Here is a 144179-nt window from a genome sequence, read left to right on the forward strand (position 1 = left end):
TATTTATACTGTTGGTTGAGAGGAAGTGATATACATGCTGCTCAATAAATGCCTGAACAACTTCACCAGGAAAGAAGAAACCCTTAAAGTAAACAAAATTTGTCTACCAGTCCTGAAAAACAACAAAATCAAGACCCAGCAAATGCAAATGAAAACCAACCAGGGTGATGGGGTTTTCCCAGCAGACAATGGATCATTAATTAAATAGATACCCTGAGGCCTTGCCATTCAACAACAGAATAACACAGAGATTAGCAGGTAAAACACTTCCTCTCAAGCAACAGTATATATACCCCACTCTCTTCCATTCCAGCATTCTCTTAAGATGCCAGCCACAGCTGCTGGTGAAATGTCAGGAATAAACTCTTCTAGAACATGGCCCCATAGCCTGAAAAACCCACAAAAAGCTTTTCCTGTGGTATTTTTACACCAATAACAGCATTTTCAGCAAAGCAAACAGCTCCTTCTGGCACACAAAAAAAAATTGTGTACAGAAATATTATTTTCTGTTTAGAAAATGATTGGGGGGGGCAGAAAATGCTGTTTTTGAAATAATTACACACAAAATCTGCATGGTTGTGCACAGAAAACAGCATTTTCTGCACACAGAAAATGCAGATAACACTGTTTTCTGTGCAAAAAAAAAAAAAAAACCCCACCCATGGACAAATTTTGTATAGAATAAGTTCTTAGCTGTGAACGTTCTTGTCAGTTCAGGAGTCTTTGCATCAAGGTTTTCAACACTCAGGCAACATGGTTTTTGTAAACCATTTTTCAAATGTTTTTGACTATCCCTAGTTTGAATGAAAGATAATGGTTGAGAATGTCTAGCTTTAAGTTTTACTCTCATGTGCAGTTTTAACAGTTTCAAGTATATAACAGTGTGAACAGTATGGTGTTTGTCATCATGTTACTTGGTACTAAAATAAACCTTACTGAGTGTTTAGAAAAATCTTCATAACACTGAAAGGAACATAGAGTGTGTCTGTAACAGATTGAGATTATACTGTCCTGAATTTCAATTTATTTGACTAACAAGCAAATCAGCCAGGTGAACGAGTTTCAACCTATAATGGATCAGTAGTCAAAGTTTAAACAGATGACAAAATATTATCTGGCATTTTTCAAATACCTGAGAAAATAGGAAATAAATTAAAGTAGGGCACATGTATGACCTCAAATAATCCTTTGGAAGGCCATCAACTTTGCATATAATGGAAGTGAGCAATTCACTAATTCTCCTTTCACTGTCATACTAGGAAACATCAATATTCATTGCCTTGCTAATACAATGTGTGCTGTATAGTTAATTTAGGGGACAAGAGTAACAACAAAATTGGAAGCCCATCAAAGCATAGCCTATATTCTCATTGGCAGGGAAATGCTTGTGTGTCACAGCTGAACAGCAGCAACCTGGAGTGCCTTTGCTCTTCCAAAAATGAGAATTCTCTTTGAAGCCAGTTATTAATTTATGGCTTTCCAAATATTCTATAAGCTGTTCTTTATTTAATGATGGGCTTTTACTAAAAGTAGTGTTTATTGTATTTATGTCACAGCATCCTAGAAAATTCCAACCATATGCTAAACATTTGATTCTTTAAATGTAATTCTTTTTATTTGGCTCATGCCAGCTGCCTAATCAGAGTTCTTTGAAATAGTTTGAACAGGCTTCCAGCACTGTATACCCTGCCATCTTTTGGCTGGCATAAATATAAGGTTATCAGCAGTGAAGCAGGTAACAACTCATATGAGACCATATACATGGTGTTGGCTTTTATAACCCACCACAGCTGTGCAGAAAGCTTCATAACTAATTCCAGTAATTTCTATCTTGTTTTGCCCTTCTTAGATGTGCATGCGTTATCCTACAATCCCTACATCTCTTTTCGCTATTTATCTCCATTTAACCTACAGCAGTCATGTGAACTAATTTCTTCTTTGTCTTTTCAAATAGCCCAATTTAAACATTGAAAACTCATCCTTTGGAAGTATTTGGTGAATGCTGCTCCATGGGACAGAAGGAAACCCATACTTCTGCAATCCCATGAATCACCACAGAAGAGGAATAAGGGAGTTGTTTGCTAAAAATGAACTCATAATAAAGACTCAAGTAGCATGGAACTGGGGATAATTTGTTCCTTGAAGGACAGCAGGAATCCACAGAATTACTAAAATGTATACCCACTCTCACCTCACCAGAGAACTGTGAAGCTAAGTCATTAACTTTGTGCTTTGGCAACAAGTTTTCCCAGAAGCCCTATTATTGTATCAAGTAAAGCTCAACCTCCTTATAGGTCAAATAATGTTAAGTAACCACTCATGCAACAGAGAATGACAGATAGTTTAAGTACTCAGTGTGTGTGTGTGTGTTTCACTTTAAAGCTGTACCATACAAACCCTTAAAGAAATATGAGCTTTGTGATGCCTGCATTTTCTGATGGTTGTGCCATGTACTGGAACTTGTGCATAGCCTCACTCTTAAAACAATATCACACTATCGAACAGCAGATCAGAATAGCTGAATACCCTAAAATAATGTGTGGCTTAAGAGATAATGTCAATAATTATTGCAAGGAATTCATAGGGCACTTTCAGAGTGATAGGGCAATATTTAGATTGATTTATTTGTTGTTGTTTTCTCTAGCAAGTTCACAGAAAATGGTCCCATCATTTACTCAGTGGATGAAACCTCATTGAGAATGCTACCCCAGAAAGCACGTAAAGTCAGCAGCAGTATGAAAGAGAGATATTACTTCCAGAAGTCTCTGTCAGCTAATCTTCAAAGCATTATCAGCACCCACAAAAAAGGACATATGTATAACTAGGCTTTAGGAGCCAGTTCAAGGGCGCCAGGCTGCTCCAGAATTAGGAGGTGACTAGTTCTTCTATACTGCAGGGCAACCAATTAGTGATCTGACACTTATACAGTGTAATAACTCTTTGCTTGTTCAGTGCAGTCCTGTTCCCCTTTGGCCTGCAGTTCTTCATTCCCAAATTGCATCATCTCTGAAAAAACAATTTTCCAAGCTAGTTTTTGACTAGGAAGAATTCCCTGCCTTAAAAACAACAACAACCCACCCGTCCCCAAACACACAATATAGATTTATTTTCAGTATTTTTACATACTGGTTTTAATTACTGAAAATCCAATCCTGACATGGTAGGCTGCCAGGCCTCGAAAAATCCAGAGAAGTGAAGACAAGCAGCCACCCAAAGGGAAAGTGTTTTTACCATACATCAAAGGAGTCACAGACAGAATAGGCAAAGTGGTGAGGAAGCACAACCTTCAAATGGTTTACAAACCGACAAAGAAAATCCAGCAAATGCTTTGCCCAGCCAAGGACCAGAGAGACCCTCTCACAGCCGCAGGAGTTTACCGCATACCATGCAGCTGCGGAAAAGTCTACATAGGGACCACCAAACGCAGTGTGCAAACAAGAATCAAGGAACATGAGAGACACTGCAGACTGGGCCAACCAGAAAAATCAGCAGTAGCAGAACATGCCACAAACCATCCTGGGCATAAAATACTGTTTGAAAACACTGAAGTTCTGGACCATGCCAACCACTACCATGTCAGGATGTACAGGGAAGCCATTGAAATCCACAAACACCTGGACAATTTCAACCGGAAAGAAGAAACCCTTAAAGTGAACAAAATTTGGCTACCAGTCCTGAGGAATAGCAAAATTAGGACTCAGCAAATGCAAATAGGAAACCATTCAGAGTCAGGGGCTTTCCCAGCAGATAATGATCACCAATTAGCAGACATTAATCCTCTTTTGCATTAGCCTCCCAGCCTGAGGCTAGCCATCAACACAGAACAATACACATGCAAATCACTCCTGCATTCCCAGGCTCACACAGTATATATACATCCAATTTTTCCAGGCAAAGCATTCTCTGAAGATGCCAGCCACAGATGCTGGCGAAACGTCAGAAAGAAACTCTGCTAGAACATGGCCACATAGGTCCCTTCCTCACCCCCACTCCCTTCTCCTTTTGTGTCGTGTCTTGTTAGATTGCAAGCCTGAGGGCAGGGAACTGTCCAATTAAAAAGACTGTATGTACAGCACTGTGTAAATTTACAGCGCTTTATAAATAAAGGTTAATAATAATAATAATAAATAATAATAATAACATAGCCAGAAAAACCCACAAAAACCTATAGTCAATAGGTAACTGTCATGGCCAGCCAAGAGCAGGTCTCGGAGGATGAGGAGTAGGATATGATTACTCCAGTGCAGGAGGAATTGAAGGCTCCACTAGGTCCTAATCCTGCTCTACCAGATCCCAGCCCTGCCCACCCAGCCCCAGAGGAGGAAGCTCATCCAGGTCCTAGCACTGGAGGGATTCCTCCTGAGGCTCAGCAGCCTAGTGGTGACTCTGGGGAAGAGCCAAGCCTGGAGGTGCCTTCCTTTAAGCAACGCAGGGCTGAGAGCGCTTGTGTCCGTTGGTCCAGGAGAATTGCTGATAGACAACTGGCAAACAAGCCTCAGCTGGCACCGAGAAGAGAGTCTCCTACTTAACCACCTGGGAGACACTGACTCGGTGCCAGAGTTTATTGCCGTATCCTGGGTGATTACTGTCATCACTGGCTCCTTGCTCCCTGGAACCCTTGTTTGCCTTGAACTGAGGGAGAGATCAGGCAGACCCAGCAACATCTTGGACTGCCTGAAGGAAGAGGCCCCTCCCTCCTCAACTGTCACCTCGGCCTCAGAGGGAGCCATCAGGCAGACCCAGCAACATCTTGGACTGCCTGAAGGAAGAGGCCCCTCCCTCCTCAACTGTCATCTCGGCCTCAGAGGGAGCCATCAGGCAGACCCAGCAACATCTTGGACTGCCTGAAGGAAGAGGCCCCTCCCTCCTCAACTGTCATCTCGGCCTCAGAGGGAGCCATCAGGCAGACCCAGCAACATCTTGGACTGCCTGAAGGAAGAGGCCCCTCCCTCCTCAACTGTCATCTCGGCCTCAGAGGGAGAGATCAGGCAGACCCAGCAACATCTTGGACTGCCTGAAGGAAGAGGCCCCTCCCTCCTCAACTGTCATCTCGGCCTCAGAGGGAGAGATCAGGCAGACCCAGCAACATCTTGGACTGCCTGAAGGAAGAGGCCCCTCCCTCCTCAACTGTCATCTCGGCCTCAGAGGGAGCCATCAGGCAGACCCAGCAACATCTTGGACTGCCTGAAGGAAGAGGCCCCTCCCTCCTCAACTGTCATCTCGGCCTCAGAGGGAGCCATCAGGCAGACCCAGCAACATCTTGGACTGCCTGAAGGAAGAGGCCCCTCCCTCCTCAACTGTCATCTCGGCCTCAGAGGGAGCCATCAGGCAGACCCAGCAACATCTTGGACTGCCTGAAGGAAGAGGCCCCTCCCTCCTCAACTGTCATCTCGGCCTCAGAGGGAGCCATCAGGCAGACCCAGCAACATCAGGGACTGCCTGAAGGAAGAGGCCCCTCCCTCCTCAACTGTCATCTCGGCCTCAGAGGGAGCCAGCAGGCAGACCAGCAACATCTTGGACTGCCTGAAGGATGAGACTTCTCCCTCCTTTAACTGTATTTTTATTGTATTAACGATTTTACTGTACACCGCTATGATCATCGCGGAATAGCGGTCTATAAATAAAACATATTATTTATTATTATTATTAACCCTTGACTTCGGAATGGACTGGACACTTGTTACCTTCTGGCTGCCCTGACCTTGGACCGAACTGACTCTGGAATCCTGACCTTGGCTTTGTTACTGGTGTGCTTCTTGTGGACTAACCGAAAGGTCTGTAGCCTGCCTTTTAGCTCCTTTCTTGTTAAACAATCCTTATCAGAGTTTGTTTGGACTTGTGCTGGCCGTACTCCAGGACAGAAACTTTTTAATATTTAGAGAAGGTTATTTATATTTTCTCTAATGGTTTTTATTTATTTGGAATCTGCTTTAAATGGAGAATGTTGTATGGCAGGATCCTGGGTCAGGAATCTGTGCTTTGCTTATTCCTGACAAATTAAACACTCCTTGAAGTATCCAAATCAATACAAATTGGTGGACATTTGACTGAATGTTGTTAGTCTGCTGCATTTCATTCTTGCAAAATATTTTCCATTCTAGGCTATACAAGGAACGCCAATTACCACAAAGATAAAATGCCAGTGAATTAATATTTTTATTTGCATGAAGTCACAGCAGTTGGAGCTTTCTGCTCTGAACCAGATGTGGCTGCTGAATTTCATTCATGCACCACTCTTCCTTGGAAGAAATGGATATAAGGTCCCTACCAATGTCAGTCCCTCCTGAAAATAGGGGCATGAGATATGCAAGTACAGCCATCTATGAGCCAATGACTGTCTGACTTTCTTTTTTCCTTTAGCACACAACTAATAACATTCTTCATGGGCATGCATTTGTAATAAACCTGCTATAAAAGCTGAGTTTGCAAAAAAAAAAAAAAAAGTCTCATTTGCCAAGGACAGAATCCACACTGGCAGAGATTTATATACCTAAACTTCTCACATTTTCCCATTTCACAACGCAGCATGTGTGGGACAATAAATGTGTTAAATAAAAAACATGCAAGGACAAAGGCTCAGACAAACTAAAATGGCTGTCACTAAAGTAAACAACAGTGCTAATAAAGCATATATTCCATACTGATGGTTTGCTGGGAGTATTATTAAGAAATTCTTATTACAGAAGGGCAGGTTTGTGACACATAAGAGCAAGAGCAGGATTACTGTTTGTATCCAGCATAATTTTCTCGTTTAGTTTTTATTTGTTTTAGTAATATTATTATTAAAACATGGCAGAAAAAATCCCACATTCGAACAGTATTCAGTTACATTGCTTGAAATACAAACAACACAAAACATAAATTAACAAGGTCATATACATTCTTTCCACATTTGTTACTTCCTTGTTACCAACGTCTATGAGTTTTTTCATTAACCATATTTTTCTCAATGAAGGCAATCTCTAAATGAAATTTTCCTGTTAACTTCCCTCCTTTTTCAAACAATTATTTTCTCCAGTATCTATATATACATATCTTTCTCTATCCAATTTGAACTACATTTTAAATTTGTTTCTATCTTGTTCTTATTCTGCTTGTCCAGCGCCAGAAACACCACGCGAAGCTGCGAGGAGGCTGGGGCCGGTGAGAGCGGCACCCTCAAAGCTGGCTCACCGTTGAAGCCTTGAAGTCAGCACAAACTAATATTACAACAGATGGAGGATATAGTAGTACAAGGTGTTGTTAGAATTTGATATTATTGTCTGATAGTATTTGATAGTATTGTCTTAATTGTTACCTGTTTTATATTTTATTGTATTGTAATGAGTTTTTGCTGCTGTGATTGTATTTGTATATTTGATATTGGGTTTATCTTAATAGACTTTAATGTTAATAATTTAATCATATTTTGATTAATTTAACTGTATTTAGTTAAGGTAAGGGGGTGAATTTTTAGTTGCATATTTGTTAATGTAATTGTTTATGTCATTTATGCATTTTTGTAAACCGCTTTGATCTGTTGGAAAAACAGTATATAAATAAAAATTATTATTATTATTATTATTATTATTATTATTATTAATCCAAATTTACTCCCATAATAACTATTTCACCCCAATTCTGGGAAAGGTATACAGGGGCTTTTTCCGAGTCCTCTAGAACAAAAGAAAGACCACACAGCAAATGGTTAGCCTTGATAAGGGAGGACACAGGCCTGAGCCTATAGGACCTGAGCAAAGACGTTGAGAAAGGATGTTTTGGAAATGTCTCACCCACAGGGCCACCATGAGTCGACATCAACTCAAGAGCAGTTAACAACAAACTGAAACCTCTGTTCTAAGCTGCCTTGGGTTCTAGGTTGCGATAGAAATAAAATAAATAAATAAATCCTGTTGGTGTAGGATTTACTTATGTATTTAATTTATATCCCAATATAGGACCCAAGGCAGCTTAGAAGAGGGGTTAAAACACAATATTGAGAGCCATAGTGGTATAGTACTTTGAGTGTTGGACTATGACTCTGGAGCCCAGAGACTGATTTCCAGCTCAGCCATGAAATCCAGTAGTGGACCTTGAGCAAGTCACATGCTCAGTAGTTGATCATAATTCCACTTTTTCGTTTTAAAAAATTGGGGGGGGGGGTTGGTTTTTTATTATTATTTAAACAGTACTTAGCACCTGCCCTATCTCTGTTGGTGTATTTTAAGAAATATCTTGAAACAATGTAAAAGTGGGTCACCACTCCTGGAGGCTACCAGGAAATCCAATTTGTTCCATTTTGTCAGAAAAAGAGTAGTCCAAGCGATTCAGAGGTTTGATTTAGATGTGATTTTGGTCCTGATGTGGTTATCACAGACAAACATACACAGATACTGGAGAGACACTAACACATCTTTTATATTCTGGCTTCCTCTTCCACATCTAAAAGGAAAACAGACAAATGCTCAGTAGTTTTAAATAATAGTGATTGAATAGACATAAACTGAGACAGAGGTTCTCCTGTGGATCAGGATGCAGCACACTCATGCTTCCACCATAGCAATATTTGGTGTGGGAACAAATTATGTGTCCCAATTGACAAAAGAACAGATCCCATTGTTCACAGTGGCTGCTGCCTTATATGTGGGGACAGGGGCGGGGGGGGGGGGGTGAGTGGGAAGGTGCTACTTAGCTACATAACTAAGTAAATAATACAGAATCACAAAATCATTTGTGTCTCTGTATGTTTTTAAATCAATGGCTTTAACTGCACATTCATTTTCCTTCTGTTACGCCTTTGGAGAAAACTCCAGCCCCAGACTTACCTAGAGAAGCCAGTTTGAAAGCTATGGGGCAGCAAGGCACAGCTAGGAGCTGCCACTTTCTTCCCTTCCTCATGGTGATCTCCTTTCCAGAGAATTATGTGCTTCTGGGAGGAACGCTCAGTCATGGCTAGATAGTATATGGGAACCGAGGCCTTCTCCCTTCAAGAAGTATAAAAGTGGCATGCAGCACTCGGGACGTTGCTTTATCTGAAAAACTTCCTTGAAATATTTCATGATTTGTCTGCTTCTTCTAAAATTGCTTCTCCTGTGGAAGTGATGTACTCTTATTAAACACTAATGAGCCCATAAACTGTGAAAAAGTATTCTGTTTTCTTTTTTCTTCTTTAGGATGATCAATAGATAGCAATTTAACCAGAAGTTCTGAGTTCTTGAATGAACACTTGTAACTGTTGAGCCATTGATCCAACTAGGCTGATGTTTGGGCAAAATCAAAGGTCCACATGCATCACCCTTCCCTACTTGATGGTGCACAAGACATACAAAAAATGTTGTATTTATCTATTATAGTTCTATTTTTCTCTTTCCTCTAAGGACCTCTAGTGTTCAAAGTAGCACATGTGTTCCTCAATGAATCCATATAAACAAGGAACTGAAAGCATGTAGCCAAGCAGCAAACAGAGAGGAGACAAGTTCTACATGCTCTAAGATGGTCAGCTGTTTATTCAGTGTTTAAAAAGCCCAACACATTTCATATTTATTTTAAGTGTATTTATATTTGTTTTCAGCCCCTGAAGAAGGCCTAGTGTGGCCGAAATGCTTTGGGCTTTTTAAACACTGAATAAACACTGAATAAACAGTTGACCATCTTAGAGCATGCAGAGCTTGTGTCATCTCTGATTGCACTTGGTACAGTTTGAGGGGAGGCTGCCCAGAAATCCATTTGACCCATTATGTTTGACACTGAGTCAACTATCAAGTTTTTTCAAGGTGCCACATCAATCCAGATCTTTGGTAGTGAGAATTCACTACCAAACAGATCCGATCACATGGGATTGTTTGGAAAATGGAACTGCCTCCGTTTTCAAAATGTTCTGATGCTTCTTCCTACTCTCTCATCTTCTTCCCTCATCTTCCTCCTCCTTCTCCTCTCCCATCATTGCCATCACCACCATCACCTCCTCTTCCTCTTCTTTTTCCTCCTCTAATAATAATAATAATAATAATAATAATTTATTTATTTATATTTCCCGCCTCTCCCTGAGGATTGAGGTGTGATTACATCTGATAAAATAAATACAAAATACACATACAAAGATACAATCAATAAAATACTGACATTATTAATACAATTGCATGACAATCATAGCAAACATGGCAGTCATAATCAAAGGAGTGGAATATTTTATTTAATAAGGCTCCTATACAAGGTCTGGTGGGTAAGCTCGCTGGAAGAGATCCATCTTAAGTGCCTTCTTAAAAGCATCTAAGGTACAAGCATTTAACCACTGTGCCACCAGGGCTCACTGATACTGTGAGGCCACCCAATAGGATTACAGCCAGTATGTGTGCAGTCATTTTTGACACAGTGTTGACACTGGTTGGGACCTTTCTCTGGTCAAGGAGATTGATTGCAATGGAAGGAGAATGTGCTTCTCCAGTCCCCTTTGCTTGAAAAGCAATGGCTGTTTATGCAATCATCAATTTGGGCTCCTAAAGGAATGTTGCTTAAAAGTTCCATATTAAGAAATCTAGACTTGAAATAACTAGGAAATGAGTAAACTGAAACTCTATAATTAAATTACAGTATACAGCCATTGTGCATCAAATATCTATTGATCAGTGAAAGAATATTCTCCTGAGGTTTCTTAAACATACAAAGCATAAATTAATTTGCCATGTAATTAACTCAAAATGACTGCCAAGGGAAATTAATATTAGGGATTTTTTCTTCTGCATACTGTGTAAATGGTAATTTTAATAACTCTAGTAAATGATGTGTCAAACAGATCTCATAACAGTGGTTCATTTTAGGTAGGCTCAAGGAGGGAAACACTTGTCCCCTGGGTTTCATAGACACATGCATCACCCACCACGACTCCCTGTAACTCAGCCTCTCTTGATGACTCTCTTATTCCACTGTGGCACCGAAAGTACACTGTAACACTATCCATATCTGCCAATGTAGCTTTAACATTTCTAGCTAAAGTAAGTTTAATATTTCCCTGGGAAATGCAAAAGTAATTTACTTCTTTTTGTATGTTTTTTTGAAATGTACTAAGGCGGGCTACAGACGGGCAGGGAAAGACGTCTTGGATGTGTATTCAGCTCAATACGGAGCCTCCAGACGGCCCGCCCCGGGGGCGTGCTTCAGGTGTTGGAGCTTCCACACGGGGGGCAGTGAAGACGCCCCACCTGGGTCCATTTCGGACCCGGAGCTTTCATACGGCCGCCTCGGAGGACGCTGCAAAAAGAGAAGCAGCTTCCGCACGGGCGGCGCAAACCGCGGCTTTTTTTTTTCTTTTGCCGCATGAGAAGTGCGCAGCTGCGGCAGTCTGCCAGCAGCCGGCAAATTTCCCTTTTGCCGGCTGCGAAGTGCGCATGTGCACCGTTAAAGGGCCCAGGTCCCTTTAAACTTTTTTCCCCGCCCTGCCCAAGAACAAAGGTGGCCTCCTGCCAGCTGGTGATCAGCTGGTGTTGGCATCCTTGCCCGCTTGCGCATTGCGAGTGCCACCACTGGCATCATGGATGCCTCCTCTCCTTTGTTCCCTGTGGTCTTAATGAAGCTGCAATGGACAGCCACAGCTGTCGCCGCTGCCACCGCCGTCTTCCCTGCCTCCTCTGCCCCCTCCGCCTCCATTGCCACTGCAATGGAGGTCCCATCATCCACCACCATGACAGCTGTAGACTTGGATGACAGCAGCAGTGATGATGATGATGGCACAGAACAGCGAACGGCAGCGGCTGCCATAGCGCTTCATATGGCTACTGTTGGCGGTGCCATGGCCCTGGCCAGAGTGGCACGTCTCCGCCGATGCTGGCAGGTCCCTGCATCGCACGACTTGTGGGACAACTTTGTCTCAACCATATGGTCTGACGAGCAATGGAGGCATTTCTTCCGAATGCCCCGTGCCCTCTTCCACAGGCTTGTGGGCATCCTGCGCCCAGAACTGGAGAAGGCAGACACAGTGATGAGGAAAGCCATCCCGGTGGAGAAGAGAGTGGCCATTGGTGTCTTTTCACTGGCACACAAGTCCACCTACATTGTGACGGGGGCGCTCTTTGGGACTGGCGTTGCCACCGTGGGGGAGATCGTGGTGGAGTTTGCCCTGGCCATGGAGAAGCTGCTGCTGTCAAGGACCGTGTACCTGGGGAACGCACGTGAGGTAGGGACAGCCACACCACCTTCCCTTTAATCTTTGGCAGCCCTGTGGTATTCTGTGTCAAGTATCACCCCCTCACTGTACATTTGCTGCTCTTGCTATGGTGCAGTTGCGCACCTGTAACATACTTGTCATCTCAATTCCTCTGTTTCTCTCCCTTCCTTTCCCCCACAGATTATGGATGCCTTTGGTCGCCGCGGCTTTCCACAAGTGGTTGGCCTCATGGACGGGTGCCACTGCCTGATCATACCACCCTTGGGGCTGAGGAATGCCTATGTCAACAGAAAGGGCTCCTATTCTGTCATCCTGCAAGGGACATGTGACCACACAGGAAGATTCGTGGACGTGGAGCTCGGGTGGCATGGGTCAGCACACGATGCCAGGGTGGCACGGAATTCTCTCATCTACGAGGCCATGGAGGCTGGCATCTATGTGCAAGGGAACCCCAGCATCAACATCAGAGGCCAGCAGATCGGGCCCCTGATACTGGCTGACTCTGCCTACCCCATTCGGAAATGGCTCATGACACCCTTTAAGACCCCACGCACTCCCAGACAGAAGATCTTCAACAAGAAGTTGAATCGCGTCAGGGGGGCCGTGGAAAGATCATTTGGCAGATTGAAGGCGAGATGGCGCTGTCTCACTGCCCCACTCCTGGTGGCAGAGGAGAACGTGGTGCCCATCCTGGTATCATGTGTCATTCTGCACAACATCTGTGAGACCAAGGGCAGGGTCCTGGATGAGGGCATGCGATATAGGCGCCGTTTTGTGCTGCCCGCCCCGGCACCAATCACAAGGGATGAAGAGAATGCCAAGAAGGCAGCAGGGGAGGCTGTGAGGGATGCCCTGGCAGATTTTTTCCTGACAAGGAGAATCTGAAGGATGGCTCCTGTGCCATCATCTGTGATGTCAGAGTGCATTGTACTGTAATAGCATAAGCACATGAATAAATGTATCCCATTATCCACAGTTTGAGTCTGCCTATCATTCCTGATCTGTGCTGTGGGCATGTTTTGCCACGTGCCTGAGGGGGACACACACAACCACACACACACAAAAGGTCTCCTGGCGCCTGTTTTCCTGGGTGAAAAAGATACATCAGCTCCAACTGCCAATTGCCCCTTTGACAATGTATCAATCTCCCTCAAATTCAAGCTTTCCTAATGGCCCATTTGAATGTATCAATGGGGTACTCAGAGGGCATCTATTGGGGGAAAGATTCAAACTGCTCCTCTGAAAGCTTTCATTGGCCTAGGACCACCGTGGCCTAACGGCCCAGAGCCACAGGTGCCCATATATACCCGTGCGCAACTGTGAAAGACCCCAGGACGGCGATCAAGATGGCAGAGCCACGCAGGAGGGTCCCGGTCCGAATCGCCTACTGGACCGATGAAGAGGTCGGGATCCTCCTGGACTCCCTGATGCCACAGGCAGCCGCGAGGAGGGTGATGGCCAGCACCAACAAGCCCAACCGGGGGCATTTCCTCGAGGCATCTCGTGCCCTCCGAAACCGAGGGTTTCAAAGAACGCTGCACCAATGTAGAGTTAAATTTAAAACTCTGAAGGCAGCGTTCTTCGAAACCCTTGAGGATTTCGGAGAGGCGCCCCCGGTTGACAGGCGGCCACCATTCTTCTCGCGGCTGAAGGACCTGTGGATCAGGGGAGATCGGCCCAGACCGGAAGATCGCCGTCCTCCAGGTAAGCCAGAGCTCTTGCCATGCCCTGTCCTCCCCTCCTTGACCCTTCCCTTGCCCTCTTCTCCTTCCTGCATGGTGCCAATGCCATCCCTCCTCTTCCCTTCTGCAGGCGTGCGGCCGAGGCGGAGGCGGAGGGAGGGAGGGCACCCTGCCAGGTCGCCCTCTCCACCATCCTCGGGGGACGAGGATGTCCCCGAGGGTGGGCCACAGCCAGGACCAGCTGCTGTGGCCCCTCCGCAGCCAGAGCAGGCTCCTCTGGCGGAAGGTAGGTCCCCAGGGTGAGGGGTGGGGGTTGCCTGCCTGCAGCCCCCACGACACTTGTGCCCTTATCTGCCATGCCAGCATGGTAACTTGGGCCTTTCCTTCCCCTTTTGCAGGGCTTCATGTCCTTGCTGCTGCCGCCGTCGCGCAGGAAGAGGAGCCTGGGCCGAGCCGCCGCCTGCCAGGACAGCCAGGGCACTTGGCCCTCGATGCCAGTGCCCTGGATCGTGTCCTCCAAGCCCGGCAGCAAGGTAAGTGTAGTGGTGAACCCAGGGAAGGGAGTGGGGGCACCCAGAAACCCTGCCTGTGGGAGTGGGTGATGGGCTCCACAGGCTGATCCTAACCATCCTCTTTCTTTTCCCCCCACAGAGAACCGGACGGAGAGGAGGTTCGCTGCTCTCGAAGCAAAGGTGGACAAGCTGGCAGAGAAAGTCTCCTCCATGGAGGAGACTCTCCAGGAACTCCTCCGCCGGCTGCCCGCCCCACCGCCTCCTCCCCCTCCCTGAAGCAGCTTCCCTTCCCTGCCCCCTCTGCCATCCCCCCTTCACCACCCCCCTTCACCCTCCCCCTTCCTTTTGTATATATGTACATAGTGAAAACAATTTATTGTTATTGTTAATAAAAAAGTTTATTTTTTAAAAAAAAAATTTGTGTGGTTAATTATGCGCAACTGCGGCGGTGTGGCTGTGAGTGTGAATGAGATAGCTTAGGCGCAACTGTGCAGTCTAAAGCTAAGCAGGAGTGGTGTGAGGTAGCAATCTCCAAACTCTGTCCTCCCAGGCATTTGGACTTCATGTCCCAGAATCCCAGACCACAGGGCAAGGTGGCTGGGGATTCTGGGAGATGAAGTCCAAACGCCTGGGAGGACAGAGTTTGGAGATTGCTGGTTTGGGGACCAGTGAGCCAGGCATGGTGGGAGGAGAGAACAGGAAGGGTAGAATAGGGTAGATGGGCTGGGAGGGAACACATGCCCTGGGAGGCGAAATGATGTCTTTATGGGACATCATGGGACCTAGTGCCTTTTCAGTGCTCCCTGCCCCTTGATCCCAGGCCCAGGCCCCCTCTAGTTGCCCTTTGCCTTTGGGGGCGGGGTGTGGGCGGTGGGACTGCCACTGACTGACTGAAGAGGCTGGAGGATGGGCCAGCCAGAGGCTGCTGAGCCGGTTCCACCTCCATGGCAACTGCCTGCTCCTCAGCTGGAGGGACTGCTCTTGCTGGGGGCTCCTGTGGCCCTACTTCTTCCTCCACGACCCTGGGGACAGCAGCCCTGCCTCTTCCACCTCTTGCTGGGGGCTCCTGCTGCTCAACCCCTTCCTCCACGACCCTGGGGACAGCAGCCCTGCCTCTTCCACCCTGCTCCCTACGTACCCTTCTGCGTCTCGGGCCACCCTGCCCTCCCCTCATGACCTCCAGCATTTGCCCCATCAGAACAGTCTGCGCTTCCATGCTGGTGTTGAGTCGCCTCTGCTCCTGGACTGTGGTCTCATGATGTTGGTCTGACCTCTCTAGTGCTGTCTCCTGGTTCTGAACGCCCCTCAGTTGAACTTCCAGTGCCCTTTCCATGAGCTCCCTGCGGGACTGTCTGCTCCTCTCCCTTTCATCACAGGCTCGCTGCGCCTGCTGCATCAGTGCTGTCATTTTCTCTTCTGAGCAAACCTTGAGCACATCCACAGCTGCCACAGTTCTAGTAGCTGCTGACGGACGGACCCTTTTCTTCTTGGTGGCAAGGCGCTCCTCTGCTGACATGGCAGCTATGGGATTAGCTGCAGGAGGTTCTCCTTCTCCTTCTTCTTCTTGTTCTGCTTCAGTTCGTCCTCCTACTATGGGACATACAAGCAGAGAGTCATAGAAGCCTACAGTTAGCAGAGACCCTGAGGTTCATCTAGACCAACCCCATTCTGCCATGCAGGAACTCTCACTCAAAGCTGTGGCAAAGGGTGGAGCTTCAAACTAAGGGCGTGGGGAAAGGACAGATTTACATGCAAGGGAGGGGTGCCTTAGGAATGTGGGACACATGCAGGACATGACCATGCCAGGGACACTCACAATCCTACTTGCACAGCAACCTTGCAAACATACCAGCACAGTAAGCAGTGAATGAGACATGCCACAATTGCGCAGTTGAGCCATGCATTTATAAACAAAAATATAAGGTTTACCTTGCATACTCTCTTCGGTCTCACTGCCATCGCTGGCGGGTGCACTGGCCCGAGAGAGAGGTGAACGGTCACGGTAGCTGCTGGTCGTGGAAGAGGATCCAGCACGAGATGGTGGTCTCCTTCTGGAGCTCCCAGCCTCAGCAGACATTCGTCTGAGCACGGCACGGGGGTCCAGAAATCTCTGGCTGCTGGAGGAATCACCTGAGTCGGGGTGTTCCTCCTCCTCCTCCTCCTCCTGCTCCTCACCTATATGACAAGGGACAAGGGTCATCTCTGGCCTGTGCCTACCCTGGGGCCACATCTTCCCCTTGTCCCATTCCCCCCTGCCTTCCCCCCAGGGGCCCTGGCACATCTTACCCTGACGAGGCATCAAAAGGTCTTGGGCACATTCAAGCTCCGGGGTCTGCTCCTGCTCCTCCTCCACCACCACAGGCTCGGCTCTGGCTGGCTGGCCCGCCGGGACCCTCACGCGCTCCCCACTGGTGGCTAGTCTGTGGGGTCTGATGCTTCCATCACTTTTGATGAAAGCATGCAGCTCCTTGTAAAAGGGCGGGGGGGCGCCCTTTGTAGTACCTTTAGCCAGGGCATCTCTGTATTGTTTGTATTGAGATTTCAGCGACTTGCATTTTCGGCGACACTCCTCCAAGGTTCTGTTGTGGCCCTTGACTTTCATGGCTTCTTCCACTTCTCGATATGTGTCAGCATTCAGGTAAGACTGCTCCAGTTTCTGCAAAATATTTGGCTGGGACCATATAGCTATGAGGTCAGCCGTCTCAGTATGAGACCAAGACGTCCCCCTGCCTTTTTTCGGGGTGCTGGTGGATGGCTGTGCCATCCTGCCTGGTGGCAAAGGGGAGCCGCCGCACAGCTGTGCCAGGAGCAGCCGAACTGTGCCCGTTCCCAGGTGAAAATGGCGCAGGAATGTGTGTAGGGGGTCACTTTAAATTCCAAACTTTCCCTTATCACTTTCTACAACCAAAACATCCGCCGGCAAAACTTACAACTTCCCGCGGTTCTAGCAACGCATGCGCACAAGTGGCTCTAGGGTTAGGGTTACGAGTCTTAAAATGCGCCGCAGCTGTGCCGCAGCTTCCACAGCTGCATGGCAGCGGACGTTGCAATTTAAGCTTGACTGCAAACCACGCATGTCCCGGACCCCGACCCATTATGCGACGCAGCTGACACGGAGCTTTTAAACCGGCAACTTATATTTGCGGCGTAGCAATTCTGACGTATCGGTGCAGGGGCTTACAGACGGAGATGCGCACGTACGTATCAAATCAAAAAGAAGCGGAAAAAAGCAGCACCTTTTTAATGCCGCTTCTTCCCGCTTGAGGCGTGCGGGGGGCGTGTTCATGACGGCATTCAGGGAAAGCCCGTCTGAAGGCTCTACCTTCATGACGTCATGAGTACATCCCTTTTTGCCCGTCTGTAACCCGCCTAAGACATATTAAGATTTGTAATCTCCTGAAATGTCATAAATATCCTAAAGGCATGAGATCCTGTCTGATATTGAAAGCTAAGTAGGTTCAGCCCTAGATGATATTTGGATAGGAGACCACAAACCAATACCAGGTCCTATAGGCTATATTTTAGAGGATGGAACTGGCAAAACCACCCCTGAATAGTCCTTGCCTAAGGAAACCCTATGAAATTCATGGTGTCGCCATAAGCTGAAAGGCAATTTGAAAGCCATAAGTTGATAGGCGACTTGAACACACAGTCTCCTTAAACTCTCTGCTTTGCTCTGCTGACATTTGCCCTTCTTAGGAAGTCACACTCTTGGTTTTAAAAAGAGAAGTACATCACTTTCCTTCTTTGCCTTCTCAGCAAATCTCACTCTACCCAAGAAATAAACAGATCACATTCCTGAAAACCCCTTGTCACCTACAAAGTGTTTGAGTGTGTGCCCTCTGTTGCCCGAATAGAGTTGAGTACATAATAAAATGAATTATGTGGTAAATAAACCATATGAAATGAATTTACATTTATATTAATGTTTTTAGCTTTTATTTTGTAATGTCCTACATTATTTTTCAAAGTCCTGCATTTTAAGATGCCTTGTCCTCCTTTGCAGTTAACATCTGGTCACCCTGCTCTCTGAACTTCCCTAGGAGTCTGAGTAACTCTTCTGATTTAGAATGGAGTTCCTATAAAAAGCCTTTAGTTTTTTCTCCAAGCCATTGATATCTTTACTTCTCAATCAGGATCTCTAACCACTGCACCCACTCTTTATCACTTCAGAGCAGCCACCAAGAAGGTCCTCTCTTGCAGCCTCACCCATTGTGCTTGGAATGGAACTGAGAGAAGGGCCACTCTTGAGGATTTCAGAGCCCGGGCCAGCTCATACAGGGAGATATGGAATATGCAGGTAAAATCAAAGCAAAAAGAACTGAAAAGTCTTGCGACTTCCAGAGAATTTTTTTCCTATTTGGCCAAGCTCAGAATCTCAAACTAAGCACCATTCTGTTGGAGACACTTACCATGTGGTGAGTTATACCATCCATGTCTTCAGATGTCCCTCTGCTGTTTCTGTTAATTCACTTCACAATATCAGTAATTAGTTTTGGCTTTGCTTAAATCCACTCATTATTTCAGCTAAAAATTGTCAAGCACAAGTGGGATTTCCTGATCCAACATGACACAGAATGTGTGCCCTGTTAACAGCTCCTTCATAGAAGACAGAACTTGACCTGATTACTTTTTTTTACTGCAGCAAGAAAACTGGACCTGCCACACAGCTTTTCTTTTTTATATATAAATATATGAAAGCATAAAAAGTATCCTGGATTTAACTAAAACTTCATAAAGTGGGCCATCAGTGTTGATGTGCATCCTTCTCAGTATGAGGCTATGCCTTGGAAAAGTTACTTTTCTCAACTAATTCAAGAATCCTCCAGCCATTTTAGCAGGGAGATTTGAGGAATCACAACTCAGGGTGTAAACTCAATGTCTAGTTCCAACTAGAATAGTTTGACTGAGTGAGTGGCTGAATGGTAACTCAATGCTTATTTAAATCCCACTGCTTCAATTGATCTACAGTAGCTGGGACTAGCAGTAGGATTAGCAGTCCCTATATCATCTCCAAAATCTTTGTAATCTTTGCAGTCATAGGCACAGTCCTGTATATGTGTATTGAGAAGTATGACATCCAAACAAATGAAGTTTTATTCTTATCTATAGAAAATTCAAAGGAAAAGCTTGGGAAAGAATCTTTAGATAATTTTATATGTAAACAACAGCACAGATATTTCTAAATGCCAATTAAAATCCCATACTTGGCATGTTTCATAACCCTCCAGGCTTCTTCTCACATCAGGGAACTCAGAGTGGCACAAGAGGCCTTCCCTTAATATTAACATTTTAAAGCAGATATGCAGTATGGAGATGGCAAGGAACACATAGCTGGGCCAGATTTTTATTTACTTACTTCCTTACTTTGCTTGAGGGCAGCACTCTTCAAATGCAGCCTCCATCTGTGGTGAAAATGCATGAGCATGTCTCAGCAAATAAAGGCCACATACTCTTCGTTCCTCTCTCCGCATCAGCTGTCCAAGCTCCAGGAGACTGTCATTGCTTGTGGAAATTCCTGAGAGCTCTTGTGATGAAAGTAGGTGACTGACAGGCACCTGAAAATGTGGGTATGATGAGCAGGTGGAACACAGCCATGGAAAGCAAATGTGTGAGGAGTAAGGACAGCTTTGTGCCTTTGGGTCTTGGGAGGGAAGGTCTCTCTCTGAAATAGGCTGTGAAACAGCACTGAGGTTCAAACATTTCTAACTGCTTACAAGCTAGATTTCAATGTTGTGGGGATTCATATTTTATGCTCAGTGGAATACATAAGGAATTTAAAGGTATAAAACTGGCAGCAATTCAAGCAAGAAGAGTTAGGCATTCAATGTTGAATGCTTAAAAATTATTACAGAAAAGAAATTCCAAAAGGCATCATTCCCTGGCACCTTCTTATGTCAAAGTATGACCTCTAATTGTTCTGATAGCCCAAAGATAGTCCTGATTAATGCTTTGTCATCCAATTTTCAGCTGTTTTTCAGTTTCTCTCTCTCTCTCTCTCTTCCTCCCACTGTCTTCAGCTGTTTTAAGCTTATTTCAATTGTTGCAAAATGGGCTTAAAGTGCAAAAGTAGTTTGTACTCAATTAACTGGCCATGGTGGAGAGGAGAGGAGCATGTAGAAGCTTGCCCTTCCGAGTAGGCTCAAGCAAAGGTAAACTGCCACAGCCTATCATGTATGTTCATTCCCATTAATAACATTTGCCAACACAAATGGAAGGGTGGAGGGGAAGGGAAATGGAAGTGCATAGGATATGAACATGGGTTAAGAATATACATTAATATAACTTATGATATTTCTTTAAATTGCCATTTATAAAATGCATATTAATGCATAGCTCAAGCAGTTTCAGACTATTGTGTGATAGATGGTGTAACCGGCAAGGTCCAACTACACTGAACCTCAGTTAAATTCCCCATCACAGAAATGATTGTTGTTGTTGTTGTTGTGCCTTCATGTTATTTCTGATTTAGGGCAACTTCAAGGTGAATCTGTCACTCTCTGCCTAGAATATGTTGGCTTTACGGTCTTCATGTCAGAAACAACTTGAAAGCACACAACAGCAACAATGACACAGTTTTACCCTTGACTTATCCATGAGTCATATCAAAATTTTGGCCCCAAATCCTGCCCTCAACTTATGTGAGCGATCTACTTATACACAGGTATATATGGTAATATCCATCTATTCTGCTTCTGTCAGACATCAACTGGAATGTCTCGTTCTGGGCAACACAATTCAAGAAGGATATTGACAAGCTGGAATGTATCCAGAGGAGGATGTCCAAAAGCAAATGACAAACACACTGTGAGGCCACAAAGTGATGGAGGGTTCACCACTTTGGATCTAGTGTATCAGTTGAAAGATGATGATTTTTATTCCAAATCACATTTGAAATCTCAGAGTTTCCCATTCCTAGATAATGCTGCTGTTTAAAAAAAAAAAAACAGAAGAGTCGTGAGGGGGCCCTGACCCCTAGCTACCTGTACCCCCAAGATCCCTCAAGAGGGCTCCCTTAACTGTAAATGCAGGGCTCGCAGGCCCTGTTTCCATCTAAAGATGGACTTTACCCCATGCCACACTGGCAGACTCATGACAAATATAATATGCATTGAGAACAGAACCAAGCAAAAAATGAATGGATGGGAAAGTGGGATGGCAGTCAAAGTCTGAATGCTAGGAGGTCTTGTGGTGCAGTGTACCTATCTCTCCAGGAATGAAGACTGTCCAGGGAAGTTCTCACTCCCCACTCACAGCTGCTGATTGGCCAGCCTTCCCAGAGCCTACTCATGGGACAAAGACATGCTGAAGGGGGAAATTGCAGGTGTTCCTTGCCATGCTGAATCACATTGCAGCCTGTAAGTGGGCTTCCTGTGTAAGTCCCTGCTTTTGGTTATTTCTTTTCTTAAAATATCGATGTAATTTGGCTATCAAGCAACTTTTGCTTCTGTTTGACCTTGTGTTCTTTGATATTGTTTCTTCAATTTGTTTGGCACTGGTTTGAATCTTTTGACTAATTTTGACATGGTCCCTTTTTCTTTGTTTTTGTATTTTCCCCTGTGTATCTGGGACACTTCTCTTCTCAACCCAGATATTCATGGGAAGCCTGACAGCAGGACACATGGGAAATAGGCCTTGCCCATTGTTGTTCCTTGGCAACTGGCATTTTGTGGCATGGTAGTGCCTTTGAATCTGGAGATTGCATTTTCCTGTTATACTGAATGTTGCACTGAGGTGGAGTACTGGTCTTAAAAATACATCTACAGAATATTCATGAGTGCATTTTCCTTGATAAAGGAAAATATAATACATACACAGTCACCTGTCATTTGAAGTTTTAATATGCTTCTAATCACTCTGTTGGTAAAGCTCTTTATTTAAAAGAAGAAGAAAGACTGAGATGAACAGCCTCATACTGAGTAACAACCTCTTTAAAGTCATCTTTCATCAGGAATGACAGAATTATAATACCAATTCAAACAACTGGAAGAATGGAGAAACACTCAGATGTAACTTCAAAAGACATTAATCCCATCCTAATGCCACAAGCAGGTAGCCTTTTAAATATTGTTATGCCTCTCCTCTTTCAGATGCAGCATTTGATAGATTGCAGTGGGTAGTTTATAAACTATAAATCATCTTGTTATTTAAACAGGGAACTAGCAAAAAGACGTTCAGAAATGCATGAAACATTTCCTCTCACCACTGTGGCTACCATCCTAATGACTAGACTGCTCTAGTTACACTCTAAAGAAAAATATTCTTGGACATTAATAATCACAAGAATATTTTATTAGAATTTGGACCACTAAAATGTGCATGTGGTAAGTAAAGAGGGGATATCCATCCTCTTATAGGTTGCCTGTAAAACCATGAAGTCACTTTTTGCATTATCTTTCCAAGCCTGAAGTGTATCCATGAATATGAGAAAGAGGCTTGCATTTCAAAGAAAATGAAATGTCTGTGCCAGCATGTTTTATTGCTTTGGTATACCATCAGTTCTGTAGTGTTAGTCAAGGGCCGTAGCATAAAGCAGTGGAAAAATAAAATCTCAGGTCAGGCAGTATTATGAATATTTTAAAATGCAGGTCCTTTGTATGCCTAGTTTAACCAGTCAGTAGCTTTGTGTCTTCCTGCTTACTCTGTGTAAAGAAATTGCATATGTCTGCTGTGAACCTACTGTCTTTTCAGATGTCAACAGCATCCAACCTGCTCCACAGCAGCTTTCCCTCTTTCTACTTGATACCCAATGAGAAGTGGATGGCAGATGCAGCAACAAGGAAAGACTGGAGAGGGAGGGGGCTAACAGGAAAATATGGGTTCTCAATCAATCTCTTGCAGGGTGGGAGAAGAGGAAAGTTGCCACATATGTGCTTACAAGCACATTCATAGCCACTGTGAAAGTGAGTCTCACTCACCCACATATTTTCCTCTCATGGTAGCACAATGGGTCTTTGTGACCCCACTGCTGCCACCAATATGTGATGGCTACCTCCCTAGCTGCCACCAATATCTAATGGGGTGCCCTATGAGATTTTCACTCTGAACCCCCTTTTACTTTTTCCCCCCTGATTTCACCCCACTGCTTGGCACCAAATTGAGTGACTCCCACACTTTTCCTTGCTCAGGTGCCACTCTTTAGGAAGACAGAGCACTCACTATTTTGAGTGTTCTCAGCAATAAAAATGCCATTAATTCCTGGTAACATTTGATTTATAGTTTCTTAAAATACCTCAAGCAACCACATATTGACCCAAAAAAGAGAAAACTTTATTTACAAGATATTTGCTTACAGTATCTTTCTTATGGTTGGTATTCAGAGTTTATATGGTGTTTATTTGCTTAAACGGTTAAAAAGATTTACAGTATCTGTTACTGTATTCTATAAGTGGTTTCTGGGTTACCATCTCACATAAGACTTTTGACTAGACTCTGAACTTTAAAACTGTGTTGCTACTTTATGACTTTACCAGCCACACCAATGCAGTTTCCACACTTGACCTCTTTTAAGGCCAATCTGGGTACTCAAAACCCCTTTCAGCTGTGCTTTTCAGCCACCTTGGCTGTTAAAACCCCTCAGGGTCTAATAAACCTCCAACTGAGAGTTCTGTCCCTATCTAACTAATACACGCTCCTCTCTTCCTATTTATACTTACTTCTGGGAGTAGCCTCCACCTTTTCTTGGCTAAACTCCCATAGGCTGATACCAGGCTCACTCTGATTAAATGTTGCCAATATTCCAATATGCCTGTTCTTTCTCTTCCCAGGCCTTCAGTTGCCCCCAGAGAGGCAGCTGAAGACCTAGAAGGGCAGGGAGGAAATGACCCACCCTGAAAGTCCCATTCCCCCCCCCCCCGAAGTCCCAGCCCCGGCACTGGGCAACAGCTGTTGCAGGAAGGCCTTTTAGTTTGGGCACTCGGTCCCTAAAAGGTTCCTCATCACTGCTATAGGGCTTTATGACTAGCACTTTGAATTGTGCACTTTGAAGCTGTTTCAGCAACGTTCCCTATAAATGGCCATGGTCAGCATTTTTGTCACAACATTCTGGACCTGCTGAAGTTTCTGAACAATGTCCTAAAGTAGCCCGGCATAGAGTGCATTACATTAGTCCAAATATGATGTAATCAAGGCACATGTCACCATAGCCAGATCTGACAGCTCAAGGAATGGGTGCTTCTGTTCCACTTTTACTGCTCTGGCTGCCTCCTGTTGCATTCTGATGTTTGTAGTTCAATGAGGCCTAAGAGCTCTCTGTCTGAGAATTCTAAATGCCCCTCCCTCAACTGCAAATCCCAGAATGCAATAGGAGGCAGCCAGAGCAGTAAAAGTGGAATAGCAGCACTAAAAGAGTGTAGTGTGGAAATCTATCTAGTTTGAGCTGTACAAATAAATTCCTGGCTGCTGCTGAGGCCTGGACATCCAGGCTCAAAGTTGGGTTCAGGAGAACCCTGAAACTGTGAACTTGAGATTTCAGGAGGAGTGTAACCCCATCTAGCACAGGCAAAGTCCCTATTTCTTGATCTGCCTTTTAACTGACCAGGAGCACCTTTATCTTGTCTGGATTGTTTGTCCTCATCCAGTCCATTACTGACATTGGTTCAGTACTGAGACAGCTTCCTCAGAATCAGATGAAAAGCAGAGCTAGGGTTGGGTGTCATCATCATATTGGTGACACTGCACCCCAAAACTCTCCCAATGGTTTCATGTAAATGCAATGCTTCAATTTGATTAAACTCGCCTTGAATACAATGTGACATCTGACTGGAAGTAAACATGACAATGTAACAAGTTTTTCTTGATTTTTAGTAAAGCCATCTAGAATCAAGATTGTCCTGAAACCTGACATGTGATGCAGATCTCAATTGCGCTTGTAAACATAATAAATAATAAAAAATAAAAATTTTATTTGTATACTGCTTTTCCGTCTGATCAAAGTGGTTCACAGTAGCGTACAATATAATACAAAACAATCCAATACTCAAGCAATACACTAAAATATCCATTACATCAGTGATATTACACAGTACAGTAAAAATCTCCTAACAAATACAAGTCCATTTAAAAACAATTGGTTGTGGTTGGGTATCTGGATCTTAGTTAGGGTATTCTATCTCTAAAGAGAATCAGGGGGATATGCTATTTGAAAAAGATGCGTTTTCAAAGCCTTCTTGAAGGCTTCCAGCGTGGAACATAGCCGAATCTTTTCAGGGATAGCATTCCAGTGAGCAGGAGCTGTCGCCATGTAGGCTCTCTGATAAGTTTTTACTAATTTTACCCTGGGGTATTCAAGTACATATGTCCCAGATGTTCTGAGGGTGCGGGGGGGATTATGTAGGGAGAGGTGCTCCCTCAAGTAACTCGGGCCCGAGCCATGTAGGGCTTTAAAGGTAACGGCCAACACTTTGTATTGCGCCCGGAAGCTAACAGGCAGCCAGTGGAGAGATTTTAATATAGGTGTTATATGGTCCGATCTACGGGTACCTGTGACCAATCTGGCTGCAGCGTTCTGAACTAACTGAAGCTTCCAAACCTGGTACAAAGGTAGCCCCATGTAGAGTGCATTACAGAAATCCAAGCGAGAGGTTACCAGTGCGTGTACTACAGTTTCAAGGTCCTTTCGATCCAGACAGGGTCGCAGTTGGCGTATCAGCCGAAGCTGGTACCAAGCACTCCTGGCCATCGCATCTACTTGAGATGATAATTGTAGAGATGAGTCCAGGAGTACTCCCAAACTGCGAACTTTATCCTTTAGGGGGAGCTTAACCCCGTCAAGGATAGGGTGACAAATTTCCCTATCTGGATTCGGGGTGCCTATCATGAGTACCTCTGTTTTTTCTGGATTCAGCTTGAGTCTGTTTTTCCTCATCCAGCCCATTACTGACTCCAGGCAGGGGTCCAGAGGGGAGGTGCCATCCTTAGTCACTGCATCAGTTGGAGACATGGAGAGATAGATCCTCCCAAAGCTAATGTTGGCATGGCCTGTTTTAGACTGAGGCTTCCGTATTTGCCTCATAAGGAAGTACACCACAGTAAAACCAAACATTAGTTCATAGAGACCTACTTTTTAATAACTATGGCTTAGAATTGCAGCACTAACTAGAAAACACTGAAGATAGAAGTGTGGATTGTTCAAGCCACTTCCTATATTTTCAGGCATAAATCACATTAAAATTGTTCACTGGCCTCATGCCCTGAAACTCACCACAGGAATGGGACAAACCAAGACTACCTATGCTGATGTGCCCTTCTTGGAGGTGGTAAGAAATGTTGCTTGCATGCAATTAAACTTACTGTTTTGTTCGGTTGGTTTTTCATTTCATAAATAAGTCCTGTTGTTTTAAATATTCATTGCAGTCTACTGCCGAAATAGCGGATACATTTAAGATATTTTTTTCAATATGCTTGATTCAGTAATTCTCTAAATGCCATGAGTTCATTGCAACACATTTATCATTCTGCTCCTGGCCCCCAGCCCCATTTAGCAAGGTAGCAAACATTGTGTGTGGACAAAAGTCGATGTCATTTCCTTCCCCCAAAGTAATCTTTCTGTATTTTCAATGAAATTTGGACAATATAATCTAGTAATAGGATTCCAGGCCTGCAAAGCAATATTGCTGCATGTTTTGATTCCTCTGGTAGATTGAATTGGTTGGTACTGATCAGTGCCTCTTATTTTAACACATTAGGGAGTAGGTTTAAAAGGAACAGTAAAATGAAAGATTGTCCAAAATACACTTTTTTAATATAGCTTCCTTGAGGAAAAATAGTGCAATTTATTCTTTTTTGATTATGTGCACTTAATCACACCCTTGGCAAATTTCAAGGTAATTGACTTTTTGTTCCTTTTTAAATACCTGAGGGAATAACATAACCTGCATTGTGAAACAAATGTTACATTTTATTTTCACATCAGGATATTTTAACAGAGAAATGAAAAGGTTTATTTAGAATGGTAATAAATATGCAAAGAATTCAGCAGCTAAGACAAACATTTCAATAAATAACTTAATTGAACTCTGCATATTCAGTGATTGAAATCCGATTACTTTGTGGCTTAATTTGTGTACTGCTTGACTGCTCTGCGGTTGCAAGTAATTTAACAATGTCAGCAGTACATGAAGAAGGAATGTTAAACAGTGACTGGTGCACAGCAAAATGTCTGAGATTTTTTTAAAAAAGAAATAAAAAACATGCAGAATTGCATGGGATACTGCCCTTATTCGGAAAACCTTAGAACAGGAGTGGGAATTGCATGGTCCTGCACATGCTTTTGGACTGCATCTCCAAGCATTCATCACTGTTGGCTACGTTGGTTATGGCTGCTTGCAACTGTAGTACAGCAGCAGCTGGCCCTTTAATGGGGTTTGCTTAGGGTTGCCATAAGTCAGGACCTCAGAACCAGGACAAATGTAGGACAACATTTTCAAATGTAGGACACATTTTTTAAAAATGGAAGACATGCAAAAAAATTTGATTTTTAAAAAATGTTAATATAAATTATTATTATTATTATTATTATTATTATTAACCTTTATTTATAAAGCGCTGTAAATTTACACAGCACTGTACATACAATCTTTTTAATTAGCTGGTTCCCTGCCCTCAGGCTTACAATCTAAAAAGACATGACATAAAAGGAGAAGGGAAAGGTGATGGGGCTAGTAGGCTAATACATATAAAGTACATAGCAATACAGGAAATGGTTCGATAAAACAAGCATCAAAAGAACATTAAATAGCAAGCAACAATTATGCAATGCCTGGGAACGCTTCTCTGAACAGGATGGTCTTCAACTCTGTTTTGAAGCTGGTTAAAGAAGTGATGGCCCTTGCTCGTGGGGGAAGAAGGTTCCAGGAGTGAGGGGCAGCAAGTGAAAAGGGGTGAATCCGAGATGGGGCAGAGGAAATCCTGGGCTGAGGATTTCTAAATGCATGTTTCTTAGACATGATCAAAACAGAGGACATTTTGGCATTATTCCTAGACAGATGGCAGAAATGTACTTCCCTTTCTGGCCAAACCACCCCCCTCCATTCCAAAACACACACAACAGCACATTTGGGCATTTCACATGGCTTTACTTAACATGGCTATCATTGTTAAAACAAGGCAGACCTGTTAGCATTAAAAGCACCAAAAATATACAAAAAAGACACTTTGGGGGGGAAAAAACTTTGGAAATGGGCACTCCCTTCCTCCTCCTCCTCCTCCTCCTCTTCTTCCTCTTACTTCTTCCTCCTCCTACTCTTCCTTATCCTCTTCCTCCTCCTCCTCTTCCCCCTCCTCTTACTCATCCTCCTCTTCTTCCTCTTACTTCTTCCCCCTCCTCTTCTTCATCCTCCTCTTCTTCCTCTTACTTCTTCCCTCTCCTCATCTTCATCCTCCTCCTCTGTCTCTTGTTTCTCCTCCCTTGGCGCCATGCACCAAGAAAGGGCACTTTTCCTCCCCCTGGCTGGCCCAGAGGCTCACTCCTCCTCCTCCTCCTCCTCCTCTGAGGCTCCACCTCCCTTTTGAGGCTGGCCAATGGCGGGCTGGGGCTGGAAACAGCCCCGCCCCTGCCCTTCTGCCATTGGCCAGCCAGCCTGAAGGAGACGAGCGCTCCCTATATGGCTATATGTGTGTGTGCATGCAAGCGGGGCAAGCATGAGCTGGCGCCGGCCACAGAACCAGGGAAGTGCTGCGGGCGGCACGGCCACGCGAAGGAGGAGGAGGAGGAGGTAGATGGGCCACACGCCGTGCGCGTGCAAAAAAGGGAGGATGAGGAAGAGGGCGGGCTGCAAAGCCGCACAACCGTGCAGAAGAAAAGGAGGTGGGGAGGAGGAGGTGGGTGGCCTCTGCGAGAGTGCGCGGAGGCAGAGGAGGAGACGGACGAGCGCCGCCCGGCCTGCAGCAAAGGCAAAATCTAGGCCCCAACCCCTGAATTGGCGGAACCGGGCCTGGACCGGGCCGGTTCCGCCAAAACCAGGATTGTCCCGCCTGCAGGCAGGTTATGGCAACCCTAGTTTTGCTGTATTTTATGTTTTGTACTGTGTTTTTGTTGTATTCCAATGTGATTTAGCTTGGTGTTTTCTGTAGAAATGTTAACTTGTTTTTTAACCTTTGCATTTTAACTATTCATTGTTTTCAAATTGTTGTAAGCAGCCTTGGGTTTCATACCAATGGAAAGGGTATGTAAATATAATTAATTAATTAATTAATATTGATTGTTTCAGTAACTTACTTTTTGACCAGTACAGTTATAAGTGATGCTAGGGGAGAGTTCCTGACCTAGATCAAGACTATAGTGGGGGCAAGGGGTTAAAATCCTCTTTACACACAACAGTCCCCAGTGAGAGAGAGAGAGAATGTGATCCAGTTTGGATCAGGTCCCTTTCAGTTACTTTTGGGAGAGGGAATAATATGATTACTTGTTATATCTTTATAATACTATATCAGTGATGGTGAAACTTTTAGAGACCGAGTGCCCAACCTCAATGGTGTTCCCGCACCAGGTGTCATCCAGTGCCAGGGAGGGGGGGACTTATGGGGGGAGGGACTTCTGCCTTCTAGGGACAGGACTTCTTGGGGAGAATGCAAGGCACACTCTCTCAGCCACAGGCTAGCAACAGTAAGCCCCCCCCCCCCCGATGAAACTTGCCAAGAAAACTACATGATAGTTTCACCTTAAGGTCACCATAAGTCAGAAATGACTTGAAGGTGCCACACACACACGTCACACACTCTCAGCCTCAGAGGATGGCAGTGGAAATTCTTCTCTGATGAAGCTTGCCCCATGATAGTTTCACCAGGAACTGATGCTCAGAAGGGAAGGAGGGTGCACTGGGCCCATAAGCTGGAAATAACTTGGAGGAACACAATAACAACAACAACAACAAACTTAATAATGCACAGAAGGCACAGCACAATAACAAGAACAAAGAGAGCCAGTGGTTTTAGTGTGCAACTCTGGAGACCAGGGCTCAAATGAAACCCTCTCCGCCTCAGAGAAAGGCAATAGGGGAAAAACCCTCTGAAGAAATCTTGCCAAAAAAACTCCATGATAGATTCACCTTAAGGTGGCCATAAGCTGCAAATTACTTGGAGGCACACAACAACAACAGCAACAAGCATAATAAAGCACAGAAGGCACAGCACAAGAACAAGAACAAAAAGAGCCAGCAGCTTGAACATGAGACTTTGGAGACCAGGGCTCAAATCCCAACTTGGCCATGAAACCCACTGGGACACCTTGGGCAAGTCACATTCTCTCAACCTCTGAGGAAAGAATAGCAAAATTCCCCTATGAAGAAATGTTGCCAAGACACCCTCATGGATGGCCTCATTACACCTCACCACAGTTCCCAGAATCCCATAGCATGAGTGCAGGACTTCAAAAGGTGTTGGCCTTCCAGCCAGAAGAAGCAAAAGTTCCAGCCAGAAAGGGTGGGACTTCCACCCAGAAGGGCCAAGCACTGCGCCTGTCACAGTTCAGTTTTCCATAGGAGAACCATGTAGCATCAAGGAGCCAGACTGACCATGCATGTCTCCCTGCCCCTCCTTGCCATAGCCCAGCTCTCCAAAGGCAAACCAAGCTGCAACAAGGAGTTAGGCCAAGCACATGCATCCCGCCCCCACCTCTACTTACTGTGGCCGCCACATGCCCTCAGAGATGGCTTCACATGCCAAAGTTGGCACATGTGCCACAGGTTCACTGCCATGGTAATATTTCATGCTCAGTCTCATCTATGAATATCTGGTGTTATACAGCAACTATCTGTTGCTTGCTAACTTGAACACCTTGCCCAAGAATGAGGTGTTAGCCACCAGCTGATTATCACAGAGGTCAGTTCCCACCTTTTGGTTTCTACAAGTTAAAATCTCTAAGAATGAATGAATGAATGAATGAATGAATGAATGAAAATTTATTTCTATACCGCTATTCCTTGCAGTTCACAGCGGTTTACAACATCTCCATCAAAAAACAATATAACAACCCAAATCCCAACAATACAAAAAACCCACCCACAGCAATTAAAAACAATACAGAATAATCTAAAAACATTCCATACAAACATTCAGAATCTAAAACCAATTAAAACCGTACAACAAAGATAGCTGGATCGAACAGTATGCAACAAGGGAGAGAAAGGATGGTATTAAGGCACATGGGGGAAGGCTTGACGGAAAAGAAAGGTCTTCAAATTTTTCCTAAAGAGATCTAGAGAGGTTGCTGAGCAGAGCTCGTTGGGCAAAGAGTTCCAGGTCTGAGGGGCCATGGTGGAGAAAGCCCTTTGAGAAGAAGAGACATACCTTGTCTTAGGAACTCTTAAAAGATGTTTTTCACCCGATCTGAGAGTGTGGGGCGGACTGTATGGGGAGAGGCGGTCCTCCAAGTACCCTGGGACCAAGCCATTTAGGGCTTTAAAGGTCATTACCAATACCTTGTATTATGCCCGGAAGTGAATGGGCAGCCAATGTAGGTCTTGCAATATAGGTGTTATATGGCTGGTCCTGGAACACCCAGTGACCAGCCTTGCTGCCATATTCTGAACCAATTGTAGCTTCCGGGTTTGGTACAAGGGTTGCCCCATGTAGAGCACATTACAGAAATCCAACCGAGAGGTTACCAGAGCATGTACCACTGTTTCAAGGTCCCCCCGACCCAGGTAGGGTCGCAGCTGGCGTATCAGCCGAAGCTGATAACAGGTGCTCCTGACCGTCGCATCCACCTGAGATGTAAGGTGAAGTGACGAGTCCAGAAGCACCCCCAGACTGCAAACTGAGTCCTTCAGGGGGAGCGTGACCCCGTTCAGAACAGGTGGACAAATATCCATCCCCGGGCCCGGGGAACCTATCACGAGTACTTCTGTTTTCTCTGTATTCAAGCTGAGTCTGTTTTCCCTCATCCAGCCCATTACTGACTCCGACAGGCATTTAGAGGAGAGGTGCCATCCCTAGTCACTGCATCAGTCGGAGACACAGAGAAACATATTTGGGTGTCATCAGCGTACTGATAACACCGCACCCCGTGTCTCCGGATGATCTCTCCCAGCGGCTTCATGTAAATGTTAAATAGCATGAGGGACAAAATCGCTCCCTAAGGGACTCCAGGTGTAAGGGCCCTCTTGTCGGAGCGACAGTCCCCCACCTGCACCATCTGGAATCTACCCAAGAGGTAGGAACGGAACCACTGGAGCGCAGTGCCCCCGATATCCAACTCCCCCAGTCTTTCCAGAAGGATACCATGGTTAATGGTATCGAAAGCCACCGAGATGTCCAAAAGCACTAACAGGGACATGCTACCCCTGTCCATGCCCAGACGGAGATCATCGACCAGGGCGACCAGGGCAGTCTCAATTCCATTGCCCGCCCAGAAGCCAGTTTGAAATGGGTCTAGAAAATCCGAAGAATGTGTATCTTGTCTCTAAGTAACCATCCGTCTCTCTGCACTCATGTGATCATTAAATCACAATCTATTATGCAGAGCATCATTTTATACACAGGAACTGCTGAGGTATATTTTAAACTTGGGGACAAGTGTAGGGAATGAACAGCCCTCCAGATATTGTTTTCAGTATGGCTATAGTTGAGGGACCTATTGAGTTGCAGTCTAACAACATCTGAAGGGCCACATGTTCCCCATCCCTGCTGTAGGGTAAGATATTGCAGAACTGTGATGCTTTTCAAAAAATATATCACTAACCAAAAGAACCCTCTTGGCTAGAATTAAATCAGTAGATGAGAGACTATTGCAGAGTCAATGAGTAAGGAAAAAAGTAGTTGAAGAAGAGCCTTCAGCAGTGTTGAAAACAGTATACAGTTAGCACTTCTGGCATGAGCCACGAAATGAGAATTATTCATTTGCTTACTTTAAAATTGATATACCTCCCTTCAGCAGTACAGTTCCTACAGCAGTAAACAACAGGTACAAAAAGTTAATAATAAAATCACAAGAACAACAACAAATTGATTGTTAATTTTTTGCATTGTTATAGCCTTCCTTTTTTTGTGACCTGCATTTTAAATTGTATTTCAAATCAAAGTAAAATCCCCTAAGCACAAAAATAACAGTAAAGAGGGTATAAAACCTAAACTTTCCATCAAAAGTTTAAATATCCAGTGATACCCAACCCAACCAATGTCTTTGTTTATGTTGAAAAGACATTGGACAAGGCATCAGGACTGAACATCTGAAAAATGGGGCCATTGGCTCAAGATGCTGTGTGGACACATTACCAAATTTCGAAATGGGACTGCTATATCATCACCTTCTCAGTTTCATGATATTCTTAGAACCTTAGAATCATAGAGTTGGAAGACACTACAAAGGCAATCCAGTCCAACCTGCTGCCACGCAGGAAGACACATCAAAAACACTCCTGACAGAGTGGCCATCCAGCCTCTGTTTAAAAACCTCCAGAGAAGGAGACTCCACCACACTTCCTCCATTTTGGTATGAGTCCTCCAACATATCTTGGTCTCTTTGATGAATGGAAGGGTAACTTCCAATGCTGGATGCCTATCTTGAATCCAAGTCAGTATTTTTAATTTATTCACTACAGTAAACCCTATACTCTGATTTTTCACTGCACTCATAAACTGAAGACAAGGATGAAATGAAATGATAATATGTTTTATATTAGGAGAAAGGTGTAATGCAGTTAAATTTTTAAATACAATTTTAAAAAAAGGTGCAATAACTACCATTTTGTCCCATAAGTCTAGATCTAGAGCATCATGAAAAATACAAAATGGTGGTCATTTCAGTGGCTATTTTTGTCAATTTCAGCAGTGGCAATATACATGGAAAGATGTTTTTTATAGAAAATCCCATAGTAGATTTGCCTTAGGGTTACTATGGCGGGTTACAAACCGCCACTTGGGACATCCGCAGGACATCCCATTTTAAAAAAGGGGCGTCTCTTCTAGACGCCCCTGGCTCTAATACGGACTCTGTCCGTACAATATGGCGCCGGCCGTTCCACACGGCCGGTGCCATCTTTACGTATCGGACGCTGTGCGTCCGAACGTGTCGCGGCGTCTGTGACATCGCGAATGCGCCCCTGGTGCCTCGCGACATCACAGAGGCGCCGCTTAAAGAAGCTCCATTTTGGAGCTTCTTTTTCGGTCCGTGCGGGAGCCGCGCGGTGTGGCTGCTGAGGCTCCCGCACGGAGCAAACGGCGGCGGCGGCAGACCGCCTCAAAGCAGCGGTTTATAACCCACCTATAGGTTGGAAATGACTTGAAGGCACACAACAACAACCACAACAAACACTTTTTGAGTTTGCTCACTAGATAATTCATGGGGAATATCAGGCTTTTATTTGCTAGATATTCTTTAAACAACTCTGATATCTCAGCTGATTTTCTTGATATGGTTTGCCACTATGGGGAAACTCTTTGAAATACTCTATAGTTTGGCATCCCTGGAAGAAATCAGAGGCAAGGTTAAATTATCAGTAGTGGTACCTGTTCTCAGGAGATGCAAATGTTATAAAAAGTCTGGTCATTACCAAATGAGTCTCATTCTTGCTATAATCACAATAAAAAAATTGAAACATACTGGTTTCAGAGCAGTTATTATTGCATATCTCTTCAATTGCAGGACTAGAGCCGCTTCTGTCATCATGCTCACTTCTTATTCCCACTTAACCCCACCTCTCTGCCCTATACCCTACCTAGAATGCCTTTTGGGTTTGTTTGTTTTTAGCTACAGTTCTTTTATTTTTACTTTGTCATGCAATTCGAGAGTTCTGCAAAGTGATTATAGTTTTTGTAAGGAAGGAAGGAAGGAAGGAAGGAACCAGCCTTCTTGGGGAGATTTGAGACAGGAGGAGACACTGACACTACCATGACTTCCAATATCATAACTGCCCCAGCAGTGATGTTTCACACCTGAGCATTAGTATGATTTGGAAGTCATTGATGGGTTTCCCCTGTCAATCAAAATGGGTGCCTTAACCATACTTCAGAGAAGAAGGTGTGAAATAATTATTTCACCAGCTGCAATGACAAGTTAAAGGTTGTATGCAGTACTCTCTTACTGACATTATGACCGAAGGGAGGGTTATAAAACTGTGTTTTTGTTTTTGTTTTTTACATGAATGAACTTTTCACATAATTGGCAATGGTTAAGCCCCGGCATCAGTGTTTATCATGGAATACCATATTGACCATGAGCACAGTTCAGATACTTGAGCACACATATCCATGTTCATTGACCCAGCTTGTTTTCCCTGGCACTTTTACTTCACTGTCTCTACAAAACAATATTTAAGAAGTGATTTAACAGTTCAGTGGAAAGGATGAGTGGCAAGTGTATAAACCAGATGGATCATGTCAAACCTGGAGGATCATGAGCATATTAAGCCACACACTGAAAATGTGTAATGATGCTAATATCTGACATAAACATATTTCAGGGGGAACATATTCAGGGGTAGCTATGTTTGCCATGCAAGTACAACAAAATCCACAAAAAGTAATACTTTTATTAAGCCAACAAAAAGACCAACCCTGAATATGTTTCCTGGATTAGAAGATACTGAATTTAGCTGCAGTAGGAACCTTAGACAAAAGAGAGCCAAGGGACTGGGACTTAACTCTTTGAAAGTTCTGCCTCCTGCAATGGTAAAACTCTTCCATTTGTACTACAGTGCACAAGTTTTGCCTACACAGCACCTAATTTTTTCCCCAGATGTATACTACAGAGACTTCTTGAGAAATTCGATATTTTGTGCCTAAGAAAAGGGCCAGTGGCCTCACATAAGAGAGAAGAAGTCTGTATCTCAAGGGAAGTTACTTTGCTGTTTAATTAAGTTGACATTTTTATTTCTCATCTTTTACTACCCTTTGTCCCTAATCCCCACATGGCCTTTGCCTGCACTGAGATCACTCCAGACCATCTTAATTGACAACAGAAGTAACATCTGAGACAAAATGTAAACTGCTGAATCTATAATCATCACTTTTCTTCTCCTGTATGATTTTTAACATCTTTGCCTGATGAAGCTTGCATGACATATTTTGTGCTTTTTAGTTGGTCCAATAAAAGTATCACATTTTTTCTGGATTATGGATTTTATTGTATCATTCATAGGGACAGACATGCTACATCTGCATTGAAAGGAGGAAGTCCTGTGCAGAGAGATTAGTCAATGTAGGAAGACAGAATGGAGGGTGGAAAGATACAAAATGCACATACACATCCCAAAAGAATGTGTGGGAGATCATGTAGTCACATGGGTTAGCCCCTTTTCTCCAAGGGGGGTAGCAAGCTCCATTTTGGTAGCATGTCAAAAGGAGATCTACATCAGCAACAATATGCATGCGCGGAGCTTCTCCGTGTAATAAAGGAAAACTGGCTAATGCTAGTTCTCCTTGCATTGAGGAACCTTATGCTTGGATTTCGGTTTGCACACACATCCTCTTCTAATGCATTCCTAAAGCTTGCTTGCTAAAATTACTTTAAAGGTCAGGAAATACAAACCATCACAATGATATCCTTGTGGTTTTCAAGAGTGAGTAATGGAAGCCATTTATTTTTAGCTGAACCTCTGTGAGCTTTGTCTTTACCTGAAGCCTTAACACAGGGCATCATACAAGGTGGCACCTTCCAGGTGGACAGCACCCAACTTAACCAGTCATAATGTTATGTACAAATAGTACAAATTTCCCTTCAAAATTGATTTTTTAAAAGAAAACAGATGAAAGATTGAAAAGTTGAACAATAACATATGACTATGATCAATGCAGGATCATCTGGACATGCACCACCATATAATTCTGTGAATGTGGTAAAATAGTGCAGAATGGTGGTTTATCAGCAATATTGCTGCATCATAGTACAGCGCACAAGAAATTGGCCATCATGCCAGTAACACTATTCAGCATAGAGAAGAGAGTTCAAAGTAGTTCCTGTTCCATGTGTAGAGAAACCAGAATAACCCTAAATCACAGATGGGGAACTCTGGAGGGTTTGAGGGGCATTCATGCCTACTCCTGGACTTCAGGGACCCACATTCAGCCATATTTATAAACCTGTGTTTAAAAAGGGCCTTTTCACCCACAAAACAGGCTAGGGGTGAAAGAGCCTTTAAATGGCAATTTTGCTTCTGAGAGATTTCCAGCAGCACCACTTGCTACTTGATATCATTTGTGGGGTGGGATGAGGGCACACTGTCAGACCATAGGCAACCCACAGGCCTCACTTTGTCCACACCTACTCTAGCTAGATCAGGATCACACCAGTGGATCATGACTTACATTTTTACATTCCTTTTCATTTGTGGAAAGTAGCCAATAATGACATCAGTACTGCTTTCTACCTCTTGGAGTTCTTTCACACTACACAATTTTACAGCTACAATTCTATTTTAATTGTCACGGTTACATTTAGGGAAGCTTAGGGAAGGATGTTTAGAATTCTCACCCATAGAGCTGTAGTGCCTCCTCAAGCTACAAACCCCAGGATTCCATGGGATGCAGCCATGGCAATTAAAGTGGAGATATAGTTCTATAACAGTGTAGTGTGAAAAGGTCCTTGGATCAGGCGCAACAATCATCCTTAATGTCTGCAAAATAGACATTATCCTTTCTCACAGCTTGTTCTCTGTTTTTTAAACAAACCAGAAGTGGTTTTAAAAAAGGTTATGATGCTCATTTGGGCTCTGGTTAACGTGCTCCGTTTCTTCACAAATTTCAGGTCTTAATTTCTAGTTAATGATTCCAGACATGGTTACAATCACTGTTTGTTTGGTTTTAACTTCTAGCAAGTGAATTCTAGTACATGACACTTTTCTTCCATGGTATTTTTGTGTTGGTAGATAGCAAGTTTTGAAGTTTTAGTATAATTAGGCTTCCCCTAAATGTGCCATTACAAGAAAATTAATATTTTATCACAATAACTTCTAGCATTTATAATCAAATTTGTGCCGCAGTAAACATAATGGTAACTGCATAATTGCTATGAGTAATGTGAGCTAATAGCTAAAGCTAATAGTGTACATTTTCTATATATTGTACAATTGCAGTTACAGGGAGAACATAAGAAGGATTTAAACCCCTTCTAAAACCAGCAAATTAAACAAATTGTTTTCTAGATGACTGAATATTGCTACTATGTAGTGTTATCAGCATGTTTAGTGACTAAATACCAGTAAAGCCTATTTGCAGAGCTTGAAAAGTTACTTCTGAAAGTAATTACTTACTATTTCTGTTCCAAGATCCCCAAAACCAATGAGTCACCTTTATAGATAAAATATTTAAAGAAAAACTTTCCCTTTCCCATTTCTCAAAAAATTACTAAACTATTTAGGCTTTAATCCTTTTCTTAGTCCCAACCTTAAATTTACCATTGAATCAACTGCTGAATGCTAAGTGAATGCATATGTAAATTCCATTAATTCAGTGATTCTATCCTAGTTGGAAGTAGGAATTGGATGTAGGTCTTACATTTTACTCATTTGTTGTTGTTTTTCAAACAGACAGAGAGAGAGAGAGAGAAGAATATTGACACTGTATAACTGTTAGCCTATGGTACAACCACATTTTTATTCCATCCTTATAAGGGCATGTGTTCCACTGTCAAACAGCCCTTACCATCAGGAACTTCTTCCTAACTTTTAGTTAGAATATCTTCCTGTAGTTTGAATCCATTGCTCCAGGTTCTATTCTCTGCACCTGCAGAAAACAAGCTTGCTCTATGCTCAATTTGACATCCCTTCAAATATGTAAACATGGCTATCATATCACTTCTTAACCTTCTCTTTTCTAGGCTAAACATACCCAGTTGCCTAAGTCACTCCTCACAGGGCATGGTTTCCAGACCTTTCACCATCTTGGTTGCTCTTCTCAGGACACACTCCAGCTTGTCCAAATCCTTTTTGAACTGTGGTGCCTAGAATTGGATGGACACAGTATTCCAGGTGAGGGCTGACCAAAGAAGAACAGAGTGGCACTATTACTTCCTTCAATCTAGACAATGTGGCCTAGAGAGGCTCCCTTTTTGTGCCGTCATAGGGAAGCTATGCAACCCTATGACGGCGCTTCCTATAGAAGACATGTGGGTGCTCAGACACCGACATGTCATAGACACGCCCCCATGTAGGTGGTCCCATGCAATAATGGTGCCGCCCACACATAGTTGGGATCAGGACCGTGCAGTTGGTGCATGGTCCTGAGCCCTACTATCGCCACCAGGACATCGCTTCCTGGCGGTGTGTACTTGGACCCAGTTTTGTTTTGTTTTGTTTTACTATTCTTTCTATCCCTATTAATAATAAGTATCTAACTATTTCAACTTGGAAGATTATCACACCAGTGCTACTTTCTCTCAATCGTCCCTCAAACGTTGAGGAAGTGTATGTGTGTGTGTGTAAGCCTGACATGCTTCCTCATCATCAGGGAATTGTCGGCTCCCTTTAGTGTCACTGAATCATTCCAGGAGAGGGAATTTCCTCTAAATGCAAAGTTTCCATTCAGAGGAAATTCCCTCTCCCTGAATGATTCAGTGACACTAGAGGGAGCCATCGATTCCCTGATGATGAGGAAGCGCACCAGGCTTACACACATGTGTGCTTCCTCAATGTTGGAAGGACAATTGAGAGATGGTAAGTGCTGGTGTGATAATCTTCATAGCTGGGTTAGTTTGGAATATCAGTATGCAAAGGGATATTGTAGCACCTTTGAGACTAACTGTGAGAAAGATGTTGTAGCATAAGCTTCTGTAGACCTAGGGACTGAACAGACTGCCCCTTTCAGTGCCATATTGGGGCCACGGCAACTACATGCGGCGGCCCTGATCTGGCTTTCCGTGGCACAAAAAGGAGCTGCAAGAAGCAGCTCCTTTTTGCGCCACAGAAAGGGTGCCAGAGACGCTAGAGATGTGGCTTTTTGGTGCTCCTGTGTTATCTGGATGCAGCGCCAGAGGAGCACTGTGACACCACTTGCCATGTGGTGGGGCATACAGCGTCACGCTAGCATGGAGGTGGAGTGGAGGCATGCATCAAGTGGACACCACACACCCCACTCAGCCCCGATGCTGGCCTTTATGGCCAATCTGTCGAGGCTGTTTGTCTGCTTCCTCATGTGCAAGGTGCATCTGAGGAAACTGACCAAGTCTACAAAAGCATATGCTACAACTTCTTTCACACAGTCTCAAGAATGTTGTGAATAAAAGAAACTTCATACTTTTACATATAATAATAGCTTATTTCATAGTAACATGATTTCTCAGTAGGGAGGGCAAAGAGACTGATGGACCATGGTCTTCCCTGTGGGACACTCTTCTGGTAGAATAGTACAGCCATTAAGGAGGTGGAAATTGGATGTGCCAGAGGAAACAGAATGAAAAATATTGCAAAAACTGAATTACAGAGTGACAATCTCTGCAAAGCATTTAACAGACACAGAGAAATTAATTATCAAAACAGACATTATGTCTAGGGTGGTCTCTTATGCATTGCTAGGGATATAAATTTTGAGCTGATATGTCATCACACAATAAAAGGGGGGAAATCAAAAATCTCATTGCCACAAGCTTCAGTTGTTGTTTCTTTTTTCAGCTTGATTCTAAAAGAATACTTATGGATTTTTGCAGGTGTTTTTGTGCATTTCTGTAAAATGTATAGACTGCTAAATCCACTAACTGTTCTCTATTTGCCCAAATTAGTCAAAGCAGTAGCACTGGATGCCTGTGTTTTTGTGTTCAGTCAGCCTGTTCTTTTGTGATTGCTAGGTATCTGTGCTTTGCTTTGCTTTGCTTTGCAAAGAAAAAATGAAAGGTTTTGCACAGAAACAGAAATATTGTGCAACTTACATTTTGTGCAGATTTGAAAACTGTTGGGGGAAAATTGGCAAAGGCTGAATTTCATTGTTAATCCTAACTACAGCAGACCCTAGGGGTATTACTAGCAGGCCAAGGAGCAGGGAGTGGTGGCCATATCCAACTGAGATTTATTATTCAGAGGAAAGGGAAGGTTAAACATAACCAGACACTCACCCTAGGTGCCAAGAAAGCTAATTTTAGTAAACTTAGGGGAATATTGAAAACCTATGGTCAGAAATACTCAAAGGGAAGGCAGTTCATAGTATATAGGAGTTTCTTAAAGGTGAGATATTGAAGGCATAACTGTAAACAGTTTCAAGAAGTAAGAAAAGTGGGAGGTGTCTAAAGAAACCGGAGTGGACGTTCAACAAAAATTCAGATAAGATGAGATTTAAAAGAGACATGTCTAAGAAATGGAAGAAGAGGAAAATGACCAAAGAGGAAAACAGACAAATAACCAGTAATTTCATGGGGGAAGTCAAAAAAGCGAAAGCTCAAAATTAGCTAAGGTTCATTAGAAAGGTTAAAAAAAAATAAGGCTGGTTGGTTGGTTGGTTGGTTGGGTATTTTTTGTGAGGAGCTATGTTTGGAACAAAAGGAACAAGAAAATTATAGGGCCACTGTTTAGATAATTGGCAAAATGCTAATGAGAGAAGTCTGGATTACGTAATACCTTATTTTCTCAGTCTTCTCTCAAAGTGAAAGCAGTGCTCTAACAGGTAAAAATAAAATAAACCATGTAATAAGAGGACTACAGCCCAGCATAGACAAAAAGGTAGTAAAGGTATATCTAGCTATTCTAAGGGGTTGTTCTCACTTGCGATTTACAACGGTTTAAAATACACCGGTATTGGTTAAACCGATTCAAAATACAACGGGTGTTATCCCGCGTTCCAAATCGCTTTTTTTTTTCATTCTCATTTACCAATTGATTTGCTGTAAGTGATCTGCTTTCATTCCTATTCATGAATGAATCGGTGTATATTTAAACTGATTCTGTTACTTTTTCGTTCACATTCCCTTGTTTCAGCTGTCAATCAAAGTGATGTCATCATGACTTCACAATAATTTGCAGTAACATGCACCGATGTATCCTGTACCTGCGTTCCCACTACCTGACCGTTTTTAATTTGTTTTTAATTTCGCGGTTTTTTTTAAAGAGCCAATGAGGAGGCGCTTAAAGTGCCTATGAGCCTATGAGCCTAAGCTCTGAGTCCTGAAATTTCCTGTCTCTTGGCTGCCGCCCGTCCAAAAAAATCACTCCCGAAATCTCCAAGCCAGAAGGATGACTGCTTTGCTGATATATATAAGGATGACTGCTTTGCTTTGTTTGTGTGTGTGTGTTCCGCTTTATCTCTATCCTTGGAGACTTCTGCCCTCTCCTCTTCTGTATTGTGTCCTCCTTTCTATCCTGGACGTCTCGATCTTGCTTTATTCGGCTTTCACTCTCTCCTCTCTCTTAGGCCTTACTTTTGTTATTCATGGGGAAGGATGGTTGAGGGAGAGAGAAAACTGCCTCCCCAAAGCACTTCTGCTTGGCTGCCTTGGAAGAAAGACCCCAGAGAGGCTGGGGGAAGTTCCTCCAGCAAAGCAGTCATCCTTCTGGTTTGGAGATTTGGGGAGTGATTTTTTTGGAGGGGCGGCAGCCAATGAAAATCGTCTGCATCCGAGGCTCTTCTGTTGCTTCTCCCCAGACAAGAAGGAGCCTTATTCGTCCTCTTCTGCGTCTCCCCATATTAACTGCCATAACTCAGTGCTAGGGAATCCTGGGAATGGTAGTTTATTATGGCACCAGCACTCTCTGGCAGAGGAGGATAAATGTCTCACAAACACAACAGTTCCCATAATTCCTTAGTACTGAGCCAGGGAAGGTTAAGGGGTCTCAAACGGTATTATTTCTACAGTGGGTTTTGAACTACAGATGAGGTTTTTTTTCATAAATTAAAAAAGTTGTTACTTTATAATTACCTTAGATAGATGATAGAGAGAGAGAGAGAGAGAGAGAGATGATAGATACACAAATATACATTCATATACATATATATACATGTGTGCAAACACACACACACAAATATGTACGTGTATATATACCTATATGTTTGTGGTGTATGCATTTATATATATATATGCATGTGTGTGTGAGAGAGTATTCATATATATTCATATGTGTGTGTGTGTGTGTGTGTGTGTGTGTGTGTCTGTCTGTCTGTCTGTCTGTCTGTCTGTCTATAGTGTGTGTGTGTGTGTGTGTGTGTGTGTGTGTTTGCCAAATCGGATCAAAGATGAGAAGGCAGTGGGTTTAAGTGGGTAGAGACTCTTCTGCATCCAAAGCCCAGGGTTGGAAAATTGGATCAAGGAGGAGAAGGCAGTGGGTTTAAGTGGGTAGAGACTCTGGATCCAAAGCCCAGGGTTGGAAAATGGGATCAAGGAGGAGAAGGCAGTGGGTTTAAGTGGGTAGAGAGTCTTCTGCATCCAAAGCCCAGGGTTGGAAAATGGGATCAAGGAGGAGAAGGCAGTGGGTTTAAGTAGGTAGAGACTCTGGATCCAAAGCCCAGGGTTGGAAAATGGGATCAAGGAGGAGAAGGCAGTGGGTTTAAGTGGGTAGAGACTCTTCTGCATCCAAAGCCCAGGGTTGGAAAATCGGATCAAGGAGGAGAAGGCAGTGGGTTTAAGTGGGTAGAGACTCTTCTGCATCCGAAGCCCAGGGTTGGAAAATTGGATCAAGGAGAAGAAGGCAGTGGGTTTAAGTGGGTAGAGAGTCTTCTGCATCCAAAGCCCAGGGTTGGGAAATTGGATCAAGGAGGAGAAGGCAGTGGGTTTAAGTGGGTAGAGACTCTTCTGCATCCAGTGCCCAGGGTTGAAAAATTGGATCAAGGAGGAGAAGGCAGTGGGTTTAAGTGGGTAGAGACTCTTCTGCATCCAAAGCCCAGGGTTGGAAAATTGGATCAAGGAGAAGAAGGCAGTGGGTTTAAGTGGGTAGAGACTTTGGATCCAAAGCCCAGGGTTGGGAAATTGGATCAAGGAGGAGAAGGCAGTGGGTTTAAGTGGGATAGAGACACAAGACAGAAAAGGGGAAAAGAGAACGATCCCAGAGGCAAGAGGCTGCAGACCTAAGAGAGAGGAGAGAGTGAAAGCCGAATAAAGCAAGAGCAAGAGACGTCCAGGATAGAAAGGAGGACACAATACAAAAGAGGAGAGGGCAGAAGTCTCCAGGGATAGAGATAAAGTGGAATACACACACACACACACACACACACACACATCCAGGGTTTCCTATGTCTCCCCAGATTCCGTTTGGGAAAGAGAGAAGGAAAGGCTCTATTTCCCCCCAGATCGCTGTGCATCCAGCCTTTCTCCGTTACAAATGGTGTTCAGTGGTTCTCCTCAAACAGAGGGGACGTTGCAATCCACGGGGGAGGGGAGTCTATGTGAATGGAAGAAAATGGTGCTGGCGATGCAGAAAGAGACCAAAGAGGGTGACACCCCCAGACCAGCCCATCACGCTCCACTCCTCCCATCCAGTTAACCCAATTTCAGAGGCTGATCGTTCCTATTTAAATACTCTGATACCTGTCCCGAATCAAGGGGAAATTGTAGGTTTGACCCTTCTATTTTTTTAACCCGCGTTAAATGACAATAACATGGATCAAATAAAAACCCGGTTTACGATTCGATTTTAAGTGGGAACGATTGCGGGTTACTCTAGAACTGTTCTAGAGTTAATTCGGTTTCCAATAGGAACGCCATTCCTTGGATTCGATTGGTAACCCGGCGTAAAGGCCAGTGAGAACCAGCCCTAAATGAATTTAAGGACCCAAACAGACAGGCCAAAATAAAGCTACTTAGGGTCACTTTGGAGGTAAGCTGTTTAAATGTTGCATGAATCCTAAGAGGCTGGAAGCTGGGCCAAAGCCACGCTCCAGTCCTAAGGACTAGAACATAGCTTTGGCACAGCTTCTGGTCTCTTAAAATGTGTGTGTCATTTAAACAGCAAAGTGATCCGAAGCAGCTTTATTTTGGCTTGTCTGTTCAGGCCATCTCCTGGGCCAGATGAGCTGTATCTAAATGTACTAACGGAACTTACATATGTAATCTCAGAGTCGTGGACAACAATCTTTGAGAATTTTTGGAGGACAGGAGAGGTCTCAGCAGATTAGAGGAGGGTAAATGTCCCCACCTTCAAAAAGAGGAAGCAAATCAGACTGTAGCAACTACCAAGTTAACTTCAGATAATTAACAGGAACAGATCATTAAACATTCAGTCTGTGCACACTTAGAGAGGAATAGAGTGATTACTAAGAGCCTTTTCACATTAGACAAATCCCGCTCAGAAATGGGATTTTAAAATGGGGGGGGAACCCACAAATGTAGGAGGTTTTTCAGAGGGTTTGCACCAAACAGCAATAACACAGAAATGGGGAGGCGTTACAAACCGCCACTTTGCGGCGGTCTCCCGGCGCTGCTGTTTGCTCCATAAGGGAGCCGCCGCAGCCAAACCGCGCGGCTCCCTTACGGAGCAAAAAAGAAGCTCCAAAATGGAGCTTCTTCTGGCGTCGCGCTCATGACGCCGCGAGGCACCAATGGCACACTCGCGACATCATTAGCGCTGTGCGACGTGCGGACGCACAGCGTCCGTTACATCAAGATGGCGGCGGTCGTGTGGAACGGCTGCCGCCATTTGTTACGGACAGAGTCCGTAACAGGAAGAGGGGCGTCTGGAAGAGACGCCCCTGTTTTAAACTGGGACGTCCTGAGGACATCCCAAGTGGCGGTTTATAACCCGCCAAAGTGAATGGAAAGTTCCCGAAAGTATAAAGGTGTCTTTTTTTGTCCACTTTCCGTGCTCTTTATTTTTGCATTATTACTGTTTGGAAGAAATGTCATCTGAAAAACCTCCCACATTTGTGATTCTTTTTTCTACTTTTAAATCCCATTTCTGAACAGGATTCATCTAATGTGAGAAGGTCCTAAGCGTCAGCATGACTTTCTCAAAAACAAGTCATGTCAAACTAATATTATCTCTTTTTTATAGATTTACAAGCTTGGTAGATTAAGGGAAGGCTGTAAATGTAATATATCTTGATTTCAATAAGGCTTTTGACAAAGTGCCCCATGATATTCTTGCAGGCAAGCTAAGTGTACTATGGGCTAGACAATGTTATAGTTAGGTGGATTTACAATTAGTTGACAAACCAACCCCAGAGAATACTCAGAAATGGTAGCTCTTCTTCCTGGAAATAAGTAACTAATGGGTTGCAACAGGGTTCTGTCCTGGGTCCAGTAATAAAATGGATTTCAGCATGGATAAATGTAAGGTGCTACATCTGGGACAGAAAAATGAAATGCATAAATGAGTGACACCTGACATGAAAGCAGTACATGTGGAAAGGATCTATCTGTCTTAGTAGACTACAAATTAAACATGAGCCAACAGTGTGATTGCACATGCAAAAAAGCCAATGCTGTTCTAGCTTGTATCAACAGGAGTATATTTCCTCAGATGCTGCTGTCAAATAACCACAAGAGACCAAGCTGGAGGAAAGGCCACAACTTTATTAATAGCAAAACAATTGGTAGGGTTGGCACCAAGCATGAGATCAGGATCTGAGAAATCAAACAACCCCCTGTTTGTCTGATTAGCAAAAGCCTGGTAACCGCCAGGCATTGAGATAACCTAGGAGCTAAGGAACACCACTTGTCCGCAAATCTGCCATGCGTTCACATATTTGCTAAGCCCCTAGTCACCGAGAAGTGCTCTCGCGTTATGGCCCCCGCAATGGCCATACGCCTGCCCTATTCGCCACCGGGTCCTGACCGACTCCCAAACCAGAGCTCCGTAGCCCTGGTACCACACCGTGCAGATCCTGGCCTATGCTGCCGAACCCAAGTTGTGACAAAAGACCCACGAACCAAGCGGTGGGTGGGTGGGAGAAGCACTCTGTCGCCTCCTTCCTTCCTGCTTGGCTCTGTCTCGTTCAGAGCCAAGCGCCGACTGAGGGCCGGAGCCGGCTGCGCGGCCTTAAATAGGCCCTGGCTCCGCCCCAGATCACATGATCCGGGATACTCCTCCTCCCGGGCAGCTCGCCAATGAGCTGCCCTGGAGGACCGGAACTCCCGGACCATAGAGCCCGGCCCCTAGAGTGTTGCGTGGTGGAAGTGTTTCCCCTTCTGCCCTGCGCACCAATAAGGGGCCGGGGCAAGCCCCAGAGGACTCTGGGGCTTGTAGTTTGCCGCCGCTTCTAGCGGCAAAGCGGCCTGCCCATCCAGTCGGGCGGCCGCTTTTTGTTCCAGTTGAAGGATGTTATCAGTGTCACTCTATTGCACTTTGGTCAGACTTCAACTGGAATACTATGTCCAGTTCCAGGCATGACAGTACAAGAGAAATATAGACAAGCTGGAATCTGTTCAGAGGAGGGCAACTGAGATGATCAAAGGTCTGGAAAGCAAGTCTTATGAGAATTACTTAGGTAATCTACTTGGTAGATTAGGGGAGTGTTATAAATGTAGTACTGTCACCCTTCCTCATAGGCGGGCTTGCCTTCTGCACTTACGTGGAAGGCAAGCCCCAACAGAAGTAATGGGGTGCATACCTGCGCCTCACACCCTGTGCGCCACCGCCAGCGCACCCCTGCCTTATGTTCTATGGGGCTTGAGCATACACAATTTTCCCCATACATGGGGGAGGGGTCTGGAATGGATCCCTCATGTATGGGGAGGGCAGACTGTACATCTTGATTTCAATAAGCCTTTTGACAAATTGCCCCATAATATTCTTGCAGACTAAAACATGAACCAATGGATTCAATTTACAAGAAAATAAATTCCACCTAAACTTTAGGAAGAACTTTTTTTATTGTATGAGCAGTTCAGCAGTGGAATAGATTGCCTCAGAGGATGGGGGACTTTCCATACTTGGAGGTGTTTAAACTGAAGTTATATGGGCATATTTCAGAATCGCTTTAAATGTATGTTCCTTCATGGCAGGGGGTTAGACTAGATGGTCCTTCTGGTTCCTTCTAGCTTTAAAATTCTATGATTCTGTATCTTGACTACCTCTCATAAAGGCAAGTCACATTTCCAAATGGACATTTGTAAATAAATTGATTTGACTAATTCAGTCCTGATTATTTGCTGGAACTTTTCTCTCTCTCCTCCTGCCATCTCTCTCTCTCTCTCTCTCTCTCTCTGTGTGTGTGTGTGTGTGTGTGTGTGTGTTCAGGAGAACAACATGAATACCCACAGGGCAGGATAAAATTCCAGTGATTTATTTTTGGTCCATTAATAAACCTTAATGATTCTTTAAAAAAATTAATTGAGAGAAAAATGGCTGGCATAATTCAGTTGGAAAAATTATTTAGTTGCATTTAGAGAAGCCTACTTTGTATAGAGGTAATTGAAACCTGGGTGGGCAATTGCTTTTTTGATACTTATTTTTCAAGCTGCTGTTTTGTGCTTTCATTTCACATTGATTTGGCAGTGCATAGTGTAATATTTCTCCTGCAGGAAAAGGTTAGCCACAATTAAAAATGATGATTGCCCATAATTGATGTGATGTGTGCCCTTTTTTGCATACCAAGCCAAAATCCAATGAGCCACATTAGTGCTTTACATTGCTGCTGTTTTAGCATCATCCTGTGCTAAGACTTTGGGCCAGTGCCATTCAGCAGTTACTCTTTCCATTACAAATCCCATAAAGCACCATTAATCCTTCAGAATTCTCCATGGCTTTGCCCCTGCCCTTATCTCTCTACTCTCATATCCTGATTCACCTCTGCTTGTAACCTTTGTTTCACTTTCAGACATCTGATTCTGAAAGTCTCCTGGTCTTTTCAAAAACTCTGCCTCTTCTCCCTTGTTGTCCCTCATTATGCGTAGAGCTGCTTACCAGAATACCTCAGTGATGCCACTTCACTTATCATCCTTCAAATCTCACTGAAAAGCCCATTGAAAGCACATTAGTTTGTGGTATTACCCTAGCACATTCTATGTCTATGATGCCTTTTGTGCTGGGTAAGCCTGCATGAGAGCCAGCATGGTCTCTCTCTCTCTCTCTCTCTCTCTCTCTCTCTCTCTCTCTCTCTCTCTCACTCACTCACTCACTCACTTTCTCTCACTCTCTCTCTCACTCTCACTCTCTCAATCTTACTGCTGCTTTCAGAAGTAGTCTACAGGAACACTGGCATAGTATCAGTTCTAATCAATCTATAATATAATACACTCAGGCCAATAACTTTCAGTGTGGCACTCTGCACATGTGGCCACAGTACTCCTGCCCCCAATTTTCAACCTCTGGGGGCACTGCCATGGTTGCTTACTAGCTAGGGGGAAAGTGCCCAGACAGCATTCAGACACTTGCCTCCCATGTGATAATAGACATTATCTTCCATGTTTCCTCTGGGTTTAGCTGCAATCCCCACAGTAACTAGAGAGAAAATTGATTTTTCTCAGAAACAGTGCATTGTTTGAACTATCCAAGGTATTTAGGAGTGGCTTGAACTTGAGTTCTCTTTGTTGTTGTGTGCTTTCTAATTGGTTCTGTCTTAAGACAACCCTAAGGTGAACCTATCATGGGATTTTCTTGGCAGGTTTCTTCAGAGGGGGTTTGCCATTGCCATCCTCACCCAGAGGCTGAGAGAGTGTGACTTTCTCAAGGTCACTCAGTGAGTTTACATGTCTGAGCTGGGATTCTAACCCTGGACTCCAGAGTCATAAGCCCAGTACAGACCAGTGCTTTGCACCGGCCTGGGACCAAAAGTAAGGCTCAGGAGAGCAGAGCATCAACATGCTCCCAAGCCCTACCCTGTGCCATGTACACCATCTTGGCATGCCACTGTTTACATGGTGTGTGCAATGATGACGTGGCCTGTGTGCCATGTCTAAATGGCATGGTGCATGAGGGATGTCACAGCACTGCTCCAGGCCACTTATGGTGCCTTAGCAGCGGTGGAGAAAAGAGCTGTGTTTTGTGGCTCCTTTTTGGAGCAGATTGTTGCCGTGCCATGCGGTTGCTGTGGCAACAATCCGGGGAAGAAAGGCGCGGCCTCTGTCCTCCCCTTTCTCTCAATCTTTGTAGGCCCATAGTCCAAATCTCAAACCACTACATCTTCTTGGCTCTCTACCAACCACTGAATGTCCATGTTGCCTCCTTCCCAAAACCAAGTGAATTTTGAGAAGCTGGGAGTTATCATGCAAATGAGATGGTGAATTCATCCCTCTGTAGCAACCAGAACAGGTTTATTACATAGCTACCTGCCAGGTTTGAACTCTCTTTGTGAGTTACTAAGATACTGTCATAATAAGGGTCTGCATTCCGACATTTACCACTACACCCATGGACAGGAACATGCAAGGTAATGGATTATGAGAGACAAAGACAGACAGATAAGCAGACAGAATATAAATCCTAGGCATGTTTGCACCAGTGTGACATCACTTTCTAGTCCTTTTAAATAGCCATCACAGTATTATTTAATTGGCTACCTGTGGCCCAGTCTGGGGGAGTTTTTATCAGCCATAGTTGTGCGTGACTCTGAAATACAGCCAGTGCAATGTGTCAGTACTGGTCCCAGTCCTAAACACTGGTGCATCAATGTAACTGGCTCCACAACGAGAATGTTTATATGTATAGTTATGAATCACTTTGACAGTTTGTAGGCTTCTATTTTCATCCATGAGGCTTAATAGGGTGGCGGTGTGGATATATATTCAGTGAATTCAGTATGACTTCCTCCTAGGTAAGTGTACATAGGATTGCAATGTAAATCTGTTTTTCTTTTCATCTTTTCTTTCATTTCTATTTCTGTCGTACCAGTCAGTAAGAAACACGCTGTTGTTTTAAAGATACATGCCAAAGCTGAAAGGGAACAGCAGGGGAGAGAAAAATACCTGTACAGCTTAGTGAGATGATTTCTGGAAAAACAACTTGATGCTGATTTTATACAGTAGTGGGAAAATGTCTATAAACAACTTTCCTAACTGAATACATACCTGCAGGTAATGAAAATTGTTCTCCAGTAGAATTTGTTTACTGTCTGGCTGACATGACTATAACCTAATTCAGGGATGGATGGGTAATAGGTGGCCCATATGACTGCATCATCCATCATCTCTCACCTAAACTGGCTAGGGTTGATGGGAACTGTAGTCCAATGACATGTTCAGAACAAATATTAACAGAAATATTGCCCATCAGCCTTGGCTTATGACTCACAAAGAGCATGGAGTCCCTCTTGGTTTCACTGCCAACTTTGTTCTCCACTTCTGGCCAGAGTCTGCAAAAGCTAATTTTAACTACATCTCCCAGAATCCCCCAGCCAGCATGACCATTGGCAATTCTAGGCTCTGGAATTGAAAGGAATAATCTGACAAAGTTCTTCCCTTGACTTCTTTTTTTAATCACAAATACAAAAACAAACACATGTAATATAAAACAATTATGTACAAACAAATAGTTTCAATAAACAAACATACACATTTAAACTTGCATTTAATATGTCTTTCTTCTCATTTCATTTTTCCTTTCATCTTGATGATCTTCATTCACTGGCTTCCTAACTGCATTCATTTTAAGTAGGTGATCTGACATTTACTTGCATGTCTTGCTTATCTTCTTTATAAAATTGAAATTTAAATTTTATCTGTCCATAATTTTTATATAATAATATATAAAGATGTGATATTCCTTAAGAATTTTATTTCATTAAAAAACATTCTGAAAAGAACAATAAAAGTGTGTGTGTGTGTGTGTGTGTGTGTGTGTATTTAGAAATCATTCTTATTTACCACTATGGAGTTTGAATCCCAATTCAGTAACTAGGATTATCCAGTCTGGGTCATCCCAAAGAATTCAGGGGGGAAATTTAAGATTTAGGGATAACTTCTGGTAAAGTCACAGGGGCAAGCCATAGTGATGTCACTATGTCACTAGCAGCAGAGTCCAGTGATTTTACCAATATGGCATTCAATGGCAATGTCATCAAGTATGAAACACTATGCATCATCCACAATTGCTTTAACCAAGTGATTCAAATTGGAAAAAATACAAAGTCTAACAAATGGAAAGGAGTGTCCTTCTTTGGAGGTCTTTAAACAAAGGCTGGATGGCTATATGTCAGGAATGCTTTGATGGTTATTTTTCCTGCATGGAAGAGGGTTGGACTGGGTGGCCCTTGTGTTCTTTTCCAACTCTATGATTCTATACTTCTAAATATTATCAGCTTGAAATTACATTTCCTGAGCTTTACACTGAACAAGGGGGAAAATAATTTTCCCAACTCTGTTTTTAACATCTTTGTAGGTACTACTTTTAACAACACATGAGTTACCCAAAAAGCTGGGGGTCCCGGGAGCGTACCCATGAATTAATATATTTTATTATTATTCAAACAACTCAAATAAGAATATATCTTGGCTGCATCATCAGCCTGAGATCTTTTCGCTTTATATATTGGTTCCATATCACACAGAACTCCAGAGGCAATTCCAAACAGGTTTTGTAGTTTATTAACAAAGTAATCAACACATTCATGCACACACACTCTCTGGCACATACAAGAACTAACAAAGCAAAGGTGGGAGAAGGTGAAAACTGGAGGCCTTGCTAATGGTAATACTATATTGATCTTGAAGCTTGGTTCCAATCAAGGTGTGTCCAGAATGGAGATGGGTGCTGCAACAAGTGGGGTGACTGGTATATTGAGGAATCTAGTAGACGTTGAACAGAGATTCTGTCCTGCTTCAGACTAGACCAAATTGCTAATGTCTACTCAAAATCATATTCTAAAGGTAGCGATTTCAGGCTGAAAGGATTATTTCATTGCTAAATGGTTTCCCCAAGGGTGAGAAATGTTTCGACAATTGGCATGAATATCTCAGACAAAGGAAAACTACTACTATGGGAGATGAGTCCTTTCTCTGTGTATGCACAGCCACCTATATCTCATCCTTCATCAACTTGTACCAAATTTGCAAGTGCTTCCAAATTTTTCAAATGTTTCAGCATCTTGAAATCCTTAGTATTTAATTCTAAATCAGGAGTTGGGAAAAGTGCAACTCTCCAGATGTTGGACAACAACTCCCAATATTCCTCAGGCTAGGACTAATGGGAGTCATAATCCAGCAACATATGGAGGACCTCAGTATACTCACCCTTAAAGTATTCATATAGTGGTTTCAGATTCAATTTTAGGAGATGGCTTTTATTTTTTTAAAAAGTGGAGGTGAATGATGTGCTCCACTATGATATACATTTTCAGTATGTACCAGGAACCTTTACATACTTTGATAAAATAGCTGTCACACCTACTGTTTATCTGCTCATAGCAAAAGCAAAATAAATAATGTTGGAGAGAATGAGCTGTCTTGTGTCCAGGTTCTGAAAATTTAGGAAATGGCCACATGATGGCAGTATATTCCATAAATGTACTTGCTGTACTTGAATACTCAAAATCACTGGATAAAGTTTAAACAGATTACACAATTCTGTTGTCCTAAGTGACAGGTTATACTACTATATTCTTTAAAAAAAACCTGTGGTCCCAATAAAAGATTAATGTGCACATAGAAGCAGAGAGAAAAAAGTAAAATACTAAATGCAAACACCCTGAATAATATAGCTGGGGAAAGTAATTCAAGTGCTCTTTTATTTGTATTAGCTGCCACTTCCCCCCCCCCTTTTTTTTTTTTTCAAATTGTTCAAAGATCAGGAGCATAGATGATTCTGTTAGCAATTAAAAAGCTAGAAGTGCTGTTACAAGGGGAATATTTTTTTTCTGTCAATGAATCTCTCTTTATTGAACACTTGCTGCCAGTGGGACCTCTCCCACCCACTGACAATTTATGCAATAGGGGCTCATGTGGTGGAGGGTATGTTCACCAGAGGTGAAGCCAGCTACATGGTGTTTGCTACCCATTCTCATCCTTTGCAAGGCCTAAAACATAGCTTGCACCCCCATCTTTTGTTTTTGGGAAGGGTAGGTGAATGTACTCCATGTTTCCAAGTATTAGGGCCAACCCTGCTGCCACCTATTGGCAATTCTGTGAGAATAGACAGAAATATGTTGTGACAAAACAGCTACTTAGGCAGTAAAAACAGTCCCAGTAGAATATGATTTGAATCTTTGTTGTTCACATGCACTACGAGCCTACTTAAGTAATTTTTTTGGGGGGGAGGGGATGTCAAAAAAACTAATCTGGAATATCAGATTTTTCCCCTAAAAGATTCACATTGTCAGCTGGGTGAATAACCAGTGTAAATAGACTCACGATAAACTGGGGGGAAACTCTGCATGCCTTGAACGTAGAGTGTGCCCTTTTTTTATGCAGGGGGATCCATTCCAGACCACCACCACCCCGCGTAAAAAAACCACGTATGCTCGAGCCCCTTTGAAAATAATGGGGCTTGTGCATGGTGTGTTGGCGCAGCAGCACCCCATTATTCTCAATGGGGCACGCCACCGCTTGTGCCCCACATGCTCCCGTGGGCTCCCTAGCGGCTTTCAGTGTATGCTGAAAGCCACATATGGTTCATCCGCGTATGACATGGGTGCACTGTATTTCCAATATATCACATCATCGACTCCATCTTTATTTGCAGTGCTGACATGTGTGGAAAATGAGTTCTAAAGCCTAAGAGCCATGACCAAGAAGGCCTTGTCTTGCATTTCCACCAGAAATGCCTCTGTAGATGGTTGGAATGAGAGAAGGGCCTCTCCTGAGGCTCTCAGGTCCCAAGCAGACTCATATGAAAAGATGCTATTTACCAGATGTAACCTGAATAGGGCTTTTTTACATCATGCGCAGCAATTTGAACTGTGTCAATTAACAGAATAGGAGCCAGTAGAGCTATTGTAACAAAGGAGACATATGTCCCCTATAACCCCAACTAAGACTCAAGTTTCAGATCTTTGTACTAACAGAAGTTTCCAGACACTCTTCAAACACAGTCCCACATAGAATGCATTACAGAAATGCACTATATGTTATGTTTTGCTGGGATTAATGGCTCAATAGGCACAGCTTGATGGTGTTATCTTAAGACTGGAAAAATTAGTGGAGAAGAGATCCCAGAAGACACAGAAGCACAAGAATCAAGAATCATGGAGGAAGGTGAACTAAAGGAGGGTAAGGAATATGAAAAACTTGATACAAGAAGCTGTGGGTTCAAAAAAAGGGGGAGAAGCAGTTGTCAAGGGGATAAGAGAGTACAGGAGAGTCAGCTTTCTGAGAAAAAGAAGGATTAATGAGAAAATGTAATATGAAAATATTGCCAAGAGTCAATAGCATAAGTGGTTAGTGGGTGTCTGGATTTTAGAGATTACGTTGAACTACTGCCCCACACACCAGAACTGAGTTGTAGCCTTCTAGAAGCTTGCACTGTCTGAAAGTTTTGCCTATAAATTACTTAGATTCACAATTCACCAATCTGTCTATGTTTTGAGATATATACTTCCCTTTGTTTTTATTTATGGTGTGGTATCATGGTGTCCTCCATTCAATGTTGTTATATGCTACAAGGACAAAGGAGACATTCACTTCCCATTCTGTACTGACATCTTGTGGATGATCCTTGCTATTTCAGTGTGTACAGACTGGCAAATTTTGTGATACTCAGACCACTCAGTTCATTTAAGGGATTCCCAATTAACCAGAATATATTTCAGAATAACCCCAATTAACACACATACCAAAAAAGAAAAAAGCAAAGAAATCATTCAGTTCTGATACATTTTTTTTCCACTATGTTATAGGGCCACGGTATTTTTTTTTCCTCCCCCTCTCCTATCTTTTAATTTTTAAAAATAGCCGGCATCTTGTTGAGCAGTTACAAATGTGTAAATTAGACTTGTGCATTGATAACTGTTAATTATTCAGGTTTACAATCATGACACTATGGCCACAATCCCAAATCCCACTCCTCAAACATATCATAACAGACAGCAGCCACTGATGGTGGGAGAGAGCAGAAATATTCTCCTATGCTCCGATCACCAGCAGAACAGCTGTCTGTTAAGGTAGGTTGGGGCATTAGGGCAGGAGGTGATGTGATTCAGAATCTTGGTGAGTATCCTTTTTGTAAAAATGAAGAAAATTCAAACTTCTGCCATTCTTTACTTTCAAACAAAACCCTAAAATCTATTTTATGATGTTTTTGCTGTTGAAGATGCTGTGAAAGGAATGTCTAAAAACAATGCTGAATTCAGGCAGGCTCTTTTTATTCTAGCAGGATGCATGCAATGGAGGTGTGTGTGTGTGTGTGTGTGTGTGTGTGTGTGTGTGTGTGTGTAATTGTTAAGTGCCTTTGAGTCAACCCTGATTCATGGTGAACCTGTAGATGAAACATCTTGAAGACTCCTGTCTTAGGTCTTGTAAATTCAGGCCCATGACCTCCCTAACAGAGCCTATCCATCTAGCACAGCGGTTCTCAACCACTGGCCCTCCAGATGTTTTTGACTTCACCTCCCAGATTCCCTCATCATTGGCCCTGCTGGCAAAGGCTTCTGGGTGCTGAAGTCCAAAATAGCTGGAGTATAAAAGTTTGAGAACCTCTGACTAGCCTATGGTCTTCTTCTCTTTCTGCTTCCCTTCACCTTTCCTAGCATTATTGTCTTTTATAGTGATTCATGCCTTCTCATGAAGTATCCAAAGTACAACAGCCTCGATTTGTTCATCTTGGCTTCCAGGGAGATTTCAGGCTTGATCTGTTCAAGAACTCATTTATGCATCTTTTTGTCTGATCACAGTATCCTCAGCACTATGGACTGAAAAAGAGCTGCCTAGCAAAGAATTCAAAGTACCTCACTGGGATGCCATATTTGTTGTTATTAACTGCTGTCAAGTCAACTTCATTTTATTTTCCAACTGTCCAGACTTGGCAGGTATAGTCCTAATTAATCTTCTCCCACTTTTTCAGATGCTTTTAAAATGTCCCAGTTCATCTCTCTTCCTCTCTTCAAGCTACTTCAGTTGCTGCAAACTCAATTCAAAATGCAGAAGTAGTTTGCACTCTATTAACACTGTGGGAAAGACAAGAGGTGAAGGCAGCCCCTTGCCCTTCTCAGTAAACTCAGGTAAAACTGAGTTGTTGCAGCTTCTTCTAATATGTATGTTCATCTTCAATAATTTTAGCCATCTTGACCACATTCTTATATTACTTGACCACACAGGTTCCTGTTTTTATCTGTAAAATGTTGGAGAGTCAGAGAATGCAAGAGAGATTTACTGAGTTGGATGCTGGGTGAAAGTAAAGGAACCACAATTTTCTGACACTTGATCACACTAAATAGTGACCTGTGCCAGCCCTGGATTAATTTCCTCTCACTGATTAAAAATGAGAGCGTATACGTTATTTTTTTAAATCATTTTTTAAAATCAAAATTTATAGACGATAATAGAGAACAAGGATTTGAATAACAGCAGAATTACATAAATCTTTGTAATTAAGAGGGTTAGAACATGAAACAGTGACCAAGACTATGACAAAATGGGCTCAGAAGATTGAAGATTGGGTACAGGCTTGGAAAAAAACCAAATAAATTTACAAGGTGTCAAGATCTTAAAGAGAACTACATAAAAGCAACTAATTGATGGTATTTTACACCTGTGAGATTGGCTTAAATGTATGGGCTACAGAACAACAATTGCTGGAAATGCCAAACAGAGACAGGAACATATTAGCATATTTGGTGGTCATGTTGTAAAGTTAAGAGATATTGGTCAAAGATACATCAAGCCATACAAGATATATTGGAAACCAGCTTTCCATGCATACCAGAGTTTTATCTGTTAAATATAATATCAGCACTCAATCCGGAAACTGAGAAAAAACATTGGAGAATGATATTATATCTAATAACAGCACTGCGTCTTGTTGTGTCAAAAAATTGGAAACTTGAAAAAATACCAACTGAGGAGGAATGGATATATAAAACGATTGAACTAAGAGAATTGGATAAAATAACAGTCTGGGAAAATAAAAAATCTACAAACTACTGGAAAATAGAATGGAAACCACTGACAAAATATTTACAAAAGGTTTGGGATGTAAAGGAATCTTTGTAATAACTATAAGAAAATAAACAACCATAGGCAATTAGATCTAAATGAAAGGAAATTGTATAAGGAATACAAAAAGAATCAAATTAGCTTTTGTTTAAATGCAAGAAAAGTAATGGAAACAATGAGTCAATCAGACAAATAGATGCTAATTTGATTTATGCTATTTTTATGCTTTGGTGGATAGGATACTTGAAACTGGATGTGAACTTGGAAAATAATGACGCAATTACTAAACAATATGGAAATATCTATTGTATACTGTTTTTTACTTTGTTATGATTGTATATGTGTATTTTAAAATATAAAAAACTAATAAAGATTATTTAAAAAGAGATAGAGAGTATAAGTTAAAGGAAAGAAAACCTCTGATCATGGAGGGTAGAAAGAAATTAAAATTCAACTCCATCTTCTTTGGACACCCCAGAGACTTTGAAATAGGATTCATGATTGCCCTACGGTTTTCCTACATGAAGAATTATTCAGAAAGAATTGTATTTACAGGGGAAGGGGTGACCATGAGAACTAATTTTCCATTATTTCAGTCAGTATCCTTTCACAAGCAAATAGAAATGCAGAACAGTTGAAAACACAAGTATAGGCAAAGCTGCTGTTACATCATTCCCTTTGAAGCTGTTCCCAATGTTGTGCTAAGAGACATTTCACACACAATGTTTTTTAACACTCAGAAGTAACTTTTGCATAGAAACGGGCATAAATACTCCATGTCTTATCATGCAATATTTTCTGTTTTGGTCATGTTTTGCACACACTGGAGATTTATAACAGGTAGTATTAGATATGTTCATCATGTGTGAATAAATAAAATAAAGCTGCATGAAACTTCTCAAGTGGAAAATCTTGCCTGGCTGAATGTTCAGCTTGTCAAACAGCAGAAACCCTTAAGAAGAGGAAATGGAAGAACCTCATAGGTTCCCAGACTCTCCCAGCCAACATGGTCAATTGCAGGATTCTAAGAGGCAGTCCAAAAAAAGAATTTTTATAAGCTCTGCTCAGAGATACATATATACCAAGGACTCTATTCCTACATGTGCTTCCATTCTATGAAGTATGGATGTTTGTGGGAAAATGTACAAAAGAAAAAAACTTCTGAAGACAATGTTGTCTTTACCTGAACAAGATTCCTCCTGCCATCTCCATATGTATGATCCAACCCTGCCCTCAAGGCAACACTTTCAGTGTGTGAGACTAATTTTATCTCCATGTACATCCTTCTCTCAGCTTACTGATGTAGGATCCCAGCCAAATAATTGGTTTCAGCAGGTGGGCTTGGTTAACAATGGAATACAAATAATTAATGTCCTCATCAATGTCTTCATAAACCTGACCCCAAGACATGACCAATCGGTTTCAATACCAGTTATGTTTCATAAGAGAGTTTTTTCTCCAATGCAAATAACATGTGAGCAATCTGGATCAGACAGCAGTATAATCAAAATCTTATTACACCCAGTATCTCAGTGAAAATGACTTTATACAAGACTGTCACACAACTGGTAATTGCCTAAATGGTGTTGTGTCTAATTTAGTCCTATGATGAGGACTTGAAAATGGAGAAATAATAATGGCAGTGGGGCTGTACAGATTGGGAGAAAGAGGCGGGCAGAGACAAATGCTGCTGCCTCCGTGAGACCTAAAAAAACCCACTCACGGCAGGCTTTTTTTTTGCGATGCATGAGGGGTGCCATTGGCATGCTTGCATGCAACAATGATGTCTGAGCGGTGCAGTGCTGTTTGGGCACAGCGCCAACTGGACATCATCATTGCATGCCCTGTATGGATGGGTGCATACAATCATGGCGCCTGTGCACTGATAGCAGGGCTGGGCGCATGCAAATGCCCAGCCCCACAAAACCCCAATTTTGGCCCCAGACCAGCACAAAGTGCCAGTCTCTACAGGGCCAGTGATAGCCATACCTTAGAATCTGGCTTTGATACAAAACACCATAGTACTGTGTCCAACATACATGTGATACAGCTGTGTTACAGAAGAACTAAAGCCTATGGTGCTGTTCAACATGACAAGGAAGAATGTTGGTCCTTCTCACACTTGTTGTATATCATGTTGTTGTTGCTGTTGTGTGTCTTCAATACATTTCAGATTTATGGCAACAGTAAAATAAACTTATCACAGTGTTTTCACTGCATTTTCTTGGGCTGACAGTGTGACTCACCCAAGGTCATCCAGTGGGTTTCCAGGGCTAATGGGAATTGAACCATAGTCTCCAAGATTGTAGCCCAGTGCTCAAACCACTATACCAAGCCAGTTCTCTATCATCTTATTACTGGAGAAGTTTCAAATGTTGAAAAAGGAGGGACTCTGAATGCCAAGAAATAAATATGTGTTCCATGATTAGAACAAGGGTGGTCAGTGTCTGATCCTTCAGAAGTTGTTCAATTATAATTTTCATCAGCCCTAGCCATCATAGCCAATGGTGGGGTGACAAACTGCACTCTAAGAACATCTGAAAAAGAACAAGCTGTCCATTCTATATTTAAACCAAGGATGACTCTCCAAATATCATGGCCCTCTTGATGTCATTGGATTACAGCTCCTAACAATCTTTCACATTATAGGCTATGCTAATCAAGGCTGCTGAGATTTGCAATCTAACAGCAATCAAAGCACTACACAGTCCCCATCCCTGATTTAAACAGAGATGGATGTAAAACCTAACAGACTTTGGTGGGGTACAAACCACCAGAAAGAGGTGACAGGGAGGTGCCTCTCTTTGCTGCGCAGGAGCACCGCAGCATACAAATTGCACAGCGCTGCTGCACAGCAGAAAAGGAGCTCCAAAAGGTGGCTCCTTTTTGTGGCGCTGCAAAGCGCCAGAGATGGCGCGGTTACGTCGCAGCTGCGCAGCGCAATTTGGAGGTGGTGCAGCTGCAACGTCATCATTACACGCACCATCTGTATGGCGCTGCGTAATGGTGGCGCATATACAACATGCTAAGTTTGCGGGGCGTGTGCACGTGCCGCCCCAAGGCAACCCTAGCACGTCGTGGACACACCACAAAGGGCCCATCTGTACAGGGCCTTAGTCAGGTCTATATATGCACTAAGACCAGGGCATGTGACCCTCTTAATATTGTTGGCCTGCAACTCCCATGAGTCCTAGGCTGGAGAGCCAAAGATAAGGCATGCTGTGATTTGCCATCCAACAACATCTGGAGATCTCATGTTGCATGATTTTATGGAGGAGTGGAGGACCAGACAGTTGAAAAAACTGCAGGGCAGAACACATTAAGAAGTAATGCTCAGTGTTTCTTACTCTTTTTGTGATTTGTCAAGCACCAGTGTCAGCAGTGAGGCCCACACATTTACTGAGAAAAGAGATGATCAGAGACAATGGAATTCCATAGGGAATATGGTATGTCAGAGCAATATCTGTTGAAGGTGTTGACCCTGTTCCAAAGCTATGCACCTCCCTAGAAGGACAAGTTTTAAGATGCAAGGCTTTGTACATGCTTTTTCATGCCTTCTGTGATTCAACCCTGTTACCAAAGACTAGGCTCATGACATTGTTCAAACATGTTTTATCAACTGAAATGATTGCACTACTAAAATCTGAATAACAGGGGTTGCAAAATATAGTTCACTATGACTCACTTGCTAACAAGTTAAAACAGATTCAAAGGAACAAAGAAGTAGCATGAACATTAAGCAACTAATGCTAACTGCTGCCACATGGGGGATCCTCTCCCAAAGGTAATTTAAAAGGAGGAGACAACCATGTTACTCTGTTTCAGTCTGAAAAGGAGTACTAACAAATTAAATTTAGCATGAGTTTTGCAATTAGGTACAATCTTTGGATAGATTGAGGATGATACTAACATCTCAGGTTATATGCATAATTTCTTATTTGTGGCTGTGAGGTCAGAGTGAAAATAGGATAAAAAATAGAGGGGAAAATGACAATTACCATGTCATAAACCATTAAAGGGCTGGTTAAGCATATGTGTCCTGGAATCTGTAAGCTAATGCATTGGTTTGTTAATTGTTTCTGAAACATGAGAACAATACATTATATTTTTAGAAAAATTAGTTTTGTTAAATGTAGGTTTTTTAAGCTTCCAAAAGTTAGTTTTAAAAGGTTAGAAAATTAGTGTTGTTAAATGTAGTTGTTTTTTTAAAAAAAAAAAAAAAACTTCCAAAGGTTAGTTTGGTTGTGAGGTTTTGCTTTGCTTTGCTTTGCTTTGCTTTGCTTTGCTTTAAAACAACTTCTAAACATTGTGTCAGTACCAAGGGTTTGCCTATTAGTCTGGGGAAAGCAAGAAACCAACTTTCTGGATTTCAATAGAATCCAGAAAGGAAAGGCAAAGGGAAATCAGTGTAACTTTGCCAAATAGAAAAAGGGAGGAGCTTTTCTGGCAAAAGATAATATGCTTGAATTATAGCCTGAAATTAGCATGGACATCATTGGCTTAGCTTAGTCAGCTGCACATGAACATCATTAACTTCTCTCCCATGTTCCCTGCCAACATTTTTCATTCTGCCAGTGTTTTGCTGGTTCTTGTGGTTTTGGGCACACATATACAAGCACCCACTGCCTTATCTGAAACCAGAATAGTGAAAAAACAGTTTCAATTTGTGGGATCTGGTGATATAGGAGTAAGTTACACAGCCTTCTCTAGATGGGGCTGTTCCCACTTCCCTCCCTAATGAAGTATGCTCATATTTTCAGGGTACTCCTACATCTGGCCCTGCTTCTGGATGCTGAAGTGACAGAGGGCCAGGAATGCTTTTTACCAGCCTTGTCTTATATACCAGCTACAACTGTTCCTGCAGAAGATGGACCTGGCTTCAATAATTCATGATATAGCTCAAAATTTAGGAATATGTGGCCTTCCCAATGCTGTTGGACTGTAATTCCCAGCAGCCTTATCCAGCATAAGCAATAGTGAGAGGTGGTGGAAATTGTAATCCAAGAATGGGCATCTCCAAGCTGCGCAATTACAGCATTTTAATACCACTTTTAACTGGCATGGCTCCATCTTACTCGAATACTCAGAATTATATTTTGGTGGGGTCTTCAGAATTTGGCTATATTCTATAGAATTCTAGAACTTGTAGTACTGTGAGGCCCTTTGTGTTTTCTACTGCTTGAGCAAATAATACACACACTCCCGTGCACACATTTGTAGAACAGCAAAGTACCACCACAATGTTATGTCTTCCCTAGAAATCTGGTTCCCAAAAGGTTTAAGTTTCCCAGGAAATGTCAGCTAGCACAGATGTAGCCGACTCCACATTTCCTGCTATATCTCTCTAAACATGACCAAGGGAGTGGGGGAACGGAAGTTGTGTTTGCACACCTGTTCGAAATAAAGTTGTTTGCACTGTTTGAAGCATCAGCCTGGGTTTGGCATTTTCTTGGGAGCCATGGACTCAGCATGCCAGACCACACCTAGTCCCACACCCGATAGAAGCAGGGCCACACCATCCCAATTAATATTTGTTTTAAACATCTTGATTTTTTCTGTTCCTATTCAAAATATAACCTCTCTCTGTGTTGATGAACAGTTCAAAAACAAATGAATAGTTCAAAAACTGTTGCCCCTCTCTCTCTCTCTCTCTCTCTCTCTCTCTCTCGCTCTCGCTCTCGCTCTCTTGCTCTCTCTCAGTTTGGTAGTTTCAGATATAATTGGGAGCTACCCAGTGAAGTATTCGTTTAAATGCTGAGTTTTAAAGTGGATTCTTTTTTCCACTCCTCATCAGTAAGGTTTCTTAGACAGGTGAGATCTAGAGTTTGAAAATAACTAGTTATGAATAACTAATCACTTGGAATTAGTTCATATTTGGAATAAGTTATACAATAATAATAATAATAATAATAATAATAATAATAATAATAACAACTTTATTACGGCCATTTGGCCAGCACATAAGTTATACCTATATTATATATTGTGATTGCATCTTAAGCGATAACTTCCCTCTTTTTGTAGTCAGCTGCAAATTTTTATCCAAGAGATCATGGCCTCACTAAAAGTAGGAGAAGGAATAGGACATGGTTCAAGTCCTCCTGCTTTGTACTTTGCTGTGAACGGAGGTAACGAGAGATTTGGACATTTGGGTGTATTTATACAGTTTTATTATATCACCATAATCAAGCTGGAAGATATAGGAAAACAGATTAATGAGATAGATTGAACAAATTAAGTATGAGGTAAAAATAAATTAATAGGTGTATATTTGAACCAGTTTGTGGGGAAAGAGGACTTCACTATACCATTAGAGAAAACTTACAATGAGAATAATATCAAATCTAAGTAGGGATTTTTTCATGTTATACATAATTGTATATTCTTTGATGTTTATAACACATATATAGTTGCCCCCCCCTTTTTTTAATAAAAAGTATTTTTAATAAAAGCACACATCTGAAGCTTTAAAGGCTGAAACAGTTTAGGGAAAAGTAATTTAAAGGATTACCTGTACCAGTGTGAAACTACCCATGCCCTAAGATTGGCCCGGATTATTAACTCATTATTAAGAGAAAGGAATTAAAAGCAGAGCTTTCACAATAATGGCCCCTACTCTGGAGAACTCTCCTGCAAGTGATGTGCAATTCAATTTTTATTTTGTTTATTCATTTAGAGTATTTAATTCCCCCACCCTTAGCCAAAAAGGCTCCCAAAGCAGCTTCCAACTCCTTAACACTTCCCTGCCCTCAGGCTTACAGTCTAAATTAAATGTGACATAAGGAAACGGGGACAGCAGTAAGGGAAGGGGGTATTTCAGTGTCAGGTTTCAAAATAATCTTTCAATCGACATTTAATGTGTGAACTTTTATTAGATGTCTTGCTTTTTTATTCTACTGATTTGTTAAAAATTGTCTTCCACAAACTGGACCACATTTTAACATTACTGTTCATTTTTGGATTAGTAGCTTAGGCCTTCTCCAAGTGAGGCAAATGTGTTAGGAGGTTGAACTATTTCTTATTGTAATTCTGTGAAGGGGGGGGTTAAAGATTCAAGCAACTTTTCTGTTGTCCTGGGCTATTTTCTGGCAATTCCTGCCACCAGTTGCAACATTTTATTCCGTCCTTCAAACAGGTTTCTTGTCAACTCTGAGGCTGCATCTACACTGCAGAAATAATCCAGGTCCATACCACTTTAACTGGTATAGCTCAATGTTATGGAATTCTGGGAATTGTAGTTTGTCGTGGCAGAAGAGAAGGCTAAAAGTCTGACAAAAGTAAAAACCCCAGAATTCCATAGTATTGAGCCATGGCTGTTAAAGTGCTATCCATCTGGATTACTTCTACAGTGCAGACACATACCAAGACATATTGGAACAAAGCTTCTCCTTTCTTTTTTTTTATTTCTGTTATAATGTAAACCAGTTAATTTTCACAGTGCCACTTTTACAACATAACTAAGGGAAAACATTAAAATGAGAGCAAAAAAAAATGCCCTTGAAATCATAGGATCATCTTCATTTTGAAGGCATGGGGGCTTTGGAAAACCCCTAGTGCAGATCCAAAACATTGCTACGAACAGCCCAACAAAATGTGGAACAAGTGGACACAGAGGGTATAACTAGCAAAATCTAAGAGAATTCATTGCTTCTTCAGATGATCTTGAAGATTCTTTAATTTGTATATTTAAAGTTTATGTTTATGTTGTTATTCAGCATCTTGAGTTGATTTTAACTTGCAGTGTCATCTATAAATTATGTAAATAAATAACATGGATTAGAGTTTTTGACTCTGAGTGAGGGTACCTCCTTGCAATGAGGCAAATATGTTGGCTCTTTGTACACCAGACTTATACAGCATAGACCCTTCCTTCACACATGAAGATAGTAAACCCTCACTGAGCCAGGATTTTCAGATGTCTGTACAGCCCTAGTTATGCAGAATGCAACAAAAATCAGCATGAGGAAATGAGGAGGGGAGCATATAACCCTGACACTGTCTGTTCATTATTATTCTTGGGGGGCAGGGAGTCAGCCTCCAGGAATACAAGAATCACTCTTGTTCAGACTCTCACTCTGAGAAATAATTAAAGATGTGGACTACCACTTTTTCTTTACTATATTATCAGTGTCTGAATAGGGTTTATATGAGTATCTTGATATTCATGGTGCATGCCATGTCATTACAGGTAAACCTGAGTTAATAAAGTAGGTGTTTCCCTGGATGTTATTTCTTTAACAACAAAAAAGGGAGAAACAATAAGAAAAAAAATAGGGACAGGTTCCTATACTACATAACAGTAGTTCAACATGTTACACTTTTTATTCAAAATTAACAACCAATATATGTGAGAGAAAAACTATACTCAGATTATATCTTGCACATGCAAACATATTCATTTTGCATTTTCAAGGGACCACCTGAAGGTCACTTCCAAAATAAATCCAGGGTTGACTTTTTTTCTTTCGCCAGCATCTACCTTTCTTATGATTTCCATTTCGGTGTCCAAACTTACAGATCTATGAGATTGTTTTAACAAACTGGGAATAGCTGGTGAGGTTAGTTTATCTCAGGGGTAGGCAACCTTTTTGAGCCGGGGGCCGGGTTGCTGTCCCTCAGACAACTGGGGGGCCGAAGCCAAAAAATAAATAATTAAATAATTTTAAAAAAAATTAAATACATAAATAAACCGGGACAAATGTAGGACAAAATTTTCAAATGGAGGACACTTTTATTAAAAAATGAAGGACACGTGAAAAAATTTACTGATTTTTTAAAAAATGTTAAGATAAATGCATGTTTCTGAGGCTTCTATAGACAATTGCCCCACCATGCCCCTCGCGCAAGAGGCCAAAGGCCCCGGCGGCAATCGGCAGCAGGACCGGGCTGGGGCCGGTCTCAAGGCCTTGGCGGGCTGCATCCGGCCCGTGGGCCACAGGTTGCCTACCCCTGGTTTATCTGCTCTAACCTTTTCTCTCTGTTTTACTGTTCATGCAACTCAATAAGAATTCTGGAGGAGCTGCTTTTTTTCTTGCCTGTTGTAGGCAGGTACATATGGCTATAGGAGGATTGGCTAATAGACAATTTTCTTTCCCAGCAAATGCTTTATGGAATTGTTTGGGTCTCAGATAGGAGAGAGGAAGGGATGGATGGATGGATGGATGGATGGATGGATGGATGGATGGATGGATGGATGGATACCCTCATGCACTGCTGCAACCTGACACCAAAAAGGCTGTTTCTCCAGCTGTCTTTCACCATCCCAATGGTAAAAAAACCCCAAAACTTTCCATCTAGACAGAGAAGATGAACGGGAGGCTGGGGGACATAAAAACACTATCAGGGGCTTTGTTAATTGAGGTATGTCTTTTAGAGATCTTTTCTAACCAAGTTTTCTCCATTACTGCTTACCTCATTTCCAGCCAGTGTGAACATCAGGTAATAGATCAAGATAATTTGAGGCAGGAAAGCAGGAAAATGTTTTCTACCAAACACTGAAGAATATAACCTATGCCCTTGTAATGTTCCTTAATTCTTAGTATTAATTAAGTATGAATAAATAATACCAAAGTAATGAAACTCAAGACTTTCATGTTAGGAATGTTGACAATTACCCAAACATATTGCTAATTTGCTAGTAGCTTAATATATGTGGAAATCAGGGATCTTCCAGACAACAATTTTATTCTACAATTGCCTTGCCTCATTGATAGAATTTTACAGATGCTCCAGTCATTGTCTTCCTTTTGTAATTACCAAATCTTCTATCTTTTTTCTCATGACAAAATTTTTTGGAAGGAAAGACAGAATACCCGCACAAAACTTTGGATTAGTAGAACCAGGAGTCAACTGTCTGGAAGCACAACAGGATATTTTATGGCAAAACCGATGTGTATCATCTGCCAATGGTGATGATTCCCACGCAGGCAACGGGAAAACCATGGTAAAGCCCAAACTAAAAATAAACCCAGACCACAATCCTAGAAAACATTTGCTCATACAATACTCGACAATGGGCTTCAGACTTAACAAATAAATATATGAACACATATAAAAATGAGAAAACTCTGTAGTACATCCTTTTATTTTGAAATAAAAGAGCCACATTATTTTTCTTGTACAAAATGTATTTAAAACATGAAATAAAACTATGTTTACACAATTAGACAGCTCTTGAGAAGAACAAAGTTGGATATAATAAATCAGTTTCACTTTGAGTCAAGCAGTTTTTGGTGAGATAAACAACATAAAACTTGGAAATTTTTACATCATACTTTATAAAGTTTTTATAAATATTTACTACAAAATGCTCAAACTTTACATATAGATTTGACCATACATTATTTTATATTTTCAACCTTTTTATGACAGCAAATTTTGTAATTTAATGGGATTGTACAGTGGCTTCCAAGATGTCCTTTCTGCATCAACTTGTCTCCCACAGAACCCGGGGTAATGAAGGGCATGTCTGTGCACATTTTAGATCACACATACTGTATGTACACAGTCCTAGCCAGGCCTGTTATGTGACACTATTGCCTTGCATGAACTATACAGTGCAGAAGAATATAGCTATGGTCCACTACATGACAAACAAACCTCTGGTAAAGATGTTAATGATTTCTTCTCCATGGAATTCTTGATAAATTAAATACAGCTTGGAAAGGCACCAGTTAAATGAATGGTTAGCTGTGTTCTAATGATTATGTGTCAGCTTTGCTGCACATTTTGTATTCCAATGCAGAACAAGCAAATGGGTGGAACGTATAATTAAATGGGGAAAATACTGTCCAAACTACTAAAAACAAGCATCTAAAAATAATCTGCTTTTATTTACAGCACTTTGTGCAAGTACTCAAAACACTTTATATATAGTGCTCAGCACCTTGTAAGGTCAATGATTCCCAAACTACAGCTGGAAAGTGAAGATATATTGTTGTATCTAAGATCACTTAGTAAATATGTCACCAAGCTGAGATATGAATTTGGAATATCAAATGTTGTCCCTATTATATGGCACCTCCATTTGATCACTATTGCCTAAATTGACAAAAGCAGAAAATATATAACATTATCTGACCTGGAACTCACATTTGATTTCATTCTGTTCTATACTTTTATATTGCTTCTATTGTTTCCCTCCTACCACCTGAGCACTCAGTTTCTTCATGATTATGGAACATTTTGTCAATTTAAATTTGCACACACACCCAGTCAGAGTGGATTTATTTTTGTTTCAATAAATTATACCATCAAAAATTTAGACTTTGACTTGATATAAATTAAGTTTTAAAAAAAAGGCTAGAATCCTGTATGAACTTTCCCTCAATATAAATACTTAACTAAGTACCAGAGGAACTAAGAATCCCAGCTACTGGATTGAGAAGATGTGTCACAGGACATTGTCAAGAGTACTCAATGCACACCAGGAATCATAGTGCATCCATCTTGATTTGCCTTTCTTTCACCTATTTAAGCATAAAGGCTCTATCAAGCTCGTGTTATTCAAGCCTCTTTGGTGCAAAAGATAGTAATGATGAATGCAAAATTCATCATCATTTCACTGGGTCTTAATCATGATTTTTACATCTATAATAGGGTCAATTTAATATTCATGAGTGTGTGTCATGCACATGTATCTTGCTTGTCACAGATATACCAGGGTCATCAGCTTTGGATCCTTCCAAGGCTGTGCATTAAAAATGCAATCTTTTTTTAAAAAAACTGAATCTAGAAGTAATATTATTGGCCATTTAAAGCTTTGAACCAATTTTCAATACTTTTAGAATTTACTCTGGATTCTGCAGACCCAGAAAAAAAAAATCCATGTTGTATTTAAAACTATGCAATGAAAAGCACACATGCAAAGAGAAAGGCTAAGTCCCAGTACAGAGAGGCCACAAGCACTGTTTTCGCGCCAAACTTGGGGTTGCAGAGCACAGCAACCGCACGCTCTGCAACCCTAATATGTTTGGACAGCACCATCTTTACATGGCACCATCCATACGTGACGTGCATGCATGACGTAAGCGCAGCACCATGTCCACACCTCCCGGCGCCGTACTCATGTTGTGAGCACATCACAGTGCGCCAATGGTGCACTGATGATGTCCTCCCCACACACCAAAAAAACCCTGCTTTTAGCAGGTTCTTTTCAGAGTGGAGGGAGAATGGGCAGTTCCAGTCCAGCCCCTAAGTTACACTGGACTACTCCACAAACCAATTCCACCATGGTTAAAGCAGATTTAATGGAAGACAAAATCCATTTCCTGACAGCTACTGTACTCTATAAATTGGGCTGAATGTTTCCTTTAAAGCTTGCTGTTTTACTTCAAATCATGTGTACTTTTTCTCGGTGATTTCTGGGGGAAAATCTCACTCCTTATTCAACTTATGTTAGCACTCTGTCTCTTATAAGTAGCATGTTCTCAACACAGCATAGGAAGATAGTGTAAAACAGAAGAAACCAGCACATCTAAACATACAACTTGTGCTATTGCTAATTTAATTTAAAATCTGATGCTGAAACTTTGGACTTCACTGCTGTTTTCAAAAGCTGTCATATTATACTTTCTACCTAGCATATTTTTTATGCTGCCAGAGCTGGTATACAAAAATTTAGTAAGAGGGAAGAAAGTTTGAAAATTCTAACAATATCAATTAAGACATTCTTCCTTTTTCCTCCTCCTGTTCAATTATTATTATTATTATTATTATTCAGGAACATTTACATAATTCTTACCAATCATATAATGCATATTCAAAGTTAAGTCCTTGTCTTTGTGCTATTGCTAATATAGGCACAGTGGCACAATGTGGGCAAGACAGAGATCTCAAGAGATTTAAGAAAAATCCCAGTCTGCAGAAGTACCCCCTCCCCTCCCCCCCCAAAAAAAAACCTTGAAAAAGCTTTCTAACTACTGAACACTGAATATGCATTGAAAATGGAAGGAAAGAAAGCAGAGAGAAGAAGAACCAGGAAGAAGGCATGCCTGTATTGCTGATCAGCACTTGTTGTTTTTTTTAATTCAGTGCTTCTTAAGATATCGTATACTGGGGACCAACATTTAACACTCCCCTTCACCATATGCCAGGAACAATTCCCATATTTGTGTCATATTACTACTACTATATATTTCTTTCTTTCCTGGAAACTCACCAGACTGGCAGCTGATGGCTCATAAACCAGCACCACTCACACCAGTTGGATAGCACTGGTTTAAATGCATTACTTGAATTGCAATAAAAAAGGGTGGTTGGGTTTTTTATAAGAATGTAAGAATTAATAACTATTTTAACGTTCAGCAATAGTGTCCTAGAATCTCTCACTATAAAACTAAAGTTTCAAATGAATCAAACTAAGCTTACTAACACCCAGACATACAAAGTAAAAAAAAAAACCCAGTAATTATTTGGCCCTTTGTTTTTAATATGGTAAAGAATATATTTTGCTTTCTTGAAAAGGTAGATGCAGAGAGAGAAAAACCTGAAAATCTGTTCCTTTGTATGAAGCAGTTTAACTACAAATTCATTTTATATTTAGCTTTAAAAACAGACTTTTCAATGCACGAAGTATGCACAAAGGACATTCTGAGTATGCACAAAGGACATTCTGCGTACAGTGTCCTGAAGTTAGGTATAGACATGTTGACAGAGAAAAGTCCAATGTTAGAATGTATGTTGATAAACCACTCCCATGAAGAAAAAGAAGAAGAAATAATCTGCTGTATTCAAGTTTTACAACAGCTACCCGATGGAAAAGGTGACGGTTTTCTTCAGCACTGTCAGCACATTTATCTCTTTACACAAGTTTCTGCTAATGTTCTAAACTTGGGTTCCAGTTGATCTAAAAAGTCAAGCACCTCTTCTTCTTGCTGATCAGTGCAGCAGCCTATAGAGCCAGCCGGAGATCCTCTTCCTTCATAGTTATATGAAAGGATATAGTCGTCCGAATGCTTATGCTCTTCATCCTGACCACACAAATACACTTTCTGTGTAGGAGGAGAAAGTTATAGGTTATTTATTTTTTCTTAAACTAACCTAAACATATGGCATAAAAATGATTTCGTTGATTTACCTTTCAATGTTTAATTTTTAATCAGTGTGTGTCCTCTAACGGATTCCTATATACAAAAAATGCACATGATTGGTCTATATCATTCATTCTATGAAGGATTTAACAAAAAAATCAGATTTCTACTGATCACACACATAATCATCAATTAAAAAAAACAATTTAACAAAGAATGTGAAAAACATGAATGTATACAGTATTTATTTATTACTTTTGGATCAAGTTCATTATCACATATACTCAGAGCTTGGAAGTAATGGTTAAACAAGCAACACAATTACCTGTAGTAAGTTAACCTGGGTGTAACAAAGTTATATTTCAATAATAACATAAAGAGTGAGAATTAAAGAGTTGTTTTTTTGATGGTGGTAGTGGTGTGAAATAGAGAAAGTTTAGTGGTTACTTTCCAAAATTACCTTTTGAGGGCATTTTAGGCATTTGGACAAGATTTTTGGGGGGGTTTACTGGCATTCTCATACTTCACAAGAATTTTTCCAGCAAAAATTAAAAAGGGAATGAGAAATCATGCAGTGGTACAAGGAGTGCAAAAAAGTACTTTTGCCAGCACTGTAATGAGTAACAGCAATGAACTACATTTTAAACAATTGAAAACAAGAAGAAATTTTACTTTCAAAAAGATAACTTTCCAAGCTCTGCATATAGTTTATGAAGCCAAACTACCTAAGCAACCTAAGCACCCTAAGCAGCCTCTATTATCAGTACAAGTAGATAATACTGGAAGAAAAGCAATAGATTAGGGCAAAGTGAAGGAAATCCCAATGCAAGATGGGGGAAAAGTCAAATTAAAACAGAAAGACAGTGCAAGTACCTGCCCAAGTAAAGGGCTCCCAATCTTTCCCACCACCGCACCGCCCTCAAAATCGTGTAATAATTCCAATTAAAGCAAAGTTAATGTCTGTAAGCCAAGCATAACTGAGGTGAAACTAAAGGACAGCTTTTAACAAACAGTAAAGTCCCAAGTCACAGGCTGAATTCAAAGTGGTTCTTAATCTAATGATCCATAGCTGTAGATCATTAATGTTACTTCAAAGAAAATGATGAGCTAGAAATGAATGAATGCTGGCACACTTACCTCAGTTAGACGAGGGTGTGTGAAATTCTGCCATTCTGAATAATTGTATCTATATGTGTCCATCATGGCCTGCCCATAGCCCCTTCCAGACTCTAGTGTATGATGTCCAACTCCTTTGATCGATTCTAGTGTGTGATGTCCGCCTCCGCCCTTAACGGATTCGAGTGTCTGGTGTCCTCCGCCCTTGACCATTTCAAAGGATTCCTGTCCCCCAGTTTTTACTCCACCAACAGCCATGCCAACCCCTTGATCAGCTGTAACCATGTTTCCTGTTTTCACAGGAAGTATATCCTAAAAGAAAACAGGGGAGGGAGATGAAGACATCTGACAGCTGATTTGGGCATTATTGGAATCGTGGAAACAAAAAACGCAGAGTATGCTACTACATTTTCTATTGAAATTTCATCCTATCTAGCTTCTCCTATGCACTTTAAAATGGAGGCCAAACCAGTTAAACATCACTGATTTAATTTCAAGACAGCTGTCCATTTGCTTCCCTTTACTTAAATTCATGACAACATGCAGACAATGGACTTAAGAAATCCTTTAGGAGAATTTCTCTTCTTTCTGACAGAAAACTTTTTATGGGGTCCTAATCCATATCAGGAGCAGAACAGCAAAGCTGGACACTGAAGAAAACTAATATGAAGAAAATCAACTCATTTGAAATGTGGCACTGGCAAAAAGTTCTACAGATATCATGGACTGCTAAAAAGACCATTAGGCAATGCCCCTGGCTTCAGTCCAGAGTTCTTCTGGCTACAAGTCAGTTAGGCTTAACAGTGTAAATCTATTGCTTTCATTAACTTTAAATTCTATGAGAATATTCTTTAAGTTCCATTCTGGCACAATGGTTAGTTTAGTGTTCTTCTTTAGCCTTACTTTAAATTTTGATGTTTACTAATTCATAGTCTGGGCCACAGTCTGTCCCGGTCTTGGTTTTGTAGAGAGAATGGAGCTTTTCCATCATCTACTTCCAGTTGTGTTGTCTATTTTATTTCTGTATTGACCACCAGGTGATGTCCATGTATACATACAGTCACTCCTTCGATTGCTTGAAAATGTGTTTGTAATGAACAAACTGGTGGCCTTGCAAAATTCAATCAATCACTCTCAAGTATTTCTTGATACTAGACCAAATGTTCTTATAATCTTGGATTCTGCTCTGTTTCCTACTTTTGCAACATCATATGCATGTTATAATTAAAAATCCCCTGTACCTAAAATAATAGATAGCAATGGCTTAGGTTAAAGCCAACTAGGTGACTTTGGCTGAGTCACACATTCTTAGCCCCAGAAAACCCTGTGATAGGTCTGTTAGAGTCACCATAATTTGGAAACAATTTGAGGGCACAAAACAACACATAAACAGAGAGAGAAAGAGAGAGAGATACACACATATTTGCACAGGTGCCTTAGAAATAAAAGAAGAAGAACGTACCATTACTTCTTCTCCAGGTGCTTCGGTGTTTGATATGATTAAATTCTGATTTGCCAGATCATCACATACATGTTTACTACCACCCACAGGTGCAGCACCACAGCAGCCACAAAGTGTGATCAAGATCACTGGAGTAGGGGAAGTGAAGAGACATAGTGAACCGTCAGGGCAGCCATGTTATGTTTTCACAAAGACAGCCATGTTTCTTTGTTTCAGTATTTTTAAAGGGGGCAGAGGGAGTACAAAAACGAGTCTTGCGGCATCTTTAATACTGATGTACTTTAGCATGGTCAGTGCATCTTCCTCTAGTGCACAGATGGAGTATAACATCCAAGCTCTAAATTGTGTGCACAGTTGTGTAAATGTGAGGGTGGGACAATTTCTCTATCCCATTTCACTCTGATCCAACTTTACAATAATGTAACATCAATAGTAATCTCTCAAGGGTCTTTTAGGTGGATTCCTTTCAAGGGTAGATTCCTCCACTAGAAGGATTAGATGTACCTTGGAATCCATTCCAAGTCTATGGTTCTATGATCTAAGACGTGATGTCCATACTGTAGCTGAGGAAGGCAACTAACTGTTTAGCCTGGAGAAGAGAAGGTTAAGAGGTGATATGATAGCCCTGTTTAAATACTTGAAGGGATGTCATATTGAGGAGGGAGCAAGCTTGTTTTCTGCTGCTCCAGAGACTAGGACCCAGAGCAATGGATGCAAGCTACAAGAAAAGGGATTCCACCTCAACATTAGGAGGAACATCCTGACAGTAAGGGGTGACAGTGGAACACACTCCCTCGGAGTGTGGTGAAGTCTCCTTCTTTGGAGGTCTTTAAGCAGAGGCTGGGTGGCCATCTGTCAGGGATGCTTTGACTGAGATTTCCTGCAAGGCAGGGGGTTGGACTGGATGGCCCTTGTGGTCTCTTCCAACTCTATGATTCTATGATTCTAACTGTAATTCACAAAAACTCACACTAAAATATATCAGTATCACAAGACTGCTTTCTCCGTTTTTTTAATTCCTTCCTTATTTGTTATCAATATTTATTTATTTATTATTTATTACATCCTTCCTGTAAGAACTCAAACATAAATTTATTTTCACGATTCCCACATAAGGTAATTTTAAGAAGAAAGAATATGACTAGGCCAAAGACACACATTATGGTATGAAAGTAACTGGGGATGCTTTTAGCTCTTGTGTCTCCAATCCAAATCCCGCACTCCAATGGCAAACTGCAGTGACTGTCATCATGCCTGATTACTGCACTAATACTAAACATACATAATAGGAATACTTGCTCTCTCCTATCAAAAGTATCCACTTACAATCTATCTAACCAGAGAGAGCACCCTATATGTCAAACCGCTAGAAATTTAGTTTAAATTTAGTTAGAGAATAAATCAGGATTTATTAAGCTTGATGGTTAACTATGTAAAGCAAGTGTGAGGGAATCTTTAACCAGAACACCACATTCTTTTCTGGCTAAACTTACAGGAACACATGTCATTGGTTGGAGACATCACCATCTCTCTCATTCATGCAACTATTAATTCACCCATCTACAATCGCTGAATCTCTCTCACTCACACACATATACTCAATTGCTACTTAAGAAGCAAGGAGGTTCCATAACTGCATAATCTCTCTTCCCATCCTTCCTCTATCCGCAATACTTACAAAACATCTGAGCCAACAGGAAGTTAAACCTGCTCCATCAAGAACACTGTCTCAAGATGCTCCATACATCTTGAGTAGAGTGGCTTGATTTCCCTTGCCTCTCATTTTACCTAGGGCTGAGACTGTGGGGAGGGGAAGAGGCCAAAAAGCTCAATAAACCAAGTTTAAAGGCTTAAGAATTCAGAATGAATCTGAACCTTGCAATATACTTCTTTCAATCTAACATTTAGAAAGATACTATATCTCATATTTTAAAGAAAGGATAATTATGCTTACACAACAATAATAATGATCCCAAAATCATTGCGAGGATGGCCCAAATACCAAGTGTAACATTAGGTGCTCGAATTACTTCAGTTTCAGGTGTGCGTACTGGGTAACAATCACTAGGGGTTGTACAGTCACACACTCGAACTCTTACTTCAGTGACACCACTATGGCCTGCATTATCAGTTACTCTGACAGGAACTGTGTAGTCACCATAATCGATTGAGCCCACTGGTTCTAAGTACACGGATTTTTCTGCAAAATAGTACATATCGAACAATAAACATTATTTCAAAAACAATATTTCAGTATTTCAGAAATAGATATTTTTTTAATGGGGATTTTTTTTCTTTTTTTGAAAGAGACACATACCATCATGAGGTGTTAATCTCCACCGTGGGACCAGCCGGTCAGGAAGTTCAAAATGGAAAGGAACAGTATGAGGAGGTATATCAGCATCCACAGCAGTAAGACAAATTGGTTTTCGGTCTCTACACATTATGTACTCTCTCCTTACAATCACTGGAAAATTATCATTTTCATCTAATAAATTAACCACCACTGTTCCGGTGCCTGTTTTACCACCTAGGAAATAGAATTTAATGCATTTTTAATGACATGCACAAGTTTCAAGTCTACCTGCATCTAACTCATGCTAGTAATTTATAATGATACAGCCTGTACATGAAAATTTACCCACACAATGGAATCTGAAATAGGAAGTACAAGTTTTCTTTTTTCCACCTGCAGAGCTGGTTGATTAGACAAGGGTTTACTTTTGTAATTAATAGTAGAATGACACCTTCATCCATATTTTGAAGGCTTTGTCATGTGTCACTGAAACAGTGTGAACTTTGCAAAAGCAAACAGAGACATTTTGAAAACTCTTGGAAGAAAATGTTTATTCATCCCAGATCCTTGAAGAAAAAATAATTGATTCCTGTATGAAGGTGTGTGTTTTTTTAATGCATCTTTACTTTTTGTTTTTTTCTCTTGGGTTGGTGTGGGTCAAATAGATTCATGTTGTGTATACAAGGTGTAGGTTATCTCATCCTGCATAGCAGAGGAAGGGATGATTCCCAATTATTCAACTCCCCTGGCCAAGCCAAAAATTGTAGCTGACTTTCAGAAGAGTGAAATCACAGAGAGTGTGGACGGAGGTGAGAGACAAATGGGTGGGTTCACTGCTAGCCCAACTTTTCTCATTATGTACATAGAATCAAATAGGGTTGAACAGCTACCTATGTAATATGCTGACTTCCCTTGTCATACAGTGAATTGCCAAATGGTAGTATGAAAGTTTTCAAGATAATACAGAACAATTTAGAAAATGAAGTTGCTGGGAAAAGAGAAAGCATTGTCAAGCAATTACGATGTCCAAAAGCAATTTGCAACCGAATTATAATATAAAGAATGATAGAATCATGTACACCTATATGGGCTAGAACTAGAGATGACTTCATGTTGAGAATCAGACTCAACAGGGTCTAAAGAAAGTTGATAATACAGAAAAATATTATGCTAACTCTCTTGTTCCTACTTACACAACTGCTTGGTCATCTCCTTCCATCATTGTCTTTAAACTAATTTTGTAATAAAGCTTGAAATCTATATTAAATAGTAACAATTAATCTACAAACAGAAAGTCAAATGAATGTTTTAGTCATGCTTTTTCTTTTCAAGAGTATCACTTTGTGCATGGTCATTTCTGACTTATGATGACACTATGGCAAAACTAGTGTACCATTCTCTAGAGAACATGACTTGTTCAAGGTCATCCAATGACCCTATGACTGAGCAGGAACCCAAACCCTGGTCTCCACATTTGTAGTCTAATGTTCAAACTACAATAACATGCTGGATCTGTTAATACATTTTAGCCTGTTCAAATTACTCATACTGTTTTAATATGTAATAAGTGCTAGAATCATTTGCTACCCTGAAATCTGTTGATATAGTGTGTGCTATACATATTTTAATAAACAAAAATACAGAAAGCATAATAACTAATGGTGTTCATTAAGCAAAAATTAAATTTAATAAAATTTAACAAAAAAAACCCATTCCAACTATGATAAAGAGGCACAAGTTCATATCCTTTGCCACATAACATCACAATTTTAATTGTTAAACGTGTGTTAGATAATTTGGGATTATCTCCTACAACAATGTTTTTACCCTTGCCCACCCTTTACATCCACATACACTCAATGTTGTATATGAATAAAAATATTTTGTTTATTTAGTATGAATATTTTCATTCACACAGTGCCCTCCCTCCGTAACTGTCATCCTTGGGCCTGTGAGGGAGAGGACGGGCTGGCCTGAAGACACAGTATTCTTGACTGTATATTATATTGTAACATGTTTAAAATGTATATTCCCTTTGAACTTGGAAACTGCTTTGATCTCCCAGGAAAAGCGGTATAAAAATAAATAAATATATTATTATTATTATTATTATTATTATTATTATTATTATTATGTACATGCAGATTTAAATGTTATACTGTTATAAAAAATAACATTGTTCAAATTAAAACAGTTTTATTTAAGTAAATTCAATATTTAACTTAATTAATGTATAAATTTTACACATAAAAATACTTGGGAAGATGAGCAGGAGGAGGAGGAATCAGGATCTCCAAGTCTCATGGCCCCCCATGCACAACTTCCATACCTCCTCTGGTGGTCCTGCACTATTGTTTCAGAACCACTCTCTACAACATTTCTTTTCCCCACTAAATTCTGTTTTCATATCGCTGTCTGTTTAAAACACACTTTTTCATGCAAGTTTGAAACTAACTTCTTTCTCCATGAAAGAGTCTGAGTAAATATTATTAAAGTAATCTGGTGAGGTATAAAAAGTTTAAAACAAAACCTAATGACAATAAAAATTTCCAACTGGTTTGAAAAGGTACTTCAGGCTCCAGTCTTCTAGGCCTTGTCGGCATGGGCCAAATAAACAGGCCTCCCCACATCCTCTCCACGGGGAATCCAAATAGCACACACTCAAAACCCTGGCTGTGGTGGAAACAGACCAGATGAAGTTCAGCAAATTCAGCACCAGAACCAGGGTATAACACCCTTAAGGTACTGCACATTTTAAAAATATACATTTTACTCTGGATTTTCTGGGAAGATCCAGAGCCTTCTGTTGCAATGCCAGTTGCTGTTTGAAACACATCTTGCTGAGCTGTCCAGAGAGTCTGCAACTGCCACCAATCACTTGTTCTGAGATCAGAATGAGGAACCCAGCCATGAGACTGAGGATTGGTGCCTTGATTTGACCTCAGAGTGAAGCAATGTGTGGTGATGGTGGATGTGCCAGGTGGCTCAGTGGAATGTGTGGGTGAACAACCACACCGACATCGGAACAGAGGGAGGTTGAGGCAGTTCTGGGACTATGATACTCTATCCCATGCAGACAAGGCCTTAATCTCCTTGCCTCTTCTTTAAGGTGGGAAATTTCATAAAGAATTGCAGCAAGAAGTCTAACAGTCTACAATATAATAAGTAAATTATCTGTGATACTTAGTACTAACTTCGATCTGTAGCAAAGACTGTTACGTTACACTGATAGAGTTGCATATCTGGTGCATCTCTGTCTAAGAGTCTTGTGGTTCTGATCTGACCTGCGTTGTCCATAGTGATCCAATTACATGGATCATTTATTACTCCATACCTGTCAAGAAGAAAATACAGCTATTAGGGGGGAAATACCAAAAGGAATGCTATTTCCTTATATTTTAAAAGTCTTCAAGTTTGTGGTTATCAAATAGGCTGGTGTAACCCTCCATATAATAGAATCACACAGCACTTGAGTTTGGAATGGTATTAGAACAGGGAAACAGACTGAACAGTCTACATAAAATAGAACTAGTAGTTAATATAGCTTCCTAGAGCAACAAATAATACCCCAGTTCTGTGCTCTCTGGTTTTCTTTCTAAAAATCTCATTCTTGAAGGAGAAACCAAAGGGTACAGTAGGTCTGTGGACTGCAGCCTAAGTTTTAGGCTCCATTATAAGCAAGAGAGATGCACCATCCATAAAGTATAAGCAGGAGTAGTAGTAGGAAATTCAGGACTGGCTAGAGAATGAACAGAACCACAGGCTTCCCAAAGGTGTCACTGAATAGCTCAATGTAAAGAAATATATGTTCCTTGGTAATAAAATAGAGGTCATTTCTGTAACATGTAGATAACCCATCAATTATAGTACTGTAATAATCCAAGAAAAATGATTGCTTGGAAAGATTACTTTTCCAATTGGTCATCTATCACTATCGTCAAGTTGGACTTTCCATCTCTAGAGCAAAATTTCAACAATGACAACAAGAACAATAGAGTATAAAGTGAATCAAGCAATAAAATACATACCTTATGCCTTCACTATTTCCAGTTTCTGGGTCTCTTGCTAGGTACTGGCCAACCACTGTTCCACCTTCCAAACATTCTTTAATGTTCAAAACATACACACAAGGGTCAAATACAGGTCCTTCATCCACATCCCGGACTTTAACAACAACAACACAAGTGCTCGTAGAAATTGCTCTTGCATTTGGTCCTAGCACATAAGGTGCTTCATTATTTACAACAATTTCCAATCTTCTCTCTTTTGTTTTTTCATAGTCCAACCCCTGGAAAATATAGGCAAAGAAATTGCAAAGATCATATAAGCTACCATCATGTGATAAAAGTGTCCTAATATTGATAGCCAAATCAATGAAGTATGGCCAAAGGCTTTATGTTTTGCTTTCAAATCCCATTGTCCATTCAGAAAGAATTGTAGATGGACTAACCATTCCCTTAGCTTCAGAAACCTCCCATATAGGAAGTGAGAATGTTTATTGGATGTCTGTGGGTCAATGCTTGCCCTCTGCCTTTTTAGTTGCCTTCTACCTCTGTCCTTTTTTTATTATTATTTGCCTCCAGTTAGGTATTCAGCGGAATGAAGTCTTTCCAATTCTATAGTCACATTAGTGGAAAACCAGACTCTATGAGACAGACTTTCATTGCAGCACTTTTACTAGAATTCATCTGCCAGCAAATCTTCCAATTTCCTTTTTTCTAGTTTAGTTTCAAAGCACATTCAGAGGTTGCCCTTGGAAACTGGGCAAATAGTCCCTAAAAGGCAGGGGTTGAGAGAAGTGCTCAGCTATCAGCCCCCTGAAGGCTTTAGGGAAGACCTAATCTGAGAAGCAGCATATGATAATTACACCAAAACTTAGACCCACGCTGGCTAAACTTTAATTACCTGAAAGCACTACAATCCTTATGAAAATGCATTTCATGTACCTTCCATCTTCCATTTACCTTGTCCATGCACAAAGTACCAATATTTGAATTGGGATCTAATTCAATTTTGAAAGCACCATCTTCATTCCCCTTTATAATGTCAAAGGTAGCACGCCAGGCTGGTGTTCCATGTGCATCTTTATCAAGGATACCAATATCCATTACTTTTACACCAACTGTATTTTCAGGAACATATGCTTCATACTGAAATAAACAAGATTTTCAGATGTTAGTTCAGGAGAACATGGACACAAGAGATCATAGTTCAGGAGCATGTGGATACAGTTCAAACATTTTGAAATGACTAACAGATTTCTATACAGAACTGCATTTGATAGTCCTGATGAAGAATCTGTACTTAGGACAAGAGGCTACTGTTAGAACACAAGATAGAGAAACAGAATGGTTCTCAGTTGGCTGCATTCTATCACCCTATTTGTTCTGTTTGTTTGCAGAATATAATATAAGAAGAGCAAGTTTAGACTCAGAAGAATGAGAAGTGAAGACGGAAATAAGGAATGTCAACAATCTAAGAATATTCACATAATACCATTCTACTAGCAAAAAATATCAGAGCCTTGGAACAATTTCTAAGGAAAGTTAAAGAAGGTAGTGCACAGGCAGGATTACTACTGAACATAAAGAAAACAAAAATAATGACCACACAGGATTTACATAAATCAAACTAGATAATGAGGAAATCAAAATAGTCAAAGATTCCCCATACCATGGATCAAACGTTGATCAGAATAGAGACTGTAGTCAAGAAATCAAAAGAAGACTAGGAATGTACGGATGTGAGAGCTGGACAGTGAAGAAAGTGGACAGGAAGAAAATCAAATCATATGAGATATGGTGCTGGAAAAGGGTGCTGAAGATACCCTGGATGGCCAAAACTACAAACAAATGGTTCCTAGAACAGATCAAGCCTGAACTCTCCCTGGCAGCCAAGATGACCAAACTAAGGCTGTCATTATTTGGCCACATCATGAGAAGGCATGGCCACATCATGAGAAGGTACATCATTAGAAAAGACAATAATGCTAGGAAAGGTAGTGGAAAGAGATGAAGACTACATGCCATATGGCTGGACACAATCAGGATACTCATGAATCTGCAGGACCTAAACAGAACAGTGGAGGATAGAAGGGCTTGGAGATGTCTCATCCAAAGGGTCACCATGAGTTAGAATCAAGTTCAGGGCAGTTAACAACAACATGCAGAACTTATTATGACTGTTTTGTAATGTTACACTGTGGAGTAATAAATCATGGGCTAAAAACTGTATTGGTTAAAATATAATTCAATCATCAAATTTATATGTAAATTCCTGGCACAGATTTATATTATGCACTTTTATCTTTTCTGGGAAATGGTAAAACAGGGGAGTGGAATTGTACAGAGGGAAAGCACACATACATACATCTATCCTCACTATGGATGTATGTTAAAAGATGCAGACTTGGAAACACAGTCCCAAAGCAGATGGGCCAAAAGGACAGGCTTCCGGCCACTTTGAGACCTGGTGTGCAAATGACATATGCCCTCAAAATGGATAGAAGCCGCTCTCAACCTGCCGGCAAAAGGAGCAGTAAAAAAATGCTCCTGCCAGCAGATTGTTTGGGACCATGGTGACAGAGTGCTTTATCAGCAGGCCAAGTGGTCACCGCAATCCTGGGCCAATCACAGCCCAATCACAGGTGGAGGGGCTAGAGGCCCATTTGCTTTACCATTTAGATTCATGGAAATAACACTGACAAAACTGAAAACAGGTGATTTACTTGTTTCTGTCTTTTTAAAAGAGATATCAAGTGTGTTATGTTAAGTATGAACATGATATACTTACCATGCCATGTTCACACATGGGTGCATGGTCATTTGTATCTTCAACTTGAATTACAGCTGTTCCAGTACTGCACAAACCAAAGCGCTGACCTCCCATATCTCTTGCTTCAATCAGTAATTCAAAGCTGTCTACATGCTGGAAAAGAACATAAAAACATTATATAACCACAGTTTATTCATTTCTACCAAGTAATGGGGAGAAAAAGATCAATGGTCCACAATATCCCTTTCGAGTGATTTACTGAAGTTGCATTATTTTCTATGTCAATTGACACAAATGCTCTGAAATCCACTTTTATAAATGTACTTTCTTGCAGCCTTCCCTGTACCTGAATAGAAAAAGTCAAGTAGTCCCCCCCAAGTCTGAATTTTGAAAAGAAATTAAAGCAAACAATGCCTTATTGCAGACTCCTGCAAAAATAAAATTAGAGGAGATAATCTCCCTACTTCTTCCCTGTTGAATAAAGGCTGCTTCCTTCCCATTGAGCTTTGCATGCTTGTACTCTTCTGCAAAATTGAAATGCAAGGGAAAATATCTAGCCTGGGCAGGTTTATATGAAAAAATGAAGTACTGTACTTCAAATAGCCTGATAACCCCAATGATCAACATTAATGAAAAGTCGCCAACTTTACACTCCCCATAAAAATTACCTCTCTGTCCAGCATTGGAGATGCCAATGTAATTGCACCTGAATCCTGATGTACATTAAATGTATTTGTGCCTCGTACCGATAGAGGATTTTGACCCACAATTCTGTATTTTATTTTAGTGTGCAGCGTATCTGGCTCATCTCTGTCTGTTGCAGTCATTTCTCCTATTACAGTACCTGTATATGCAAATGACCAGTGTTGCATTATTAACATCCCAGTGTAACATATTGTTCAAAAATTACACTTATACCCTGATAGAGAATGCCTGAAATAACTGAATAAAAGCCAATGCAAAATTGTTTGCTATGGCATTGGGAAAACTATGGTTATAATCACAACACACTAATACTATGCTATCTCATCTCATTTCATTATGGCTGATGACAGGGATTCATCCCAAATGAGGTGAGCAGAAGTTGTGTAGTGGATACAGTACTTTGCACTATTAATACTCTCTAGAAATTCTGAGCATTCACTTAATTACATTTATCTGTAATGTATTTATAACTTTAATATCAAAAGTTCCTAACAAAACAAAGACTGATAGAGAGTATGTTACTTTTCTGACATTCTACAGGGGGGGAAATAATTTAGTCTTTTAGATCATGTTTATTTTGGATCATGTTTTGATACTTCTGTGTTGACTAATGCCTAAATGTGTCGCACCTGATCACGCTTAGGGAAGATAGTCAAATAATAAATACAGGTATACTTCAGTTAAGTAGATAAGTTCCTGGAAAGTAACTCTTTTAACAGAAAATCTGGTACCAGAGATAGAAATAACATGGAAAGAATAGGGATATGTTCCTATACCACAAAAAAGGAAGAGCATTTTCATATATTCCACACAAGTTTTTATTCAAAACTAAGAATATGCACATGTGAAATGAAACAACCTGGTTGTGTAAACCGTGCATAGGTAAGCAAAAGTAGTTTAAACTTTCTACAGACAACGTGAAAGTTTCTTCTAAAATGCTTCCCAGAATGACCCTTACTTTCATTAGCCTCCATTTTTGTAGTGGTTTCCATTTTGGTGGCCAAACTCTTTTTTAACATGCTTGGATTAGAAGATGAGGTAGGCTAATTCACTTTTCCCCCTTTTCTTTTTGTTTTACTGTTCACTCATGCTCACTAAGGGATTCTAGACACTGTTGCTTTGCTTGTTGTAGGCAGGCACAGACAACTAGATTAGGACTGGCTAAAAAGTATCCTTTTCCCAGCTCAAAATTTATTGCACTGTTTACTGCAACATGCTGCTGCAACCTCACAATTAAATGTTAGTTTTTCTCCAGTCCTTCACCATCCTCTCAGTGCTAATGCTATTAAAGAAAAGCTTCCACCTAGATGGAAGACAAAGAGGAAACAGGAGGGCTGGATGGGCAGAAAAGGAGCTTCTTTAGAGCTACTTAGTCAGAAACTTTGTTAACTGAGGTATGCCTGAATGCAAAATAACAATATAAAGTTAAGCAACCATCATTTTATAAAGCCACAAAGTTCACTGTACAAATTTTCTTCCTTGGACTACATTCCTTTTGGCAACGTAACAGTTTGCATGTCATATTTAAACATGGTTAATGCCATGTGCATAAACTGGAATGAACTACTATAAGCCTTGGCTCCTAGACCTCCCAACCACCTCTTTGGCTTTCATGCAGCCAGGAGGAGGACTTGAAAAGCTTTCACCTCCACTTTTACTAAGCTACAATATTCCATGTTGAACAGATCAATAAAGTGTGGTTTATTTTTATGCCTACTTCAAAAAATTGTTACTGAAGCTATCTTGTTTACACTAACCATCAATTAATTTTAACTACTATTCAAAGCCCAAATGACACTGCAAGCTAAGGTTAAATAAAGAAAAGTTTCTGAAGTTCTTCTTCCAACAATGTGGGTGGCAGCAAGGGGAGCATATGAGCCTAAGGCTCGCTGCAACTTGTTTCTGGCTATACCTGATCACATGTAAATTTAGCAAATGATTAACATGTGTTCAGGAGTTATTAATTTATTTATTTTTTGAAAAAGAAACAATTTGAAAGCTTAAGATAATATTTCAAGCTTAAGAGTCAAAGCGGGGGGGGGGGGGGCTGTCACTCAGTTTGCACTAAAGTTAGAAAGGGTAAAATCCTACTAGGTCAGTGGGACTTAGTATGTTTGTCTAATGTCCAAAACACACTGCAGAAATAATCCAGTTTGAGACCACTTTAACTGCCCCGGCTCAGTGCTAGGAAATCCTGTGAAATGTAGTTCATTGTGGCACCAGAGCGCTCCAACAGAGAAGACTAAATGTTTTACAAAAATAAGGTTCCCAAAATTCCTTAGCATTAATCCAGGACAGCTAATGCCATCTTAAACTGGATTATTTCTGCTATGTGTTTTGGACCAATGTCTTTTTCCAAAGCTCCAAGTGGCACTTGAAATAAAAAATATATATTTTTAACATAATTCCTATAAAGCTGAAGCAATCAATCACAAAACTAAACATGCACTTTCTCTGCCTCACCCCTTCCCTCTGCCTCACATCTTTCACTTACAGTATGCAGAGCTTGGAATCATTCAACAATGTAACCAATTGAAATAAAACATTTAGAGGTTGTTGTTCTTTTTAATAGCCAAGAATCCAAGGTAGTTCCAAAGCCTTGGAGCCAGCCGTGTTCATCTATGATCACCTCAGACCACAGGAGCCTTGGACACAGCCCTAACTATGTAGCTAGTCTAATTCTATCTGCTGAATTCTAACCTGTCCATGACCATGGGGTAGGATAGTTGACACTTTGAAAACTCACCACTACATACTAAAAGAAGTACATTATTTTAGATTGGTTTAAGCTAAGCTGGCCAACATCAGACCAAACTGTTCTTGACAGTGAGTAATGCTAATAGAAATGGTATTTCTAATTATTTATCTCCTTACCAGCTCTACTGTTTTCTGGAATAGTAAAAATGACAGTATTTGGAATAAAAAGTGGGGGGTTGTCATTATCATCCTCTATTCGAATTATATGTACAAGTGGTATCTCTGGAGTATAGCCATCTCGTGTCTTGGCATAGCAGACTATCTGTAGGGAAGAAAAGAGGCACTTATGTTGTTGCATGTGTTAAGGGCATAAAACAACAGTGTGTTAAGATCGTTGGTTTTCTTTGATAATTTTTCAACGAATACCATGTGAACATTTAATTTCACTGAATTAGTTCACAAACTAACTAGATTTCTGTTTCTTGAATTCATGTATTTTAAACTCTTGGCACTTTTCTGTGTTTCATCAATATAAAACCTGAACTTATTTAACCTGAAGTATTTCTTTTCACTGTCAAAATACTCCATCATTAACAATTTGACCCATCATTAACTACGTTAGGAGACACAGTGGTTAGCATTAATAGGACAAACACATGTGGACAGATCTTACTGTTATAATACATTTATTCCAGATAAAAGAAAACCATTAAATACCTTTAACCTGGTGTTATATAAATGGTTAATGAAGAGAAAATGCTACAATAATGCCACTGACTGCACATTATATTTTTTTTTCAAAAAGACAAAATTAGCACTTATACCTGAAATTCTGGATACTCTTCTCGATCAATTGGGCACGTAACAAAGAGATTTCCAGTTTCTGCCTCAATGTAGAAGTAATTTAGTGGTGGTTGGTCAACACCAGGACCACTTATAGAATAGGTGATGTTGTACTTTTGGGCTGTATCAGAAGATAGCTATAGATATATAAACACACACACACACACACATATATATAAACACTGTCAGGTTAAAGAAAAAAGGAAAGCTCTAATTTTCTAGCACCAAAATTAGACCAGACCTCTGTAGAACATGCAAAATAGCAGAACATTCAAAATTCTTCATAGTATATACTTTAAGGCAGGCATTGGCAACGTGCGGCCCGCGGGCCGCATCCGGCCCGCGAAGCCTCTAGGACTGGCCCGCGCTCGCCCCTGCCGCCAATTGCGCCGCCGATTGGCGCTGCTCCGGCCGCCATTTTGTTTTTTAAAATGGTGGCGCCCCTCTAGGAGGCCCGGGGCGCTTGCTGCAGCCCTGTTCCAGGGCTGCAGGGCCACGCCAGCCCTCCGAATGGGCTCCGCCCTCCTCCCTTCTCTCTCTGCCCTTCGCCCTCCTGGCTCCGTTTTCCTAGCTCTGCCCTCCTCTCTCCGCCTCCCTCTATGAATAAAAGAGTGTGGAGGGGAGGGAAAGGAGGAGGCGGCAGAGAAAAGGAAAGCGAAAGTAAGAGAGCCAGCCAGCCAGCCAGCCGGAGCGAGCCACTGAAGAGGTTGGTTGGTGCATGTATTTTCCTCTGCTTGGTGACTGTGATTTACTCTCCCTTGGTATCTTTGCAAAAAAACCCCATGCTCCTTTGGGCATGCTTTGATTCTGATTTCCTGCATGGCAGGGGGTTGGACTGGATGGCCCTTGGGGTCTCTTCCAACTCTATGATTCTATGTTTCTCCTATGCTTTGTGACTCCCTTACTATCTTTGCAAACCCCCCCCCCCCCATGCTCCTTTGGGGATGCTTTGATTCTGATTTCCTGCATGGCAGGGGGTTGGACTGGATGGCCCTAGTGCTCTCTTCCAACTCTATGATTCTATGTTTCTCCTATGCTTTGTGACTCCCTTACTATCTTTGCAAACCCCCCCCCCCCCATGCTCCTTTGGGGATGCTTTGATTCTGATTTCCTGCATGGCAGGGGGTTGGACTGGATGGCCCTTGGGGTCTCTTCCAACTCTATGATTCTATGAGGAGAGAGGGAGAGAGAGAAAGGGTGGGAGGGTGGGAGTGAGAGGGAGGGAGGAAGGGAGAGAAAGAGAGGGAAGAGAGAGAGAGAACCACAGCCACTGAGCCAGGTGAGAGGTTTGTTCATTGGGGGAGGGGGGTTATACTACCTGTGCCTTTGTGTTTTGAGACAGTGGCATGCATTTTTTGCTGTTTTGTGGCCTTGCCTAGTAGCTTCCATCCTTGCAAATACTGCTTTTATTATTGTTGTTATCCCTTGGTATTGTCTTTGCAAGATCCCCCCACATGGACTTGCTTGCACATTTCTGGGTTCAGACAGTGGCATGCATTTTTTGCTGTTTTGTGGCCTTGCCTACTCGCTTCTTGCAAATATTGTTATTATTATGCGGCTCTGCCCCCGGAGGGTGGAAACTCCACCCCTGACATGTGGCCCTGCCTCCAGATAGTGGAAGCTCTGCCCTGGCATGCAGCTCCGCCCCAGAGGGTGGAAGCTCCACCCCCGTGTACAGCTCCGCCCCCGGAGGGTGGAAGCTCCACCCCCGGCTTCGGCCCCCCAGTTGTCTGAGGGACAGCAACCTGGCCCCCGGCTCAAAAAGGTTGCCTACCCCTGCTTTAAGGACTTCTGAATACAATTTGGACTGCAAACAAAAGGACATTTGTTGCAAGTTAAACCTCTCTGCACTAATGGAGATGATTTCTGATTTGGTGAAGCACACAGCTGAAAATCCCATTCTGTCCCATTGCAAGCTATCTCGTTATGTTGAATTACAATAGTTTTGAATATGGGAAGATTTGTTATAATCTTGGTTCATGCATCATGAATTAATTATTTCAAATATGCTACTGTTTTACTTACCTGTGGCACATGAAACAACAAAATGCAACCTGGCAGAAATCTCACATAATGGTAACACACTAAATGGCTTTTCACACAATGAATGAAAAAATTCAGCCTAATGTAAGGCTGAGCTATTGTGGTGTAGTGGACTATGACTCTGAGGTCCAGAGTTTGAATCCCCACTCAGCCATGGAAACCCACTGGGTGATTTTGGGCAAGTCACACACTCTCAGCTTCAGAAAACCCAGAGATAGGCTGGCCTTTGGGTCACCATAAATCAAACAGCTTGAAAGAATATAACAGCAGCAACTACCATAAATGTAAGGCTATTTCCAAGTCTTGAATAGGAAAGATAACTATATACACAGATGCATGATATAAGATCCCCTTTGGGCAATATAAAAAAAATGCTGCCAATGCAAAACACAGGTGATTACACGTTAGGTTATCTGTGTATTTTTATTTGTGTTAAAAACCATTAAGAAATCACAATTATTTTCATAACTTAGGCAGGGTACAGACTGCCAAAAAGAGGCACTTCCTTGGCGCCTCTCTCTGCTGTGCAGCTGCGCCACAGCATACAAATTGTGCGGCGCAGCTGCACAGCAAAGAAGGAGCTCCCCAAAGTGGCTCCTGTTTGCAGCACCACAAAGCGCCAAAGACGGCGTAGTTACGTCAATGCTGCGCAGCACCGTTTAGCGGCGGCACAGCTGCGACGTAATTGTTGCGTGTGCCGTATGTATGGCGCTGCGCAACTGCGGCACGTGTATGACGTGCTAGGGTTGCGGGGCGTGTGCATGCACCGCCCCGAGGCAACCCTAGCACATTGTGGACGTGCCACAAAGGGCCCATCTGGACAGGGCCTTAGGCCTGTTACAGACTGCCAAAATAAAGCTGCTTCAGGTCTCTTTGGAGATATGCTATTTAAATGATGCATGCATCCTAAGAATCCGGAAGCTGCACCAAAGCTGCACTCCAGAGCTTAGGAATGGAGTGTAGCTTTGGTGCGACCTCCGGACTCTTAGGACCCATGCATCATTTAAATAGCATACCTCCAAAGAGACCCAAAGCAGATTTATTTTGGCAGTCTGTAACAGGCCTAAGTTTTTTTCTAATCATCTTGTTCACAGAACATAATTTCAACAGGTAGAATAGGAAATGACATTTCAACATAATCTGCCTATTTTATAAAAATATACCTGCTGAATTTGCAATGGGTAAGGTCCCAATGAGTTTTCCATGATAGTAGTAGGAACAGGAGCCCATCTTCGTTTACTTCGCCTCAGAACAGTGTCTTTTGTTTTGTGTGTCTGGGTTTAAAAAAAAAAAAAGAAATATTAGCAATATAATCTAGTAACAAGTAGCTTTGACTACATTCCCTGTTCATCCCTCTCACACATATAGGCATACCTTGGTTAACAAAGCCTCGGACAAAGACGTTCCTTTTCAAAGTCATTTTATACCTGTCTAGCCCCCTTTCCTCCTTGTTCTTTGTCTAACTGAAAACTCTTTAGCAGCATCAGCATTGAAAGAAGTTGAAGGGGGCTGGAGAGACACAGGCTTTGGTGCCAGTTTACAACAGCATATTTACAGTAAATAAAACAATAATATTTTTATTCCAAATGGTGTTCTCCACATTGTGTTTCAGTAGAACATACCTGATTTTGCACACACACAAATACTGGTTTAAACATGCAGAATTTTTATATCCCCTAATAAATGGAATTATCATTTGGTTCATAATATACTGTACAACTCAAGCAATGCAATTCTTTAACATCCTATGCTATGTTTTCTTTCCTTTCTTTTTTTTTGGGGGGGGGGAGGGGGGAAGGGGAGACAAAATGCCAAAGAGCAGAAGTGACATGCTGTAGCTGTCAGTTGTTTAATCCCATTTGGAGGAAATCAAAATTGCTTCCATTACGGGCACAGTGGAATTCAATTGGCTCAGGAAACACTTCAAAATACAAGAAGTGTATGGTTTAGTTTCTTATTTTTCTCCTCCTTGTAATTTCTGATTCTGGATTTGTAGGTGGATGCCAAGTACAAACACTGCTATGGACAGTATACATTTTTATACCCAGAAATGTACTGGAATTCTTATGGGTATCAGAAAATGTCCCACAATAAGTTTTTACTAGGATGCACTGCAAATAAATTTAAATGTGATTGAGAAAAGCAGTGATTACTATTCAAATGTCAGTACACATGACATTTCTTAGCAGCTAAAGTTGCTTATTTATAAAAATAATAAATACTCTGTCACACACACACTCACACATGTTTACAAAGAGTCTTGATATAAACAGCATGTACCATTTTGGGGTGAGACAGCAAATTGACATGTATTTTCTTTTGTTGATTATCTTGCAAATCCTGAAGCAATATAGTAAAAGTTTTCTTTGCAGAAGATAAAGAAACGGCATTTCTTGTATACACAGAACCATCTTGTAGAACTAAGAAGTCAGGATCACTTGGACTGATCAGGTCAGCAGTCCTTAGACACTGCATGAGATTTACTGGAAAAAGAATTGTAAAAATGAAAGTTAAAAAAACAACAACCGATATAACAAAGAATTCCTTGTATCATTAACTTTTTCTGCATGTACAGGAATATAACCTCTGTATAATTTGGGATACCACAACTACTCCTTCTTCTGAAAATGTATCCAGTAAAGCCAAATGTTTTAGGATAGGATAATACATGGAGGTTGTTCAGCTTCACATTTTTACTGTTGCATACTCAGATGTTGTGACATTGCTTTGAATGACTAGAGTTCTTCTCGGCCATGCCAGGTAAAGTCTGGTTCCTATCCACCAGAATCCTCATGGTGGGAAAAGCTACACATCTAAAAGCAAATAAATAAATAGATCTGCTCACTAATAGAGGAAAGAATCTGTATTTTTAATATTATTATTATTATTATTATTATTATTATTATTATTATTATTTGGTAATTCTGCTGGTTTTCATTGATTTCTTCATATGTGGGTTTTCTTTATATCCAGTGCTGAAATAAAATTAAATCCCTGTGCTAACAGCATAATCTTTTGCATGCATATTCAGAAGAAAAAAAAAACTTTTATGCTTAGTTGGTCCTTTACCCTAGTGTTTTTAGCATTATGTTACTAGGCTTCAAACTTAAATAGGTATAAGCCTCATTCAACACATTAGGGTGCACTTCAAAACAAAAATTTGTTAGGTTGCAAGAGAAAAAACAGCAGGGAGAACAAAACAAATAATATAATTGTAAAAACAACAGGAAGGAGGTTCTGTTGATTATTCTTAAAGGTTTTCTTACCTCTGCCAATTAAGGTCATTGCTTCTATTTTCTCAGGCACATTAAAAGTCACTTTCTTACAAGCCTCACAAAGTACAGTTAGAACCTGGAAGGAAAGAACTATAGTTACATCCTCATTATTTTATATGTACATGACTATAAAAAAGAGACACAGATATAATATAATGCTGTAACATTTGCCAAGAACATACATTTTTGTTCAGAATAAATTACAAAAAAAAAGGAAGCCCTTTGTAAGCATTAGTCTAAGTACACATAAATCTAAAACTGGGAATGGAGGTACAGGGGGGCCCTTGGTATCCAGTGGAGTTTAGTTCCAGGATTCCTATTAATACAAAAATTAGTGGCTGCTCAAGTCCCATTAAATATAACAGCATAAATGGTGTCCTTTATATAACATGGCAAAATCAAGGCTGCTTTTTATATATATATATATATATATATATATATATATATATATATATATATAAAATCTAAATACCACATCCCCATCGGCCTGAAGCTGCATCATTTTGCCCATGTGTTTTGGGCCATAGTTGAAGTGCTTCTGACAAGAAATGATTAGTGTTTGTTATGATTACAGTTTCATTGCAGACCTATTTCATGAACATGGGGATGCAAGGTAGAGAGAATAGCCCCATCTCTGCTTCTCACTTCCATTTTTTAAATGCTTGAAGAGAACCATGGACATGAAATGGACAGTTGTTCAAAAACTTATCTCTATTGATGGATTGACTAGATCTTCATCCAAAATTATGAAGGTATCTGAGGATTCAGAGGCTATACAGATGGGTGGCTCCACGCCACCCGTTTTTGCCCCAGAAGGAGGCTGCAGCAACCACACACCACGGCCTCCGGAGGGAGCAAAAAGAAACCGCTTCTGCTTACGTGCCATGATGATGCCCCTTGTGCACAGCACCCTTTAGGTGCTGCACATGACGAGCATCACCATGGCACATGCCATGGCACATGCCAAGATGGTGCCCAGGTGGCACAACAAGGGCTTTGAGCGTATGGACGTTCAGCCCTAGTGTGCATACAGGCCGGTACAAAGTGCCAGTCTGTAGAGCCCCTCAGTCTTCCACAAGCCTTTCCAAAGGATTCTTTTTTTTCCCTTTTAACTTAATGCTCTACCCTTAGTAAGACCTTGTGAAACAGTTTCCAAATATTTTAGGCAATCACTATTATTGTTATTAGTGATGAATTGGTTATTTGTCACAGTTTGTCATATACAGGGCACTAGACCAGAGGAGTACTGCTCATACCTTTCAGAAGCTTACAGGCATTGCATGTTGAAGCAACTGACTGATACTCTCAAATCCAATTCCAGACTTCAAAGGAGGAATTATGACAACACTTTGCAACAAATCTAGACACATCTAGCCCTACCCAATCTATTTACACAGAGTCAGCAGAAGATCAAGCACCTCTTGGGACATTTCATAATGATCTGCTCCTGCAGCCATGTCATCAGGCAAAAATGGTGCTATGCTAACTGTGAACATAAAATAGTTTGACTGTGGTCAACATGAGAGACAGACATTGGGAAAGCTTCTGTCCCAAGTATGGCAGGCAATAATTCAACTTAGTAATTAAGGCTGACATACATAGGAGGGTCTGTAAAATCTTTTCCAAGATGATATCTGATGGATGTCAGACAAGATGCAAAGCACCCACCCAGAAATTAAGATTTTACTTGCAACAGTTTGAAGTTATTGACATTAATAATTCTAAATACGGTGTCCTCCACAATCTGGTAAATCCAAATACTGTGTTCTTTCAGTGGGATCAACTGATTCTATAAATCAGGTATGGGTATCATGTTAACCTCCAGTTGTTGTGGAACCTAACTGCCCTTGCCAGGATAGACAACAGTGAAGAATACTGGTAGTTATAGTACTATAACAACTAGAAGGCCACATGATTTCTACATCTGCTCTAAATCAAGATGAGCATTTCATTAAACAAGAAGCAAAACCAGCTATTGCAACTAATCTAACAGGTTTTCCAGTGATGTTCTTTCAATGTGTTCTCTTGGAGAACTTTACTCTTAACAGAAAAAAGAATGATTAAATCAGGGAGGAAACCATGGCTGCTGTTGCCTGCAAAAGTATAGTCAATGGAAAGAGTGTGAACCAAATGTCATTCCAAAACAGAATACCAATGCAATTGGGTAGAAGACCCTGATTAGTAGTGTATTTCTGTATGAAAAATTAGCCCTGCCTCACACTGTTGTGCACCAGGTAGAAGGGACTCTGAATGCAAAAATTAAAAAAGTAAGAAGGAAATAGTGATGATACATCATCAACTTAAGGCCACGTACCAGGTCAATTGTAATGAAAAAAGCTGATTTTTTATAGAGGCAGCACCACAGTTTGTGTTGGCAAATATAGGATGGATCTGTGTAGTAACAACCTCCTCAGTTCTTGAAAATCATGATTGGCAGACACTTCCCCATAGGCCAACGTTTTTTTGGTGGCACCATTCATTGTGACACCATGATTTTGACACCAGCAGTCTATGCATCATTGGAGCTAATAAACTAATGTATTGTATGATGGATCTTTGAAGACGTCAAAAGCAGTAGGAATTGACAGGTAGATTGACTCATTCAAGTAAGACAGTGCTCTGATTTTGCAAGACATGAGCATGGATGCTAATAATATTGTCTTTTGGAAGTCTCCCATTCATAGGATTACCATACATCAACGCTAACTTGATAAAGCAAACCAACAAATAATAATAATAATAATAATAATAATAATATGATTTATTTATAACCCGCCTTTTCGATCCTTGAACATATTTCCAAGTGGGGATTTCAGCTGATCAGAAAAGTATTCCTTTGAGTTACTAAAATAAAACACTTCAGTGGAACCATAGGTTTAGAGAAGTTAGCTTGTAAATCTCCAGGGGAAAGAAGCTGAACCTTCTTCTTAGGGCCAATTCAGATGGTGAAAATAATCCAGGATGAATCCAGGTTCAATCTTTGTTGTTCACAAGCTTTTCGAATGCATCTGATAAGTGTTTGGGGGTGGACTGCCAAAAAAGACCACTTCACCCAGGATAATCAATATCACGTTTTTTTCCCCTGATGTGTTTTTTTTTAATTAAAAAAAGATCTGCATCATCGGCAGCATGAATAACCAGGATAAACTAGGAGAAAACTCAGCATGCCTTGAATATGTTTCAAATACATTTGTATCATTGACTCCATCTTTCTTCAAGTGCTCCCAGAGATGCACATAAATGCAGTTCCATAGTGTGAATAACAAACCCAAAACACATAAGTGAGATTATTTGCTGAATGGAGCAACAAACAGTAAACTGTAACAGAATTTGTTAATTGCATTATTGCCATTATAATTGTTTTTGTATTAAAATGAACTATAGCCAGTATGATATTTTCGAGAGAGCCTCTCTTGGAAAGCAATAACCAGTATTGCACATATACAGCCCAATTACAATGTGCCTGATTTTGAGAATAAAAGATTTCAGGCACAGAGCACTGTTTTAAATCTTACTTGATGCTTTACAGAACATTAAGAATATGAAACTATCAGAATAATACTACAAATTAAAAACTAAGTCCCATAGAATCCCACTGAGTTCAAAAGGACTGAAACTGTCTATGGTACATAGGACTGTTGTGTGAAAATTTCATTTTATATTTCATTAGCATTTTTTATTCCACCAGTAGAAATATTTAATGTAGGTACATTTTTTTTCAATTTGAAGGTAGATTAGCACAAGTAAATAGTCAACACCTTATATAGCCAATGAATGATCAGGGACAGGACTTCAGAACTTAGGTTTTCCAGTCCTGCCTCAAACAAATGTTTAAGTTCAGTGCTTTATCTATACGTTCCTTTGTTGATCCAGAGGTAGGAAGTACCTAGTATATTCTGAAATATTTTTCTTTTAGAACAGAAATGTAGAATCACAGAGTTGGAAGAGACCACAAGGGCCATCCAGCCCAAGTCCCTGCCATGCAGGAACTCTCAATCAAAGCATCCCCGACAAATGGCTATCCAGGCCTTGTTTAAAAAATACCTAATAACACTGAGCTTTTATAAGTACTGTGCTATGAGAAAATTAGGAATGGGAGGTATCTGTCAATACTTTGATTTGAATGGAATTTGTGCATATTTAACAACATAATCCCACATCTCTTTGGAAAAGTTATATTGATTTAAGTCAGTTGTGGGAATCATGCAATCCCCCTGATATCACTGCAATACAACTCCCATCATTCCTCACCATTGGCTTGTCTGTTGGAATCTGCAAAATCTACAGGGCTGCATGACAACCACCTCAGATTGAAATGCCACTGGTTTGGATTCATTTTACACTATTTTATGCTCAGAGCAGGCCCTCCAAGGTCAATGCACATATAGTGCATGTATTGGTGACATTAAACATGCAGTTTCTGCATATAGTGGTGTATTACATGCATTTCTTTATACTGTGCTGTGGATTCTAGTACAGCTTTTTTGTTTCAATAATGATGCAGTCCAAAAAACCCTTAAGGTTCCAGACACAGTCATACATGGAAGAGACCTATTGAAATCAACTGGATAAGTTCTTCATAATGTCACCAATACATGCACTCTATGTTACTGGATGCAGCATGGCTACTACACAAAACACGATCAGTAGCAAGATATGCTAAAGATAAAAGGAGATGTCCATTCAGCACATTTACAAAAAAAAAATGAAATCAATCATCTTGGGAATTAAATTGCTAGCTATTGCACATTACAAAATCAAGCTGGGAGGTCTACATGCGTCAACAAGTCTTCTGGTAGAAAGAATTCCATCTAATGCATCATGCTGACAAGAAGTGCATGAGGCTTTCTTCCCATGTAATGGAAGTAAATAGGATTTTGCCATGGCTTAAAAAATTACATCAACCTACATCATCATCATCATCATCATCATCATCTCATTATCACAGTTGTCCTCATTATGGTTACAGTTCCGTAGATAGGGTTGCCATAGTGCCGGACCTCGAAACCGGGAAAAATGTAGGACAAAATTTTCAAATGTAGGACACACAAAAAGTGTGTCCTACATTTGAAAATTCTGTCCTACATTTTACCGCGATCGCAGCGGGGAGCGGAGGCCAAGCGGCAAGGGAATGCCTCCACTTAAGGAGGCTTTCCCTCCCCGCCTGGGCCCTGCCACGATCGGAGGCCAGGATCGGGGCCTCGCCTCGTTCCTGGGACCCTCAGGGACCAGGAAGGAGGGGAGGAGGCCGGCGGCGGTCACCCCAGCCTCGCCTCCTTCTTGGCCCCCGCGGAGGCCAGGAAGGAGGGGAGGAGGCCGGCGGCGATCGCCCCGGCCTCGCCTCCTTCTTGGCCCCAGCGGAGGCCAGGAAGGAGGGGAGGAGGCCGGCGGCGATCGTCCCGGCCTCGCCTCCTTCTTGGCCCCCGCGGAGGCCAGGAAGGAGGGGAGGAGGCCGGCGGCGATCGCCCCGGCCTCGCCTCCTTCTTGGCCCCCGCGGAGGCCAGGAAGGAGGGGAGGAGGCCGGCGGCGATCGCCCCGGCCTCGCCTCCTTCTTGGCCCCCGCGGAGACCAGGAAGGAGGGGAGGAGGCCGGCGGCGATCGCCCCGGCCTCGCCTCCTTCTTGGCCCCCGCGGAGACCAGGAAGGAGGGGAGGAGGCCGGCGGCGATCGCCCCGGCCTCGCCCCAGGCCTCAGAAAGGCCTTGGAGCCGCCGCCGCGGCGGAGGTGGCCACGGTGGGCGGGGCCGTCCCGGTTTGGGCGCCAAACCAGACCGGAACCGGGATGGCACCGCCCAAACCGGGATTGTCCCGCCGGGGGGCGGGATATGGCAACCCTATCCGTAGACATTTATCTAAAAATCTACAAATCATTTCCACTGAACACAGTGTGCTTACTTTTCAGCAGGGAGGTACAAAATTGACCTGTTAAACATCTTTTGATCTTGAAAATCTGAATAATTTTCCATTTTTGAGAATAGAATTAATTTCATTAAAATGGGATATTTAAACAGCCAACACAATCTATTATGTGGTTGGCTGTGTCATGAAATTAGTCAAATCATTTCAAATCTACACTTTCATTTTTTTAAAAAAAAAATGAGTATATTTTGATCATTCCAGTGAGAACTGACTTCAAAAAATACTTCAAATTATTCTCCAGTGAAATCTATTGGATCATTTTTCACAAATCTGGCATTTCACTATCATTTCCACATCATAAAGTGGTTTTGATGTTTGCTAGATGTGTGGGGGGTGTATTAGGTGTAAATGTCAGTTATTATTTTAAAGATAAAGGGTGTGTAAATTACTTGCCACTAGGAAGAAACATCTTATTAACTTGGCACACCTGAATTTATTATGTCTAAAACCCATTTTAAAAATTAATCTGAATGAGAAACAGAACATCAGTCATGTATGGACTATCAGATTAGGTTGCCCACCCAACTGTAATGAGAATAAACCTGCAGGGCCATGTTGCTTTATTTGAAATAATTCACAGACTATAATGTGATGCTATAACTACTTATAGGTAATCATACAAATATACTTAAACAAGAAGGAGATGTACTCATTTCATTTCAAAAGTGTCAAGGTAAACTCGATTTAAAAACAGTATTGTAGTGTATTAGGTTGTGGTTGTTGTTGTTGTTGTCAACTGCCCTCAAGTCGACCCTGACCAAAGACAACCACATGGATGAGACACTTCCAAGACCTGCTGTCCTCCACTGTTCTGGTTAAGTCCTTTAAATTCAGACCCAGGACCTCCCTGATTGAAGAGAATAGCAATTTATTAGGGTCTTGGATTTAGAGTTGTCAGACAAAGTGCCATGGCTCAGTAAAAAACAAATTCTGTTGTCTTATATGAGGCTATGAAGAACACAAACTAAGGGAATTTTTTTTTCAACAAAATAAGGCATATTTCTTCAAAAGGAGGGCTTCTAAAAATTCTTTGAAATTAAGTGGCAATCCAGAATTTTAAAAAGGAGTTCAAATTGATATATACACATATAAAATAGTTGAAAAAAGCAGCAAAGCACTGTTTTCAAATAAAATATAGATCCCTGTGGGATACAGTCAGTCATCTGTATCGATAGATTCTGCATTCATAACTTGAAAATATCCCCCCCCCAAAAAAAAAAAAAAATCCAAAAAGCAAACCTTGATTTTGCTATTGTATATAAGAAGACACTATTTTTCTATGCCATTTTATACAATGGGATCTGAGCATCCACAGAGTTTGGTATCCACATGGCGTTCTGGAACCAAACTCCAGCAAATACCAGGGGCTCACTCTAGTACAAAATTTGAAGTATTTGATAATATTTAATAAAATTATTGAAAATACATGTTTAAAAAAATGCCACATATAGTTTCTGCCTTCTTAGGCGAAGCCTGTTGGAACAGGAAAGATAAACAGTAGTAGTCGGAGAATTATGAATATATTATAGTTAAACCATTATGAATACATTATATGTATGCACACACTGGTGACCATAAGCAACAGATGTTATGTTTCCAAAAGCTTTTGACAGCATTAAAGGGTGTATTTATTTACACAAGAAAGTACTAGCTGATTTAAAATTCCCCTTTTTCCTTTGGTTAAATATTATGTATTTTACAAAGGTTTGACTTATAGTTAGAGGTAGATGCAATTCACTTTAGAAATGATAAATGACATAAAGGGCTCAACTAAACTTCAAAACAAATGTACTTCACCATACAGCTGATTAACACATTAAATTTAGCACACATTCACTTCTAGACTTATTGTTAAACAAAAAACTTTGACTATAAAAACTAGATGCCAAAATCAGTAAACAATAATTTTCTAATAGCAAATGGCACAGGAATGTAACAAGAACACAAGATGTTCTTCTGTCCAGAGTTTGGCCATGCCTTACTCCAACCTTCAGCTAATTTAAGCAAATATCTTACTCATTTTAATACTATGGGTGCACACACACATTGACAATCTCCCTGATGCATTGTGCAACCAATTCCAAGTCAGCACATTTCCATCAAAAAGAGGAGATAAATATTATGTCAGGGTAGCTAACATTCAAAACTATCTGGAACATGGCAAAAACCGCTTATTTCAAGGAGTGTCACCTATTTGCATTATTTTGTCCTACATTATCCCATAGCATCCAGGCAGCATAAAAGTAAAGAACATTCCTTATGTTAGCACAAAACTATATACCATTCATCTCTGGCAACTTGTAAGGCTGAATTCAAATGGATTGCTGTATTAGTGTTTCCAAGAAAATGGGAGAGGGAGAATCCAGCAATACCTTTGAAGCCAACTTGTTTATTTTAGCATGAGCTTTTGTAGATTTCAATTCATTTCTTCAGATACACTAGCAAATTGGTAGAAGTGCATCTGAAGGAGTGACACTCGCAACACCTCATGCTAAAATAAACCAGTAAAAGTCAAAAGTACTACCAGATTATATGTTGAGCTTCCCTTATCTGGAATTCTGAAATCCAAAATACTCCAAACTCTGAAATTGTCTATATGGGAGGCCGAGATAGGGACACCTTTGCTTTCTTATGGTTCAGTTTTGTTTCATGCACAAAATTATTGGGGCCATGGCCATGAATTTGCAAGAACTGGGGACAGTAGCGGAGGACAGGGAGTATTGAGGATATCTCATCCACAGGGCAGACATGAGTAGAGATCGACTAGAGGGCAGTCAACAACAACAAAAATTATGTATAAAACTACCTTCAGGCTATGTGTATAAAAGTGTTTGTGAAACATAAATGAATTTCATGTTTAGGCGTGGGTCCCATCTCCAAGATATCTCATTATGTATATGCAAATATTCCAAAATCCAAACAAAAAAAAAACCTAATAATCCAAAATCCAAAACGCTCCTGGTCCCAAGTATTTCTGAGAAGGCAGAATCAACCCATATTGCCCCTACACATAAACACTCCATTTTTCTTTCTTCTTCTTTCTTTTTCCTTTGTATGTTGCAATAAGGGTGGCACTCAGTGCAGCTAAACTGCCTTATAATTCTTCTCACAGAATGAACAAAAGTTCTTAGAAGTGGAGATTCCTATGAGCCTCCCAGCTCTTGGAGGATCACTTGCCTTCTCCTGCTTTTGTTACTGGTCAGAAAAGGAAAAAGAAATTGCTATCCATCATTTGATTCCCCCTCTCAACAATTACAGCAAGTAATCTCTTGGAACAAATAGAGGCAGCTTACAATCACACATGAATCAGAATGGAGACTGCAGTCAAGAAATTAGAAGAAGGCTAGGATTGGGAAGGGCAGTGATGAAAGAACTGGACAAGATCATGAAGTGCAAAGTTAGCACTCTGCAGACTAAAGTGAGGCTTGTCCAAGCTGTTGTATTCCCCATCTCCATGTGCGGATATAAGAGCTGGACAGTGAAGAAAGCCAACAGAGAGAAAATGAACTCATTGGAAATTTGGTGCTGGAGAAGAGTGTTGAGGATGCCATGGATGGCCAAGACGATGCACAAATGAGTTCTAGAACGGAGCATGCACAAATTCTTCTTGGATGCCAAGATGACTATATTGAGACTGTCATACTTTGATCAGGTCATGATAAGGCATGAATCATTAGAAAAGGCAACTATATTAGGAAAAGTGGAACACTGCAGAAAAGGAGGAAGCTCACATGCCAGAGGGTTAGATTCAATCAGGGAGGCCACGGCTCTCAGGCTTCAGGACCTGGGCAGAGCAAGCAAGGACAGAGGATCTTGGAGATGTCTCATCCACAGGGTTGCCATGAATTAAAGTCAACTGGAGGGTAGTTAACAACATCAAGGTGCCCTTTGACCCTGGCTTCAGAGTACATGCAATCTCTCCTCGAAAGCCAACCAACCAAATGAACCTCAGAGGCTAATAATAAATGAGAATGATAGTAATAATGAGAAGCCTGTCTGCTATCCTCGTATATTTCCATAGTTTACCTTGGTGGATTCCCCCTGCCCTTCTTCTCAAAATAAAAAAAGGAGTGGCTGTGCATAGAAGAGATGGCAACAATGCGTGGTGAAGGAAAGAGCTGTGTGCCTCAACAGACATCTGGACCTACCTTTTGGGTGCTGAAGGGAGACAAAATGGACACATACAATTGAACCCACAAAAAAAGAACAACACAGACACCCTTTGTGAGGCTCACAAACTAATGTGAGGCTCTAACGCATGTCAATGCATTTGGCGTAGCGGTTTGAGCACTGGGAGTATGACTCTGGAGGCCAGGGTTCGAATCCCCTTTCGGCTCCGCTGAGTGACTTTGGGTGAGTCACACTCTCTCAGCCTCTGAGGACAGCCACAGCAAAAAAAAAAAACTCGGCCAAGAAAACCCCACCAGAGGGTGGCTAAAAGTCAGGGTCGCCTTGAAGGCACACCTACGAGGGCGACAAACTGTATCTGAAACCCCGTGTTGTCTCTTTAAAAACAACAGCAGCAGCAGCAGCAGGAGGCAAAAACTTTCCCCTCCAATCCAGGCTTGTCGGTGGCTGAGAAAGGCTGGCACTAAAGAGAAAATGGGCACCCAGCAACCATTTCTTTAAAATAAAATAAAAAACACCAAAAACGACTTGGGAGGAGAAAAAAGAGGAGAAAGTGTCTTTCAAAACTCCAAGAAGAAGCGTCAAAGTAGCAACCGAGGGATACTTTTGATGCGGCGCGCAGTAGCCGATCATTACAAAGTGAGCGTGCGAGCCCTTCCCCAGAGGCTGCCTGCCTCCCTTCCTTCCAGGCGAGGGCTGGCCCCAGGGGCTGCCCTTCCTCCTCGGCCCCTTTCCCACAAGGCTGGGCCAAAAGCCCGCGCGACCTTCGCTCCCTCAAGGGCTCAGGACCTAGTGTCCAGGAGCTCCCCTCCATTTCCAGGAGGGGTTCCTCCAAGGCTTCCATTTTGAAGCAGGAGTTCACATTCCTAGGAGTGTTTGGGGCTGGTCTTTGCTTTGTCCTCACCTTGGCGGTGGGGCAGAGCTGGTCAGCCTGGGCTGTGGGGACTTTTCAGCCCTTCTTTTCCCCCTTCCTCCCCTCTCGCCCTTCAGGCGCGCAACGCCTGGAAGGCGAGAGGGAAGGAAGGGAGGAAGGCGGGAAAAAGGGCTGAAAAGTCCCCACAGCCCAGGCTGACTCCAGGATCCTTAGGGTCCTACTCACCAGAAGCCCCAGCAGAAGGGGCTGGAAAGCCCGGGTCCCGGCGTCTCTTGGGCTGGGGGCCATGTTTCCCCTGAGGGGTGGGGAAAGAGTCGAAGGGAGCTGGGCAGGTGAGGCGGAGAGGCTCCCTTTCCCGGCTGGAAGCAGCGCCTGCAAAGGCTGGACCTGGGCGCCTGTGGGTTTGTTTCCAGACTCCCCAGCCAAGGTGGAGCCACCCCAGAACAGAGGGAGGCTCTAGAAGCCTCAGCAGCAGCGCCTCTCCTAAGCCAGGACTTTTCATTGGGCCATTTCTTTTTTCTCTCTCTCTCTCTCTCTCTCTTTCTTTCTTTCTTTCTTTCCCCACCCTTTTTTCTTTCTTCTTGGACAGGGAGGGGACCAGGAAGCTCCAACTCAGAGCAGAGACTCTGGGGCGAGGCAGTGGCCTCACCAGGGCCTCTCAGTTGAGGTCTGGGCAGCCACAGGTTTTGGGAGCCATATTGGGGGTCCTGGAACCAAACCCCAGCAAATCCCAGGGGCCCACTCTAGTGCAAAACTTGAAGTGTTTGATAAGGTTTAATAAAAATGATCGAAAGCCCGTGTTTAGAAGAAGTGCCATATTATTTCCGTTTCTGCCTCCCTCACCGAAGCCTCTTGGAATGGGAAAGTTAAATAGCATCCATAGGAGCCAGAGAATTATGAATATATTATACACTTGTCCTTCCATATTTGGTAGGGTTAGGAAAAAACATGTTTTTAACCTGAGAGGACACCCCTCTAGGAAACTCAGTGCAACTCTGTGGTCAACGTCCGACAGACACTGACCACAGAACTGCGCTAGAGGAGCTAAAAAGGCCTAGTAGAGTGTTCTCTCTAAGAATCTCTAGGTCTTCCAGTGCAACTTTTAGTTAAAGGTCACCATAGAGTTGCACTGGGGGACCTAGATATTAATCAAATCTGGGAATAATCAAAGTCACAAATATCAAAGCTACAAATATGGAGGGATGGGTGTATTTGATAAGATTTGATAAAATTATCGACAATACATGTTTAGAAGTGCCACATATTTCCATTTCTCCTGCCCTAGACTAAGTCTTTTGGAACAGGAAAGTTAAATAGCATCCATAGGAGTCAGAGAATTATGAATATGAAGTCAAAGGCTTTCATGGCTAACATCCATAGTTTTTTGTGCATTTTTGGGCTGTGTGGCCATGTCCTAGAAGAGTTTATTCCTGACATTTCGCCTGCATCCATGGCTGGCTCAGACATAAGTGGGACTTAACTCACTTCACTGACTTGACTTAGCAACAAATAACACACTGAGGCTGCATCTACACTGCCGAAATGATCCAGTGTGGCACTGCTTTAACTGCCATGGCTCCATGCTGTGGAATTTTGGGAACTGTGTAGCATGGAGCTATGACACTTAAAGTGGTGTCCTCTAGTGCCACAGCAAACTGCAGTTCCAAGAATGCCATGGTAGTTAAAGGTCCAAAACACACTACAGAAACAATCTAGTCTGAGACCACGTTAACTGCCCTGGCTCAATGCTAGGGAATTCTGGGAATTGTAGTTTTGGGAGACATTTAGCCATCTTTGTTAGAGAGCTCTGGTGCCACAATACACTACAGTTCCCAGGATTCCTTAGTACTAAGCCCAGACAGTTAAAGCAGTCTCAAACTGGGTTATTTCTGCACTGTGGATGGACTCTTGAGACTTGTATATATTTACAGGACACATTTCTTGGAGGGAACTAGAAAACGCGTTAGACAATGGGACTTGGTTTGCTATTGCCTTCCCCTGAGGCAGAGAGAGTGTGACTTGCCCAAGGGCACCCAGTGGGTTTATATGGGCAAGCTGGGAATCAAACCTTGATCTCCAGAGTTATAGTCCAACACGCAAATCACTGCTCCAGGTAGATTATTTTTTTCCTTTCTAGACATTTTATTTTTTCATCATAATTCCTCTTCCTTGTTTGCCCTTTTCAGGAATAAAACTGACAAACAGCTTTGTTTCTTCTCACAAAAGGCAGACTTGTTAAGCATGAGCTATACCTGATTCATTTGGGTGATCAGTGATACTTATAACTCATTCTATTCACAGTGAGTCTAAGCAGGGTTAATCTTTTGCTTTCAAAAGAAAAACAAAACCAGCTGATAGTGCCATAACCTATTGCTTTATTGTTATCTCTTCCCTATTGCTGTTGGTGGTGGTATATAGATATTGTGAGGAAACGTGAAGCAGCTTCTGAAACTGGTAAAAAGAAATAAATGGGAATTTCAAGTATTTTTCATTGAATCAAAAGAAAAATGTGAACCATTTGGTGAGGTACTTTTAAAAGCATATCTGCTTGGTTTGGCAGAAGGCTGGGGTAATTTTAAAAACAAAAATGCTGCAAAAATCATGTGGAGATGTTAAATCTCAAATTCGTTATCAGCAGTGCTAAATATCAGAATGTACACATGATGATATACAAAAACATACATTCTGGATTGTATGGAAATGTACCTTTTGAAAGAGTCAGTATTTTAAAATGTCTTCAGTAATGGCTATCAGTAAACTACAGCGAATCCCCACACAGTCATGTAAACCCACTGGGTGACCTTGGGCACGTCATACTCTCTCAGCCTCAGAGGCTGGCAGTGGCAAACCCCCTCTGAAGAAATTTGCCAAGAAAACCCCATGATTGGTTTGCCTTAGGTTGGAAACAATTCGAAGGCATACAACAACAACAACAGACTATAGTACCATAAGTCATGAGTATATTGCTGTTTGCTTGCTTTCTATGAAACAAGCTGCCTTGATTCTTGGTTGGGGGAGGGAGGCATAAACAAAGTTCAGAATCATCAGGAAATATAATCTGAATAATTCCCAAAGGGATAATCATGATGGACTATTGAAGAAGAAGAAAACAATTTGGCAATTATGTTGTTAACACTGGCCACAAAACTGTTGCTCAAAATGCAACATGCTAGAATGATGTAAATAAATAAATTGGTGATTTTAAATCTTTAAAGGCTTTGTCTTTGCTTTAAAAAACACAGATTACGTGCATTTTCTAATGCTATACTAATATGATATTTTATTAATTTGGTTTTGGTTTTGTTTGGGCTTTTTAAAAAAAAACTGTTAGCATAATAAAACCCATGTGTATTTACCTACAGCTCACAAGACTGATAGTTCACTCAAGTGGAAGATGTCAAATCACATTCAACACCACTCAGAGATTTCTGTGTGTTTCTAAGATATGCAAGGATTATGGAGTGAAAGGAAGATGTTAGTTCTGTGGTTTTTTGATGAAATAAGTGAAGAGGTATGGTTTCAGGCTGGCCATGTTTATTTAAAGTTCCTAAGGTGTGCTTCCTGTTGTGGTGCGACCAGTTGCCAAGGGTTTGGATCAAGTGTCTGGTACAAGTGTCTGGTACAAGACTCTGAGTTACTAAAAGTCTTCATCAAGAGATTGTTAATAGAACAGGACATCTGTAAAGGACAACACCTGCTAAACCAAGATGATATAATCTGAAAGAAATAGCCTATTAAGGAGGAAGGAGGAAATATATTACTGAAGGAGCTGAATTGGTTGAAGATGTTGCTTGAATCTGAATATAATGCTGGTCATTTGCCACTATTTTTATGAACTCGTTAGTTAGGATTAATATCTTTTTCTGATGAATCTAATAGCTAGATGTACTGTGGATCGTTTGCTAGCATCAGTGTATTTTTTTAGACTTAGAGGACCTCAGTATTTTGGCATGGCATAGGTAGTTCCTTGGCATGTCTACTAGTTTTGCTGGAGTTATAGAAATTTGTATTCTAGTCTTCTAATACCTGTGGGCCATTCAGAGTACATTGTGACACTTTAAGACAGAGGTCGGCAACCTACGGCCCGCGGGCCGCATGCAGCCCACCGAAGCCTAGGGACCGGCCCCAGCCCGGCCCTGGCGCAGATTGCCACCGGGGCCTTTGGCCTCTGGCGCAGGCGCACGGGGCCTTTGTGCGCGGGGCAAGCAGCAGGCAAGTGGGGGCAAGGAGGTGCAAGGGGGACAAGGAGGAGCAAGTGGGGGCAAGGGGGGCAAGGAGGAGCAAGTGGGGGCAAGGGGGAGCAAGGGGGCAATTGCCTATAGAAGCCTTAGAAACATGCATTTATATTAACATTTTTTAAAAAATCAGCAGATTTTTTGCGTGTCCTCCATTTTTTTTTAATTAAAAAAAGTGTCCTCCATTTTAAATTTTTGTCCTACATTTGTCCCGGTTTATTTATTTAATTATTTTTTTGAAAAAAATTATTTATTTATTTATTTTGCTTCGCCCCCCCAAGTTGTCTGAGGGACAGCAACCCGGCCCCCGGGTCAAAAAGGTTGCCTACCCCTGCTTTAAGACAAACCCGTTGATTAAACTGCAATAAAAATACAGAGGTAGAGATTTGTAGATAAAATAATCTTGACATTAGCAAAAAAAGAAAATAGTCCAACAGGTACAAAAAGCCCGTTGGAATACAAGTGCTTTTACTGTGTAGTGATAGTTACATATATTGAAAAACCACACCTCCACCTTCAAAAAATAAAGTGTTCAGCAGTTTCTGTGCAGGCATTGAGAAGGTCCTACAGAAGGAGCATCTAGTTGACTGGTGCCTCTAAACTAAACACAACTAGCTCCAGTTGTGCTGGCAAAAAAGTTATTTTGTGAGTGCAGTTTGAAAGGTGAAATGGTTCAGAGGACTGGGTGCTTTGGTATCAGAGCCTCCAATATTTTCTAAGCCTTGATGGAATCTTGCTAGGAAGGTGGTAGTGTGGAAGGTACTGTTAATAATAATAATAATAAACTGTTTATTTCTAGCCCGCTTTTCCTGGCAGATCAAAGCGGGTTACAACAAGGGTACTACACAATGTACAATTTACAAACAGTATCCATATAAAAATCACAACAATACATCAAATTATTATTAAAAACAGGATAAAAAAATTACAAGATTAAAAACCACAACAATAAACTAGCTTAAAGTGCTTGTGCAACGGGGAGAGAGCAGATATCATAGTGTCTGGGGGAAAGCCTGTTGGAAGAGGAAGGTTTTCAGCTTCTTCCTAAACAGGTCAAGGGAGGTAACCGAGCGGAGCTCACCGGGAAGAGAGTTCCAGAGCTGCGGGGCCGAGATAGAAAACGCCCTCTGTGCGTCACAGAATATCTCGTGTCAGGAACCCTCAGCAGTTGCTTCCCGGCCGACCTGAGAGCGCGGGGTGGATTATATGGGGAGAGGTGGTCCTCCAAGTACCCTGGGCCCAAGCCATTTAGGGCTTTATAGGTGATAACCAACACCTTGTATTGCGCCCGGAAGCGAATGGGCAGCCAATGTAGATCTTGTAAGACAGGTGTTATATGGCTGGTCCTGGGGTATCCAGTGATTTACATGTTTTACATGTTTCCCTCCTTGTGTCTTTTTTGCCCTTTAGTTTGTTTTTGTTTTGTTTTGTTTTGTTTTGTTTTTTAAAAAACCCTCCCATTTTAGCAATGGGAGTGAATTCATTTAAACCAGGTGTGAAGTTGCCTCATTTGGGAAGCTGGAAAGGATGTAGCTCAAGTGGAACCGTGCCCTCTTTCTCCCTGCCACCCAACATACCTCTTCTTCCCACACACTACACTCACCTCCATGAGAGCAGAGTTCTCACCATATAGAGGAAGCCACAACAGGAATCTATTGGCTGAGAGAACAAATCTGCCTCATTTCCATCTGATAGAACTAGCCATCACTCTCTATTAGAGTTGCTGATTAATGAACCTATATTGGTAACGATCTCCTGTGGTAGTTGGAATTTGTGACTGAATTGCTTTTTAATCATAATGATTGCATCTGACATGGTCAGCAAATTGATAGGAACAGAACAAAAAACAACTGGAAAACACATTTTCACAGTAGAAGTATAAAAGGAGATGTGGTGTGATGTTTCAAAAAAATTTTTTTTTGTAAAAAAGCTCACCACATTTTGGCCTTGTCACCAATTGGCCTTCTTAGGGAGCTATTATAAAATAAATAAAAGTACATTGCTATCCTGAAATTCTTGTGTTGAAACCAGCAATTTTTACTGAAAGATTTCAGAAATCTGGTTTGATTCAGGATGCAGTCCTCATTTTGCTTCAGAGACATTTCATTTGATGTCTTCTCAGAGAAGATGCATAGGATTATGCTATTTCCTTTTTTTTTAATGATGGCTATGTTATAAATTTATTGCAATCTTGATGGAGCTTGAAGTCAGGTATTCATCACTACCATCTGAGCCAACTTACCTTTCAAACATTATTCTGGGCCTTGTGAGTCCCAGTCTTTATAAAGTCTTTTCACATGACTAGCAAGGGTCTGTCTGCATGGACAAAAAGAAATGGTTTCACCCTGTTTTGAGGTTAAGGAAGGAAGGTTGAGGAAACACAGACTTTTGGTATTGGTTTGAAGCACTATGTCTTCAGAAAACAAAACAATGAACTGAGAGAGAATGAAATTCTACTTTATCCAAAGTAGCTGTATGGACAGAAAAGGAGAAGAGCAGGTAAGCTTGCCTCACCAGCCCCCCACCCCACCCCACCTCATTAAAAATGCACATATCTATAAGGAGTTTATCACACCGGAGGAATTTCTCTTAATTTCAAATGAAAAGAAAGTGGGGCCAGAATGCATTCACATAAAGTCGCTAGTTTAGAGAAATTACATGAATGCTCATTGCATTCGAACTGGCTCCCCATTGCCCAAAAATAGCATGCCATTGCCCAAATTTGCGTGTGGCAGTCTATCACGCAATAACATGAAAACTCATGATTGCGTTCTGACTGACTCCCCATTGCCCAAATTTGTGTGTGGTGGTCTATCACGCAATAACGTTAAACCCCATGATTGCGTTCAGATTGCCATCGGATTATACTTCCAATTTCCCTTGTCTGATAAACTCCTAAGTCTGGCTACCCAAATGAAAATCATAAGAAAAGTGGAGGCTGGTGAAAGAAAAGTGGAGGTATTTTGGAACCAGTTTCCAATGCTGTCGAGAAGGTTCAAATTGTTTTTGTTTACTTATGCAAGGCATACCTGACTTGGTTGTTATATTTCACATATTCGTATTGTCAGTTTTGAATAAAAAGTTCACTGGAATATATTCAATTGCATTTATTTATTTATTTATTTATTTATTTTTCTTTTCTTTCCTTTTCTTTTCTTTTCATTTCTTTGTTGTACAAGAATCTATCCCTATACTTTCAATGTTATTTCTGCCTCTGGGACCAAATTTTCTATTAAAGAAGTAATGTCCAGGAACACATCTACTTTGTCAGTGGAGGTACACCTGTAAAGGAAGAGTAACTGTTTTTCTCCAAAATGTTTTGGTTATGGTATGAAATGCAGAAGTGTCTGTTTTGCTTTCTCAAGTGTGATAGCTCTCCTATATCTATGCTATTTGTTATGTGTGATCATCCAAATAGTTAATCAACATAATTATTGCTCATTGAAGACTACTGGACTAGTTTTCAAGACTGTACAGTTGAAAATTTGTATCTAGGTGTTTACAGTAGACAATATTTATTCCAACAACCTTCCAAAGCATATGTTCACATTTCATAAAAAACCATTCAAACAAATATTTTTGACAGATTTAATAATTGTTTTCAAATGTACAAATCAGATTGCAGTACATGGTTCTTTGCATTCCTTTTGGCTTCTTGTTATTTAAATAATAAATTAAAATGAACCATTCTCAAGCCTGGTTTTTATTGTCAGATCATGGCACCTTCATTATCAGTGGGATGTTTGTTTTGGTCAGGCCTTGCTCTGAATGTTTTTTTAATTCCCATGGGAAGTTTTTCTCCTTTTATTTAGGACATGTCATTCAAAATAAAGAATGTATAAGCAATTATAGCTAAATATGGTCCTACTATAAAACTAAGAATACTTCTCTTTCTCCCTTTGCTGATCCTTACACCATCAAAGGAAATGACACACAGTTTGTCTTTTGTTGTAATAATGATTATACATAATAAATTAAATCCTTTAGTCTTTATTCCCACTATTGCACCTATTAAGATCATAGAAGTTGGCACCCTGATTTTATAGCACACTCTTTTTACTGTCACGATGAACCACTTAAGCATATTTACAATGTAGTCTTCTATACTGAATATAATTGCAACAGAAGGGCTGTGCTAATGTAGATTCCCTGCAATCCACAACTGCAGCAGATCTGTTGTGTTCCCTCTCATTTTCAGTTCCATTATTTAATACTGTCCATCTGCCTATTATTAAGGCAAGTGAGATATAAACAGAACACTTACAACACTTAAATATAGAACACTTAAATTGTCACAACAGATGTCACAACTTATCAGGGCCAGCCAGAGGTAGTAAAGGATACAGCAAAGAGAAATAAGGTTCTATAAACTCCTGCAGCTGGTTTTGTGAGTGGTGGAGGCTGGTGGAGCAGTCAGTCTGCTGGGGGTTTTACTCTGAATCTGAAACAGTTTCTAAAAGAATATTCAAGCCTAGCTCCCAAAGTTCAGCATCTTAGATAGAGCCTAAACAAATTTTAAAGGCTCTATCCAAGGTCTTGAACCTTGGGAAATCGGTCTCAATACACTGGAGCCCTTTTTAAAAATTCAGACTGAAGACCAGCATGGATTCACTAGTCCAGAGGAAACTGAGGCCTGTTACAGACTGCCAAAATAAAGCTGCTTTGAGTCACTTTGGAGGTATGCTATTTAAACGATGCATGGGTCTTAAGAGTCCGGAGGTCGCACCAAAGCCACACTCCATTCCTAAGCACTGGAGTGCAGCTTTGGTGCAGCTTCCGGATTCTTAGGATGCATGCATCATTTAAACAGCATACCTCCAAAGAGACCTGAAGCAGCTTTATTTTGGCAGTCTGTAACAGGCCTGAGTCACCAGCCTCCACACGTTTTTGGAACCAAGGGGTCTTCAATTTTTTTTCCCAGCCAAGAGCACCCTCCCTTTGCGCATGACAAATTGCTTTTGAAACTGACAGGAGTTGCAAAATCAGCTCAATACATCATACAGGAGGAGTCAACTGCTGAAAAGCATTCCACTGAACTAGTGCAAGCTCTTTGTGTGAGCTGAAGATATCCTTTGGTCTGAGACGTTTTATCCATTTTATCCAGAATTATTCATTCTGAAATTCTTTTTATGAAAGTAACATCAATTTACAGTAAATATACAAACTATAAACCTGTTGCATTTGAATGTATGTTTATTGTCATACCAAAGTAAAAATACGACAGCATATTATTTTTCAGGTATCTTGTATGCTCTTGGTTGTATATGTATATTTCAAAGTATGTTCTGCATAAACTGTAATCAATAATGAAAAGTTAATCACTAATCATTTTTATATTTGTTCTCTATGTACAAATAGAGAACATTTAGTTTGTCAAAGTGATCACTGTTTTGTAATAGGCTTTGGCAGAAGCTTGCTTTTACTTAACTTCAGCTATATTCATGCCATACGGCATTTATTTATTTATTTATTTATTTATTTAACTATTTCACTGCAGGAGGAGCTACATAAAAATAAATAGGGAACCCAGCATCAATGCAAGTATTCTGGCCACATCTTAAGTCTACTAAACAGACAAATTAATCACATTTATATTTATGTTTGTTTCTTTGTCAGTGAAGTGCTGTTTTCTATTTTATAATTTAATATTGCCATAGTTAATACCAAGCATTCTAAATTTTGTAACCTAGCACAGTTATGTACACATCAATGCCAACTGTAGTAGGACTTAAGCTTATGCACTGGTTATAAGTAAGAATTTAGCAATATAAATTTTAATATGCATTCCAGTACCAGTTCATAAATTTATTTTCTTTTAAAAGATGCTAAATTAAATAATACTTTCTACTACCCAGTCATCTTTGTATTTTACTGTCACTATCACTATTATTACTACTCTTACCAATATAGTTAAAATTTATATACCAAATAATATTAAAAATAACAAAGCAGTGTACAGGATAAAACACAGTAATCCATAAAATAATATAAACATTCAATATAAAATACAATTTGATCAAAAAAATAAATAAGAAGAGTCATATTTAAGAAGTGTCCAAAAGAGTCAGGATGGGCAAAGTGCAATCCTCCAGGTCCCGTTGGACTACAACCCCCATGAACCCTAGCTAAAAGTAATGGTAAGGAATATTTAGAGTTACAATCTAACAACATCTGAAGGTCCACATTGTGCTCATCCCTCCCTGAGCAGACAGGCCAAGCCTGCACTATCCTGGCCAGTGTCCCAACTCAGGATGTCACAGGGATGGGTGGGTATTTATATGCTTGCCTGTCCCCAAACCACAGACCACTATGCATCACTTGTGTCCACCCAACGATAGCACCCCCATTGCCGTGTCTTATGTGGAAATGGGGCACCTGGCTGCACCCATGTGGCCAGGCATCCTCTTTCCACAACAGAAGTGGTGACAGGGTCCTTCTCACTAGCAGCATTAGTGGAAGGAGGTACAGCATACATGGAGGCACTTGATCTGCAAGGGTTTGCCACCAAGTTTCAGAGACACAAGACATAACCATGGTATGGGCAAAGGGAACATGAAGCACTACTAAATTTGTCTTCCCTTATAGACTCTATCGACAGGACCTACAAGTTAAACCTGTCTTGAGGTATTCTGGTCCCAGGTTATTAGGCTATACCAGCAAATAAATTCTACATGGCCCAGTAGCATATTGGCACCCAAATATATTAAATACTGGCAATCAAGGGTTTTCACTGAGAGTAAAGGTATTATACATTCACCATAGGCTGTTGCAGTTAACAGGATAACCACTATGTTCTGTACTAGCTGCATCTGGACTAAGAGTAAAGTCCTTATGTAACAAATAATTTTGTTGTTGGAAACATAAGATTTTAGTTTTTTAAAATCACATTTCAAAGATAATCACCCACTGAATGGAACAATCTTTTGTTTCAAGTTTAAAATGAGCCATCTACACTTAAAACCTGTTTGGTCAAATTCTGTAGCAGATTTCTGAGCCTTAATAATTTTTTTAAATCTAAAAATGACTTTTTTGAATATACCAACCTACTTAATGAATTTTTAAATGAAAAAATGCTACAGGAAGAGTTTTCTGCCCAAATCCTAGTAAGATGCATTAAAGCTACAGAGGAGCATTCATTCATTTCAATGAAGTTTGTACAGGGGAACTTCCCAATGAATTTACAAAGGTTTCAGCTAATGTCCGAAAGGGAGGTTCTGGCTCATTCAAAAAATCAAGTTCTTCTTCTTCTGACTCACCCGTACAAGAGCTTAGGGAGCCAACTGGTGAGTCTTTTCCTTCATAGGTATATGGCACTACATATTCTCCAACATGTTTACGTTCTTCATCCTGTCCACAAAGAAACACCATCTGCAGAGAATGGAAATTGACATTAGCTATTTTCTTATCTGAACCTAAACTAAGGCCCTAAACACCTGGTGCTGGAACACTTTTTAGTTTGGGTACTTGGTTCCTAAAATCATCATCATCATCATCATCATCATCATCATCATCATCATCATCATCATCATCATCATCATCATCATCTATATCCCACCCCATCTGCACTCAGGCAATAAGGGTTTGCCATCATTAAAAAAAAGGTTTGCCATCACTGGCCTACACACTGTATAATTCCCCCAAGATATACATTTTTGTCTCCCAGGGGTCCCCAAGAACACTAAAAATCACTTTAAAAAATGAAAAAAGTTCTTGGTTTTTTTAAAGATGTCCATGATGCCCTCTAAGGGGAATAGAGGGAGGGATTTTCCTATGTGTTTACTCCTAGGCCTTTTTTTAAAAAAACCACACACACAAAGACAGAAATTGAATAGTCCAACACAAAGATCATTTAGTAATCATGCCAACTCTATCCAGTGGCGTCACTAGGGGGTGCAGTGGTGCGGAGTGCACCTGGTGACATCACAGTCAGGGGTGTTACCCAGTGGAGTAGTACACCCCGGGGAGAGGCAGCTGGCTGTCTTCTGGGTCCTGCCCAGCCATAGCTGCGTAGGACTCAGAAGGCAGGGGGAGGTGGCTGCCTTCTGAGTCCCATGCGGCCATGGCCACTCAGGACTCAGAAGGCCAGGGGGACAGGCCAACTGTGGCCCCCACCTTGCTACCGTGTTGTCATTCTAAGCACCATGGCAACAAGGTGGGGGAAGTGCCCTTTTGGCCCCATCCCAGAGCCCCACACCCACACCAGGTGATACCCTGGGCGAGGACACCACTGACTGTATCAAATGACTAAAATTGTTATAGTCAAAACCATAAAGTGAATTAACATCAACAGTTTTAGTGAGCACATACTGATTAAGCTAAATGTTGATCCAGACATACATTGTGAATAATCTATATTAGAACACTTACTTCAGCTAAATGAGGATTGGTGAAATTCTGCCATTCTGAACAGATATCTTTACATGAATTCCGTAGGGGCTGTTCAATATGTCGCAAAGATCCTGTTATATGATTTCCTCCCCCTTTGAGTAATTCTGCTGTGGAGCCCCCTTCTCCTTTCACTAGTTCCATGCTTTCCCCCTTCTCATTTTTTTCAAGAACTGTGCTCATGCTCACAGATGTCTTCACAATTTTCACAGGAACTATGTTCAGGTCCTGGAGGGAAAGAAGAAATAATAATAGCCAGATTTTCTGAAAGAAGAAACATTATCAAGAACATCATATTAACTCAGCCTGAGCCCCTACTAAAGACATATCAGCTGACATAGTACACTCAGAGCTTGGGAGTTACTCTTTTGAACTACAGTCCTCAGAATCCCCTAGCCAATATGGCCACCATTCATGCTGGCTGGAAGATTCTGAAAGCTGTACTCCAAAATAACTTTATCAAGATCTGATTCCACCATGAATACCTAGACGATACCAAACCAATTCTACTTCACTGTGCTGAAAGCAGGAGCTCTCTCTCTCTCCTTCACATCTGCATCTTCCATATTGGGAAAGGGAATATATATACATAGATAAAATAATAATTCCACCTGAAACAGCATCTTTGGATCTCTAATACCACCTGGACATATATCAGCCTCTAGGTTTCACCCACAACCACCTTACAGTACAGCAGTAGGTTATTGTTCAAAATTCTTTGTCAAGAAGTTGTTCTTTGACAAGTCACATTGGCTGAGTTTGAACTCCAGCAAAACTTATAGCCAGTAGCCATGATGATTCTGGGAGTTTATATCCAAAAAAGTAATATTTCAAAGCATTATCATTTATTTGATTCTTGGTATTGTATTTGGTATGATACTCTCTCACATACACACACATACACACAAGGAGAGTTTTAATTATGAATTCAAATAAAAGTGCACTTTATAATTACTGAAAAATGAGAAAATGTCTATTTCCCTCTTGAAGTAAAGAACTATCATCATTCTTCATTACAGTGTTTCATTCTCTCTTTTCTTTTCTTTTTGTACAGCAAATGCAGCAGTTAGTTTTGAGAAAACTAGACAGGCAAAAGTAGCACTTACCATTACTTCTTCCCCTGGTGCCTCGGTATTTGATACAATTAAGTTTTGAAAAGCTGAATTATCAGAGACTTCATGAGTCATGGGACCTCTTTTACGAAGCCAAAGACCAACTGGTGTGCCCACACCTGCTGCAAGAGAAAATGCACAAAACCGGATATTTAGATTTTATTTGTGTGTTTAAAAGGCAGGTTTTACTTGTGTTTTAAAGGCATTTAAAAGAAAGCTCAATTTATTGAATATTGAAATTAATTGGTATCCATTTTTATAATGCTTTGAAGAAAAAACACATTTAAAAATCTGCATTGACGTAATACTCCTAGGGGAACACCAAGTCTGTATTTCAGGAAGGACAAGATGCTTAACTACAACACATAATTAACAAAATGATATGAGAGGCTGTTTTGAATTTAGAGTATTTTTGCTGAGTGGGGGGGGGTATACAAAGAAAGGCAAAACAAGACATGCATATACTTACCCATCAGTAATAGTGATCCAAATACTGTTGAAACAACACCCCAAGGAACAAAAGCTGTACTATACACTACTTCAGATGGACTACGATCTACAGGGGCATTCAAAGGAGAGAACTGACTTGGGCATTCACTTGGAATGACACAGTCACAATGGTGAATTACTATTTCACTTGTTCCACTTGTACCCCCATTATCATATATTCTAAGGACAATTGTATAATAGCCATAGTCTATATCTTCCACCGGTGAAATCAAAACTGATGCATCTGTAACACAAATAAATGCAAATAAATAAATAAAAGCTCAAATGATGAATACTTTTTACGTTATTGATGCCACAGTTAAGGATATGATTCTAAGATCAAGATAAACAAAAACTATATGCATACCTTCATTTGATGTTATTGTCCATGTAGAGTCCACAGGCATTTCTATTTCAAAGTGGAAAGGTGTAGTGTGAGGAGGCATATCAGCATCAAAGGCCTTAATTTGCACTGGTGTTTTGTCCTTACACATGATGTAATTTGTTCTGGTAACCACAGGGTAATTGTCATTCTCATCTATCAGTGTTATCACAATTTCTCCAATACCTGTTTGACCACCTAGGAAATCAAAATTTCTCACTGTTCAAAACTATAACTAGATAGTATACAGGCTTCATCTTATCCATGCATATATATATATTTATGAAAGTGGTTTTGCTGCCAAAATTATTTAAAATATGAGGAATATTATACCTCTACCTGGCTATCCTCCCTCATAGATTACAAGTGACCGTCAGACATTATGTTTGTCTGTATTGAAGAAACAAAGAAATGGATTCAAAAAGAGAAGTTGGAACCTGGTTAACATATACTGTGTATACTCATGTATAAGTCTAGAAATTTTAGTCAGATAATTGACCTAAAAAAAACCTGACTCGACTTATCCACGGGTCAATGTAAGTACTGGGTTTTAACATTATATATAACAAAGGAACCATCCCCCTGGCGAAAGGCAAGCGTGTAATCTGCCCTAGAACCACCATCTCATCTATCCAGTCTTTAGTATGAACTCAAATGGTTATGCCTGCTGGAATTTTGCAAGTTATTTGGCATTGTTTTCCTTGGCTTCATCCTCTGTTACATGCCTCTAAGTTTTACCCTCGACTTATGCACAAGTCATGTTAAAATCCATTATTTTGGCCCCAAAACCTGCCCTCAACTTATACATGAGGTCGACTTATAGTCGAGTATATATGGTATTTGGGGTCCCAACTGAATGGGCTGATGTCCTGATCTACAGGCAATCTTCTGTATGTACTGAGCTCCAGACATGAATTAGGGTGAGTGCACAATGGTTAATTTTTACAAAATTTACATGTAGTCAGCACTGAAGCAACAACAAATGTGGAAGGATTAGGAAGAGTAGAATATCTGCATTTCAGTGTATCTGCTTCCAGTTATGAATCTGCCAAAATGTTAAATACTACTGCTAGATTTATGCTGCAAAATCATTCTCATACTGCAATAGGGAAACTTTGACTATTTAAATGTTTCAAACTACAATTTTGATAATCTTCCATTGGCTATGGCAGCTCATGCTTTTGGGATTGAAATCCAAAAGCTGAAGGCCAAAAGTTTCACCAATCTTGTTCTCATGGGATCAACATTCTTTTAAAGCTTTAGTTTAAGAAGAAAATATACAGCTGAAAGTGTGACACTGTTTGCTGCATAAACAGCAACTCTAAACAGCACTTGGTACTCACCTTGATCAGTAGCAGAAACTGTAACATTGCACTGACTGTCTGTCATGTCTGGTGCATCTCTGTCTAAAATTTTAGTGGTCTTCAGATCTCCTTTGTGGTCAATGATGATCCAATTGCATGGGTCATTTACTATTCTGTAACTGTTAGGTTGAATGTATTAGGATAGATAGGTACCATGAATGCATTCTAATGTATTAAAACTTTATAATTGTATCCTGATGTTACCCAAATGCTCTAAAATGAATCAGCCCAAATTATAAAACTGTACCTTATGCTTCCACTATTTCCAGTTTCTGGGTCCCTTGCTTGGTAGTTACCAACCACTGTTCCACTTGGTAAACATTCCTTTATGTACAGAACATATTCACAGGGCTCAAATACTGGTCCCTCATCCTGGTCCCTAATTCTGATCACAACAGTGACCATACTTGTTGAAATGGCCCTTGCACTTGCTGCTGCAGCATAAGGTGCTTCGTTATTCACAACAATTTCTAATCTTCTCTCCTTGGTATTCTCATAGTCCAGCCCCTGGAAATAAATGCATTTCTATTACAACAAAACACAAGACTTCAGTGCTTATCACATAACCATATACTGTACCATTAAAGCAGGGGACTGATCCCACCTTTGCCTCATTCTTACCACACAACATCTTGGCTCTCCCACTGTTATGCTGTAGGGTCACTGGGGATTGGATTCTTTTCTAATAGATTATTTCCAGCATGAAAAGAATTGAAACTTCCCACTATGGTTCTGTAAGCATAATGTGTGTAAATGTGATGTTCAGCTTCATTGGGAGAATAACTGAATAATGAGCATGGTGTGGGTGTGGTCTGGGTGTCCCTCCCTTAGGGATTCCCAAGGAAATCACCAGCAGGGAAGCCTCAGGCTACTTCTGGTGCTTAGGTGCGGAGGATATGACTTCCCAAGAGAATATCTTCCTTGTCTTTTATACGCTCTACACTTTTGAAACCCATGTTAGATTTTTTTTTTATTTTTAATGCAAATGGTTTGCTGTTATAGTGTAAGAACAGTGCAATCTTAATCAGTTAATGTTTAAAAATCACTGTTCAGACAGCTTTACTGCACAGAGATGTTTTCCAAGGATTTCTCCTCTGCTTTCCTGTGGTACCATTCAGTTTTACCACCACAGTGTTATTTTGTTTAAAGTTAATTATTTTTTAATATTAAGGCAATAGTGTAATAGCATCATGTTGTAATGATGTTATTCTGGCTTCATTTAAAAATAAATTAAAGGAAACCAATCATTATGCAGGATGCAGGACATACAGGATGATGTGAATAGTGTTGCCAGTATTAAGGAACTTCACACTTCAGGGGAAAAAGTAGAAGCTACACTGTTGAAGAGTAAATGTCATAAGGATGAGATTTACAGCATCAGCATTCAGCTAGTGTTCAAACTAGAAGTGAAACAGTTTCCACATGAGAGAACCCAAAATAACTGACTAGTGTGATAAGCTTCATTATGCTTGCTATTATAGTCTTAAAACATTGGTGTAAAACAAACAAGACTTATTCATGGGCATTTTGAAAGTTTGCTGTGTTTATCCTTTCCCTCTCCTCTCCTTTCTTTCTTTCTTTCTTTCTTTCTTTCTTTCTTTCTTTCTTTCTTCAGATCGCATAAACTATGAAGATTGAGGAAACTTCCACAAGAGCTTAAAATTTATGAGTAGGTTGAACTTCACCATTAACTAACTACAAAATGAACAAAATGAATATAGTAGGCCCTTCCCTCAGTTTTGGGGCTCCCCACAGATGGCAAAAAAATGTGGATAATCACACCCCATATTATTCAATGGCAGTGATGTGTGTGGAAGCATCAGCATGTTTGTGTGCATGAGCCACCATTCAATAATATACAGTGCGTCCTCGCCTTACACGGGGGATCCGTTCCAGATCCCTCCGCGTAAGGCGAATTCTGCCTATGCTCGAGCCCCATTGGAAACAATGGGGCTCGTGCGCGGCGGCACGGGCGTGCGCGAGGCGCAACAGGCGCGCACGCCCATTCAATTGAATGGGACGTGCCCCCCTTCCACCCCATGCACGTGCCGCGGCTTGAGCGCATATGCTCAAGTCCGCGTATGGAGTGCCCGCGTATGGCGCGGGCGCACTGTATGCATGGTGATCTGTGAGCAGTCAGATCCGTGAATTGTGAGCCCACCAATACGATGGATCTGCTGTACATTAATAACTATAGTCTTTCTAAACAGTGATTACCTTTAAAACATCTAAACATCCAACATTTCTCTCTTGATCAACGGTAATGCAAAAACTATTATCTTCATTTCCCTTTATAATAGTGAATGAAGCCAACCATGAAGGTGTCCCAGGTTCATCACTGTCCATCGCAGGGATGCATATTAGTTCTACATTTGCTGTGTTTTCTAACAGGGTCACTTCATACTGAAATAGACAATTTTGCCCCAAGTATTAGTTAATGAACATTTTAGGCATTATTAGAAAAAGAGAAGCAATTTGCCAGTGAAAAATTTAAAAGTACATAGAACAAATATAAAGATGCTGACTTGCAACAGATATGAAAATGTGAGCCTACCAGACTTGTTTTATTACAAGAAAGAAATACCTCTTTTTTTCATGTTATGTGTACAATTCATCTTGCTTTACCTATTCATTATCTTTGCAAATAAGCATCTATTTTTGATGTCGTCTTGTTTGTACTTCTGCCCTGCTTGTATTCCACTCTCTATATTTGACAAAGGGGAATCTGACCCATAAAATCTTATGGCACAATTAATGTATTGTTGGACTAGGAGTCTGGAGACCAAAGTTTGAATCCCCACTTAGCCATAGAAACCCACTGGATGATCTTGGGCAGGTCACACGCTCTTAACCTCAAAGGAAGGTAATAGTAAACTCCCTCTGAACAAATCTTGCCGAGAAAACCCCATGATAGGGCCACCTTAGAGTCGCCATAAATCTGAAACAGTGTGAAGGCATACAGCAATATCACCAGACCTCTTGTTATTGTTGCAAAAAATCAGCACAACTGCTCCTGTCATATTACAAAGACAGCTAGACAGTGGTTACATATGGAGACCAACAAGATGTAATAAAACAAAGCAATAAATAAAATACATAAAATAAAATATCTGGCCAATTATATTAATACTCATTTCAGTCAAATAAAGTGAGATAATTTAATGTTGATATAATAAAAATGTGGATTGTTTTATTTTCTCATTTACTTTAACATTTATTATAATTCCATTAATATTATAGAAAATGTTATTTTGCCTGTTCAGAAGGTAATTTAGTTTTTGAAAGCTGTAATAAATTTTAATGGAGACAAACCTACCACAGTTTGTAGTACTTCTGGAACGTTGTCATTTACATCTCCAATCTCAATTAGCACTTTTGCTGTTGTGCACAAGCCAAACTCCTGGCCTCCCATGTCTCTTGCTTCTATTTCTAATAAATATTCAGATGTTGTCTGAAGAAAATTGAGAGAATTATAAAGACATAATTTTCCTCTTAAATTAAAACACTGTGGTTTCTTTAAAGTAAAAACAAAGATCCTGGTACAACTCAACTATTCAGATAGTTCTGTGTTTACAATACTGGAAAAGACCACATTGCAATATTGGCAGACAACTTTGGGGGGAAAAAGTTTGGCATTGTTTGAATCTTCCAAATGTAGTTGTGCTTGAATGTACACCTTTAATCATCTAGCTGAAATAATAAGCACATCCTTTTGTTTAAACAGGGAGGAAATGGTTTAGCATCCTGATCCTAAACACCCAATGTGTCTTCTTTCTTTCCTCAAAGTTATAATTTATCCCTCTCACTGGCACATTTTGTTGATTTAAAAAAAAAGAATTACAGTTATAGCCTTCTTTTACCTGATTATCTCCCCACTTTATTTAGACTGGGAGACAATAAACACATCTAAGGTGACTGAAAGAGGCTTATCAATGACACCCTAAACTCCAGTCTCCCCAACATCTATCTATTAATTCTCAACACTATAATAAATTTGGCTTCAAATATATTGCAAGTATTTTAATCTTTCTATTAACATTTCCTCCCTGTTTAGTATCCATCATATTTCTCACTACTGTGTCAATTCACAGAGCATATGTATACCAATACATGTTACATGTTAGATGCACAGAAGAGTTACCTCTCTGTCCAGATTTGATGATGCAACAGTAATACATCCTGAATCTGGATGTATGGCAAATGGACCAGGGTTCTGATAACTTTGGAGATGCTGGGACAAAATTCTGTATTTCACTTTGGTATGTAAGGTGTTTGGCTCATCTTTGTCTGTTGCTGTCACTTCTCCAACTATTGTTCCTGCATGTACAAGGCATGAAGTTTAAACTTCCAACTGTCTTTCATAAGAAAGTTTTCCAAATGTTCCTTAAATGTTAAATGCCTAAATCCAAACCTGCTTCAGAATTTATTTTATATAAAGTAAAGGCTACTTAAAATACATCTGTGGAAAAATAAAATTTCTGGACATATGACCAATGACACACACACACACACACAGAGAGAGAGAGAGAGAGAGAGAGAGAGAATAGGTAGATGATTCTCACATGTTTCAAAAATTTAATAATATAATCAAATATTTACTTACTTATTGCTTAATCTCAAAAAAGTATCAAAGTTAAAAGTGGTCTCCAGCCATTTATGGTTTTGTAGTTGTTTGGGGTTTGTTTGCTTGTTTGTTTGTTTTATTTTTTCTGGATCTATATGGAGTGTGTCATGGGAGTCATAATAGAAAGTCACAGTACTGGCCCCTTGGCCTCCTCAACTGCTGAAGTTGCCCAATCCTGACCCATATATTTCTGGATTCAGATATGTGCACATTTATTTTTACGAGGTTAAACTACACAGCCTCCACTACCTCATTTTGAGAATATTCTAATTAGAAGAGTTTTGAAAATGCATTCCTTGGTACATTGGCCAATTTTTAAACAAATTATAGTTAAGTACTGATTCATATATTACAATGGTGTTAATATTTTAATTAGCATTTTATTAATTACTTTCAAAATAGCTATTTTAAAAGAATTAAACTTACCAATTCTACTGTTTTCGAGAACGTGAAAAGTGTAAATATCATGGTCAAACTCCGGAGCATTGTCATTATCATCCTCTATTTTGATGGTATGCACAAGTGGTATTTCTGGCGTGTATCCATCCGGGGTCATTGCATAACAAATCAGCTGTATAAAAGTGAATGAAAACAAACATTTTATTTGGTAGTTCCTCTGCAGCAGATTTAGGTTTCCATCCTGTTAGTGGTGGCATAGGTCAATGTTATTTCAGTGTATATCTCCTTTTAGTTAATGCAGAGGTTAACCTCCTCCCCTCCCCTCTGGCCTGCTGTAAAGTCAGTGTAGCACTTTTCCACAGCCATCCATTTCTTGGTGGAGAGTGGAGGAATTGGCAAAGCATCTGGCTATGTGCTCACAACCAGATGCAAAATGGTTACAACGTCTGCTGAGACCTCAAGAGGATCCTAGCAGACTGCGGCAGAGGATATAATAATTTTGTGTCTGGTCACAAGGACATAGTCAGATGCTTCTCTGTTCCTCTATTGCTCCTACAGGCATAGAATAGCCATAGGATGGCTGCAGAAACTCTATGGCAGGTCCAGGAGGAGGGACCATGAAAGACCAACTGCAGCATAGTTCCATATGTGGAACTACTAAGCTACGTTGGACATACATGATTGTATCCAAAGATTGGGACAAATTGGAGAGGGGTATCAGCTTCCATTTGGGAAGTTTATAGTGCTACTGATCACTGCTCTTTCACTGAGTGATGCAACCAAATTAGAAAGGTACTTTCCCTACAATAAGGGGCACATGGATTTTTGTGTGCTTAACTTCAATACAATCCATCCACAGTAGTGGTGGAGCATAAGGAAAATGGTAATAGAAGCACAGGGAATAAATGGGGATGGGGATGAATTAAGGATAGCTGCCCAGTAATATGAGGGAACATAATGAGAAGAGCAGCAAATACAATTCCCATTATCCCATAATTCCATGTATACACCAGATCTGTTGAATTACAACTGTCATCATCCCTAGTGGTTCTAATGAATAGTTGTAATGAATTAATCTGTAATTAACTGTAATAAAATACCCATCCCTGTTCACCCTTGCTTCATAGTACACACTGGCTGCTTTTAACTCAAAATAATGGTTTTAACTCTTCTGATCCTTATAACTGATTAATTAACATAATTGTTTGATACGATTTTGGTTTTTTTAAAATCACTTTATTGTTGCGATTGTTTTAAGGTGATTTTATTGTATGCCACGCTGAAATCTTTAGATAGATGATAGAATATAAATATTTGTATAAATTAAAAACAACTGAAGATTAAAAAAAACATTTGCCATAGGCAAGATGAATGGCACAGTCATATACTCATTTTTGTAAAATTGTAAAATAGAATAGAATAAAATATTTTGCACAATAGCAAGAGAATAGGAAAAGAAATCCCACCAATCCATGCAATTATTTCTCTTTCAGTCAATTCAAACAGAGGTTTGAAACCCATACCTGAAATTCTGGGTATTCCTCCCGATCTATTGGACTGGTAACAAAGAGGTTTCCAGTTTCTGCCTCAATGTAGAAATAATGCAGTGGTGGTCTGTCAACACCAGGACCACTTATGGAATATCTAATATTGTACTTTAGGGCCATGTCAGAAGATAACTGTAAATACCAGTGAACGTCAAACAGAAATAATTGTTAGCACACATTTTATAATTCCTTTTTTCTTCCTGAATTATTCAGAGACCATTAGGCATTTCATTATGTACAATGGATGCCTTAAGAGGCCAGTTCAAACATAATCCTACAACAAGGTTAAAAAAATGTCCCATGTTTTAGTAGCTTAAGAAAAAAATTGCAAAAACAGATGGCTGTCTATCCTCTGCTTGGATACATAAAGCAAACAAAAGCCCACTGCCTCCTGAAGTTGTTTGTATTGCTTTCAAACAGAACTTAGGAAATTAAGTAACTTATTCTCAATGTTGCAGTCTTGATTAAGTTCCCACCTGACATATGGGGTGTGTGTGTGTGTGTGTTTAAAATACATTCTTGCAGAGATTTGAAAAAGCACTTTGGAGAGATTATAACTCTAAGCGGCTCAGAGCTTCTGAAAGGTGAATCCAAGCTCTGTTCCAGGTGAAAGATGTAACATTTACATGAGCTTCTTTTTCCAGTGTGAAGTTGGTCATTCTTCATATATCTACCTCTTTTAAATATGAGCAGAGGTAAAATGGCATGCCCAGTTGTAAACTGTTACAACAGTGTTTGCAACAGTGATGTAACAGAGACAACCTCAGCAGTACAAAGGAAGTTACTGGGTGGAGCAGTAATTTACAGATGACAATTATGACTTCCAGGATCATGATCAAGTCATCTCTTCTGATTGCCTTGTAAAAATGAAGAAGCATTGTGTATCTGTGAGTACAGAACTGATTTTTTAAAGGCTGCTTTTGACATTACAGTTTTTATTAATAGGAACATACCTGATAATAACTTGTAAAAAGCATAAAACTCCTCAGTACTACACAATGTCTCTCCCTGAAGCTCTTCCCTAAAAAGATATAGCTTGATAAATGTCCCATTGATTTCATTGGCATTGGCATCATATTGCTTCATAAAGTTTTGTTTGGATTTTCCTCAGTATTTGAATAGCAGGCACAATAACATATATTATTGCATGCAAGAGAAATACAAAGATAATTTGGAAAGTAAAATGAAGAGGAAACTTTAAATATACCTGTTGAATTTGCATTGGATATGGTCCCAGTGAGTTTTCCATTAAAATAGTTGGGACAGGAGCCCATCTTCGTTTAGTTCGGCTAAGAACAGTCTCTCGTACATGTCTTCTCTTATGTCTTGCTGCCTGAAGAACAGAATGGAATAATTTAAATAAATAGCAACAGAAATCATGCAATTTTTGTTGGATATATATTTTGACAGTTGTCTAAGCAGAGCTAACCCAGTTTAGCTTCCAAGATCAGACAGGATCTGGTGCCTTTATAAAACTTAGGCAAGATATTTTGATAGCTATAGTACCTTATTTTTAAATTCCTCTGTGAATCCCAAAATCTCCTTTAAAATCCCCCAAATCTCATTTTAACAGGTAATTAGACTTTATGACCTCTAGCGTTATTATAATATGCATACTGTGGCGCGTTACAGACGGCCCAGAAGAGGCAGTCTTGCACCGCTGCTGGTTGCTGCGTCTGGGAACCGCAGCATCCAAACTGTGCGGTTCCCAGACGCAGCAAAGAAGGAGCACAAAAATCACGCTCCTTCCTGGGCCCCGGAAGAGACGCCACGAGGCGCTAGTCATGCGTCTGCTATGTCAAAATGGCGGTGCCCATCCATATGCGGCACCGCTATTTTGACGTAGTCATTATGCGCGAGGGGCAAGGCACATCAGGAAGCGCCGCCCCTCGCGCATAATGACGGCGCCTCATGGGCCCGTCTGTAACGCGCCTGTGAGATGGTTGCATTAGTGTGTTCCTGGCACTTTGCCCATTAAGTTCTGCTCTCCCTCCCCCCTTCATCCCCTGAATCCATTGCATGTATTAGCAAGATTAATTGTCTCAGTTAGGGATTCATTTGATATATCACTTCTGTTTCATGGGAACACTTAACAATACTATGGGAAAGTTGATAACATTATTTGTCCAATTTCCCTCAATAGATAATTGGCTACCGAGAATGTAAGAGACTGCTGAAATAGATAAGATTTCAGAATCCTTGGTGGGAGAACCAGACGCTAAATCTAAAGATGGATAAACCTCCTCTCTTAATGTAATAAAAAGTGGAATTACATAAATTAGAATAATTACTCTAAAATGACTGGTCATGAGACATTTGTACTCACAGAGTTTAATTTGACAAGTTTTTCTGTTGAATTCAAGCTTTGCATTTTTGAGGGAATCAAAATAATTAAGATGACTAAGTCAAAAAGAAGTTGTGTAAAATAACATAGAAAGAGAAGAAAGAAAATGATATCACCCTTTATAGGTTTTCTTCTAGTTGGAAAACCAATATTGTCCACTTAAATGCTTAGATATCTTTATCTGGAATAGTCAATTTATAGAAAATGAACAAATATTTGTAATATAGACCTGTTACAGACTGCCAAAATAAAGCTGCTTCGGGTCTCTTTGGAGGTATGCTGTTTAAATGATGCATGCACCCTAAGAATCTGGAAGCTGCACCAAAGTTGCACTCCATTGCTTAGGAATGGAGTGTGGCTTTGGCACGACTTCCGGACTCTTAGGGCCCATGCATCATTTAAACAGCATACCTCCAAAGAGACCCGAAGCAGCTTTATTTTGGCAGTCTGTAACAGGCCATAGAAAGATGTATATATGCCAACTAATACACTGTATTTTTCTGTTGGTTATCACCTATAAAGCCCTAAATGGCTTGGGCCCAGGATACCTTGAGGACCGCCTCTCCCCATACAATCCGCCCCGCACTCTCAGAACATCTGGGCAGAAGCTATTGAGGGTTCCAGGGGCCAGACTAGCCTCCACATCTAGGAGGACTTTTACCATTGCGGCCCCGACCCTCTGGAATTCCCTGCCCATCGAGCTCCGCTCAGCCACCTCCCTGGCCCAGTTTAAAAAGGGGCTGAAGACCTTCCTGTTTCAACTTGCATTCCCTGACACAGGCCCCAACTAGTTTCTCCCCCCCCCCCCCCACTCTATGTGTGTCTCAGCAGAGGCAAGCTGGCCAGAATTGTTTTTTAACTGTTTTTAATGTATTTGTATTTGCTTTGTGGTAATTTGTAATTGTAGTTTGTATTTATAATGTTGTACACCGCCCTGGTTTATAGAAGGGTGGTATATAAACAAAACTTTTATTATTTATTATTATTATTATTAAATCAATAAAATTTATTTTTAAAAAAAGAAATAAACATTATTTGTCCAGTTTCTAATTTTATAAACAAGTCATGTAAATCAAAACAACAGTATTAGAAAAACATGAAGAGAAGACATGAAGAACAAAAGTAGTGGGAAAGTATAATAATGTAAACATATATTTACCTTTTCTGGATATGTTAACAAATGTACATGTATTGTTCTTGGCTCATTTTCATCAGTGCCTTTAAAGGATAAGGCAATGATGTTTTCATGGGAAGACAAGGACATTGCATTTGTTGTATACAATGAACCATCATCCAGCACTATAAAATTGGGATTGCTTGAGCTAATAATTCCAGACTGATGAAAACACTCTTTCATGTTTACTGTAAAAGAAAGTAGATTCCATGAGTTAGTTGAAATTGGAGAAGTGACATTTTAAAACACAACACATTAAATTAAGGTGTCTCAGAGGCTACATAGAACGGCCTGCGGGCAGGGTGAGGGCTGAGCATCCGCACACTCTAAGCCCTAAAGTTATTGCCCAGGCACCATTTTGGCATGCTCTCTTCTACACTGCATGCCCCATGATGACACACCTCCGGTGCTGGGGTGGAGAACACACTTTTGCACGCACAACTCCACTTCCATAACTTTGAACTCAATGTAGATGTTATGCCTTGGACAAAAATATCCAACTACTTCTTCACAACCAGATAAGACACCAACAGGATCCCAGCCCATATATACCTCAACTGAGAACTGTTATACATAGTTATCTCCTCTTGTAGTGATTGTACTGGAGAAAGATAGGAAACAGAAGGTCCACAGGACCGAAATTCTAATAGAACAACTCCTATTAACTACTTCCTTGGTCAGCATTACCTGGGTTAGTTAATTACTTCTCTTATAATTATTCCATAAATAAAAATTCAAATAGACTGGCAAAGATGTTGCAAGCCCTCTGATTATCATCATTTTAGCTCTGGGGTGGATAAAGTGTGCACCCCAGGGGATCTGGATGAAAATTTCCCTCTAGAAGGCTTTGGAGCAATTTCACAATTTTTTGCAGGGGAGGAGGGCATTTTAGGCTTGGGGAGGCCTTTGTAAAAACTAAAAGTGATGTCTGGTGAATTACTGGGTTTTTAAACAAGGGGGGGGGGGCTCCTGGGCCTAAAATGGCTCAGAGTGGCCAAAAGCCTGGCAAAAATGTCCACACACATAACACCTAGAAGACATTGTTGGACATCTGGGGAAATTCCTTTTAGTGGGATGGCTCTCCAAGGTTTCCTAGAGGGATAATTCCCCTCCCAGCCTCCCACACTTGCCCACCCCTGCCTTAACTACTGACATCCTATGAGTATTTTAACTTTGATGATTCAGAATTCAAGTTTTGGTGTCCATGAACAATTCTGATTTAAAATACAGTTTAACAAAAATATGCTCTCACTATGTTTCTAAGCTTTTTCACAGAAAAAGTGTGATTATTTGATTATTATTGTCAGTAATAAAATTGCTTAACTTCCACCTAAATATAAATGTAAGGTATTCTTGGATTTTCTCACCTTTGCCAATAAACATTCCTGCTTCCAATTTATGAGGGGCATTAAAAGTAACTTTCTCACAAGCTTCACAAAATAGACTCAGTACCTATAGAGAATAAATTCCAAAATTTTAAACATATTTACTTTTAGAAATAACCACATTGTTCTAATTCATGCCTTGTACAGATTGGTTCATTAAAATATATTAATGCACTTGATAAACAAAAGAAATCAGTATCATTGTCTATGGTATGATTGTTATATTCATGTTTCCAAACCCTTTATCCTTTGCTGACCCCAAATTAGCAAAATTTGTAAAGAGTGGAATCTGAAAGTAAAACTTCCACTGGCTTTAATGTATCTCTAATAGTTTCACACTATATGTAAAAGAAAGGAGAAGAGAAAGAGAAAAATGAAACTTATCAGATCCTTTCAAACTAACTGGTTTATTTGATTTTTGGTGGATTACAGTCCTTTTTCTCAGATCAAAAGCTGTCCCATGTTGGGTTCCCTCACTTTAAATATTTCAATGTTATAAAATAAAAAGAATTGTATAAAAGTTATTCTTTTTTTAAAAAAAAATTATGTCAAGGAAGTATTAAACAAATCAGTGGCATGATGTACTTTCCTAACTCAGACTTGGAGATGGGCTTGGAAAATGAACTCAGAACTTCAAAAGCTCAAGTCTAGACTCTAGCATGCTCAGAAAGATCTGGAACAAATTGAGTTAATATGCTTTAAGAGAAGTGTACTCCGCTTCTGCTGCTGAATGGACCAGATGCCTTCTGGTCTCGCCACCAAGAGAATGCAGGAGAGGCCATTTAATTTAGCCCATTCAGGCAGGGTCTTAGTGACATTGCTAAAAAGTACATGTAACTGCTCAGCCATGGAAACCTGGGAGAGTCAAACACTCTCAACCCCAGAAGGTTCACCTGAGGGTTGCAATAAGTCAGAAAAGATTTAAAGACACACAACAGCAACATTAATTCAAACTGAAGAGAAATAAGACTGGAGTCCTAGATTACTGGAAGGAGGTTGAATTGGGAAGAAATGCACTGACAGAGGAGTTCTGTCAACAAGGAGGAAAATTGGTCCATGCACCCGAGAAGGTCCAGTCTGATCTTCTTTGACTCCACTTTTTATTGTTTTTCATTACTTTGTTTAGTTACAAGGCATTTCATCAAGCTCATCCTAAAGCATAATTAATAAGAGAAAATAAGTTACCATCCATGTGATCCTAGGTTTCCCATACTAAAAAGTATACCTTTGCCTCTTTGACCTTGGGCAAGTCACATTCTCTCAGCCTCAGAAGAAGGCAATGGCAAACCACCTCTTGCCAAGAAAACTCTGTGATAGGTTCACCTTGGAGTCACCATAAGTTGAGAACAACTTGAAGGCACACAACAAGAACAAAACTCTGCCCTGAAACATTACACTTCTTATTTTAAATTATTTTAAAATCTGTGCATATTGAAAATAGCAGTTAGCAGCATTTGATCAAATGAACCAATGAAAGTTATTCATACTAGCAATAAGATGAGGTCAGGAATAAAGAAATTGTAACGGTTTAGATTTCTCCTCTGTTCAAATGTTTTTAACCATTAGTTCATTGAGTCTTCAGGTTGAAGAAATGTGGAGATTCAGGTAAATTCTTTAAAAAAAATAAACAAAGTAATCCCCCCATCTGAACAAATCCAATTGTTCTAGCTGTTCCCAGTATAGAGAAGATTGCATTACAACTGCCTGCCTTATAAGCAAGAAAACTGAGGAACCTCTGAGAAACTAAAAGGAGCAACCCAAGTTCAGCACTAAGACATCGAGGATGATTTTAAAAGACCAGAAAGTCCCAGATTTTGATCCTGTTCTTTCCAATTTTGTTATGGAGATCCATACACATTTTTAGTTATTCTAGAATATTTTCTGTCAGCTCTCAGTACAATCAGAGACTGTTTATACCAACTCCCACATGTGTACATTGCTTCTTGCATCATATATTGCATCTCAGTTGTATCTGGGTTTGGGATGTACAGAGGGGGAAATCTCTAAAATTAGCAAGGTGAATTTCTCTTCCACCACAACTTGTAAATAGTGCAGCCTTAAAAACAGATAATTTGCTTTTATGTTCAGTTGAGATGCAAGAATCAGCCTGACACTGGCTAATTAATTCATTGCCAATTATCTGAGCTAATGTAAGTGACTGGATTTCCCTAAAATTTCCTAAATGCAATGACAGAAGCTGAAGTCTTTCATTCTCATAATTAATCTGACTTATCTGCATTCCATATTATAAGTTTCTCTCTTTTGCTTGCTTCTTTGTGGCTTGATTCGGCATATTTATTTAATTTGGCATGTGTATGATCTTTTTTATGTCATCAAGCCTCTCTTCCTTCGTGGGCTGTTCCTCACCTCAATTTGGAAACCAAGGCTGCCCTTTACCTGTTCCCATGTTCAGTTGTTACGTATTTATAGCATATTTTATCTCATTAATATCAGTTTATTATTTCAATTCACTACTGTAATGTAACAAAATATACTTTCCAGAATGAGTGCTCAGATCTCAGGGATAATAATATTTTTTCATTCATTCTGAAGAGGGATAATCTACCTTGTTTTAGGCAAAAAAGAAAGAAAGAGATACAGAATGCTTATAGTTCAACATAATAGGTAAATGGGTACTTAGGAAGTTACATTGAGTTCAGAGAGGTCTTCTCCCAGATAAGCAGTAAAAAATTGTAACCCTAAACACTTTACATATGTGTCAATTTCAAAATCCCTCCTAAACTGTGTACTGAGTTGCTTGATGACAGTACATTAAAGCCTATTTCATATTGGATGGCCCTGTTTTGTGGACATTGTGATTCCACAGTTTTATGCTGTCTCCTACATTTAAAAATGTTTATCTATATTAATTACTTTAAATCTAACCAGTTTTTAATAAGACCTCTATTAGAAATAAACAGGATTCTATAGTGGTGGGTTTTGTTTTTGTTTTTATATTTTCAAAGCTATTTATATTTCTTAATTATGCATTTAAATAGTTAAATTTGTATTTAACTACATATATTTCACTGCGCTTGATAATAAGACGCAGGTACTGGAAATACTGTAAATACTTCTTGTTTCTAGAAACTTTCATATTCAGCACTGAAAATAGTGAGAGCCAGGGGTATGGTATGTTCCTCCATATGCAGTAGAATATATTTTGATTTATATATATATCCCACCCTTCTCCCAGGACTGGTACTCCAAAAAACAAAGAAACAATCAAATCAAACAACAGATAGAAACTTTCCCAGTTTCTGATCCCATCACACTCTAAGATCACTTTTACCCATGTTCTCTCTTTGAACGAGAATATTGATGCATCCTGATTTTTAAACTACAATTATTTCTTTTCTGGCAACTTGCTATTGCTGTACTGCCCATTCTGTATTTCTTTTCTACTCACCAGGAGGTCAAAGAAAAGCAGAAGCCAGATAAATCTTCCCAAGATGATACCTCTATATCTCACTGCAGCTGATAACACCATTTCCATAGTTCCAGAATTCAGACAGCTTCAGGGATTATCAGCCACTGACCTTTAAGGCCTAGTGCTGGTCCTCAAATGACAGTGGTTGAAAGGAAAAAAGGATGCCCAGGCCACTAAAGCAACAGCAAAAAATATCTGATGCAAATATCTGATGCAGAAAGCAAATGCAGCTTTCTTCTTCCTTGTCTCTTTTTTGCTTTGACTCACTAAGGTGAAGGGCCTGATTGTTAATTCAGCTCTCCTACTAAATTTGACAGGGCTTGTCCTGAAAAGTACTTGTGGAACGTGCTTTTTCTCATTTCAGTGTTCCTCTCCCCTACTGAAATGCTGGGGGGAAGAAGAAGTTGGACACATTGGGCCCCAAGGCTTGCCCTTCCCTCCCCAGACACTTAGGATGAATTATTTTTGGTTTCACAGAATCCCACCAAACTAGCAATGAGATGGACCTAGGAATGAGCCTCCAGCTGAGGCCAACCTGTTCTGCTATTCCTATTCAATGCCTCTGCCCCTAGTCATGCCACTTTACTTCTTCCCTACCTCCTTTATTGTCTAGGTTCTTATTAAGTTCTATTAAATGAAACTGAAGCAACTCCCAACTATAAAACAGACTCTGCAACTCTCCTTGATCTATTCTTCCTTCTCATCACCTAGGGCTTCCAGATGGCTTTTAGTTTGTGATTGTCAACAGGGATAGCTGCGGAAACTATTCAATCAGATTTTATTAACACTTCCGTTCATTTTTGCAGAGATCTTTAATCTGCACTACTGAAAAATTGGTGCAGACTAGACAAACTTTGCATACAGACATCCATCACACATTTCAGGGCACCACACATTGGTATGGCATGTTGATGCTTGTGATGTTCCTCTTGATGCCATTTTAAGAGCCATATGATTGACCAAGGAGCTGGATCATTAGCACAACTTTTGCATAAGAACAAAATTACACTCATTTGCTTATTTCAGATTAGTTACAGGTTTAGATTAGATTGTAAAATGCTGACCTTCAGTTTGGCATTTTAATCATTATAATCTTGAAGTTTTCAAACTATGGAGATTATTGCACCCAGTAATCCCAGCAGGAGAGATGCAAGATGTAAAAGATGGAAATGGATGTTATCACATTTACCCATGTCTGGGCTGGAGGCAGCCTGTATCCACTCAAGCAGCCTGTCTGCAACGCAAACTTCTCCCGTGGCTTTTTCAAGAATGGGAAAATCTCATTCTTGAAAAAGCTGTGGGAGATGTCTGGATTGCAGATGGGTTGCCCAAGTGGATACGGGCTGCCTCCAACCCAGACATGGGTAAATGTGATAACATCCATTTCCATCTTTTAGATTTGCATCTCTCTCACTGGGATTCCTGGGTGCGAAATTTCTTATAAACAGAGGCATATATACTTCAATGAAACAAACAAACAGCTTCATCTATATACTGCTTCATACTGACCTAGCAGTGTCTAATCAGTTTACAGCTGTAAGCTAATTGCCCCCAACAAGCTGGGTACTTATTTTAGCGACTTCAGAAGGATGCAAGCCAGAGGCAAGCTTGAGCCCTGGCTAGTATTGAACTCACAACCCTATGGTTTTGAGCGAGTGGCTGCAGTACAGGCATTTAACTACTGTGTGCACCAGGGCTCCTGGTGAGAGACACTATGATGTAGTGGTTTGAGGGGACTACGATTCTGGAGGCAAGGATTTGGTTCCCAGCTCAGCCATAAAACCCACTGGATGACCTTGGGCAAGTCAGATGCTCTCACCCTTAGGGAAAGACAATGACAAATCTCCTCTGAACAAATCTTGCCAAGAAAACCCCATGATTGATTCACCTTAGAGTTGCTGTAAGTCAGAAGTGGCTTGAAGGCAACCAACAACAACAAACCTCTAAAGGTCATGAATTATATGCCAGCCACAAAGAAAGGCTTTTGCAAATGGTGCCTACTTCTGCAATCGGTTCCTCAAAATAGTATATTGCCCAACTCTATATCTATCTGAAGAGGAAAAATAATGCCAGGTGGATAGTGCAGTTATATGGTAACTGCTGAATCAATAGAAGAGTTTTCAATTAGAAGATTTAAAAAGTGATTACTCCTGATCCAGCAAATGGTGTCCAGGTACACATTCAGCATTTCATGCACTGCAAATACAGATGTGCATCTTGTGTTTGCATGCACAGACTGAACTGGCATTGCTAGTTTGTATGACACCTACCCAGACAACACTGACCCCACCCCCACTCCTTTAGTTGTTTGTTAAATGAGAATAGAGAATTCAAATGTAATCCCAATATTTATTAATGTGATCTTGGGAAATTGCGTGTGTAGTTGCCATCACTTGAAATTTCATAGTTGGTATCTGTATTTGACTACTCTGAAATAGGTGTGGCCCTATTTCAACTCGTGGGCATGTTTGGAGGTGATCCACATCCTAAACCTAAGCTTGCCTGTGCCTGTATTTTCAGCATATTTTTCACATTTACTCACTAAAGATACTTTTGCAGATCATTTTAGCACATTGTTCTTGCCATAGATCTCAAATAATTTACCATCATTTGGTAATGTGCATAGTCCGCTTAGAGACTGTGTAGATGGAGTGATCAGCCTTTTGCCCCTTTCCTAGAATCTTTGCAGTGAAAGCTGTCCACCAACTGTCACAGTTGCGCTCTCTCTCTCTCTCTTTCATTGCTTCAGTTAGGGCTTTGCTTTCCCTAACAAGAGAAAATGGCTCTCTTTTCTCAGAACAAGTTACGGGATCCCACTAGATATTCTGCCAAGAATTCTCCCTCTCTCTCCCTCCCTCCTTCTCCCCACACCCTTAGTGATCTCTGCCACTGAAAAATCAAGTCTGTTGCCATCTGTATAGCCCTATCCTAGAACCTATATCTCTGGCCCCATACAAACGGGTGCTTTGTGGCATGTTAGCGGAGATTTTAGGGTTTGGGAGCGCGCAGCAAGCTCACGCTCCCGAACCCTAATACGTATGGGCAGCACCATCTTGACACAGCATCGTCCATACAGCGTGCATGTCCATGATGTGTCTTGTGCAACACGTCCAAATGGCATGGTGCACAAGACATGTCACCGCGATGCCCCAGGGCATAAATGGCGCCTTGGTGGCATCACGGGAAAAAGCTCCATTTTGGAGCTCCTTTTTGGGGTGGATTGTTGTTGCGGCTGTGCGGTTGCCGTGGCAATGATCCAGAGGAGAAAGGGGTGGCCATTCTTCTAATCTGTACTGGGCCTTTGTCACAAAAGAAGTAAAATGCTAAAGCATGTAAAGAACTGGTTTTATACATGAGAAAATCATTTGCAGTTCTTGAAGCCAGAGCATGTGGATTATCTTTATTCTCATTTGAATAATATAATATAATATAATATAATATAATATAATATTGATTGAAACATAATTTTGATATTAATAAAATGGCTTTGTAATTATTATTCATTTTTCTGAGCAGCCTTTTGCATCAGTGCCGGAGAACATGAACCACACTTCTTAAAAACATATCCAGAGGTAGCCATGTTAGCCGTACAGCAAAGTACAATATCCAAAACCCACAAGGCAGCAATCCCTTTACTGGACAACTAACATGCACAAAATACATATTGCAATCTTTTGAAACTCCATTGGCTTCTTCATAATGCAAAAGTGTTAAAAATCATACAGGAGAAAGAAAATTATAATGATGTTAGAGTCCCAGGCCTGCATTTTGTCAAGATGCTATTGTTGTTGTTGTTGTTGTTTTCAGTTAAGATAGTATGGAGGAATATCCATTCAGGCACATTACTCCTACTTCTGACTATGTGGGTTCAGTGAGACAAAGGGTAGTAAAGTCCAGGAAATAAAATTTAAATTCTATGAGCAACTCAAAGAGATATGTCTTAAAGTATCTTAAGCTTAAACTCAAAGAGGCACTTCTTAAAGTTCCTTACATTTGAAGATGCTCAACCAAACACAGTATTACTGTATTCTGAACTTTCATGTTTAACTGATCAAACAGCATTCTTTCGGAAGGGTGTTTAATATATAAATGCAAGAATTCAAGGAAACATGAAAATGATTTCAATTCCCAAAAACCAGTATTTTGACACATTTCTCTCATACTGTCTAGTGTGACTGACTATCATACTTTTGAACTTGAGGGAGGAAATTCAAGATATACCCAAAGTAAATGAAGAAAATAAAGCAAAATAAAAACTTAGACAGCTTTCTAAATATATTTTCCACACATTACCTTGAGATTTACATACTGCACAATTTGTCAGAATTACAGCTGATTCACATGCAATAAAACTATGTTTTAGCACTATGTGCATGAGTGGGAGTAAGCCTGGATCAAACCCAAGCTCATGTGCTGCTCCCTCTCCTCTCATGCAGCCTGAAGGGCTTCAGCCTTACAGAATCCTGGCTTCTCATGCCATACGAATAAGATATAGGAGAAACCCAAGACAGTTTATTAACTAGCAAACTTCAAACTACATTTTCTGAAGCTGGCCCTTCTAACTGACCACTGTTTTAAGACAGGTATGGGTAACGTCAGTTTCATGTTCCTGGGGTCTGCACAGAATGCCAACAATGCCACAATTTCAACCTGGTTTAACCTGTAAATTTGTTTAATATGTTTTTAGTCTATTTGCACTGTTTTTACTATTGTAATTTATAGATCTGTGGGTCTTTTGTTTGTTTGTTTGTTTTTAGCATATCAAGGAAACGGGTGATGCAGCCTTATTTCCTTTCCCTTTTTCTATCTGTTTTGCTGTTTATATATGCTCAGTAAGAGATTCTAGAGGCAGTTACTAACTATTTTGCATATTGTGGGCAGGCACACACTACTACAGATAGATTAGTATCCAATTCTTTCCCAGGTTAAATTTTATTTCATTGTTTACTGCAGACATATTGCTGAACTTCAACACCAAAAGTCTCCTTTGCTCCTTCACTATCGTCTCATGATGATGATGCTAAAAACATTACAGCTAGACAGAAAAGAAGGAAAAGAGATTGAGGATAGGCGAGTGTAAAATACTTTTGTAAAAAGGAGCTTCTTTGTCAGAAGCTTTGTTAACTGCAGTATGGCTGTAATTAACTTTGTTTTGACCAGAAAAGGGACAGCACAAAGCAAACAACAAAGAGTTGATAACCTTTGCATGCCCATACTCATTAATCACTAATCTATAATATGACAACACAACTCTCTTCCTGCATTATTCTAACCTACAGCCATTTTCTCTCTTCCTTCTCTCCACCATAACCCCTTTTGTCTGACTAAACACAAGTAATTTATACATAAAACAACTTTTATGTGTTTTCCAAAGAAGACTATGCACTTTCTTTCTTTCTTTCTTTCTTTCTTTCTTTCTTTCTTTCTTTCTTTCTCTGTTAGTTCTCGGGGATGGGCATAGGATCAATTGTTGTTCAGCTTCTGCCTTGTCAATTTGATTACTCTGTTGGAAAGATCCACTAGTTTCTCATACATTTTCCAACAGTCAGAGAAGGCGAGGAGCATAAAGAATAGCACTGAAGGCCACATACAACCATAAAACCTTTGCCTACTCTTATTTTCAGTCATAGGAGTTTATCACATTGCTAAAAAAAAAAAAAAAAACAGCTTACCTTTCCCATTTTGAATTCTAATTCAGCATGCAGCCAGGTATTATTGCATGCATTTTGCCACCAATGCTGCTGGTCGGGTGAATCCCAGGTAACTTCCAGCTAGAATCCGAGCTCAGCCGGCCAATTTGCAAAGCCGGGAGCATCCTAGTTTTGAAAAGAAGCCAGTTGAACTTGGATTCTAGCTAGAAGTTACCCAGGCTGCACCCAGCTGGCAGCGGCAACAGCAAAATGCATGCAATGATATCAGGATACATCCTGAATTTAGAATTGAATTTGGCAGCGGTAAATTGCTTTTTTTAGCTGTGCGCTAAACATAGTATCTTATTCATACAAGAAACAGACCAGGAGTCTTTAAAAGTAAAACAGTGGCCCGTTACAAACGGGCAGGAAAGTACGCGCGGAGCGCGTACTAGGGTTAGAAAGGGGCGGTGCTTCCGCACCCCCCTAACCCTGGTGTGCACTCCGCGCGCACAAAATGGCAGCAGCCATTCCACACAGCCGCCGCCATGAGGACGTCACGACTGTGCCACCTCTATACGGGGCGGCGCGGACGTGATGTCCTCGCTCCGCGCCAGGGTGCTTAGTGCGCCCTTAGCGCGGAGCAGGAAGGAGCTCCGTTTCGGAGCTCCTTCCTGGTTTGGTCCGCTGGGCGCAGCCTTCACACAGCTGCGCCCAGCGGACCAAAGGAGAAAGGGGCCAAGCGTCCCCTTTCTCCTCCTCCCCACCGCCGCGGGGTGTCCTTGGGGCTTGAAGCCCCAAGGACACCCCTTTCCAGGCTGCGGGGAAGGGGCCTTTTGCCACTTCCCCGCAGCCTGGAAAGCGGCGGATCGGGGCCTCAGCGGCTGCCACTCTGGACACTGAAGCCCCGATACCCCGGGGAAAGGGGTGGGTGCAGCCCGCCCCAAACAGGCGGTCTGTAACACGCCTATATGATAGTGAAATCCTCCTCAAACTGCACAGAAGGAGAAAAGGGACTCTGCTTTGGCTTCTAGTTCATGCACATAGTACTAACCCATAGTTCAATGTTATATGTGAACCCCACCAAAAAATAAGAGGGGAATCCAACAGGTTAAATACAGAAAAATAAAAAGGGGACTGAAAATGAGTAAGAATTCTAACTAAAAGGAGGAACAGATTATAGGTTAAGCAAAGAGCAGAAGATCAGGTTGGGCCTGCTTAGGTTGCTTCTTTCTCTTCCTAAACATGAGTTCTTTCTTATGTAGGGAGTGTTTGGATAACTGCAGAACCCTTAAGGAGGTTGGGTGTGCCTTGTTTCATCCAGTAGAAACATTTAATGTTTTTAAAAGCGCCATTAGCAAAATCTGTATAGGTACCTGCTAATCCTATATGTTTTGACGGACAGTGATCATGAACTACATTTTCAACTCAGTACTGACAAAACTTAGAAAAGACCAACCTCTTGAGTCAGAAAAGGTTGTCTGAAAAAAGGAGGATAATAGCACTTTGACACATCTGCAAAAAAAGAAGAAAGACTTATTTATCAGCTTGCATAGTTTCTAACACACCCTGCATTCAGTGGAATCAAGAGTGGGTGACTTATGTCTACATGAAGCCCGGCCTTTCGAATGACAACAATTAATAAATTGTCTGTACTTCTGCTAATTTTTCTTCTCCAAAACCTGCCAATACCTCTTTCTTGTGTGTCATCAAGTTTGCCACAAAATGATAAAGAAGTCTTTCTTCTTTTTTGCAGATGTGTCAAAGTGCTATTATCCTCCTTTTTTCAGACAACCTTTTCTGATTCATGAGGTTTGCCTTTTCTAAGTTTGCTCAGTACTGAGTTGAAAATTTAGTTCATGATCACTGTCCTTCAAAACATATAGGATTAGCAGGTACCTATATAGATTTTGCTAATGATGCTTTGCTAATAAATACAGTGCACCCTTGCCTTATGCGGGGGATCCGTTCCAGACCCTGCTGCATAAGGCAAATTCTATGTGTGCTTGAGCCCCATTGAAACTAATTCACCTTCACCTCCCTGTCCAGTGTGCCTTTACATGTGTGTAAAGCTGTGCCAAGCAACGAGGGAGGGAGAGGCCCAGGGCACCCTTCCTCCCTGCCCAGTGTGGCCTTACACATGAGTAAAGCCATGCTGAGAAGGTGGAAGGGATGCCCTGGGCCTCTCCCTCCCTGCCCAGCATGGCTTTACACATGAGTAAAGCCACAATGAGCAGGAAGGAAGGGATGCCCTGAGACTCAGTCGAGTGTCACCCCTCTTCTTGGATGTCACCCAGTGCAGTCCACACATCCCGCACACACACACCCAGTGATGTTATTGCATGAAACATGCACATTCTCACACCAGGGACTACTGCACACCCCTCCCACTGAAGGCTCTACTCATGCTGATAACTGTTCTGTTTCTTTGTTTGTTTCCTTCTGTATCCTACCTTCTACCGATGAAAGAAAGTATGTTTCCTTGGAGTTAAAAAAAAAAGCACAAGGGGGAAAATGCACCCAACCAGATGTTATTTACATAGGGCTATATATGCAGCTCTCCAAGGTCAAATCTGTTGGATCAGGCTGTATAGTTTTCCAAGCCTTAGAAGCACAAAATGATCTTAGGAAAACATTCATCCCACAGCCCACACTTCCTCCACCCCTTTTGCATAATAGCAAATACCTTATCTGTGTGGCAAACTTGATGACACACAAGAAAGAGGTATTGACAGGTTTTGGAGAAGAAAAATTAGCAAAAGTACAGACAAAACGTTTTTAAAACTACTGATTCAGGGGAACCCCCCCCAAAAAAAAAAAAAGCCCGCCCAGTGAGGGATAAGCATTTTCAGTGCATTTGGAATGCTACCATTGTGAGAAGGTATAGAAAAATGATTACATGGGAGAAGTTATGGAATGGAATATGATGGGGAAAAGGCATGGCTGGCTGAAAGGTATCCTGAGCAGAAACACTCTGTCCTGCAACAAATGTTGAAGGTTCAAATTGCCTCATGGATTGGCTGTTGTGGTGATTCATTCAGAAGCAGCCCGAGTCTGTGAACTAAGGCAGTCCCAACCCTTTTCATGAGCATGCCCAAAGAAAAATCACAGGTTTGCAAAACAATCCTAGTACTAGCTAATAAAAATTGTCCTGCAATATCCCATTGTATAGTATTCATTTTTAATTGCTGGGCTTTCCACATGTGATCACTCACTACTGCGACTATGCTTATGTCAGCTGTACTCATGTCATACAAAGAGATAGTTCCTCTGATGAGTTCCACACAGCAAGTTGGATCATGACCACTGGAGCTGAATGCTGAATCATACCAACAATGGGGTTTCTGGGGAACTTCAAAGGTTACAGAGCAAAGATAGCCAC

General features: G+C 40.9%; 3 protein-coding genes across 4 annotated transcripts; all 3 read right to left on the bottom strand.

Moving 5' to 3' along the window:
- Nucleotides 1–14761: 14761 nt before the first annotated feature.
- LOC149317268 (uncharacterized) lies at nucleotides 14762–17319 on the bottom strand. Of its 2 annotated transcripts, XM_089518846.1 has the most exons (3): nucleotides 16620–17319; nucleotides 16263–16508; nucleotides 14762–15923 (listed from the first exon to the last, which is right to left on the bottom strand). In XM_089518846.1, exons 1-3 carry the CDS (start codon nucleotides 17095–17097, stop codon nucleotides 15127–15129), a joined length of 1521 nt encoding a protein of 506 aa, XP_089374972.1. In that variant the 5' UTR covers nucleotides 17098–17319; the 3' UTR covers nucleotides 14762–15126. The 2 variants fall into 2 exon arrangements, with proteins under 2 accessions (XP_089374972.1, XP_089374970.1); XM_089518844.1 differs by having other exon boundaries at nucleotides 16263–17319.
- Nucleotides 17320–71060: 53741 nt separating this feature from the next.
- LOC149317269 (desmocollin-1-like) lies at nucleotides 71061–104696 on the bottom strand. Its single transcript, XM_089517221.1, has 16 exons — nucleotides 104523–104696; nucleotides 93370–93454; nucleotides 92384–92586; nucleotides 91267–91377; nucleotides 88042–88197; nucleotides 87395–87539; nucleotides 84484–84659; nucleotides 83834–83968; nucleotides 82006–82191; nucleotides 81070–81329; nucleotides 80236–80375; nucleotides 77063–77275; nucleotides 76700–76945; nucleotides 74746–74873; nucleotides 73305–73595; nucleotides 71061–72128 (listed from the first exon to the last, which is right to left on the bottom strand). The coding sequence occupies exons 1-16, from the start codon at nucleotides 104583–104585 to the stop codon at nucleotides 71931–71933; spliced, it is 2736 nt and encodes a 911-aa protein (XP_089373347.1). The 5' UTR covers nucleotides 104586–104696; the 3' UTR covers nucleotides 71061–71930.
- Nucleotides 104697–115669: 10973 nt separating this feature from the next.
- On the bottom strand, nucleotides 115670–135227 carry LOC149317270 (desmocollin-1-like). The gene is made up of 16 exons (XM_089518847.1): nucleotides 135147–135227; nucleotides 131720–131804; nucleotides 130338–130540; nucleotides 128042–128167; nucleotides 126811–126966; nucleotides 125315–125459; nucleotides 124406–124581; nucleotides 123581–123715; nucleotides 122482–122667; nucleotides 120512–120771; nucleotides 120244–120383; nucleotides 118886–119098; nucleotides 118499–118762; nucleotides 118024–118151; nucleotides 116900–117145; nucleotides 115670–115900 (listed from the first exon to the last, which is right to left on the bottom strand). The coding sequence occupies exons 1-16, from the start codon at nucleotides 135225–135227 to the stop codon at nucleotides 115670–115672; spliced, it is 2775 nt and encodes a 924-aa protein (XP_089374973.1).
- Between the last annotated feature and the right edge of the window lie 8952 nt (nucleotides 135228–144179).

Source organism: Sceloporus occidentalis, unplaced genomic scaffold (assembly GCF_023333645.1).
Source record: "Sceloporus occidentalis isolate IW3139 unplaced genomic scaffold, rSceOcc1.0.p SCAF_3, whole genome shotgun sequence".
NCBI lineage: Eukaryota > Metazoa > Chordata > Lepidosauria > Squamata > Phrynosomatidae > Sceloporus > Sceloporus occidentalis.

Bases quoted from the DNA above. Each gene is read 5' to 3' on its own strand.
- LOC149317268 (XM_089518844.1), bottom strand. From the start codon at position 17,097: ATGGCACAGCCATCCACCAGCACCCCGAAAAAAGGCAGGGGGACGTCT. The intron at 15,924-16,262 runs GTAAACCTTATA...TATGTCCCATAG, and splicing joins GACCGAAGAGAGTATGCAAG to TAGGAGGACGAACTGAAGCA.
- LOC149317269 (XM_089517221.1), bottom strand. From the start codon at position 104,585: ATGGCCCCCAGCCCAAGAGACGCCGGGACCCGGGCTTTCCAGCCCCTT. The intron at 82,192-83,833 runs GTAAGTATATCA...TGTTTATTTCAG, and splicing joins CCATGTGTGAACATGGCATG to TATGAAGCATATGTTCCTGA. The intron at 74,874-76,699 runs GTAAGCATAATT...CCCCTACTCCAG, and splicing joins GGGATCATTATTATTGTTGT to TGATCTTGATCACACTTTGT.
- LOC149317270 (XM_089518847.1), bottom strand. From the start codon at position 135,227: ATGGTGTTATCAGCTGCAGTGAGATATAGAGGTATCATCTTGGGAAGA. The intron at 128,168-130,337 runs GTAAATATATGT...TCTGTTCTTCAG, and splicing joins TGTTAACATATCCAGAAAAG to GCAGCAAGACATAAGAGAAG. The intron at 126,967-128,041 runs GTATATTTAAAG...TGGTATTTACAG, and splicing joins ATCCAATGCAAATTCAACAG to TTATCTTCTGACATGGCCCT.